The 121,896-nt window shown below is 48.5% G+C and overlaps 3 protein-coding genes across 5 annotated transcripts in view; 1 reads left to right on the top strand and 2 right to left on the bottom strand.

Moving 5' to 3' along the window:
* PLEK2 (pleckstrin 2) overlaps nucleotides 1-7,796 on the bottom strand; it is a 27,386-nt gene extending 19,590 nt beyond the window's left edge. Inside the window, exon 1 of the mRNA XM_025392449.1 lies at nucleotides 7,616-7,796. Within this exon, the coding sequence (XP_025248234.1) occupies nucleotides 7,616-7,657 (42 nt within the window). The 5' untranslated portion in view covers nucleotides 7,658-7,796. The remainder of the gene's footprint in view (nucleotides 1-7,615) is intronic.
* Nucleotides 7,797-26,610: 18,814 nt separating this feature from the next.
* Nucleotides 26,611-28,484, top strand: LOC112628649 (ADP-ribosylation factor 1-like). Of its 3 annotated transcripts, none has more exons than XM_025391717.1 (2): nucleotides 26,611-27,048; nucleotides 27,106-28,484. In XM_025391717.1, the coding sequence occupies exons 1-2, from the start codon at nucleotides 26,692-26,694 to the stop codon at nucleotides 27,235-27,237; spliced, it is 489 nt and encodes a 162-aa protein (XP_025247502.1). In that variant the 5' UTR covers nucleotides 26,611-26,691; the 3' UTR covers nucleotides 27,238-28,484. The 3 variants fall into 3 exon arrangements, with proteins under 3 accessions (XP_025247502.1, XP_025247499.1, XP_025247501.1); XM_025391716.1 differs by having other exon boundaries at nucleotides 26,612-26,809; nucleotides 26,840-28,484; XM_025391714.1 differs by having other exon boundaries at nucleotides 26,611-28,484.
* Nucleotides 28,485-72,843: 44,359 nt separating this feature from the next.
* Nucleotides 72,844-119,792, bottom strand: TMEM229B (transmembrane protein 229B). The gene is made up of 4 exons (XM_025391554.1): nucleotides 119,437-119,792; nucleotides 90,035-90,207; nucleotides 73,766-76,827; nucleotides 72,844-73,450 (listed from the first exon to the last, which is right to left on the bottom strand). The coding sequence occupies exon 3, from the start codon at nucleotides 76,807-76,809 to the stop codon at nucleotides 76,306-76,308; it is 504 nt and encodes a 167-aa protein (XP_025247339.1). The 5' UTR covers nucleotides 76,810-76,827; nucleotides 90,035-90,207; nucleotides 119,437-119,792; the 3' UTR covers nucleotides 72,844-73,450; nucleotides 73,766-76,305.
* Between the last annotated feature and the right edge of the window lie 2,104 nt (nucleotides 119,793-121,896).

A 121,896-nucleotide genomic window follows, 5' to 3' on the forward strand; every position in this document is an offset into this window, starting at 1 on the left:
TTTTATATGTCCTCCAAGAAATCCCTTCTGTTCAAAGTCACTAGAGTGGCATGTGTTATAAGCAACTGAGAATCCTAACGGATAGCAAAGGAGAGAAGTCTGAGGAGAAAAACTGATGACAAAAGATGTACTATGTAGGCAAGAAATTCAAAGAAGCTGGTGGCCCTCATGAAAATGTTCGTATCTACTTTCAGTGTTCAAAAATACCACTTTGGGGATCTCTGTTAAGTAAATAATCTAGAATATGAGACTGGGTGCAGTGGCTCGCGCCTATAATCCCAGCACTTTGGGAGGCCAAGGAGAGAGGATCGCCTGAGCCTAGGAGTTCAAGACCAGTCTGGGCCCTATAGTGAGAAGTCATCTTTACAAAAAAACACAAAATTAGCTGGGTGTGTTGGCACACTCCTGTAGTCTCAGCTACTCAAGAGGCTGAGGTGGGAGGATCACTTGAGCCTGGGACGTCAAGGCTGTAACAAGCTGTGATTGCACTACCACACTCTAGCCTGGGCAACACAGTGAGACTGCCAAAAAATTTTTTGAAAGAAAATAATATAGGCCTGGCGTGGTGGCTCAAGCCTGTAATCCCAGCACTTTGGGAGGCCGAGACGGGCGGATCACGAGGTCAGGAGATCGAGACCATCCTGGCTAACACGGTGAAACCCCGTCTCTACTAAAAAATACAAAAACTAGCCGGGCGAAGTGGCGGGCGCCTGTGGTCCCAGCTACTCGGGAGGCTGAGGCAGGAGAATGGCGTGAACCCGGTAGGCGGAGCTTGCAGTGAGCTGAGATCCGGCCACCGCACTCCAGCCTGGGCGACAGAGCCAGACTCAGTCTCAAAAAAAAAAAAAAAAAAAAAAGAAAATAATATAGATTATAGAAAAGGTTGTATCTATTGACACTTATAGAAACACTGCTGACAATAATGAAAAAATGAAAAATAATCTAAATGTATATGGTAACAATGTAGTGCCTGGTGTAGCCACAGTGCAAGCATTCCAATCCTAAGAGATGGTAGGCCACTGGCCCAGCCTTCAAGGTCAGACTCAGCAGTCTAAAGCACCAAGAATAGGTGGCAATGTCTTTGACATGATCAAAGCACTTTTACTCATATTACTTTGCATGACACCTAAAAAAAATCTAGTAGCCACACGCAGCTGTAGTCTCAGCTACTCAGGAGGCTGAGGCAGGAGGATTCCCCGAGCCTAAAAGTTCAAGTCCAGTCTGGGCAACATAATGAGACCCTAAACAAAACTAAACAACAAACCTCTAGTAGTAGTATTTTAGAAAATACTTCTAAATATTTAAAATTTTGAGCTCGGTGTGGTGATTCGCACCTGTAATCCCAGCACTTTGGGATGCTAAGATGGGAGGATCACTTGAGCCTAGGACTTCAAGACCAGCTTGGACAACATAGCAAGACCTACTCTCTACGAATAATAAAAAAATTAGTCAGGTGTGGTGACATGTACTTGTGGTCCCAGCCACTCAAGAGGCTGAGGTGGGAGGGTCATTTGAGCCTGGGAGGTCGAGGCTGCAGTAAGCTATGATCACACCACTGCACTCCATCCTGGGCAACGGAGTGAGACCCCATCTCAGAAAAAAATGTATAGTACATAAGTATTTCTAATACTTAAGTATTTCCTGTAGTTTAGAAAATTTCTGGAGGGGTACCCCAGAAATGTAAACAATGTTCACCTCTAAGGAGTAAGACTGGATACAGAGTAATAAGAATGGTGGCCAGGTACGGTGGCTCATGCCTGTAATCCCAGAACTTTGGGAGGCCAAGGCAGGTGGGTCACCTGAGGTCAGAAGTTCAAGACCACCCTGGCCAACATGGCGAAACCAAGTCTCTACTAAGAATACAAAATTAGCCAGGTGTGGTGGCAGGCACCTGTAATCCCAGCTACTCAGGAGGCTGAGGCAGGAGAATTGCTTGAATCTTGGAAGTGGAGGTTGCAGTGAGCCAAGATTGCGCTCCAGCATGGGTGACAGAGCAAGACTCCATCTCAAAAAGAAAAAAGAAAAAAAAAGAATAGAAACTTGTTTTCATTTTACATCCTTGAGTACTGTTTTAGTTTGTTTACTAATATGAATGCATTATTTTTATCATGAAAAATTGCATTTAAATTTAAATACACAAAAATCCTGAGGAGATGATTAGGGAAAACATTCATTCATTCATTTAATAATCAATTATTAATACTATGGCACCAAGGCAAAGATGAACAAGACTCTGTCCTAATCCAGTGGGGAAGACAGACACTTACCCCACCCAGTATGAAAAGTTCCAGGACAGATGACTGGCGTGGCCTCAGTGATCCCCTCTTTCTGGTGTTCACGCCCTTGCGTAGCCTCTTTCCACATTTTACTAGGGTTCGTCTGTGTGACTAATATGGCAGAGTGATGGTATCCCAATTCTGACATTAGGTTATAAAGGTCTTCTGAGGCATCTTACTGGCATTCTCTCTCTTTCTCCCTTTGCCTCTCTCTTTCCCTCTCTCTGATTATTTGCTATGAGAAAAGCTAGCTGCCATATCCTAAGCAGCCCGATTGAGAGGTGAGGAACCAAGGCCTCCAGCCAACAGCCATGTAGATGAGCTTAGAATTGGACCCTACAGTCAGTCAAGCCTTCAGGTGACCGTCACTCTTGGCTGCAGCCTCACGAGAGACCCCGAGCCAGTCTTGCAGCTATGCTGTTACTGGATATCTGATGCTTACAAACAGTGAGATGACAAATCTTGCTGTTTTAAGAAGCTTGGCCGGATGAGGTGGCTCACGCCTGTAATCCCAGCACTTTGGTAGGCTGAGGGCGGGTAGATCACTTTAAGTCAGGAGTTTGAGACCAGACTGGCCAACATGGTGAAACCCCGTCTCTACTAAAAATTCAAAAATTAGCTAGGTGTGGTGGTGGGTGCCTGTAGTCCCAGATACTCAGGAGGCTGAGGCATGAGAATCACTTGAACCCGGGAGGAGGAGGTTGCAGTGAGCCAAGATGGCGCCACTGCACTCCAGCCTCGGTGAAAGAGCAAAACTCTATCTCAAAAAAAAAAAAAAAAAAAAGCTAAATTTTGGGATAATTTGTTACACAGCAATCAATAATTAATATTGGGCATGATACAAACCCCAAGGAGGAGCTCAGGAGAGGCTGAGGTGGGGTTAGGCACATTCCCAGGAGTGATACTGGGGCTCAGTCTTTCTGGTTGTGTGGAGTTAGGCAGGTCAGGAAGGCAAGGAAGGGTGAGCATAGGACCCCTGCCACTTTGAGGAAACTCCCCGTGGTTCTATATGGCTTGGACTCCATAGGGGAGGTGATGAGGACCAAGTCAGCAAGGGCTTCAGGTTCTGTGCCACAAAGTTTGATCTTCAAGGGTTGATCCTTCAACCTTGAAGGATTTTAAGCAGAAAGACAGCAAGCTTACGTTCTCACATTAAACAGATCACTCCAAACACAGCAGCAGAACAAAATAGCCAAAGGAAGCAGGCACAACTGGAGTGGGGTGCTCAGCTGGAGGTTGCTGGAATAGTCCATGAACCTGGCAGGAAAGCAGCACCAGTTCTGCTCTGCAGATAAACCACACCATGCACAAAGTGGTCCAAAACCACCAGGCAAAGTGAGTCACAGGCCAATAACACAATGGTACGCTGAAGAAGAACCCAGGCCTCTCTCCACCTGGACACTTGTCCCTGGGCAGAGAGTAGCCTCTCTCTTAGGTTTCTTGTCTGTAATCAGCTGGCTGGAGCCAGAGGCCAGCTGAAGCAGGGGGTGCTTGGAGTTCCCTAGATCCCTTTTGGAGGGAAGGACGAGGGGCCCATAAGCTGGAATGGCACCTCAGGGAAGGGCTTACGAGACACAAAATGTCACAGCTGGAGAGACCCTAGGAAAAAGCCTCCTCTATTCCTTAACCTTATTACTATTACATTTTTGAGACGGAGTCTTGCACTGTCGCCCGAGCTGGAGTGCAGTGGCACGATCTCAGCTCACTGCAACCTCTGCCTCCCAGATTCAAGCAATTCTCCTGCCTCAGCCTCCCGAGTAGTTGGGATTTGAGGCACCTGCCACCACACCTGGCTAATTTTTTGTATTTTTAGTAGAGATGGGGTTTCACTATTTTGGCTTAGGCTGGTCTCGAACTCCTAACCTCGTGATCTGCCTGCCTCGGCCTCCTAAAATGCTGGGACTACAGGCATAAGCCACCACACCCGGCCCCAACCTTATTTTTTAAAATTAAAAAAAAATATATTTTTGAGGCAGGATCTCATTTGGTTGCCCAGGCCAGAGTGCAGTGGCATGATCATAGCTCACTGCAGCCTCAAACCCCTGGGCTCAAGTGATCCTCCCACTTCAGCCTCCCAAGCAGCTGGGACTACAAGCGAGCACCACCATGCCTGGCTAATTATTTTATTTTTTGTAGAAATGAGTTCTCATCTTGTTGCCTAGGCTGTTCTCGAACTCCTGGCCTCAAGCAATCCTCCCACTTTGGCCTCCCACAGTGTTGGGATTATAGGTGTGAGCCACCACACCCAGCAGACCCCTAACTTTAAAGATAAGGAAACAGAGGCCCAGAAAGGTCTTGCCCAAGGCTCTATAACCCTGAGAAAAGCAGAGATGCCAGCTGGGCCCAGTGGTGTGTACTTGTAGTCCCAGCTACTCGGGAGGCTGAGGCGGGAGGATTACTTGAGCCTGGGAGGTCGAGGCTGCAGTGAGCCCTGCTGATGCCACTGTACTCCAGGTTGGGAAACAAAGTGAGATCCTGTCTAAACAAAATAAATAAATAACAGCAGGGTGTGGTGACTCACACATCTAATCTCAGCACTCTGGGAGGCCGAGGCCAGAGGATCACTTGAGCCAGGAGTTTGAGACCAACCTGGGGAACAGAATGAGACCTCATCTCTACAAAAATACAAAATAAAAATAACTCTTTGTTACAAAGCTTTTACAGAGCTTTACAACAAAGGATAGAGCCCTACACATAAAATTTCTAGGCCAGAGCATGTTCACACTGCGATGCTATTCACAATATGAGCCCAGCAGGAACGCCTGGCAGTGCTTCTGCCTCTTCTCCCAGGAAAAGCACTGCTGCTCAAGGCTCATCCCCCACTACCTTCCCCTGACTCCCCTGAGAGCGAGGCCCAGTGAGCTCCCTGCATTTTGCCTGGAACTCTGCTTCTTTCTTGTCTGGGCGGGATTAAGAGCCAACTCTATCGTGTCCCTGCCTGTCTCTGGCTTCACTTTCACCGGTGATGACTGCTTTGCACTCTGGCTTCCAGCTCAGGCCCTGCCCCACCTCTAAGCTCTTAACTCTCCTAAAACTATGGAATTCCCCTGCCACAGCCTGCAACTTCTCCAGTGGACATAGGGACTGCTATTGCCATCTAAGAGGAAAGGGGATATGGGGGGTTGAAAAAATTGGGATTGCTCAGCAAGCTGGGACCACAACAGGGGTTCTGGGGCCACATCCTTCACCCTGCAGGGAGGGGTGTGGCTTCTGCTTGCCTCAGGGTCAGGTTCCATCCCTGGGTTTGGCTGGAATGAGCTCTAAGTATTTCAGCCAAGCCCCATCTTTTCCAAGGGCTTATGGGGACCAGACCTGTTAACTCTCCTCATTTTCTGCACCCTGGATTCCCTAACCAGGCCACTCAGAAGAGAACTCCCATCCTTCTCCTGGCGATATCCTGGGAGCTCTGTGGCTCTGCCCCTCATCCCTCTTCATTCCCCTCCCAAAGCTGAAAACTCAGTAGAAGAATCAGAAAGCTCAGCCCTGGATTTATATAGCCCTCCTCTGGCTCTCAGCATGGTGAAGGTGGTAGGGAATGATGGAAGGTAAACCCCAGGAACAGGAGGAGGCCCCCAAAACTCCCAAAGCTCTGTCAGGAGGATCTGTCTCCATGTTAACTCCCTCCACAGGCCTTACCAGGGCCCAGCCATCAACAGTGCCAACCAAAAGTCCCATGCCCAGCTCTCACTCTCCCTCCCACCTCCCAAGCTGCAGTTAAACAGGAGATCAGGACGATGGAAGCTCCCCATGTGTAGTCTCTCTGAGGTGCAGCCACCTCCACATGCTGCGAGAAACCGGCCTATCAGTTCAGCCACAGTGGCAAGTGGGCGTGGCGCTTTGTACTGTGCTATCCAGTCTGACCTTTGATCTGGCATCAGCTTCTACCCTCCTTGCTTACTGTTTCCAGCAAACAGCCACAGCTCTCCTGTATCAAATAACGTGCAACATCATGTGTACACATTTTGTGGGGAAAATGAAAACGATCCGAGACTTTAGGACTGATCCAGCCACGCCGGGAGGCAATGAAAGGAAGGGCCCCTCATCCCTCTTCATTCCCCTCCCAAAGCTGAAAACTCAGTAGAAGAATCAGAAAGCTCAGCCCTGGATTTATATGTCTCTTTGCTATGCCATCACGGCAGTATAAATGGTTAGTGTTAACGTCATTGTTCAAATTATGCTCCATGTGGTGGCTCATGCTGTTATCCCAGCACTTTGGGAGACTAAGGTGGGTAGATCACTTAAACCCGGGAGTTCAAGACCTGCCTGGGAAACACGGCGAAACCCTGTCTCTACAAAAAAATACAAAAATTAGCTGGGCATAGTAGTGGACACCTGTAGTCCCAGCTACTCGGGAAGCTGAGGTGAGAGGATCACCTGAGCCTGGGAAGTCGAGGCTGTGGCGAGCCAGGATTGTGCCACTGCACTCCAGCCTGGGTGACCCCGTCTCAAAAAAAAAAAAGGTCAAATTAGGAAAAAATTTTGAAATAACAAACTTCCTTTTGCAACTGCTCTTTTGTTCATCTTCTACTTAATCCCAGGCACCGAGTTTTCTGTTTGCACTCGTGCTTGCCCTGGGGGTGGTGGGGAAGGACTGAGGAGGGAAGGTCAGAACATGCAGTTCCAGTCCCTATTACTGGCTCTGGAGCTCTGGGCAAGCTACTTCATCTTTCTGACTCTGTTTCCCCATCTGCAATAGAGTGATGTCAATACCCACCGTGTATGGCACTCGGGAGGCAGGAAAAGGTTTGGGTCAACCTGAGTGGGTCTGATCCCGATCCTGGCTCCACCACCCACTGCCTCCACCACCCTGAGCAAGTTCCCTAACCCCTCTGGCCTTCGTTTTTCCCCTTGATGAAAGGGGGGCAGTTAGGTACCACTGACCCCATAGGGCTGCTGAGAGGATGACAGGAGACAATGTCTAGGGCTGGCCAACAGTAAGTGCTTAAAACACATAGTAGCATTACTCCTTCTTAACAGGTTGTAAATTATAGAGCACGCCTATGTTATCTTAGTAAATTTTATTTAAATATCATACCATTCATAATATTTTAACAAGTTTTAATTAAGACACACGCTTCGGTACCCCTGCCCCGGCTCCATATTGCGCTAACCAAGTGGAATTCTCCTCCTGGCCTGTGCGCGCAGCTGCTGCTCATCCCGCGTCCTCTCGGACATGCAGCTCTGCCCATCAGGGCCACAGGCAGCCCGGTCCCACCATGGGGGTTGGGGATGCGGACCAGAATATGCCCGTTCCGAGGCGCGCGTCTGGCCCCTCTCTAGGGAGCCGCGTCGGCGGGGCCCCACCCGGCCAATGTCCCGAGGCTCGTACGCGCACTCACCCTCTTGACCAGGAAGCCCTCCTTGAGCACGCCATCCTCCATGTCGCCGCCCGCACTCCAGGGCCACCCCAGGTGCGCCGTCCCCGCGCTTCGCGCTCCTCGGCACCCGCGCGGCCCGCGCAGTCAGCGCCCACGGCGCCCAGGAAGCAGCTCCGACGCGGTTGGGCGACGCCTCCCTGGCCCGTGTCCAGAGCCTGAGGCCCGGGGGCAGGAAGTCAGACCAGGTCGGGATTTCTGACGTGACGTTTCCACCCAAACGTGCTCCAGGGTCGGTGGTTGGTCCTCCAGGTACGGAGCGGCCAGCCCCGCCCTATCCAGGTGAGCCCAGTGCCCCTCACTGTTCCAGTCTCTCTGCTCAGCGTCCTTCGCCAGGTGCTTCCCGGGCACTTAGCACATTGCCCTCAAGGAACGCTTATCGAATTGAACATAACCGAAAGGACCCCAGGATTTGGAGCCATTCCTGTGCTCATTGGAAGTAGGAGATGGGACAGTGGGTGAGCCGAAACTGGTTTGGGAACTTTATCCTGGCCTCTGATGGGGGCAGAGAAGACCTCTCAGTAACAGGAAGGTCACAGTTTTAAGGAGGCAGGCACAGTCTACAGGGCCCCCTGTCCCCAAGATATACCCCGCTCCCTCAAAAAAGATGAAGCCAAAAATTCTGTCATTAAGGACAAAATTTAAGGGGCCGCCAAGGAGTCCAGTAATCTAGATAAATTATATATACAGGGAGATGATAGGTTTTTTGTTTTTTTGTTTGTTTTTAGAGACAAGGTCTTTCTCTGTCACCCAGGCTGGAGTGCAGTGGTGTGATCATAGCTCACTGCAGCCTTAAACTCTGGGCTTAAGATCCTCCCGCCTCAGCTCCCCAAGTAGCTAGGACTACAAGAGTGCACCACCAGGCCTGGCTGGTTTATTTTTATTTTTTGTAGAGATGGGGTGTTGCTATGTTGCCCAGGCTGGTCTTAACTCCTGGCCTCAAGCAATCCTCCTGCCTGGGCTTCCCAAAGTGCTGGGATTAAGGCAAGAGCCACCATTAAGACCTAGAAAAAATAATATTTTAATGCATTTTTTAAAAATCAAAATTAATGTCAGAAAATCCACGATGAATAAAATGCTAACATTTTAAATAGATAGGATCAACAACAATGTTCTATCAGGTCATATTGGTGCCTAGAACAAAAGGAAACATCAGTACAGTAGTACTGATTCTGTCTAGCAATCCTTGGAACACAGTCACACTTTTTTTTTTATATTTATTGATAATTATAGAGACAGGGTCTCACTGTATTTTAGCCCAGGCTGGTCTCGAACTCCTGGGCTCAAGCAGTCCTTCTGCCTCAGCCTCCCAAAGTGCTGGGATTGTGGGCGGGAGTCATGGGGCCGGCCCACATTATTCGTGCTCCAGTTTGAAGGGCCCTGTCAGGACTCCGCCAGGCATGGGAAAGGCCCTCAGATGCCTGTAAGGGAAGAGAAGGCGTAGAGAGGAAGAAGGTGAACCAGCTTGTGGAAGGTGGGGGGTGCCTTTCAGAACCAGACTGAAGCCAGCTCCCAGGCCAGTCCCTGCCCTGGAGCTCTGGACACAATGCCTTCTACGTGTCTGTAGTAGACATAGTACTTACCCCCAACCCCACTCCCACCTGCAAGCCCCAAGGAAAGCTCGCAGGGTCTGGGCCACTGCGTGCCAGCCCAACAGCCCACTCTAGTCTTCTGCACTAACTGGCCTTCAGACTTCCCAGGAAGCCCCAAAGCAGTGGGGCTTCCATTCTGATTCAGAATGAGCATCGGCTTGTCACCTTCTGAAGCCAGGCCTGTAATAGTAGGTGCTAGGTTTTATCTAATGCACAACCCCATGAGGTGTTTATTATATCATTTTCCAGTCAAGGAAACTGAAGCTCCAAGCAGTTAAGTAACTTGCCCAAGGTTACACAGCTCCAGGGCATTGCAAGTCTTGCTCCTTAGGAATTGTCCCAGCTCTGAAACCTAGCTGGGCTGAAAGCCAGGACTTGACAGGTTGAGCTGGAAAGTTCTCATCCTCTTCGACTCTAACTGTGGTCTGTACATCTCCTTCCTCAAAGAGGCTGTCTTGGCCCCACCCAGACACCATCTTCTGAGGCTTAGAAGAGGTGGCATTTTCTTTGGCAGGAGGGGTTCTTGAATGAATTCACAGAAATGGGAATGGGAGAAAGATGGATACCCTCTCCTGGCAGGGCCCCTGCCAGGAAGAAGTTAAGGCACACCTAGAACCTGCTTCCTGTCTTAGGAAACCCCTGGTCCAGCCCACCCTATCTGACTCACTGGATTTGGGGTATGAGTCATACCCCTTCCTTCCCCAGGCTGTGGTGGCTGAGCCACCAGCCCACCAGGGAACCATGATGACATAAGCCCAACTCACCCATAGGGAAGAGGATGGAGACAGAAGGAAGCAGACAGCAGTAAACAGCCGGGGGAGGGGACAGGGACGAGAAAGAAGCTTTCAGAGAGACACCCCTCCTCTCCCTCTTAGGCCTGGAGGCTGATGTGGAAGGGTCCCTGGCCCTCTCAGCTCCTCCCCTTTTTGTCCCGAAGAGGAAGGGACAGATAACGCCTAGGGTGCTGAGTTGTAGAAAACTATTAAGTCTGTGTTTGGGTATAGGTGACTCACAACCTGATATGAGAGTCTATCATTAGAGATTCATTCCTTTAGCTTCAGATAAGAATCCCCTGTTTAAGACACATAGAGTGGAAAAGGACACATCGTCGAAACTTATTCACAATAAATGCCTGTCCTTTGTGAGTTTATCAGAATCACAGAATCAGAATCTAACCCCTAAAGATCATCAAATCCAGATGCTTCATTTTATAAATGAGGACCCTCAAAACCCAGGGAAATAAAATTACTCATTCAAGGTCTTGCAGCCAGTTAGTGGTAAAACCAGGGCCAGAATACAGGCTAATGGAGCTCAAGGCTGGCACCTGGCAAATACAGGTCACTGCCCCCAGCAGCGACCTGCATCAAAGCATCGTGCAGTGAGAGGGATGGCTGCAGGCCTGGAAGCACTCTGTCTGCAGAACTGGAAAAGACTTCAAAAAATGCTTCTACATGTTTTGCTGAACATAAAGATACATTTGTGTACATGATAGAACATTTAGAAAATACCAAAAGGGATAAAACCACCCAGAATCTATCACTCAGACAGATGATCAGTATGTTTATATGCACGTGCTTTTTAATTAAATTTTATTCAAAATTTTTGAACCCTGCCTTTTTTTCACTTATAATAACTAATAAGCATCTTACCAGGTCATTAAAAGTAATTCAAAAACATAATTTAAATAACTGCATAAAATTTCATGGTGACTGAATTTAATCATTCCCGTGTAAGTTGAATTTCCTTTTTCACTGTGTAAATAATGTTATGATGAATATCTCTGTACATACACATTTTGCCAGATCTCTGATTATTTCAGATAAACATCTAAGGTATAATTTTAGGTTAAAGGGTGTAAATTTTTTAAATTCTTGAAACATATCACAAAACTGCTTTCTAGAAATGTACCACATGCTCTCCTCACCAGCAGTGCATGACAATGCCAGTGTCACAGTGTCTACACCAGCATTCAGTATAGCATTTTAAGGAATATAAATCATTCTATTATAGTGATACATGTATGTGTGTGTTCATTGCAGCACTATTCACAATAGCAAAGACATGAAATCAACCCAAATGCCCATCAGTGATAGACTAGATAAAGAAAATGTGGTACATGTTTACATGGAATACTATGCAGCCAAAAACAGGAAGGAGATCGTGTCCTTTGCAGGGACTTGGATGAAGCTGGAAGCCATTATCCTCAGCAAACTAACACAGAAACAGAAAACCAAATATCGCATGGTCTCACTTATAAGTGGGAACTGAACATTGAGATCACATGGACACAGGGAGGGGAACAGCACACACTGGGGCCTGTCAGGGGATATGGTGGGAGGGAGAGCATCAGGAAAAATAGCTAGTGCACGCTGGGCTTAATACTGAGGTGATGGGTTGATAGGTGCAGCAAACCACCATGGCACACATTTACCTGTGTAACAAACCTGCACATCCTGCACATGTACCCTGAAACTTAAAATAATTTAAAAAGAAGCTTTGCTGATTTTTAAAATGGATTTGCTTATTTATTTTTTATCAGCCCACATCATGCTTTGAGTTGAAATCTTCGCTGATTTTCTCAGAACCAGCAGGGACAACGCCCACTTGCATACATTGTGCGTTATCTCAGTCAAGGCTGAGCCCTGCTACCTGGGGGACAGCCAGCTAGAGGGACACCCCCAGAAGAGACTCAGAACTCAGAAGTTGCTGGAAAACTGCTAGGGAACTAGGCAGTGAAGTCCCAGAGTAGGGCATCACTTGTAGGAAAAGGGGGGCATGTGGGGTCCCGGGCAGCCAGGAGAGCACCCTGAAGGCACTGAAAAGCTTGGGCAGAGGCAAAAAGCCAGAGGAGAAAGAAGCTAGAAGTACAGGCAGGAAAAGACTAAAGAGAAATTTTGCTAATTCATGGCCATGCCCAAGGCCGTCCAGCAAGTTGCCCTGCTACATCTGAAATGTATATTCATTCATCTGTCAATTCATTCATTCATTTACTGAAGCAGGAGACATATACTGAGTATGTCCTGTGTACAAAGCATAGACAGTGCCATGGGCGACCCACAGACCTGCCCTGGGGCCTCATATGTCAGTGTAAACAAGGTATCTTTTCGATGAACAGCAGCATCATTGATTAACAGCATCTTTTGTACTAATTCTAGAGACACTGCAGTTCACGGGGCAGATGCTCCACTGTAAAGGTGAGGCTTCTCACACTATTTGTGAAGACTGGATTTCTGAGCTCTGACCACTGAGTGGTCCTACTGTGCATGACCAGAAAACAGCCTCTGCCACAAGTGACTTCTTGGAGACGTCCACGTCACCCGAACTGGTCTATATTCTGTTCAGTGAATCAAGGCCATGGACCATGTGCCTGAATGTTGTGGTAATGCCCAGCTGCTATAAAAGTTTCCAAGCATTTACTCTCAGTTCCTGTTCTTTCGTCATAGAGCAGTACCAGATCACTCTTGAACAGCACTGCCCTTGAGCATGGGTTCTGGAATCTATAGCATGGGTTCAATTCTTCCTATCCCACCCATGTTACTGATGGCAAGTTACTTATCCCCTCTGATCCTCAAGTTCTTCATCTCTAATATGGGGTAATAACATACAAAGAGTTGTTTGGGGAAAATAAATGAGATTATGACAATAAATTGTGTAGTGCGGTGCCTGGGACACAGTAAACACAAAATAGGTTTTTTCATTTCCATTCGATCCCACATTGTGAGGTTGGTAGAAGGAGTGAGCACTGGTAATCAACACCTCAAGAGCTATAGACAAAATGTTTTTATTTTTGAGACAGGTTCTTACTCTGTTGCCTAGGCTGGAGTGCAATGGTGCCATCATAGCTCACTGCAGCCTCCACCTCCCAGGCATAAGCAATCCTCCCACCTCAGCCTCCTGAGTAGCTAAGACTATAGGCATGCACCACCACACTTAGTTAATTAAAAATTTTTTTTTTGTAGAGATGGCCTATGTTGCTCAGGCTGATCTTGAACTCGTGGGCTCAAGTGAGCCTCCTGACTTGGCCTTCCAAAGTGTTGGGATTACAGGCATGAGCCACATTTTTATTTTGTTGTTTTTTGGATGTTTTTGTTTGTTTATTTTGTTTTGTTTTTTGAGACGAGGTTTCACTCTGTTGCCCAGGCTGGAGTGCAGTGCTGCAATCACGGCTCACTGCAGCCTCAACCTCCCAGGCTTAGGCAATCTTCCCACTTCAAATTCTCGGGTAGCTGGGACTACAGGCATGCACCACCATGCCTAGCTAATTATTTAATGTTTTTGTAGAGACGGAGGTCTCCCTGTGTTGCCCAGGCTGGACTTGAACTCCTGGGTGCAAGTGATCTTCCTGTCTTGGCTTCCCAAAGTGCTGGGTGTATAGGAGTGAGCCACCACGCCCGGCCTGGATAAAATGTTAAAGCTGGGGAGTGGGTGGAGTAGAGTGGTCATATTTACTGTGTTCCTCCTATGTGCCAAAGACTTAACATCTACTATGTAATTGATTCTCAAAATCGCCCTTTGAATTAGGTATTATTCCCATTCTGTAGATGGAAATGAAAATTTGGAGAAGTTAAATAACTTGGCCAACATTAGACAGCTAGCCGAGTCCTGGTTGAAATCCAGGCCTCCAGGTCCAAGCCTTGCTCTTTCCACTACTCCACACAGTCTTCTTTGGCTAAATTATGTTCTCTCTTCCTGTGACGAAATCCTTTCAGCCTAAGTCAGGGGTCCATGGCAGAAGATTGCATTACTATTCCCAATTATTCATTCCCCTATCCCCTGTGATAGAATTATACATCCCTGCCCCATTGACGCAGGTTTGGTCCTGTGACTTGATTTGGACAATGCAACCTCAGATGCATATCTCAGCAAAAGCTTTGAGCACCACTGCTTGGTGCCACAAGCCCCGCATGGCCCAGATAGGGGCTGCTCCTACCTGGGTCCAGGAATGAAGGTGACTTGGAGAGAGAGCTGCAGCCAATGTGAGTGCGAAGTCAGCCTCTGTTGTTGTAAACACTGAGATCTGGGGTGGGGTGAGGGAGTAGAGGACACTGTCACCACCGTGGAAGTTAGTCAAAGCTGACTGACACACTTGTCACACCGTGATACTACAAAGCAATGCCAGAGGGACTACGTGGCTTGGAGCCTCTCCCTGCCATGGAGGGGTGGGTGCCCTCTGCCTCTCATTAACACCCTGAAACCTACCTCCCTGTTCCACTGAAAAAGCTGAAATGCCTTGAGAGGTCACTCACTCTCCCCAGGGTGCTCTGCAAGGCTTCACTGGGGATGAGAGTCCAGACGCATTGCTTCCCCACCAGTGCTATCCACCTTGCCACCCCCCAGAACTCAGCCTAGAAGGAGAAATACCTCTTGGCAGATATCTCTGGGCTGGCAGGGCTAGGGTGGAGCAGGACGTGAGGTGTGACTCAGCTGTGTGCACAGGCAGGGCTGGACCTGCTGGATATAGATAAGAGCCCCTCCCCTCCCCTCCTTCCATTCTCCTTTCCTCTCCTTTCTTCTGTCACTGCCTTCCCTAAATGTTATTCCTAGAGGCTAGGCTTTTGTTTTGCTTATTTTGAGTGGGTAAACAAGAGAGGGGCAGAACCTTGGCCTAGGGATGTCTGAGGACCCCCCAGCACAGGAAGGGAGTAGCCGTGGTGTTATGCTCACCCCTGGTAGCCCCTCGAGTTACAGTTGCTCTCCAGGCCTCAGGGGCTCCCACCTGGCTGATCACCAAAATCACCTGCACGGTTTTTCCCAGCCCTACCTAAGGGCCACCATTTACAACAATGCAGGGTGTTTACTGCACAAAAAGGACCTGGCTAAGAAGGCAAATGGGGGCCGGAGGTGCAGTTGCATTCGGCTACCAGTCATGTCTCCACGCAGGGCTGCCTTCCCCAAAGAAAGCAGGGAGGTTCTCATCTCATAAAGGCTGCATCCATTCGCTAAGCCACATGGCAGTGGGTCCGCATCTCCGCAGAGCGGGTACTTTTTTCTACTTCATGGAAAGGTAGCAGGAATCATGTCCATACCCAGAAGACTCTGATTCTTGGGTTGGGAAATCTTCATTTTAAGGAATCTCTCACTTCCAGGTGGTTCTGAAGGTGAATTGGCTCTGGGAACCAGGGCCCTGGAAAATCCTGGAACCACTCAGCCCTCCTTAGGGAAGGGCCCTCTCAGTGCCAACAACCATGGCATGCCCACTGAAAGTCAGCTCCCAGCTGAAGCCAGGGGCCAGGCAGGCACTGCCCAGAAAGTCTCGGCCACTCCCAGTTGATGTGACTGGCCAGGCTCCATCCTGGCCTCCCACCTGTCCTCTGAAGCTGGCATACCCCCTGTCTCCATACACCCAGCTCTGCCTCTGGGAGATGCTGCCTACCGCTAAGTGGAGCAGTTTACTAGGGAGATTAAAAGAGGGGTGACGCCAGCCCTAACAATATCCAAGGCAGAGCTGTGAACAAAGGGACGTGTGATGGGTAGCAGGTGACTGCAGACTTCCTGAGGTTAACGATGGGAAGAGATGGTGGGAGGATTGAATTCTGATTTTGAGCAATTACGCTCCTTCCTGGAGTTCCCTGTAAAGAAACTGCCCTAATCAGAAATTCCCAAGACTGGAAGCCTGGTGCTTCTAAAGGCCCTAAATCTCAGGACAGTGTGGACAGACATGCCATAGGCGGTCAGAAGAGCCAGCTAATTGAGGCATCCCACCCTCGCCAGTGCCGAGACTCTCAAGCGAGGAACCTAGGGTGCAACATTTCAGGAGGGTAGGATGTCTCAATTAGCTGGCACTTCTGACTGCCTGTGGGGCACCCACCCACACTGTCCTGCAATTTGGGGCCCTTAGAAACTCACCTTCCACAGTAGGGTGAAGGCGAATCATCTCTAATTGAAGATCTGAAACTGAGGTCTTTTCCTGTGCAGTTGAGAATGTGTTTCCAATAAATGCAGAAATGGAGGAAAGTAGCAAACAATGACTGAGAGAGCAGACTCTGGATCTGATCTTGGTAAAGTACAGATCTGACTCTGTCAGGCCTGGGAATCTGCATTTCTAACAAGCTCTGAGATGAGGATGCAGTTGGTCAAGGACCACATCTTGAGTGTCAGGGAGTTAGTTGACCTTGGGCAAGTTACACAATTCCTCTAAAAGGGAGACCTTGAACCCAGGATTGATCACATAATTTTCTATCCTGGTGCAAAATGAAAATGCCAGGCCCCTGGTTCAAAATTAGTGTGAATTTTAAGACCTCGACAGTAGAGAATTAAAACAGGCACAGGGCCTTTCAAATTGCAGGGGACCCTAAGCAACTGCCTAAGCCTCAGAGGGTTGGAAGACTCAACAAAGTTAACCACGTAAAGCACTTAGAAAGCACCTGGGCATGGCAAATCCATGAAAATGTCCCTGATCATGATTGCCCAGCCCAGAACAACCTCTCCTTGAACATCGGGACTGTCAGACTGAGCTTATGTGGACCGACCTCCACTTCACAGGGGAGGAAGCTGAGGCCCACAGCAGGAGTTTGAAGAAAAAAGGGTGGGTGAATGGGATGATAGTGGAGGCCGAGCTCAGGCCACCAGACACCCAGGTCAGGGCTCCTCTTTTGGGGCTGTCTCCTCAATGGACAAAAAGAAAAGGCGATGACGGCAGTGACGTAACACCACCACCATCGCTCAGAAATATTGAAGAGAGTGAGCCTGTCTGGATGGATGAACAAAGGTTAGCCTGTTGGAATAATCCTAACCATTAACTCATCTGTTGGGCTTCTAGAGATGTGCATTCGGAGCCATTGGTAAGAGCATGGAATTACGTGGAAACTGCAGAGGGGCCCTCTAACACTTTGCCTCTGAAATGGACCCAGGCTATTGTGCTTTGCGGGTTCTTGGTCTGCTTTCCCTGGTTTTGCTATCTCTGCCCTTATCTCCAATGCCACTTCTCATTGCTGTTAGGCTGTCCATCTCCAGCAGCTACTCCATAAATTGCTGGCAGTCCGATAGACAAATAACCCGAGTTATTAGGATAGTGCTTAAAATAAGGATAAATGGCATCTGACTGGTATGTGGTCAGTCAGGAATGTTATAATGTTTTGGCATCTTAAAATACCTTCTAGCTGCGGAGAGACTGCCTCTCCCAGGGCCTAGCCAATTCCTAGAAATAGCAAGGGCTCAGCTGAGAGCATGCTTTTGATGTACAAACTAACCAATCCTTCACTATCTGGCCTATACACCCAGGGAGACAATATTCCTCGTCTTAATCATACCAGGGCCAGGTATCAGGCAACTAGGGACCACCCCTATAGCTTAGAGCACCCTCCATAAAATTCAAACTAGCCAATCCAAAACTGTTCACCTTGTCCTGCCTTGCCTTCCCCTTGAAAGCCCCAATAAAGGCTCTGACCTAACGCTTTACCCTGGCTCCTGCCTTCTGCCCCCTGTCCACCCTGGTATCTTCCCCCTGTGTGGTATGCCATGTCTCCTGTCTCCAGGACCTGTGAATATAATACACTCTGTTTTCCTGGGCCTCTCCTTTGTCTCTGTTTGTGGACAGACTGACCAACACATTGCCTGACCAACCATTGCATAAAAGAATACAAAACACAGTTTCTTCAGGCATCTTCTCAGTCATCTGATTTCTGATTCTGTGCTTTGTTTTGCAGGTGAGTGAGGTTGCCAGATACTGAATTTTGAATGAATGAGTTATTACTGTAGGAGTAAGAAAATTGATAACAGAAAAACTGCAGGTGTTAAAAATCATTGCCACTGTTACTATTTTAGTTTTCGTTATTAGGATAAGAAGATTGGCAGTGAATCTCTGAGGTTATTCTGAGAATCAGAATCTTCCTATCTCTTCCTATCTCAAGTGAGGGTACTCCAGGCTACAGTGGTGACTGTGCCTTCTCTTTCTAGTGGCCACCATCAGTCAGCTTAGATTGAGGACAACGCTTTGCCCTTGATCTCTAACTGCATTTTTCTAGTGACTGGGGGAGGCATGATGGCCAGGGATGTGAAGATTGGGAGGTGAGCTGTCCAACCTTCAGATCTGTAGCCGCCGCAAACCAGAGACCAGAGCGGAGCGACCCTCTTCCTTCTCTCCCTCTTACCCCTCAAGGTATCTCATGATTGGCTTAGGAAGAGAGAAATGAATGGGTAAGGCTCAGGCTGTCCAGCCCAGGCAAGTAGCCCCAAGGGCTGAGTATGGTAACCGTCCAGAATGGCCCTCCCCACTTCCCTCCCAGCATGATCCTGCTTGCCCCTCTGAGCCACTCAAGGGCACCTCTTCTGAAGGCCTCTCCAGCACTCCTAGACAGAGTGAGGCTCAGCCCTCTGTATCACCACAGCTCAGTGGTAATAACAATAATAATAATAATAACAATGAATACTGCCATATTTGGGGCACTGTGCTGTCATCCATTAATCCCTACAGCCCTGTGAGGTAGATGCTGTTATTCTTCATACTTGTAGGTAGAGAAACAGGTAGAGTGGCTTACCAAGGTTGTTTAGGTCTGATTCCAAATTCTGGGCTCTTCACCTCCAAGGTGCACTGACATAGTGTGTCGTATTCTATGGAGATGACCTTCCAAGGAGCAGACCTGCGCAGAGGCCTGGTGCTTCACTGACTTCTGAGTGTATGGAAGAACTAACTGAATGAATGTCTGGAGGAGACGGAGGCATTTCAGAGGGCAGTGGAATTCCAGGGGTCGCCTGGGGCTACAGGGCTGAAATGCTGTAGGGTTCCCCGGGGGTGCTTCTCCTTGTGGCTGTGGCCTGCCTGGGACACTGCTGGTTTCTGGAAGTGGACTTGGGGAAGAAGTCTATCGCCTGCCATGCCTGGGTCTCTAGGAAGCAGGCCTGGTGGAGAACAGTCCACATTTTCCCCATGACCAGGAATGACTTGAGAGAATGAAATTCCTGTGAGTGAGAGACACCGAATTTCTTGGTGAGGGTGGACCTGGTGTGGCGCAGCTCAGCCCAGACCCTGAGCTGCATAGTCCCCTCCTTGCAAATCTTTTGTGGGGCAAACTCCCTGGGAAGCCCACTTGTTTTGCCTGCTGTCTTAGTCTGCTTGGACTGCTTCAACAAAATACCACAGACTAGGTGGCTTAAACAACAGAAATTGATTTCTCACAGTTCCAGAGATTGGGAAGTCCAAGATCAAGGTTTTGTCCAGTTCAGTTCCTGGTGAGGGCTTCTTCCTGGTTTGTAGATGGACACCTGCTCACTGTGTCCTCACGTGATGGAGAGAGATCACCTCTCTCATGTCTCATCTCTCAAACTGCTATGGTTTGAATTTGGCCTTGTCCCACCAAAACCCATGTTGAGGCTTGGTCCCCAATATAGCAGTGTTGGAAGGTGGTACCTTTAAGGGGTGTTTGAATCATGAAGGATCCACATTCACGAAGGGATTAATACAGTGTTGAGGGAGTGAGTGAGTTCTCACTCTTGTGGGACTGGGCTAGTTACAGTGAGGATTGTTATATACCAGGCTGTTATAAAGCGAGACTGCCTCTAGTGTTTGGTCTCTTTGCATGCACCATGTCCCCTTCTGCTTTCCACCGTTGAGTTGAGGCAGCATGAAGTCCTTGGCAGCTGGGCAGTCAGACATTGGACTTCCCAGCCTCAAGAATCATGAACCAAATAAACCTCTTTTCTTTGTAATTTACCCAGTCTCAGGTATTCAGTTATAGCAACAGAAAACAGATTGACAGGTACTAATCTCATATGTGAGGGTTCCACACTGAAGACCCAATTACCTCTAGCAGGTTCCACTTCTAAATACCATCACATTGGGGATTAGGGCCTCAATATATGAATTTCAGGGGGGCACAAACATTCAGTCCATAGCACCCACTGAGTCCTTGTCTTAGCCCCTGAATCAAGGTAGCGAGTCAGGATTGCATGTTCTTCTCTCTGCCCCAAGAGCTTGCACCCTTGTATCTTGTAGCCTCACACTGTCTTCCCCTTCTGCCCCAGAAGCAACATCAAGAGGTCCTTTCCTCTTGGGTTCCTGAGTCAGGGTTGGATTTTGGGAGTTTGGGCCTCCTCCTTGTCCCCAGCCTTGCTCTCTCTCAGATAGGGCAGGTTTAGGACCTCTGAGGGCACTCATTCTGTGATTTTTACCCACCGGGTCCAGCTCTGCAGGTGGTGAATGTGACTGAGTTCATCTGGAAGGCGTGAATGCTGGACTCCTGGCCTGTCCACATGTGCACAGGCACACACATGCATGCACACACATATAAACACACAGGCCAACTTTTCAGGCTTCTCTAATTGCCAGGTGCTCCCAATCTGTGTCTTTGTCCGGAAGTGGGATGACAAGTAAAACAAACAGATCTCCTGTTTCCCTAAGCCAGCTGTCCAGTAGAACTTTCTTTGCTTATGGAAATGTTGTATATCTACTCTGTCCAATACCACTGTGGCTACTGAGCACTAAAATGTGGCTAGTGTGAGGAACTGAAGTGTAAATTGTTATTTTATTTTAATTAAAATTTAGGCCGGGTGCGGTGGTTCACACCTGTAATCCTAGCACTTTGTGAGGCCAAGGAGGGTGGATCACTTGAGGTCGGGAGTTTGAAACCAGCCTGGCCAACATGGTGAAACCCCGTCTCTACTAAAAATACAAAAAAATTAGCCAGGCATGGTGGTGGGTGCCTGTAATCCCAGCTACTTGGGAGGCTGAGGCGGGAGAATCGCTTGAACCCAGGAGGCAGAGGTTGCAGTGAGCCGAGATCGCGCCACTGCACTCCAGCCTGGGTGATAGAGTGAGACTCTGTCTCAATAACAAAATAATAAATAATAATAATAATAATAAAGAAAATAAATAAATAAAGTTTAACTAGCTACCTGTGGCCAGTGGCTAGCAAATTGGACAATGTAGATTTAAATGGATAGGGACCATCATGCTTTCCAAATCAAAAATCAAGACCCACAGCCTGATAAGTGGGAATAGATGTATAGGGCAAAATATTTGAAATTGGGACTGGACTGATAATTCCTGGGTGCTAGATCCATACTTGAACCCTAGCTCAGGTTTAAAAACCTCACTTGGCCAGGCACAGTGGCTCACACCTGTAATCCCAGCACTTTGGGTTTGGGAGGCCAAGGTGGGCAGATCACTTGAGCTCAGGAATTGGAGACCAGCCTGGGCAACATGGCGAGACCCCTGTCTCTACAATATATACAAAAATTAGCCAGGCGTCGTGGCATGTACCTGTAGCTCCAGCTATTCAGGAGGTTGAGTTGGGAGGATCACCTGAGCCTGGGACATTGAGTCTGCAGTGAGCTGAGGTTGTACCACTGCAATCCAGCCTGGGTGACAGAGTGAGACCCTGTCTCGAAAAAAAAAAAAAAGGAAAAAAGCAACTCTGTAAAGAAGATAATCTCACTCTCATTTTGCAGATGAGGCAACTGGGGCTCAACGAAGCTAAGTGATGATCCCAGGTCACGCAGCAAGCCATGGTTTGGCCTCACCCCTAGGGCTGTCTGGGTCAAAACCTGGGCTCTCCCATTGGTCCCCGCAGGCTGGGGTGCAGTGGAGTGATCTCTGCTCAAGGCAAACTCCGCCCCCCGGGGTTCAAGCGATCCTCCTGCCTCAGCCTCCCAAGTAGCTGGGATTACAGGCGCCCGCCACCATGCAGGGCTAATTTTTTTTTGTATTTTTAGTAGAGATAGGGTTTCACCATGTTGGACAGTCTGGTCTTGAACTCTTGACCTCAGGAAATCACAGGCCTGAGCCACTATGCCCGGCCTTAGACCTTTTTAAGTCAGTTCATGTAAGGGCGTCCAGCCCCCACCCCCACCAGTCATGTCTCTACTTCTGTGAGAAACTGGGGTAAAGAGACTTCTGGGATCGACGACTGAGGAGAAGCTGCTGGTGTCTCTGGGAGAGAAAGAGAGTGATTGGTCCATCCACAGAGCCTGATCTGCGCCCCAGACGCCTCCCACACAGACCCCCACAGGCTGCTACGAGGAGGTGAGGAGTCCGCCGTATGGGAGACATGATGTCCAGGGCTCTCTTTTTGCCTAAAATACTCGGCTTGCTGTCTGAGTCCTGCCAATTACAGGCTGGGTTTTGTTCGTTTTATAAAATGCAGTTCTCTAGTTCCTCCGAGGAAAGAAGCGAGGGTCATTAGAGGGGTGGAGGAGGGTGGCAGGTGAGTCTGGCTAGAACCTCAAAAGTAGGGAGTTTCAGTCAAAGAACCCCAGAATTCCTGTGAGCAGTGTGGGATGAGCAAAGAAGCAGGGGAGAGGGTGGGAGGCATTGGAAGACCAGATTTTGGGAGGCACGGAAGGCAAACTTTTCAACCAGTTCAAACTCCAGTCTGCTTCTCTGGGTGGGGAAAGGTGTCTCCAGCTGGCTTGGTTCCCTCCTGCCCCAGGGCCTCTGCCTGCACTGCTCCAGCCTCTGCTCCCAGCCCTCAGGAGTTTCTGCCGAATTCACCCCCCTTCCGAGTCCTCCTCCATCACCCAGCTCTCAGGGAGGCCTTTCTGGCCCCCAGGTTTTTTATCATATGTATTGCATATTCTCACAGCATCTGCCCCTGTCCTTCACATGTTTAGTTCTGCTTCAAATACTACACTTGTTAGAACTGCTATTTGATTAATGTCTTATTCCCTCACTGGACTCTTTAAGCTTCATGAGAACTGGGACCATGTGTGAATTTGCTCTTGATTTTAGCCATGCAACTCACTGTGATGCCTGGCACATGGGTGCGACGCCATAAACATGGGCTGAATAAGTTAAATGAGTAAAGGTAGAGGAGGTCTATGCACCACAGGTCTTTCTATTCCTTTCCACAAAGAAGTTGGGCCTGCCACAGCTGATCAGCAGAACTATAATTTATGCATCCCAAGTTCACCCCTAACTTCTTCTCTCATACATGGAAGAAAATGCATGTCAGTTAGAGTGCTTTGGGCTGCAAGTAACTGAAAAGTCAATCAGCAGTGGCTTAAACCCAACACAGATGTTAGTTACTTAATGAGAAGACTAAAGTAGGTGATTCCAGAGTAGATTCAGTGGCTCAGTGCTGCCATCAAAACCTAGGCTTTCCCCATCTTTTTTTTTTTTTTTTTTTGAGATGGAGTTTTGCTCTTGTTGCCCAGGCTACAGTACAATGGAGCTATCTTGGCTCACTGCAACCTCCACCTCCAGGTTCAAGCTATTCTCCTGCCTTGGCCTCCCGAATAGCTGGGATTACACGCATGCACCACCACGCCCAGCTAATTTTGTATTTTTTTTTTTTTTTTTAGTAGAGACAGGGTTTTACCATGTTGTTCAGGCTGGTCTCGAACTCTTGACCTCAGGTGATCCTCCTGCCTTGGCCTCCCAAAGTGCTGGGATTACAGGCATGAGCCACCATGCCCAGCTGGCTTTCCCCATCTTTCTGCCCTGTCATCATCAGCATCTTCTGCTACAGCAACAAACATTCTCTCAAAACTGTCTCAAGCAGAAAGAAAGGGCCAAAAAGGGGTTGGGGAAGGGCATTTGTTTGCAAGATTGAATTTTGAAAATTAAATGGCTGTCTGTAGTAACCTCTAAGAGAGTATTCATGCCATAGTTTTGTAATTATTTTTTTTACCTGTGGCCACACCTCCCCTCCAACCTCTGCAAACAGCTTCTTCATGATAGAGACTGTATTTTAGGACTCTGCTTCCCCAGCCCCTGGCACAGTCTAGGCACCCACACTGCTGACAGAAGAGAGGGCTCTGAAGGGGGTCAAGTGTGAAAGGTGGGGAGGGGCCACAGGTGAGGGAGGGGAGGAGTCCTTTGCTAAAAGCAGGAACTCAAAGGGAAAGTGGGCATCAGGGTGCTCATAGCATAGGAAAGAGGAAGTGGTAAGTCTGAGAAAAGGTTGGAGAGGGTTGTGGCAAACCTTGGCACGGTCTGGAGAGAACTACAGAGAGGAAACGAAGGGTGTAGAGCCTGAAGTTTATGCCAACACGGCTTCTTCCTTTGGGCTTCATAATATTTCTCCCATCTCACTGGGCATTGTTTCCTCCCAGCAAAGTGAATGTGTGGCTGTCACCCTATCCAGAAGTGTCCAAATGCAATTGAGCCCTGGGATGGGTGTCACTGATGGCTCCTACAATAGTTGGAGGAATGAAAGGCTTTTAAATGCACTTCCTTCTTCCCACCCATATGGTCTAACAGAATTGAATGCTCAACACCAGGCACTTTTTTAAAAAGATGGGAGGAAAAGCTAAAATGTTAGGGGTGATTAAGAAAGAAGGAAGTGTGCCAGGCACAGTGGCTCAAGCCTATAGTCCTAGCACTCTGGGAAACTGAAGCAGGCAGATTACTTGAACCCAAGAGTTCAAGACCAGCCTGGACAACATGATGAAACTCCATTTCTACAAAAAAATACAGGTGTGTGCCTGTAGTCCTAGCTACTTGGAAGGCTGAGGGTGGGGGAGCGCTTGAGTCTGGGAGGTTGAGGCTGCAGTGAGCCGAGATTGTGCCACTGCACTCCAGCCTGAATGACAGAAAAAGACCCGATTTCAAAAACAAACAAAAAAAAGGAAGCGGATCCAAGCCCCTACCTACCCCCAGTCTTCCTTCCTATGGTCCAAGTCTCAGCATCCGGCATTCTCCCTGGCCTTGGGTCATGACCTGTCTGAGCAGGGTCCTGCTGAGACTGCCACTGGGTGTGGGGTGGGGAGGAAACCCACAGGATTTCGCTGGCCCCCAGGACCCCATCAGATCAGCAGAGACATGCCCACGGCTGTGGCTCTACCCTGTGTCTGGAAGTGGGTGCTCTTGTGGTCCTATTCCGGCTCTTGTCAATCAGAGCAACCAGTTCCCCTCAGTTCCTTCCTCCCCAAGGCTGGTGCCTGGGAGGCAGGGCTCCCTTCTCATTGTCTTAATTCTTCCCAGCCCCCTTTGGAAAGGAAGGACATCATTCCAACTGGTTCACCTACTTTGTCTTGCCTGGAGAAACAAAGTTTAGCTCATACTAGGAATGAAAATTTTTTGTTTGTTTGCTTTGTTTTGGTTTGGTTTTAGAGCCAGGGTCTCACTCTGTTGCCCAGGCTAGAATGCAGTGGTGTGATCACAGCTCACTATAGCCTCAAACTCCTGGGCTCAAGTGATCCTCCTGCCTCAGCTTCCTGAGCAGCTAGGACTACAGGCACATACCACCATGCCTGCCTAATTTTTAAAAATTCTTATAGGCCAGGGACAGTGGCTTACGCCTATAATCCTAACATTTTGGGAGGCCAAGGTGGGAGAATCGCTTGAGCTCAGGAGTTCAAGACCAGTCTGGGCAACATGATGAAACTCCATCTGTATAAAAAATTAGCCAGGTGTGGTGGCACATGCCTATAGTCCCAGCTACTCCAGAGGCTGAGGTAGGAGGATTGCTTGAGCCCAGAAGATGGAGGTTGCAGTGAGCTGAGATAGTACCACTGCATTCCAACCTGGGCAACAGAGTCTCTAAAACCAAACCAAAAAATAAGCAAACAAACAAAAAGTTTTCATTCCTAGTATGAGCTAAACTATTTCTCCTGGCAAGACAAAGCAGGTGAACCAGTTGGGATGATGTCCTTCCTTTCCAAAGGGGATTGGGAAGAATTAAGGCAATGAGAGGGGAGCCCTGCCTCCCAGGCACCAGCCTCAGGGAGGAAGGAACAGAGAGGAACCGGACCTGCTCTGATGGACAGGAGCTGGAATAGGACCACGAGAGAACCCACTTCCAGACACAGGGTAGAACCACAGCGGTGGGCATGTCTCTGCTGATCTGATGGGGTCCTGAAAGCCAGCCTGACCCTGTGGGCTCCCTCCCTGCTCCACACCCCACATCTTGTCTGAGAAATTTTTTTTTTTTTTTTTTTTTGGTGGAGACGGGATCTTGCTATGTTGCCTATTGGTCTCAAACTCCTGGGCTCAAGTGATCCTCCTGCCTCAGCCTCCCAAAGTGCTGAGATTACAGGCATGAGCCACCATGCCTAGCCAATGAAAAAATTTAATAACCGGCTTATCCTGCCTGAAACTAAACATCTCTAAGGGGTTTACTAAACACATCAAAACCCAAAACACACCCAGTATCTAACATTTAAAATATTCAGTATAACTCTCAGATTACCTTTTCCTGTGGAGAGACAAGCAGAACAACAGTCTCGAAAAGACTCCCCACACAAAGGAGACTATCGTGTGGTCCGACAGGATCTCTGGGCTGAGTTGGGCAGTTGCTGAGGAGGGTAGAGGGTTTGAGCTTCTCTCTTGGGGTTTTCAATGGTGATCTCAGCAAGGGAGTTAAGAATCAAAGCCCTGGGGCCACGGCTGCGAAACCTTTGAAAGTAGGAGAACCACTGTCCTGTGTCCTGTGGGAGTTTCACTGTCTGCTGCCTCTTCGCTGTCAGTGTGCCTCTTAAAACATAGATCTTGTGGGAGCGAAACCAACGCCTGGCTCGGAGTAGCAGCCTCTGAGGTGTCCCCGGCCAGTGTCCTTCCACCTGTCCACAAGCATGGGGAACATCTTCGTCAACCTCTTCATGGGCCTTTTTGGCAACAAAGAAATGCGCATCCTCGTGGCGAGTCTGGATGCTGCGGGGAAGACCACGATCCTGTACAAGCTTAAGCTGGGTGAGATCGTGACCACCATTCCCGCCACAGGCTTTGACGTGGAAACCGTGGAGTACAAGAACATCAGCTTCACTGTGTGGGACGTGGGTGGCCAGGACAAGATCCGGCCCCTGTGGTGCCACTACTTTCAGAACACACAAGGCCTGAGCTTCGTGGTGGACAGCAATGACAGAGAACGCGTGAACGAGGCCCGTGAGGAGCTCATGAGGATGCTGGCCGAGGACGAGCTCCGGGATGCTGTCCTCCTGGTGTTCGCCAACAAGCAGGACCTCCCCAATGCCATGAATGTGGCTGAGATCACAGACAAGCTGGGGCTGCACTCCCTATGCCACAGGAACTGGTACATTCAGGCCACCTGTGCCACCAGCGGCGACGGGCTCTATGAAGGACCGGACTGGCTGTCCAATCAGCTCCGGAACCAGAAGTAAATGCAACCCCCCTCCCCCTCACTCCTCTTGCCCTCTGCTTTACTCTCATGTGGCAAATGTGCAGCTTGTGGTGTGAGTGCCAGAAGCTGCCTCCGTGGTTTGGTCACCGTGTGCATCGCACCGTGCTGTAAATGTGGCAGATGCAGGCTGCGGCCAGGCTTTTTATTTAATGTAAATAGCTTTTGTTTCCAATGAGGCAGTTTCTGGTGCTCCTATGCAATATTACTCAGCTTTATCTTATTGTAGAAAAAAAAATCAACTCACTGTTCAGTGCTGAGAGGGGGATGTAGGCCCATGGGCACCTGGCCTCCAGGAGTCGCTGTGTTGGGAGAGCCGGGCACGCCCTTGGCTTTAGAGCTGTGTTGAAATCCATTTTGGTGGTTGGTTTTTAACCCAAACTCAGTGCGTTTTTAAAAATAGTTAAGAATCCAAGTCGAGAACACTTGAACACACAGAAGGGAGACCCCGCCTAGCATAGATTTGCAGTTATGGCCTGGATGCCGGTCGCCAGCCCAGCGGCTCCCCTCAGGAACATGAGGTGGTGGTGGCGAAGCAGACCGCGGTCAATTCTGCATGGTCACAGTAGAGATCCCCGCAACTCGCTTGTCCTCGGGTCACCCTGCTTTCCATAGCCATGTGCTTATCTCTGTGCTCCCACAGTTCCCAGGGGCCAGGCTGGGAGCCCACAGCCACCCCACTCTCTCGCAGGCTGCCCCACCCACCTTCAGGCAGCCTATGGGACCCAGGGCCCCATCTATCCCTCGGTCACCGTGTGGCCACAGTGGGTCCGTCATCCCCAACACTCATGCTCGCTCAGACACTTTGGCAGGATGTCTGGGGCCTCACCAGCGGGAGCGCGTTCAAGCTGGGCAGGCAGTCCACCTAGACCCACAGCCCCTCGGGAGCACCCCACCTCTGTGTGTGATGTAGCTTTCTCTCCCTCAGCCTGCAAGGGTCCGATTTGCCATAGAAAAAGGCAACCTCTACTTTTTTCTTTTGTATTTTGATAAACACTGAAGAAGCTGGAGCTGTAAAATTTATCTTGAGGAAATCTCAGAACTGGTCTATCTGGTGTCATGGAACCTCTTACTGCTTTCAATACACGATTAGTAATCAACTGTTTTGTATACTTGTTTTCAGTTTTCATTTCGACAAACAAGCACTGTAATTATAGCTATTAGAATAAAATCTCTTAACTATTTCAAAAAAAATTAAAGAAAAAAAAAACAAACAAAAAACAAACAAAAAAACACAAGTGGCCGGTGCGATTGCTGTCAGCAGCAGCAGACTGTGAAACAGTAGGCTGCCGGGTTCGGGAGATAGTGTGGATAATGTCCGTTTTTTGTTTTTTTTTAAATTTTTCGAGACAGATTCTGGCTCTGTTGCCCAGGCTGGAGTGCAGTGGCACAATCTCGGCTCACTGCAAGCTCCGCCTCCTGGGTTCACACCATTCTCCTGCCTCAGCTTCCTGAGTAGGTGGGACTACAGGCGCCTGCCACCATGCCCGGCTAATTTTTTGTGTTTTCTTTTTAGTAGAGATGGGGTTTCATCGTGTTAGCCAGGATGGTCTTGATCTCCTGACCTCGTGATCCGCCCACCTCAGCCTCCCAAAGTGCTGGGATTACAAGCATGAGCCACTGCGCCTGGCCTTGTTTTGTTTTTTTTTTGAGACAGAGTTTCACTCTTGTTGCCCAGGCTGGAATGCAATGGCATGATCTTGGCTCACCGCAACCTCTGCCTCCTGGATTTAAGTGAATCTCCTGCCTCAGCCTCCCGAGTAGCTGGGATTACAGGCGGCTGCCACCACGCCCAGCCAATTTTTGTATTTTTAGTAGAGACGGGGTTTCTCCATGTTGGGCAGGCTGGTCTCGAACTTGTGACCTCAGGTGATCCACTCAGCTCGGCCTTGCAAAGTGCTGGGATTACAGATATGAGCTACCGTGCCTGGCCTAATGTCCAGTTTTAAGAGACAACGTCTGCAGATTCCTAGGGCTTATAGCTCGGGAGCAGAGGAGTCAGAAGTCACCCAGTCCTCCCCAGGCTTCTGCAGGCTCCAGGACTCTTTCCTCTGCCCACTGGGAGAAACTAGATAAGCCAAAGCAATGGGAAAGCTCAAGTGTTGGAGGTAGCCAGGGTGTATTGTGTCATGCGGGAGAGGCAGGGATGCTTTAGGCGGCTGATGACTATGGGGATGTGGGTGGCGTACTCCAGTAGAAAACACTGTAATATTTGTGACAGTCCCGTTAACTGTAAAGCACTATCCAAATGCCATTATAAAATCATCCTGTTGTCGACAATTTTAAGAGAAAAACTTTTGCCCAGTTGCCACTAGAGGGCGGCCGAATCTCGCATTGTTGAAAAGGTCCCGGACAGGGAAGGGTCCTTGGTTTACAAAGGGAGAGGGTATAAGAGGGCAGCCCTGGCTGGCTGTGGCCATGGACACGTGGCCATCAGCGGGCCCTGGGTTCCAGTGCGAAGTTGAAGCAGGTCACCTTTGTCAGGGGCTTCCCTCGTTGTTCTCTGGAATCCCTACACCCTGCCGCAAACACACTCAGATGGAACCCCAGGTCTGCAGCCCAGGGCTCTACCCACCCGCTTCCCAGGAGCCCTTCCCAGGGCTCTACCTTCCCGCTTCTCCGCCTTAAGATTTAACGTCGCCATTCATTTTCAGTTCTTATTCCCTGGGCTCCGCTAAAATACCACCTACTCTGAGAAACTCATTTACTCTAAGGAGCTAATAATGGCAGACAACAGTTTAGCTTTTAGCCCTTTCGGGGACACTTACACTTAGGAGATTTGGTTTCTTTTAAGGATGTGTAAGAGTCTCCTCAGGCCCCCTGCACTGGGGGTGATAGCAACTGTAAGGCACTGTGCTTTTCTAGCATGTTCTGGCACTGTCATGAGACCATTCCGAAAAGCCGCTCGCACTCATTTCGGAGACAGCCAGGGATGTTTTACAGGAGCTCGACAATGTCTTTTTTTTTTTTTTCTTTTTCTTTTTTGAAACAGTCTCACTCTGCAGCCCAGGCTGGAGCACAGTGGTGCGATCCTGGCTCACTGCAACCTCCACCTCCCAGGTTGAAGTGATTCTCCTGCCTCAGCCTCCTGAGTAGCTGGGATTACAGGCACCCGCCACCACACCCAGCTAATTTTTGTATTTTAGTAGAGTTGGGATTTTGCCATGTTAGCCAGGCTGGTGTCGAACACCTGACCTCAAGCGATCCACCCGCCTCAGCCTCCCAAAGTGCTGGAATTACAGGAATGAGCCACCGTGCCCGGCTGACAATGCCTTTTTAGCCTCCACCTATGCCCCAGACCCCCATGTTCAGCTGGGCACACCTCTGACTGCTTCCAGTGTAGCATCAGAGGACCAACCCACGCCCACACGCAAGGACGCTCTTGGTGCACCAGCCCAGAGCTCTATCCTGCTCCCCAAGATTGGAATAATATTCACAGCTAACACTTACAGCACTTATATGCCTAACACTTTTCCAAGTGCTTATACACATTTAATCTTAACTATACAGTAGGGGAGAACTATTACTGTTGCATTACCTTGTTTCACAAAGGAGGAATTTGAGGCCCAGAAAGTTAAGTACTTGTCCAAGTCACACAGCTGGTACGTGGAAGAGCCAAGATTCAAACTCAGGCCATCTGACTCCTTGGCCAGGTTTCTCACCAGCACACGCACTGCCTCTGCACAAAGAGGGTGAAACTGCATTGTCAGTCTGTCCTCACCAGCTCTTCCCTCACCAGAACTGAAGACCAGACCCTCACCCTACTCAACACTGCCCCTTCCTTGCAACCTCAGGCTTGAAGGCCTGGTCTCCTTCCTTTGGTATTAGTTATCATCTGCCGGCTGCTCCTGAAGCTCTCCCCACTGCTGCTCCAGGCTGTAGGGGGCTTGCTGGAGAGAGAGGCAGGCGTTGGTTTGGAGAAGCCAGGTGGACTTACTGCAGCCTCTCTTATTACTCTCTGTAAGCAGCATCACCTCATCTGATTAGCTGGTGTTGGTCCCCATTGCAGGTGGAATTTTCCCATTAGAGTTAAATGAGAGCAGGATCCTGGCAGAGTCAGAAGGAATGTGAATCCTCAAGACCTATTTTCTCTTGTTTTATACAAAATAAGAGCCCACAGAGATAAAATAACTTGCTCAAATTCACAAAGCTCAGTTGGACTGAAGCCATGACTAAAATGGGATCATTGTGTTAATAACAATAACAATGATGAGGCCCAGTGTGGTGGCTCATGCCTGTAATCCCAGCACTTTGGGAGGCTGAGGCAAGTGGACAATTTTTTTTTTTTTTTCCTGAGACAGCCTCGCACTGTTGCCCAGGCTGGAGTGCAGTGGCGTGATCTTGGCTCACTGTAACCTCCGCCTCCTGGGTTCAAGTGATTCTTCTGCCTTAGCCTCCCCAGTAGCTGGGATTACAGGCACCCGCCACCACGCCCGGCCAATTTTTGTATTTTTAGTAGAGACGGGGTTTCACCATGTTGGCTAGGCTTGTCTCGAACTCCTGACCTCATGATTTGCCTGCCTCGGCCTTCCAAAGTGGCTCATGGTGTGAGCCACTGTGCCCTGCCGCAAGTGGATCATTTGAGGTCAGGAGTTTGAGACGAGCCTGGCCAACATGGTGAACCCCATCTCTACTAAAAATACAAAAGTTGTCCAGGTGTGATAGCGGGTGCCTGTATCCCAGCTACTCGGGAGGCTGAGGCAGGAGAATCACTTGAACCTGGGAGGCAGAGTTTGCAGTGAGTTGAGAATGCACCATTGCACTCCAGCCTGGGTGACAGAGCAAGACTGCGTCTCAAAACAAACTAAACAAACAACAACAACAAAAATGATGACTAACATTCCTTAAGGTTTTACCACATGCCAGATACAGTACCAGCACCAAGCTGGTACTTAGATGCATTATCTCGGTCAATTTTTTCAACAGCACTGTAAGTAACAGCTTTAAAAGCTCTGTTACTTTCCTCATTTTACAAATGAAGAAACTGAGATTCCAAGAGATTAAGTAACTTCCTCAGGATCACATGGCTCATAAACTGTGGAGCAGGATGGCACCCAGGTTTGTCTTTGACTCCAAAGTCGCTGCTGTTAATGATTAAGGCACACAAGGGAATCGCAAGCACTCTGATAAAACTCCTGTGAAAGGAGCCCGAACCTGGCTATGACTTGGTTGGAACTGAGGCACAGGTACGATAGGACATGGAGACAGGCCACAATCATACATTCCAGTCCCCTCCACAAAACCACAGAGCTTGGATGACATGGACCCAGATTTCCCTAGGACAGAACTTGAACCCTGTATACAATTCAGGTTCGTCTATAGAGGGTTGTGCTGGGAAGGGCAGATTATAGGGAATAACATACGGGCCCAGGGAGGAAAATCACCCACTGTAAGTGAGGAAGGATCCAGGCTTAGTGGACAAGGTGGCTCTGGTTCCTGTGCAAGCCTGTGCCGGACCCATGCCTGATCCCCTGGAATGCTTGGGTGCTCTCAAGGGGAGGGCTGCATGGTAAAGCAGAAGGGACTTTGCTATAAGCCCTCCATCCCAAGGAAAGAAGAAGCAGGAGGCTTTCCCAACTGGCAGAGTGGTGACCGAGTGGAGTGTCACATCAACTGGTGTCAATGGCATCACAGGGATAAGATTTGGAGGAGGCAGGTGGCAGCGGGGCCTGTAGAGTGGAGTCTTGGAGGAGGGGCTGGGCAGTGAGTGACTGATGCAATATCAGGCACTGCCCCAGGACATTGACTTGATGAAAGGCCCAGAGACCTCAGGACTTTGGAGGGCCTGCTCATCACTGAGGGGCAGAGAGCGCCTCATTAAGTGGACTACAAAGCTTAACGTCCCATTCTGATTCCCTGAGGATTCTGTGATCAAAGCAGTCCCTTCTTGCTGTGCCTTTGGTATGAGCATAAGGCCTCAAAGCATGCAGGGCTGGGGGTGGGGGCACCAGCTTCCCAAATATGCCTTTGTGTTTACATACAATCCTATAGGTGCCCCAGCAACCTGGCAAGAGGGTCCCTATTCTCTCTAGATTTCAGAAAGATAAATCAAACCATGGGAAATTCATGGCAGGCATGAACAGCTAATTCTAGTTCACCAAATCTGAGCTAACAAAAGCAGATAAAAAGGTTCAGTGCTGGGAGGTGGAGCTTGCAGTGAGCCGAGATTGCCACAGAACTCCAGCCTGGGCGACAGAGTGAGACTCTGTCTCAAAAAAAAAAAAAAAAAAAAAGGTTCAGTGTAGGCAAGACGTGGTGGTTCATGTCTGTAATCCCAGCACTTTGGGAGGCCAAGGTGAGTGGATCACCAAGTCAGGAGTTAGAGACCAGCCTGACAACATAGTGAAACCCCATCTCTACTGAAAATACAAAAATTCACTGGGTGTGGTGGCGCGTGCCTGTGATCCCAGCTACTGGGGAGGCTGAGGCAGGAGAACTGCTTGAACCTGGGAGGCAGAGGTTGCAGTGAGCCGAGATCATGCCACTGCACTCCAGCCTGGGCAACAGAGTGAGACTCTGTCTCAAAAAAAAAAAAAAGATCAGTGTAATCCCGGCATTTTGGGAGGCCAAAGTAGGAGAATCACTTGAGCCCAGGGGTTTGAGACCTGCCTGGGCAATATCAAAAACATTTTAAAAATTAGCCCAGTGTTGTGGCTCACATCTGTGGTCCCAGCTACTCTGGAGGCTGAGGTGGGAGGATCACTGGAGCCCAGGAGGTCGAGGCTGCAGTGAGCCGAGATGCCACCATTGCACTCCAGCTGGAGTGACAGAGTGAGACCCCATCTCAACAATAACAGCAGCAGCAGCAGCAGCAGCAGCAGCAGACCAAAACAGCGGCAAAAAAGGTTGGGGAAATATGAGCTGGGTTGTGTCCCGGAAGCTCCCACACAGGAACTGGGGTGGGGGAAGGGAACAGAGGTTTCTGCAGGGGGCAGTCAGTGCCCATACTCTAGATGTCATTTTTGGGTGAGCTTGGAACTAGAGCACAATTTTATCTACTTTTTCTTCTTCATTTTGCATATTAAAATTTTTTAATAGGAGAAAAAGCATACACCTTTATTTAATGTGTTCATGTTGTGCTCACAGTGATTACCCTTAAATTTTTTTAACGTCCTCTTTTCAATATGTACATGAAAATGTCACATGGAACAAAATGGAATATAGTGAGAAGTGTGTCTCTCCCACCCCACAGGCAGCCACTATGGATTGGTAACATCTGCCCAGTGCTTTCCAGCTTAAAGAATGTGTGCTCATAATATCTTGTCGGATCCCAGCAACAGCTCCCTAAGATATGTTGGCCCTGAATCATTATTGTCTCCATTTACAGATGGGAAGTCCAGCTCCAAGAGGTTAAATGACCTACCCAGAGTTAGGCATCTAAAGAATGGCAGAACCAAGATTTAGACCCTGGTGGTCAGAGCCCAACTTGTGAAGCCTTCGAATTACACCACACTGCCTTCCTTGGCAAAAGAGCCCTGGTTCTTAGAACCTGGAACGTGCCATAAATAGTTGGCCTTCTACAAAGAGAGACTTGTGATTGGTCAGGAAAGAGAAAAATATCTTTGAGTATTTACATTCCAGAATGGACTGTTCATTCTCTGCTCTGAGACACGTTTACAAGGACACCTCTCTTCTGTGTTTTAGAGCATCGTACCTTTAAAAGTCAGCAGCAGGCAAGCTCTCAGGAGAGACTATGCGAAGAGCCTAGTGTTCTAGGGCTGCCATGACAAATTGCCACAAACTGCAGGGCTGAAATCAACACAGTTCAGGAGGACAGAAGTCCAAAACCAAGGTGTTGGCAGAGTTGGTTCCTTCTGGAAGCTCTGAGGGAGAATCTCGGGCTTCTCTGCTGCCTTGTGGTGGTCACCAGCAACCCTGGGTGTTCCTGGGTTTGTAGGGGCATCACTCCAATCTCTGTCTTTGTGGTCGCATGGTATTTTCCCTGTCTGTGTGTCTTTGTTTTCTCTTTTATAAAGTTCCCAGTCATTCAATTTAGGGCCCCCCACCCTCATCTAGGTATGACCTCATTTTAAGTAATTATGTCTGCAGAGACGCTGCTTCCACATAACGTCACATTCTGAGCTTCTTGGTGAGCTTGAATGTTAAGGAGACACCATTCAACCTAGTCCTCTCTATTTTTCTGTTTTGTTCAATAAATAGGGATGGCACTATTAGAACATTCTGATTCTTCCTTAACCAGCCATGTCCCAACTCAGGAAGTTGATGCCCGTCTTACAAGGAGGGCCAGAAAAAGGGAGCAAGGCACATGGAGGTATCCTCAGAACTGATGGATGGCTGCTGGCAGACACCCAGAAACAGGTGCTGGGCCTGGAGGGTGGAAGTATATACCATGGTAGCTGCATGGTTTGGGATCAAAATACTTGTATTTTAGTGAGCATGAGAATAAGAGTAAGAGTAGGATAGAGGTTGAAGAGAAAAGGGAAGGAGAAAGATGGCTTAATCACACACAAAAAGTAAGTGGTTCAGAATTAATTTAACTTGGAATAAATGATTTTTTTCAAAGAAAATTTTAAAGTTGGAGGTATAAAGGAAAACATGAGTGAATACAGAGATGTACTTTGATCCTAATTGTGAAGTCTAAATAGTTAAAACTAAAATGGAATATAAATTAAAGGCAAATGAGATGCATCCTATAATTCAACAACAACAACAGAAAACTCATTAAAACTCATCTGGAGTATGAATGGACAAAATATCAAAAAAAATTTTTGTGGGGGAAAAAAGAGGAGGGTGAACTTAAAAAAAATCAGTCATCACTATATTTCATTGGGGTAAAGACAAGAAAAGTTGGCCAGGGTAATAGAATAGACATACTCTACAGAAACAGATTCAAGCTGTTTAAGGACTTGATATAAGATGAATAAGCTTCAACACAATGCTACAAGAAAGAATCACTGTTTAACAAATACCGTCTAAGTGGGTCTTAAAAAGCCGGAGGAAATGGAAAAGCAAATGTTTTTCCACTGTAATGAGAAGAAAACATTTTGACTATTGACGAAATTAGATATCGGAGACAGGATGGATGGATCTAAATGTGTTTTTAAAAGCCTTTTGTGCCACAGAATGTAATAAAGCAAACACAAAAATGAAAGCCACAGATGGGGGAGAAATATATGTGGCAGATTAAGCTTTCTGTCCAAAATAGCTAAAGAACTGATCTAACTATAAAAGGCCAGTATCCTGCTCCTTTTTGATAAGTACTCGAAGGAAGTGAGCAGAGTTTACACACAATACTTAGAAAAATAGGCAACCCCACCATGCATCTTGAATTTGCAATTTGAGTGAATTTTATAATGTTTTAAAAAATTAATATAAATGATAAAACAATGTTTGATTGTTCAAATTTCCTGGATACTCATTTGGCAAAACCTACGAAACAGTTCCTATCCTTTGATTCCATATCCTAATTCAAAGGAAGTAGCTAAAGAAAACAGAACAAAGTCATTTCTACAAAGTGTTCATTGCAGTATTATTCAAATAGAAAAAAATAGAAACTAACCACTTGCACAGTGATTTCTAAATCAATGTTTCTTAAAACAGGGCCTAAGGACTGTCTATATCAGAGAAGAATCGCTGATGAAAGCCTGAGAATATTCATTTTATCAAGAAGGTCAGTTTATGAAACCCCACTGAAAGTTCGAGAGCCACTAGACTCTACGCAAACCACAGACCATGAGAACATTTGGAGGACTAAAGAATGTTTCAGGTAACAGACCTGTTCATGCATAGAAGCGAGAAGAAGGAATAATGATGACAGCAGAGAGAACAACAAACCCTACAGGCAGTGTCTTGGTCCGTGTTTTGTTGCTTATAACAGAATATCTGAAACTGGGTAATTTATAAAGAAAAGGGATTTATTTTGTGCTGTTATGGAGTTGAGAAGTCCAAGGTCCAGGGGGTGCATCTAGTGAGGGCCTTCTTGCTGGTGGGAACTCTCTGCAGAGTCCTGAGGTGGTGCAGGGCATCACATGCTGACGGGCTGGGCATGCTAATGTGCTAGCTCAGGCCTCTCTTCCTCTTCTCTCTCTCTCTCTCTCTTTTTTTTTTTTTTTTTTTTGGTGAGATGGAGTCTCACTCTGTCACCCAGGCTGGAGTGCAATAGCGCCATCTCGGCTCACTGCAACTTCTTCCTCCTGGGTTCAAGCAATTCTCCTGCCTCAGCCTCCCGAGTAGCTGGGATTACAGGCACCTGCCACCATGGCTGGCTAATTTTTGTATTTTTAGTAGAGATGGGGTTTTACCAGGTTGGCCAGGCTGGTCTCAAACTCCTGACCTCAGGTGATCCACTCGCTTCAGCCTCCCAAAGTGCTGGGATTACAGGCGTGAACCACCGCACCCAGGTTCTTCCTCTTCTTATAAAGCTACCAGCTCCACTCCCATGATAGCCCATTAATCCATTAACCCATTAATCTATGAATGGGTTAACCCATTCATGAGGGCAGAGCTCTCATGATCCAATCACCTTTTAAAAGCCCCTCCTCTCAATACTGCCACACTGGGGATTAAGTTTCAATATGAGTTTTGGAGGGGACATTCAAACCATAGCAGGCAGCAACAGCACCTGTCTGAGATGCCCACAGGGCAGTGGCCACAAGAGGGTATGGTGGCTAAAGTCATCGGAGTTTTGCAACACTGTGCTTTGTTTAAAAACTAATTATACGGCCGGGCGCGGTGGCTCAAGCCTGTAATCCCAGCACTTTGGGAGGCCGAGACGGGCGGATCACGAGGTCAGGAGATCGAGACCATCCTGGCGAACACGGTGAAACCCCGTCTCTACTAAAAAATACAAAAAAACTAGCCGGGCGAGGTGGCGGGCGCCTGTGGTCCCAGCTACTCGGGAGGCTGAGGCAGGAGAATGGCGTGAACCCGGGAGGCGGAGCTTGCAGTGAGCTGAGATCCGGCCACTGTACTCCAGCCTGGGCGACAGAGCCAGACTCCATCTCAAAAAAAAAAAAAAAAAAAAAAAAAACTAATTATGGTCATACGAGTTTTCATTTATTTATCAAAGTCCCAGGGAGGTCACTGGAAGCAGTAACAGAACACCTACAAAGAATCTCCAGGACCCTTGCCTCAAGTCGTTGTTTTCTGGATGTCACCCCTTCCCTTTCTCTGTCTTGCACTCCCAGTCCCTGGGTGACTAACAGGCCCTTTCTGCCTTCGACTCTGCCCAAGGCCTCCCATCCCACAGGCATCACCCCACCGTGTCCTTGGCCATGTTCACTGGTGGTGCCAGCGGGTGGAGGTGTTGTTCTCTCATTAGGACAGTTCACTGACCACATATTTTTGCATCAAATAAGGGGGAAAAAGAGCTTAGCAGGCAGTCCACTGGAGACTGCAGGTGGTTAAGTATTTCCTTTTGAGGATGGGGAGGCGAGGCAGGTCTGACAGGATGTGTTGCTAAAGCAGTTGTGAGCTTCTCTGGCTCCCAGAGGGCTTACTTCCCTAAGGGCTGATTCCCGAGGCACAGAAATGCCACCGTAGCTCTACTTCCCACATAAGCCTCTTTACTGGAACCTACTGATCCATTCTTGCCCGGAGTCTTGGGGCTTCTTGCCAGTATCTGTGAATGTCACAAGATACTACCGTCCAGCCAAGGTTGGCCAACCTCCTCTAAGAAGGCTGGGCAAATGCCCAGGATGCCAGGCCAGTAGGTGCCTGTGTGGGAGGGGAGAGTTCACTCTACCGTGGAGTAGCTGAGGGATATTGGGGTAGCCAGGCCTAGCCCAGCAACATATCAAGGTTTTATTCGTTGCTCTCTGCAGCCATAAGGGAGAATACAACTCCTCCTTTCAAGCAAGCACATCTGTTCCCTGGCCCTGGAATACCGGCTCTCACCCCTTCCTGGCTCCCTCACAGCTGCCCCCTCTAGGTGGTACCCAGTCTTCTGCAGCCTTGCACGGTCCAGCAGAGGGAGCCCCTTTCCATATGGAGACCAGGCTGGGGAGAGTTTCTTCAGGACACCAGAGTGGGCATTAGGAAACTGTCAGTCGCTCCCAGCCTCCCTCTGGCACCCGAGAATCTCACTGCCACCCCCAGTCCTTCCACAAGTTCCTCCCACAGGGTCAGAAACCAGCCCAGAGAGCAGGTTCCCAGACCTCTGTGCAATGAGTTGCCCTCTGGAGGAAGAGAGGAGAGGAGAGAAACGGCAGAGAAGACACCAGGCGGGCCAGGCGTGGTAGCTCACACTTGCCATCCCAGCTCTTTGGGAGGCTGAGGTGGGAGGATCACATGAGCCCAGGAATTTCAGACCAGCCTGGGCGACAAAGTGAGACCTCATCTCTACAAAAAATTAAAAATATTAGCCAGGCTTGGTGGCACACACCTGTAGTCCCAGCTACATGGGAGGCTGAGGTGGGAGAATCACTTGAACCCAGAGGTCAAGGCTGCAGTGAGCCATGATTGTACCACTGCACTCCAGCCTGGGTGATAGAGCCAGACCCTGTCTCAAAAAAAAAAAAAAAAAAAAGACACATGGCAGATGGCTGGCATCCTGTTGTGACTTATATAATGGACGTTTCTTTCATCTTTAACCCCAAAGTACTTCTTGAGTGCCTACCTTTGTGCCAAATGCTGTGCTGGGAAGCTGCAATCATGAACACACAAACGTGAGTCTGCCTTCATGGAACTTGCAGTCCATAGTGGGAGGCAAAAAATAAACAAATGAGCCAAGTCACAAAATCATGTGAAATTGTAGTGAGTACTCAGAAGGAAATACACAGGTGCAGCGATGGGAAATAAGAGGGCTTCTGCTTCAGATAAGATGGTCAGGGAAGGCTGAGCTGAGCCTGGTTGGAGGGGTGGGCAGGAGCCAGATCAGGCAGACCAAGTTAGGAGATTTCCATTGTTGTCTGAGTCTAATGGGAAGAGATTGGAGGGCTCTAAGCAAGTGACACAGTCTGACTTCAATGTCCAAGCCTCATGGCGGCTGTACGTCTGAGAATAAGCTGTGCGGGCAGCAGTGGGAGGAAGGAGAGCAGACAGGAGCCTCTGTAGCGTCCAAGGGGAAGAGGATGCTGGCTGGGACTTGCTGGAGGAGTGGGGAGAGAGAGGTGGGAGGAATTGAGATGTATTTGGGAGGTTGTACCTAGAGGACTTACTGATGGACTGGAGTGAGGAAGAGGAAACAGGGCTGAATCCCAGATTTCCGGCCTGAGCAACCCAAAGACAGGTGGTATACCATTAACCACGGTGGAGGAGACTGGTGGGAGGGAGGCGGACAAAGAACGGGGGTTGGGAGGAGGTTTTGTTGGTCTTTAGGCTTGTCCGGATTCCAAAGTCAAGAAAGTCATTATTTATGTGCCTTTCCTATCAGCCTATTAGACCTCATTTTTATATGTGGTTAAACTGTGGTTGAGCCCAGTGAGTCAAGAGGGCTGAGAGATAGTATCAAGGAGCCAGTTTGCTATTTGGGGCCCTCTGCTCCCGGGACAAAGGGCTCCCAGTCTAGTGCCCTCGCTCCCCGGCTGTCATCCCCCTCCCAGACATCTCCCCAAGGTCTTTCAAGCCATGTTGGCAAAGTTCCCAGGACAGGATGCTCTGGCCCCAAGATGTTTTGTCTCATCCCTAATCTCCCCTGAGCCTCCCTCCTTTTCTCAAAATGCCTTTTCCAGTGCCCTGGCATGGGTCAGCGTCTAGAAGGTGGGGTGATCAGAGGCTGGACCAGGAACCTGGCAAGCAGGGAGATTTGAGCCTGATGCTGGTTTCAGCTCCCAGCTGGTGTGGGCTCATCAGTTCCCGTCTCTGAGAACTGCAGATTTCTGACTGCAAAATGGGACACAATCCTTCCTTTCTTTATGGGGTAGGAGCTTTGGAGTCAGGAAGATCTCAGTTCAAATCCTAGCCAGCTATGTGACCTTGGGCAGGTCACCTCTCTAAACTACAGTTATATCACCTGAGAAACAGGAATAATAACCTGCTTCCTGGAGGACTCTGGTGAGTATAAAGCAAGATTATGGCCGGGCGCGGTGGCTCACGCCTGTAACCCCAGCACTTTGCGAGGTCGAGGTGGGCGGATCGCTTGAAGTCAGGAGTTTGAGACCAGCCTGGCCAACATGGCGAAACCTCATCTCTACTAAAAATAAAAAAAAGTAGCCAGGCATGGTAGCCCATGCCTGTAATCCCAGCTACTTGGGAGGCAGGAGAATTGCTTGAACCCAGGGGGTGGAGGTTGCAGTGAGCTGAGGTGGCGCCACTGCACTCCAGCCTAGGTGACAGAGTGAGATTATCTCTAAAAAAAAAAAAATAATAAAATAAAATAAAGCAAGATTATGAAATTTTGGATGCTCACACCTAGAGGGTCAAGATACATGGCAGCTAGTGCTATCGTTCTTGCACATTTAAGAAGGCCATCCATCCGTAAGGAGACAGGCAACAGGCATCAGTTCCTAAAGCAAGTGGGAAATGATAGGATGTGGGACCATGAACCTTAGTCTACATGTCACAAGCCAACACACACGCAGACTTCAGGCTGGCCTCTGCAGAGCTAGGAAAGTCCAAAGCACACTGGATATTGTTTTGTGACTTCATTATTTTGTCTCTGTTCTTCAGTGTCCCCATCTGTGAAATGGGGACAATACTTGTGCCTAGCTCATAGGTTGTTATGAAGCTTCAGTGAGCTAGCTTTTTAATTGCTAAATATGTAAGGTGTTTAGAATAGTATCAGGAATGCACTCATGTTCCTCTTGTAGTAGTTGTAGGTTTTCATCAGTATGTGTCCTCTAGAAGGAAACTTTTCTTTAGTGCAGTAGACACTTCTGTTCTCTCAGCTGCAGAAGGAGGGAAGAATGGACAAGCACTGGGCTAATTACAATTTACAGACTGACAATTTGGGGAAAAGGTGCAAGGTTGAAAGATTCATCCTAGCATATTAGAGCTTGAAAATGAATCTAGGAGTTCCATGAAATTCAATAGTTTCTTTCTTTTCTTTTCTTTCCTTTTTTTTTTTGCATCAGAATTTCTCGTGAAAGTTTCAATAGTTTCTAAACTCCAGACGTCAGAGCAAACCTGTCTACAGTGATGTTTTCTCCAGTCTAGAGCAATGTAGAAAAACAACATACACAATGTAGTAGATTTTTCTTAAATCCAAATTTGTTCCATTTTGAGATTCTGAGGTTTTGTTCTTTGTGCTTTTAGTGTTAAAATGTCCTCTCTTCGCTTCTCTTCTTTTCTTTTCTTTTCTTTTCTTTTCTTTTGAGACGGGGTCTCACTCTGTACACCCAGGCTGAGGCGCAGTGGTGTGATCTTGGCTTGCTGCAGCCTCAACTTCCCAGGCTCAACCGATCCTCCTACCTCAGCCTCCCGAGTAGCTGGGACCACAGGTGTGTGCCAGCCCCAGCTAATTTTTGTATTTTTTGGTAGAGACAGGGTTTCACCATGTTGGCCAGGCTGGTCTTGAACTCCTGGCCTTGAGTGATCCACCTGCCTCAGCCTCCCAAGTGCTGGGATTACAGGCGTGAGCTACCATTCCCAGCCTTAGCTGGGTAATTATGAGAAGCATCTGCATTTTCTTTATTGTGTTGGTGATGATCTGCACATATCCAAAGAACTAAAAATAAATGGCAGGAAGTCTGACTTCTTTGAAGCTGGGTAAATATTTATTTTCCCAAAGATCGAACCTCCTTTATACGGATGTAAAGTTACATTCAATGTGCCTTAGGTCTGCAGACTGTGGTCTATGGCTCAAATATACAGGTGGTCAGGATTTACACTGAAACTGTTAGCTGTAAAATTATTGTCTCCTGAAAAAAAAAATTTCTGTCCCACTCACCTTGATCCACTGCTGGATTGTGGCCAGGGCATAAAAGACACGCCGTATCGGGCGTGTGGCTCACACCCGTAAGCCCGGCGCCTTAGAAGACCGAGGTGGGCAGATCACTTGAAGCCAGGAGTTTGAGACCAGCCCGGCCAACAGGGTGAAAATCCATCTCTACTAAACATACAAAAATCAACTGGGCGTGGTAGTGCACGTCTGTAGTCTCAGCTACTTGGGTGACTGAGGCACGAGAATCACTTGAACCTGGGAGCCAAAGGTTGCAGTGAGTTGAGATCGTGCCACTGCACTCCAGACTGGGCAACAAAGTGGTTTTTTCCTGTCTCAGGGGGAAAAAAAGACACTCCCAGTTTGCCCTGATGCTGCCCTGATTCTATTTCACCTCCAGCCTTGACACACTGAGTAAATGGGCTCCCTTCCCTACGGCCTACTTTCTCCATCTGGCAAATGGGCAGGAGGAAGAGAAGGAAGGGAAAGAAGGCTAAATATTGATCCTAACTGTTGTAGTGTCATTAATCCTTGACAAAGGGCCTCAGAGCTCAGCTTGTCTCTAAATCCACTTTTCTCCAAGCAGAGGGCCAAAATTCCAGGAATAGTAAAGCCACGGGATAAAAATGGAGCATCAACTTTTCCTTAAATATTTTGGAGAGAAATAAATATGAATATAATACAGAGTAGAACGCAACATTTTGATGAACTTTTTTAAATGAAAAATTCAACTGAAAAGAGATTTCCCAGCTGTGGCTGCTGCTCTAGATCAAGGTAACCAACTTGGGGTCCAAGTTCATGCTTCTTTGGCTTAGAGGATGCTGTGATCCTCCAAGTCCTGTGAGGCAAATGTCATCTGCTGCGGGCTCAGCACAGGCCAGAGACATTTGGTCAGGGATAAAGATGATTTGTGACAGACAGCAGAGGAAGTCAGTCCTCCAAGGCCCTGGCACTCTTCCTTTCCCATTTACCCCCTCCAGAGATAAAAATGCACTGGGCACTGGTCTCCAAGCTCAAGACCCTTTGCTGTGAGCCCAGTGAACCACTGTGTGGGCAGTCACTTACAAAGGGTAACTCCAAGAAAAGGACCCTACGTCATCTACTCCCTAAAACTCAGGCCGACTTCTCCAGTGGCTTCAGTAGACACAGGGCCCTGTGGTGGTTAATTTTATGCGTCAATTTGACTGCCCAGGTGCTTGGCTAAACATTATTTGGGATATCCTCGAGGGTGTTTCTGGCTGAGATTACTATTTGAATCAATAGACTGAGTGAAGCAGACTGCCTTCCCCATGGTGGGCGGGCCTCATCCAATCTGTTGGAGGCCCAAATAGAACCGAAAAAGTGGAGTAAGGGAAAAATCAGGCTATCTCTACCTGACTGTCTTTGAGCAGAATGTCGGCCTTCTCCTGCCTTTGGACTCGGACTGGAACTCACAGCATTGGCTCTCCTGAGTCTCCAGCTTGCCAAGGGCGGATCATGGGACTTCTCAGCCTTCATATACATATGGGGCTGAGACGGTCCCATGATCTGCAGTTGGCTATAAATACCTATCTCCTTCCTATTGGCTCTGTCTCTCCGGAAATTCCAGACCAATATAGGCCCTCTACTTTTAGGGGACCATGAAAATGTTTCAATTTTAATTTCTTTTAAAATTAGAAGAAGATGACTATAATAGTAATGAATATATACAAATGAATCAAGGTTGTATTCCATTTGTCTTTATGCCAATGTAGTCATAAAATATAACTTTTAACATATTTTTGTGGAAGAATGGGCCCACGGAGGCATACGTGTCTAAGCGCCATGAAGGCCATGATGTGGCCCTGCTGACACTCCGCAGCACCCCATCCTTGAGGGTTAGGAGGTCAACCCACTGAACCAAGGGGCACACATTGCCTCCTTGTACCTGGGAGCCTATGTGCACTGGTTGGTTCAGTGGGTTGGCCAGAATGGTGTTTCTACTGCCTTCCACTGACTTTGAAGAAGAGGTTATTTTTGGAGCTATTGTCTTAAGTTTTATCTATTAATAGAAAAATTGTGTGTGTGGGTGTGGGGGTGTGTGTGTGTGTGTGTACTTCTGCCTAGCGGTGCAGAAGGCAGAGTGAACCAGAAGCAGGCCTAAGATAAGGAACAGCTTCTCCTTCCAAAGAAGGTGACTAGCAAGGAGCCCTTGTCCCTGCCTCCACAACCAGTTTTCCTCTGTGTCCTGTCCTGGTTCTTGTCTAATTAGGTTGACCTCTCTCTCCTGTAGACCAGGACCAAGCATTCAGTGAGCATACATGATGTGTCACACACAGTTTAGGGAGCGCAAAGATAAACAACAGGACACCTGCAGCTTTCAGAGGCAGTCTTGTAAACAAGCAGTCAGAGCTGAGTACAAAGTGCTGTGGGAAGACACAGCTTAATTCTGCCTGGATACCCTGCGAAGGCTTCGCAGAAGAGGTAGCACTTGAGCAGGGTATGGAAGGATGAACATGTGACCTTAGGGAAAACGGGCAGGTGTACCCTTCCAACCTCCCAAGGGGAAGATTTTATTGTGTGTGAGGAGTGTCAGAAATGTAATAAAACCAACAAAGTTATATAAAATGAGTTCTGGGCTGGGTGAGGTGGCTCATCCCTGTAATCCCAGCACTTTGGAAGGCCGAAGCAGGAGGATTGCTTGAGCCCGGGGCTCAAGACCAGTCTGGGCAACAATGGCAAAACCCTGTCTCTGCAAAAAATGCAGAAATGATCCAGGCATGAAGGCACATGCCTATAGTCCCAGCTACTTGGGAGGCTGAGGCGGGAGGATTGCTTGAGCCCAGGAGGCAGAGGATACGGTGAGCTATGATTGCACCACTGCACTCCAGCCTGGACAGCAGAGCCAGACCCTGTCTCAAAAGAAAGAAAGAAAAAAAAATGAGTTCTGTACATTGTGACCCCCAAATTACAAATCTATTTGTTTTATGACAGCATAAGACCATTTCTTCCAGCTAAGAAGTAGAAACAAGTGTAAATTAAGAGTGCCATGTTACGGAACACCTACCACTACCACAAAGTATGCTTGCCCACAACCTCTTTAATCACCTGCAATTTTGACAGGAAAAAAAGGAAAGAAAGCATTTCAAACCGATGGCACTGCACAAAGGGGAGGAGGGCCAGTGTTCTGGGAATGGCAGGTAGTCCTGTACAGTCAGAAGGAAGGATCCATTCCAAAGTACAGTGGAGGGACAGGCATAGGATAGACATTTAGAAAAAAAGAAAGAAAGAAAAGAGAAATAGAAATGTAGGTGCCAGACACAGTGGTCCACACATCCAGTCCCAGGTACTCAGGAGGCTGAGATGGGAGGATTCTCTGGAGGCCAGGGGTTCAAGGCTGCAGTGGGCTATGATCATGTCTGTGAATAGCCACTGCACCCCAGCCTGAGCAACGTAGTGAGATACTATCACTACAAAAGAAAAAGAAAAAAATAGATGCAGGAATAGCATGCCCCCAGTGAAGCCTCTCGTCCTGGACGAGGAAACAGGTACAGAGAAATGTGAAAGGAAAGTAAATCTTGGGGCCCCAAAATCATTAAGCTAAAGGGAAAAGTCAACCGGGAACTGCTCAGGGCAAATCTCCCTCCCATTCTATTCAAAGTCACCCCTCTGCTCACTGAGATAAGAGCATATCTGATTGCCTTCTTTGGAGAGGCTGATCAGAAACTCAAAAGAATGCAACCCTTTGTCTCTTATCCACCTATGATCTAGAAGCCCATTCCCCGCTGCCCCTTCTTCTTGAGTTGTCCCAGCTTTCCGGACTGAACTATTGTACATCTTACACATATGGATTGTACATATGTACATCTTACACATATGGTCTCCCTAAAACGTATAAAACCAAGCTGTGCCCCGACCACCTTGGGCATATATGGTCAGGACCTCCTGAGGCTGTGTCACGGGCACGCATCCTCAACTTTTTGCTAAGGTTTATTGGCAAAATAAACTTTCTAAACTAACTGAGACCTGCTCAGATATTTGGAGTTCACAGAAAGGAGGATTCTTGCTTTTCAGAGGAGGACAGTGGCCCCTTTCTGGTAAGCGTGATGAAGTATGTATTCAGAGAGTGTTTTTCAGCCTCTGAGCTATAATCATCCCAGCCAGTTTAGGAACCATACAGTGTGATAGAGGAAAAATATATGTTGGAACTTTGTTCTTGATTCCTGACTCAGAGCTCCTAAGACCCTTGGAATTTCCTGAGTGATAGGAGTGTCTTTTGTTATTCTTAATAAGCCCCTTCCTTACACACCTGAGTTTATGCTAACGAGGTGACTCAGGGTAGATCCTCTAGATAGCATCAGGATGGGGGCTGGTCACCAGAAAGACCAAATACGTGATTAGCAGGTGGGAACTTTCAGTCCTCTGTCCTGACCTCCAGGGAGGGAAGCCGGGCTAGAGACTGAATTACAGAAACTTTTTTTTTTTTTTTTTTTTTTTTGAGACAGTGTCTCTCTGTCACCCAGGCTGGAGTGCAGTGGCACGATCTTGGCTCACTGCAACCTCTGCCTCCTGGGTTCAAGAGATTCTCCTGCTTCAGCCTTCTAACTAGCTGGGACTACAGGCAGGTGCCACCATGCCTGGCTAATTTGTGTAATTTTAGTAGAGATGGGGATTCCACCATGTTGGCCAAGTTTCTCTCGAACTCCTGACCTCAAGTGATCTGCCCATCTCGGCCTCCCAAAGTGCTAGGATTACAAGTATGAGCTACCGTGCCTGGCCAAGTTACACAAATTCTTGTACAATGAGTTTCCAAGAACCTCTGGGTTGCTGAACCCATGTCTTGCCCTTGGCATCCCTCCTTGGCTGTCCTGACTTGTATCCTCTATAATGAATCCATGATCATAAGTAGAGCAATTTCTTGAGTTGTCTTCTACAGATTATCAAACCTGAGAAGAGGGTCGTGGGAACACCCAAATTTGTAGTCAGCCAGGCTAAAGTGTGGGTCACCTGGGGACCCATTACAGCTGGCATCTGAAGTGGTGGTAGTCTTGTGGGACTGAGCCCTTCAACTTGTGGAATCTGATACTAACTCCGGGTAGATAGTGTCAGAATGGAACTGAACTGGGGACACCCAGTTCATGTTGGAGAATTGGAGAACTGATGTGGAAAACTGACACATATTTGGTGTCAGTAAAAAAGCACACATTTGGTTCAGAAGCAGTGTTAGGAAAAAATGTGCAGAGAGAAATGATAATTCACAAGAAAGTCTCAACCTGGTTTAAGAGAGGCAATTCTTTTTTTTTTTTTTTTTTTTTTTGAGATAGGGTCTCACTCTGTCACCCAGGCTGGAGTGCAGTGACATGATCGTGGCTCACTGCAGCCTTGACTTCTAGGCTCAAGTGATCCTCCCACTTCAGTCCCCCCAAGTAGCTGGTACTACAGATGAGCACCACTACACCTGGCTAATTTTTGTATTTTTTTTTTTGTAGAGATGGGATTTTTGCCATGTTGCCCAGACTAGTCTTGAACTCCTGAACTCAAGTGATCCATCGTCCTTGGCCTCCCAAAGTGCTGGCATTAGAGGCGTGAGCTTCCCTGCTCAGCCTAAGGGAAGCAGTTTACACAGCAGCTCATGTACTTCACAGTTTGCTTATGGCCAACGTCAAGTCCTTTGGCTTTGGAGTCAAGCCTATAAGAAACAGCTCAAAAAATAGGGCTTCCCAGGAAAACTAGATCTTTTGTTCATTTTAATGGCAAGCTGGGAGGCCCAGATAGAGGATATGGAATATACAAGCTCTCCCAGCTCTCATGGGAGGCAGATCCTCTGGGAGGGTGTGAAAAAGAAGAGGCAGGACCAGTCTTAGCCTGGCTTTTTCCCTGATGCCCTCAGCGCCTTTGGGCAAATTGCTCCCCTCCTGGGCTTCAGTTTTCTCATCTGTAAAATAAACAGCACCAGACTTGATGATTGCTTAGGTCCACCCACCCCCAGAGCAGAATTCTGTGGCTCTAAACTGAGGGAGAGTGCCCCCAGAGACTGTTAGGTAAGGATACTCAGTAAATAGCTGGACACAAAGTTCATCTCATTGAATAACTATGAGCATTGAATAAAAGAATACTTCAGGGGAGCCAACAGCCTCCAAGTTACTCCTGCTCTGCCCCTGAGCCAGATGCATTCCATGAAACCAAAATCAGAGAAACATAGAGTCCTGGGGTACTGACCTCCGGGTGAGCAGAGGATATGCTCCTGGTAGTTAGAAGGGTGTCCTGCCAAGCACACCACCCACTGCAGTCCTGCCTTCTCCCCAGAATGTCCTTGCCCAGGAGGGGTGGCACAGTCACCACCTACCCATCTGATGAGCCATTATTAGGACACTGAAGCCCGTTCAACGTGACATGGCGCAGGGCAGGGAGGGAGAGCCGCTATGCTAGGTGACAGAATCAGGATTCAAAAATATGCTGCTGACTTGAAAGACGGGCTGAAGCTAAAAGGGTTATGTTTAATAGGGAGAAATGAGGATCCTAAGCTCAGATCCAGAAAGATCAACTAGACCAGGGTTTGGCAAACTACCAGCTCCAGCCTGCTGACTGTCTTTGTAAAATAAAGTTTTTTTGGATCACAGCCACGTCCATTTGTTTGTAGGCTCTCTGTGGCTGCTTTTATGCTGCAGTGGCAGAGTTGGGTAGTCACACAGGGACTACGGAGTCTAAAATATTTACTACCTGGCTGACCCCAACTAGACAAGGAAGTCCATATAGGGTGTATCTTAGTCTGTTTATGCTGTTTTAATGAAATACCACAAACTAGGTGGCTTATAAACAACATAAATGTATTTCTCACAGTTCTGGAGACTGGGAAGGACAAGATCGAGGTGTTGGCAGGTTCAGTGTCTGGCGAGGGCTCACTTCCTGGTTCAAAGATAGCACCTTCTTCTGTGTCCTTACATGGTGAGATGAGGGGATCTCTCTCAGGCCTAATTCACAAGGGCACTAATCTCATTCTCAAATGTTCCACCCTCATGACCTAATCACCTCCCCAAGCCCCACTTCCTAATACCATTAGCTTGGAGGTTAAAGTTTAAACATAAATTTTGGGGAAACACAAACATTCACACTATAGCAGGAAGACTTGAATTTAAAGTAATTCAAGTGAAAAAGATAAAGAAAAAAAGAAGATGAAAGATTATTATTTAGCCCTCTTTAATAGCATTCTGATATGAAGACGAAAATTGTGTTAGATAGGTAGGTCTCTTTTCGATGTAAATGGTGAAAAGTAATAGGAAACTAGCTGAGCACAGGAGGGGTGTATTGGGAGGGTGACCAGGAGAAGGCGGGTGAGCCTCAGGACCCCTTCTCCTATAGCCACTTCTTGCTTGGTGCAGACTGGCTCCTGTGAGTGGCAAAAAACATGACTACGGTAAGGTTCTCGTCACTAGTTTGCTAGTTTTCAACAATCTTGGTCTTTTCTATTTTTTCTCAGCACATGGAAAGATGGTATGTCCTAGCCTGCCCTACAGTTAAGTGAGGCTATGGATCGAAATCTGGCGAATGTGGGTGGAAGTGAGCTGCGTCACTTTCAGGCAGCGGCCTTTAGAGCTGGGGAGCCTTCTTCATGCCCTTGGCCACCCCTTCATTCCTTCCACTTTCTTTCTTGCATCTGGAAGTGAAAGACTAAGATGGCAGAGCCTCAGAACAGTGGGATCTCAGACTCCTGAATTACCACTTGGAGGAGAGCTTCCCAGGAAACCTGCCCAACCCCATTAAACTTTGCATGAGAAAGGAATACATTTTTATTGGATTAAGCCACTAACACTTCAGGTTTGATTCATTTCTTATCATAGCCCATTCTTTTTTCTTTTTTTTTTTTTTTTTGAGATGGAGTCTCACTCTGTCACCCAGGCTGGAGTGCAATGGTGTGATCTCAGCTCACTGCAACCTCTGCCTCCTGGGTTCGAGCAATTCTCCTGCCTCAGCTTTCCGAGTAGCTGGGATTACAGGTGTGCGCCACCATTCTGGGCTAATTTTTTTTTTTCTATTTTTAGTAGAGATGGGGTTTCACTGTGTTAGCCAGGATGGATATCATAGCCCATTCTATATTGATCAATGTAGCTACCAATTGCTGTTGAATTTTATATTTTACCATTTCAGTCACCAGAGAGGTATTCAAAAACAAACATCCCTATAAATGAATTAATTGGAGCAGCTTAAATTTGGTGCCAACCTCTTAGCCAACCAGCTGGCCTTGGGAGCAGAATCATAGGTGAGTGTGGCAGCCCCTACAAGGACTGCATGGATGAAGTTTGGGGAAGGGGGATGATTTGCAGTTTCCAGAAGGAAGCCTGGAGGGGTGGTGGGGGGCTGTGGAGGGGAGAGGGAGCAAAGGGAGATGACAGACAATAATGTGCCCTGCTGATCACAAACACTTCAGTGTCACGCTCTCAGCATAGTATTTTAAATGGAATCCTGAGTCAGGATTCCTGACAAATTCATTAGAACAGACTGGAAACAGGGGGAGTAGGGCAATGAGGAAGAGGCCTTAAGAAGCCTTAAAGAACCTTGACCTAAGAGGTAGAATTGGAGGAATTGGGGCTATTTAATCTTGAAAATAGAAGCCTTGGCAGGAACACAGTGATGCTCTTCATGGCTGTGAAAGACCATCCCATGAGAGGAATACCATGACACTCCAAATGGCCAAACTAGGCGTGGAAGGTGTCACAACAGAAAAGTCAGACTGTAGCCCAACTTCAGGAGGAGCGTCTGTCCATAATAGCCAACCAGGAAGGGCCCAGACTCTTTTAGGAGGGGAGAAGCTGGCATCATGAGGACATATCAGCCAATTCTGTTCAGAATGCTGAAGACGGGATTCCTGCATTTTGGACTGCTTCTTCTATCTGCACATTCCTCTCCAATACTAAGAGTCTGAAAATTAACTTAAATTGTTCATTCGGTCTGGCCAAGAGGATCCAGGAGGTGCTAACTACAGCCCAGGCCGAATGAGTTCTACTGTAAAGGAGGATACAGGCTGCACTGGATAAGTGCCACTTGTCCAGAAGCCAGCCTCTGCCCTCTCAGAGCCCAGAAGCTTTAAAAGAGGGTTGTGGTAGGCACTCGGGAGGGCCTGGGAAAGATGCTCTTTCATGGCACTCTTGTCACTGATCCTTGAACCCAAGCTAGAAGGCAGGGCATGGGGAAGTGGGGCAGCAAGGAGGAGGGAGTCTCCTGACAATGGTCCCCTGTACATTGTAGGCTAACAGGCAGGGACAAACATACACTCAGAAACAATGCAGAGGCTCAGATAGTGCTACGTGGTATAGTATCAAGGCCTTCTCCCCTCACTTTCCAGTTGAGGCCTAATATGGTTTGGCTCTGTGTTCCTGCCCAAATCTCATCTTGTAGCTCCCATAATTCCCACGTGTTGTGGGAGGAACCCAGTGGGAGATGATTGAATCATGGGGGCGGGTCTTTCTCATGCTGTTCTCATAATAGTGAATGGGTCTCACGAGATCTGATGGTTTTAAAAAATGGGAGTTTTGGCCTAGCGCAGTGGCTCAAGCCTGTAATTTCAGCACTTTGGGAGGCAGGCAGATCACCTGAGTTCAGGAGTTCATGACCAGCCTGACCAATATGGAGAAACCCCATATGGAGGCGCATGCCTGTAATCCCAGCTACTTGGGAGGCTGAGGCAGGAGAATTGCTTGAACCCAGGAGGTGGAGGTTGTGGTGAGCCAAGATTGTGTCATCGCCCTCCAGCCTGGGCAACAAGAGCAAAACTCTGTCACAGACAAACAAACAACAAAACAAACAAACAAACAAACAAACAAACGGGAGTTGCTCTGCAAAATACCTTTTTTTTTTTTTTGCCTGCTGCCATCCATGTGAGATGTGACTTGCTTCTCCTTGCCTTCCACCATGATTATGAGGCATTCCCAGTCATATGGAACTGTAAGTCATTAAACCTCTTTCTTTTGTAAATTGCCCAGTCTCAGGTATGTCTTTATCAGCAGCATGAAAATGGACTAATGCAGTAAATTGGTACCAGTAGAGTGGGGCACTGCTGAAAAGATACCCAAAACTGTGGAAGCAACTTTGGAACTACGTAACAGGCAGAGGCTGGAACAGTTTGGAGGGCTCAGAAGAAGACAGGAAAATGTGGGAAAGTTTGGAACTTCCTGGAGACTTGTTGAATGTCTTTGCCTAAAATGATGATAGCAATATGGACAATAAAGTCAGGCTGAGGTGATCTCAAAGGGAAATGAAGAACTTGTAGGGAATTGGAACAAACGTGACTCTTCTTACGTCTTAGCAAAGAGAATGGTGGCATTTTGCCTCTGCCCTAGAGATTTGTGGAACTTTGAACTTGAGAGAGTTGATTTAGGATATCTGGCAGAAGAAATTTCTAAGTAGCAAAGCATTCAAGAGATGACTTGGGTGCTGTTAAAGGCATTCAGTTTTATAAGGGAAGCAGAGCATAAAAGTTCAGAAAATTTGCAGACTGACAATGCGGTAGAAAAAAAAATCCCATTCTCTGAGGAGAAATTCAAGCTGGTTGCAGAAATTTGCACAAGTAACGAGAAGTTGAATGTTAATCCCCAAGACAATGGGGAAAATGTCTCCAGGGCATGTCAGAGGTCTTCATGGCAGCCCCTCCCATCACAGGCCCAGAAGCCTAGGAGGAAAAAGTGGTTTTGTGAGCCAGGCCTAGGGTCCTCCATGCTGTGTGCAGCCTAGGGACTTGGTGCCTTGTATCCCAACTGCTCTAGCCACGGATGAAAGGGACCAGTGTAGAGCTTGGGCCGTGGCTTCAGACGGTGCAAGCCTCAAGCCTTGGCAGCTTCCACATGGTGTTGAGCCTGTGAGTGCACATAAGTCAAGAACTGGGGTTTGGGAACCTCCTCCTAGATTTCAGAAGATGTATGGAAATGCCTGGATGCACAGACAGAAGTTTGCTGCAGGGGAGGGGCCCTCGTGGAGAACCTCTGCTAGGGCAGCGTGGAAGGGAAATGTGGGGTCAGAGCCTCCACAGAGAGTCCCTACTGGGGTATTGCCTAGTGGAGCTGTGAGAAGAGGGCCACCATCCTCCAGGCCCCAGAATGGTAGATCCACCAACAGCTTACACCAATCACCTGGAAAAGCTACTCAGTGCCAGCCTGTGAAAGCAGCCAGGAGAGGGGCTATACCCTGCAAAGCCACAAGGGCAGAGCTGCTCAAGACTATGGGAACCTACCTCTTGCATCAGTGTGATCCGGATGTGAGATATGGAATCAAGAGAGATCATTTTGGAGCTTTTTTTTTTTTTTTTTTTTTGAGATGGAGTCTCACTCTGTCGCCCAGGCTGGAGTGCAGTGGCTGGATCTCAGCTCACTGCAAGCTCCGCCTCCCGGGTTTACGCCATTCTCCTGCCTCAGCCTCCTGAGTAGCTGGGACTACAGGCGCCCGTCACCTCGTCTGGCTAGTTTTTTGTATTTTTTAGTAGAGACGGGGTTTCACCGTGTTAGCCAGGATGGCCTCGATCTCTTGACCTCATGATCCGCCCGTCTCGGCCTCCCAAAGTGCTGGGATTACAGGCTTGAGCCACCGCGCCTGGCCCATTTTGGAGCTTTAAGCTTTGACTGCCCTGCTGGATTTCAGACTTGCATGGGGCCTGTAGCCCCTTTGTTTTGGCCAATTTCTCCCATTTGGAATGGCTGTATTTACCCAGTGCCTGTACCCCCATTGTATCTAGGAAGTAACTAACTTGTTTTTGATTTTAAGGCTCATAGGCAGAAGGGGCTTGTCTTGTCTTGGATGAAACTTTGGACTGTGGACTTTTGAGTTAATGCTGAAATGAGTTGAGACTTTGAGGGACTGTTGGGAAGGCATGATTGATTTTGAAATGCGAAGATATGAGATTTGGGAGGGACCAGGGGTGGAATGATATGGTTTGGCTCTGTGTCTCCATCCAAATCTCATCTTGTAGCTCCTATAATTTCCACATGTTGTGGGAGGAACCTGGTGAGAGATGATTGAATCACGGGGGCGGGTCTTTCCCATGTTGTTCTCATGATAGTGAATGGGTCTCACGAGATCTGATGGTTTTAAGAAACAGGAATTTCAGCTGGGTATGCTGGCTCCAGCCTATAATCCCAGCACTTTGGGAGGTCGAGGCAGGTGGATCACCTGAGGTCAGGAGTTTGAGACCAGCCTGGCCAATATGGTGAAACCCTGTCTCTACTAAAAATACAAAAATTAGCCAGGTGTGATGGTGCACACCAGCTACTTGGGAGGCTGAGGCAAGAGAATCACTTGAACCTGGGAGGCAGAGGTTGTAGTGAGCTGAGATTACACCACTGCACTCCAGCCTGCTGGGTGACAGAGTGAGACTATGTCTCAAAAAAAAAAAAAAAAGAAATGGGAGTTTCTCTGTACAAGCTTTTTTTTTTTTGCCTGTCGCCATCCATGTAAGTTGTGACTTGCTTCTCCTTGCCTTCTGTCATGATTGTGAGACGTTCCCAGCCATATGGAACTGTGAGTCATTAATCCTCTTGCTTTTGTAAATTGCCCAGTCTCTGCTATGTCTTTATCAGCAGCATGAGAACAGACTAATACAAGGTCCAAGTGGCCCTGTGCCTTAACTTACTGGCAGGACTAGGATAAGAACTCTCCTCTTCCAGGTTTTATAGGAAGCAGGGCAGTGTGGGGTAGTGGTTAGGAGCAAAGAGGAGAGCCAGGCCATCTAGGTTTGAATCCTGACTCTTGTTACTTATCAGCTGTGTAACCTGGAGCAAGTTAATTTCTCTCTCTGTGCCCAGTTTCTCGATCATAAGATGTGGCTAGAGACAGCATCTACCTCAGAGGCCTGTTTTAAGGATTGGAATGGTTATTATTTCCAGGGCTCAGATATGGTAAGTATTTGCCCAAGACCACATAGGCAGGAAGAGGCAGATCCAGAAATGGAACCCAAATCTGCTGGATCCTGAAACCTGAGCTTTTCCTGCCCCCCACCCTAGCCATGCGACCTCTCTTAGCCCACACAAGGAAATTTTTTCTGCTATTATCTGGGACATGGGGGTCTCCCCTGTTCAAGCCTGTGTGTGCTAGACACTTGTGAATCTTCTGTCTTCACACATGGGGAAATGGAGGCACAGTACGGTCACAGTGACATGTCACCCCAGGAAGGGGTACTGAGTAGCTGAGCCTGTGCCAGATGTCTTTTGTGTCAAGTTCTTGAGATGAAAGTAACCAAATAGTGTGCTCAAAAGCTGCTCCAATTACCCTCCGGGGGATCAGCTCGGGCCTAGGGCTCTGTCAAGGAGGCTGGGTTGACCAGTCAAAGTGCCCTTTTTCCTGGCTTCAGAGGCATCCTGAGCCAGCCGGCCATTGTGCAAAGGAAGTCCCTGAGGGAGGGAGCAGGAGAGCCGAGGTGAAGGAGAGCCAGGAAAAGTATCCTGCCCTCCCAGCTGAGACAGAGGGCCTGCCTGGCGCTCCCGTCCTGCACACACCTCCCACCAGCCTGTTCAGGTAGCTGGGATGCTGACGCACTGAATCCTTGAACAACCTTTCCTTAGGTCTGGCTGTCGCCTTCCTGCCCATCGGGGATGTATCAATAGATTTTAGCTGCACCTATTTTTGCCCCCAAAAGATGCTGATGGCCTGAGCTGTTCCTAATCTCATGCCAGGTCAGGGTGGTGTCCCTGTCTCAGACACTATGGTGGGTTACAGGTTCAGAGCTGGGATGATAAGCAGCGGGTGGAGAGGGGGCGGCTGAGTCAGAAATGCACATGGAGAGCCACCATCTGCTGGGCCTTGGCCGAGGTTCCAGAGCTGTGGAGGGAGGGGCAGAGGAGGTGACCCAGGCTTAGAGCTCAGCCGTGAGCGTCAGGAAGACACAGGACCCAGTAAGCGTGGCTGTGATTGTAGATCCTGGCTCCGCCGCTTGTCAGCTAGCTGAACTTTGGCAACATCTTTGAGCCTCAGCTTTCTCATCTGAAAATGGAGGAGAATCATACCTCCCTTTCAGGAGGGCTTTAAAAAAGGTATCAAGTCCTTAGATTAGCACCTGCAGCAGAGCGAGGGCTGGCTTCAGGGCAGCAAGCCAGACTTCTGGAACCAAACTCCTTGGGTTAAAAGCCTCACGGTGTCACTTACTGGTTGTGTCCCCTGGGGAGCAAGGTAGGAGTGTACTTAACCTCTCTGCTCCTCAGTTTCCTCATCTGTAAAATAGACATAGTAATGGTTAAATGCTTCACGCAATTGTTATAAGAATTTAAATGGCTTAATGCTTACAAAGCACTTCGAACAATGCTTGACACAAATCATGAGCGCTTGCTAAATACATAGCTGACATGCTTGTTCATCCTTATGAACCTATGCAGCTTTACCTGTTGAAATTCCTTCCCAGCATCTGACGAACAAATTCTCCTTGAAACTGTCATCCCTCCGTCTTCTAAGGATGAGACCTTAAATTTTGTTCTTCATGTGACGCTAACTGTATGGCATCCCCTCACCTTTGTGTTTCCTTTTCCTCCAAATGTCAGCTGGGGCTTCCTGAGTATGTAGAACTCCAAACACTCATCCCATGTACTCTGATCTTCAGGCACTCATTCATTCATGTATTCACTCATTCATTCATCAAACACGAATGGGCATCTCTCATGTCCTTGCAATAGGGACTGGAGGCACAGGAAGAAAAGCCAAGTGTTCTCTGCCTTCAAGGAACTCACAAATGGAGAGATGGAAACTAAAAAGTAAGAAAATATATCATTAAAGTGGACTTTAATAAGTTATATAATAAGGGGGAAATACCCTAGGTCCCATGGGAACACAAAAGCAGGGCCCTAACCTAGGCTAGGGAGTTGGGAAGAGTCCTCTGGAAGAGGACATCCCCTGAGGGGCGTCCTGTCCCAGCCAGGGCAGCATTCTTTCTCTCTCTTTTTTTTTTTTTTCTTTTTTGAGATAGAGTCTCACTCTGTCGCCTAGGCTGGAGTGCAACCTCTGCCTCCTGGGTTTGAGTGATTCTTGTGCCTCAGCCTTCCAAGTAACTGGGATTACAGGCATGTGCCACTGTGGCTGGCTAATTTTTGGATTTTTAGTAGAGACGGGGTTTCACCATGTTGACCAGGCTGGTCTTGAACTCCTGACCTCAAGTGATCCAACTGCCTTGGCCTACCAAAGTGCTGGGATTATAGGCACGAGCCACCGTGCAGGGCAGCTTTCTTATTGAGCATGGTCAGACGCTGCCAGCCTGTCTGCTGCTGCCCAGCCTCGCCAAGGTGCTGGCCAGGTCTGGCTGTAGCCCCACTGCTCATCGTCTTTCTCACCCTCTTCACACTTGGCTGCCCCTCAGTTTCTCATCCCTACCTGTTCCCTCCCACCCCCAAGCCTTCCCTGTGCCATCCCCTCTGTCTGCAGTGTTCTTCCTTCCCCTCTGTGGCTCGCAGTTAATGACCTGTTCTTTTAGATCTTGATGCAATTATGACTTCCTCCAGGGAGCCTTCCCTGACTACCCTGACTAGGTCAAATCCCCCACTACAGATGCTCCTAGAACTTTGTGCTCCTATCTTGTAGTTCTGACATACACATCATGAGATTATCTAATTCTCACCTCTCCTATGGATCAAAAACAAGATTAAAAACATCACAGAATTAATAAATAACAAATGAAAAGCTAGGACCATGTGCATGTTAATTCTGAGATACTATGGAAATTTCTGCTTCCCTTTAAAGTCATTTAGAATAATCATTTATTTATAATTATTTATAACTATCATTTATCATATATAATAAATTATATATGGGTTCATTTGTTTCTTTATTCAATCATTCCACAAATGTTAATTAAGCATCTGCTTTGGGTCAGGTGCAGTTCCCAGCACTAGGAGGAGAAAACAGTGAAAGATGTGATCTCCACCCTCTTGAGCCTACATTTGGGTAGAGAAGACAGAATAAAGAGACAAATACCATTTTGGACATAGGCCCTGGCAAAGATTTCATGCAAAGCAATTGCAACAATCACGAATTGACAAATGGGACCTAATTAAACTAAAGAGCTTCTACACAGCAAAAGAAGCTCTCAACAGAGTAAACAGACAATCTACAGAATGGGAGAAAATATTTGCAAACTCTGCATCTGACAAAGGTCTAATATCCAGAATCTATAAGGAACTTAAACAAATTAACAAACAAGAAAACCAAACAACCCCATGAAAAAGTGGGCAAAAGACATGAAGAGACACTTCTCAAAAGACGACATCCATGTGACCAACAAGCATAAGAAAAAATGCTCAACATCACTAATCATAAGAGAAATACAAATCAAGACCACACTGAGATACCATCACATACCAGTCAGAATGGCTATTATTAAAAAGTCAAAAAATAAGGCCGGGCGCAGTGGCTCACACTTGTAATCCCAGCACTTTGGGAGGCCAAGGCAGGTGAATCACCTGAGGTCAGGAATTCAAGACCAGCCTGGCCAATATGGTGAAACCCTGTCTCTACTAGAAATACAAAATTAGCCGGGCATGGTGGTGGGTGCCTGTAATTCCAGCTACTCGGGAGGCTGAGGCAGGAGAATCGCTTGAACCCGGGAGGTAGAGGTTGCAGTGAGCAGAGATTGCACCATTGCACTCCAGCCTGGGCAAGAAGAGCGGAACTCCATCTAAAAAAAAAAAAAAAAAAAAGTCAAAAAATCACATATGCTGCAAGGCTGCGGGAAAAGGAATGCTTACACGCTGTTGATGGAAATGCAAATTAGTTTAGTCACTGTGGAAAATAGTCTGAAGATTTCTCAAAGAACTTGAAACAGAACTACCATTTGACCTACCAATCCCATTACCGGGTTATATACCCAAAGGCACATAAATTGTTCTACCCTAAAGAGACATGCATATGTATGTTCATTACAGCACTATTCCCAGTAGAAAAGACATGGAATCAACCTAAATGCTCATTTACGGTGGAGTGGATAAAGAAAATGTGGTACATATACACCATAGGATACTATACAGCCATGAAAAAGAATGAGATCATGTCCTTTTAGCAACATGGATGAAGCTGGAGGCCATTACCCTGAGTGAATTAATGCAGGAACAAAAAACAAATACAGCATCTCCTCGTTTATAAGTGGGAGCTAAATACTAAGTACACATGGACATAAAGATGGGAACAATAGACACTGGGGCCTACTTGAGGGTGGAGGGTAGGAGGAGTGTCAGGATTGAAAAACTACCTATAAGGTACTATGCTTATTAGCTGGGTGACAAAATAATCTGTACACCAAGCTCAGACACTCAATTTACCTATATACGAAACCTGCACATATACTCTTAAACAGTTTGAAAAGTTAGAAAGAAAAGAAAAAAGAAACAAACAACAGGGCATGGTAGCTCATGCCTGTAATCCCAGCAGCTTGGGAGGCTGAAGTGGGAGGATGGCTTGAGGCCAGGATTTGGGAGTTAGAGATCGTCTTGGGCAACAAAGTGAGACTCTATCTCTGCAAAAAATGTTTTAAAAATTTAGCCAGGTGTGGTGGCATGTGCCTGTGGTCTCAGCTACTTGGGAGGCTGAGGCAGGAGGATCATTTGAGCCCAGGAGTTTGGAGGTTGCAGTGAGCTAGGATGGCACCACTGCACTCCTGGCTGGGCAACAGAGAGAGACCTTGTCTCTAAAACCAAACAAAACAAACAAATGCCTAAAGAAGGAAACCACAGACTTTGGAAAGCAGCCGGTTGTCACGGCCCCCCAGCTACAGGACTTTATTTCAAAAGTCCCACTAGGGGCTCACTAGGAGCTCTCAATGAGGATGACGTTGGCTCTAGAAAAACAGGAAATCTCTTTGGAAAAGTCCAGCCAGTGGACTGGGCTCTAGCCTCTGTGAAGTGACTCCCCTGCTGTAGGCCGTTGTCTCTTATTGGTAACCAGATGCTCCTGGAGCAGCCGGCTGGCTGGCCTCTGAGGTGACAGAACACCTGAGGCCCCAGCTGGCGGGGGATGAGGGCAGGGCTGCTCTCTGGTGCCAGGTGTCCTTCTTAGCTGGTCAGAGTGCTGCTGTTGGCTAAGGATCCCTGTGGCCTGACATTCCCCTGCTTCAGCAGCCAGGAGCGGGAAATGAAGGTGGAGCTAGCCAATCTGTTGTGACAGGGAGCGCTGCAGCCCTTGAAACCTGAGGAGAGCGGAGCCTTTGCCTTGCTCACCCGTCCCAGGGTGAACTTTCAGCTTTGGATCTTTGCTGTACTGAATGGGGGACCCATTAGAGCGGATACAGGGTGACAGGGAAAGGCTGAGACTGCCCTGTGGAAGATGGATTTGTGGAGTGGAGCTGGAGTGGTGGGTGAGGAGCCTCCTCCTCAGATTTGATGAATTGGTGTGTGGTACACTGTCCTTTATGGCCTCATAATAACCCCTGCCAACTCTCTGGTTCGTTCAACAAATGTTTATTGAGCTCCTACTATGTGCCAGACCCACAGCATGCCGCGTGCTCGGGATACCACAGAGAAGATGTGGTCCCCAGCATCCCCAGTGGGTAACAGTTATCCCCATTTGGGTAACATATTGTTCTTTCTAAGCATTTGTCAGGAACTCCATTGATACTAGTCAAAAGCCTGTGAATCCCATGGAGCATTACTGTTGTTCCCATTTGAAGGATGGGAGAGGGGAGGCAGAGAGAGGACTTGCTTAAGGGAAGCTAGGTAGAACCAGGTCCTGTCTAGTCTTTTCACTGACCTCCTACCAAGGGGAGTCAGGGAACTGATACTTTATACGCTATTTTTTTCCTTACTTTTTTTTGTTTGTTTGTTTGTTTGGTTTGAGGCAGGGTCTCGCTCTGTTACCCAGGCTAGAGTGCAGTGGCCTGATCTCGGCTCACTGCAGCCTCGATCTCCTGGGCTCAAGCCTCTCACCTCAGCCTCCTATGTAGCCAGGACTACCAAAGTGCACCACCATGCCTGGCTAATTTTTTTTTTTTTTTTTTTTTTTTTTTTTGAGATGGAGTCTTGCTCTTGTCACCCAGGCTGGAGTGCAATGGCACGATCTCGGCTCACTGAAACCTCCTCCTGCTGCATTCAAGTGATTCTCCTGCCTCAGTTTCTTGAGTAGCTGGGATTACAGGTGCCTGCCACCGTGCCAGGCTAATTTTTTTGTATTTTTAGTAGAGACGGGGTTTCGCCATTTTGGCCAGGCTGGTCTCGAACTCCTGACCTCATGATTCGCCTGCCTCAGCCTCCCAAAGTGCTGGGATTACAGGCATGAGCCACTGCACCTGGCCTATACTGTTGGTTTTTAATGATTCACCCTAATCATTAGAGTTTAATAGTAAAATCTGATGAATTAGGGAAGGCTTCATGGAACTCCTGAGCTTGTTTTCTCTATTCACTATTTCATTTTTGGCACCTTCTTGTTGAATGAAACCGACGCCCTTCACAGGCAAGAGGATAGATTAGAGACCTATTTAAAGTTCTTGCTTTCACCATGCATGTCACACCCTGATACCCATCTTGAAAAGCCCTGCTTAGAAGGTCTTACTGGCTGGATGCAAACACAGCTTCATTTGAAGCTGAAAGGGCTCCCTGGTTACACATAAGCTTCTTGAGGGTCAGAGACACCGCTTGGGCTTCTGTGCCTCCCAGTACCAAAGAGCACACACGCTGTTCTTCACATAGGCGCTCAATAAACCCTAATTGATTCGTTGATTGGGAACAACAATTATATAGTTGAAGTGCCTGGAAAGACAATCTCCCAGGGCTGCCAGCCAGCTGGGGGCTCAAGGGACAGGTGATTTCAAATCAATGTACTTGCTCATCCCCAAGGCAAAGTTTAAAACGGATGACTGAAGCATTCTTTTAGAACAGTGCAAAATTGCAAACATGCAAATAGCCAGCAATAGGGGGATAGCTAAGCTAACTGGGTTATATTAAGATTCTGGAAGACTCTACAGTTATTTTAAAAAGCAAGTATGTTGTGTATTTTAATACAGAGAAATGTGTATCAGGTACCAAAATGGGAGAAGCAGAATCTGAAAAGTATGTAGAAATAAACATACACTTAGAAAGACGAGAAGAAAAGGTGACCATGTAGTAGCTCCCCATCCCCCCACCCCTCCCTTTTTTTGTAAAGTTCATTCAGCAAAAGGGATGGTTATAACAGGGTCATGTATCTCATACTGTGTGGTGTCATGGGAGGAGTCCCTGGACCAGATCACCAGATGACCCAGGGATCCTGGTGCTGCTAATTATGGATCACGTGGCCTTGAACAACCTACTCTCCCTATCCTCAGTTTGTTATCTGTGAGGTGTGAATTATAACACTTGCCTTGTCTGTCTTGCCAGGTAAGGCTGTAAGGAAATTAAAAGTCTTTATCGGCCAAGCGCAGTGGCTCACACCTGTAATCCCAGCACTTTGGGAGGCTGAGGCAGGCGAATCATGAGGTCAGGAGTTTGAGACCAGCCTGGCCAACATAGTGAAACCCCATCTCTACTAAAAGTACAAAAATTAGCCGGGCATGATTGCGCACACCTGTAGTCCCAGCTACTCGGGAGACTGAGGCAGGAGAATTGCTTGAACCCGGGAGGCAGAGGTTGTGGTGAGCCGAGATTGCGCCACTGTATTACAGCCTGGGCAACAGTGAGACTCCGTCTTAAAAAAAAAAAAAAAAAAAAAGTCTTTACCCCATGTAGTAGGATATTCATAGGTTTCTGTGTAGAAATAATGATGTGTTTGACTATGGGGTGCTGACTGACACCTAGATTATACAGCATATAAATGTTTTACCTTTCCGGAATCCAAAAAGTCTCACAAAATCCCATGAGTTTGGGGTAAGGGATCACGGTCCTGTATATTAGACCTTTTTTTATTTAACTCAAACTTCACAATAATCCTACAGAGTAGGTTTTACCATCTCCATTTTACAGATGAGAAAACTTGTGTGTAGAGAGGTTAAGTAATTTGCCTTCCTATTCATTATAAATAGTACAGGCTAGATGAGGACCATTCTAAAGCCCATAATTTTGGTCATTATGACCTCACCAGCAGGATTCCAGAAATGCTTGTTGTAGTGGCATCTCCTTGCATTTTCCTTGTGAAATGAATGAAGGAGAATGTCTCTCCTAATAGCTGACATTGATTGGGTGCTAAGCACTCGACAATCATTGCCTCTTTTAATCTCCACCACTCTGGGAGGTCTAGACTATTATTGGCCCCATTTTCAGATAAGGAAACTGAGTCTCAGGTTACATAACATGCCCACGTGAATCAGGAACCTGGGATTCAAACTCCAGTCTAACGACTCTAAAGCCTGGGGTACTGAATCTTTGTTGGGCAATCAGGAAGTTCCCAGGGGTACATGGAGCATAAAGAGCCACATTCCAGAAAGGCTGAGAAAGAGGGTGGTTGCAATCAGAGTTATGAACATGCAGCACCTAGTCCCCTCCATTTTCTGGTACTTTCCCTTCCCTCCCCCTCCCTTACCCTCACTCTCCTTCCTTCTGGACAACAAAGTCAGCTGTCATCTCAAGGATATGAAACGTAAGCCAGGATTGGGTGTCACGTGCCCTCAGCAGAGTCATAGGAAGAAAAAAAAACCTAGAAACAATGCACAGTCAGAAGAAGAAAAATTGTTTCTTAGGCTGCTCAGGGCACATGCAAAGGCAGAAACAATGAGATATTCCTGCAAAAGGTGCCATCTGGTCCTGCTGGTCAGCAAGTCTGAGATCCTGGGAGAACAGATTGAGTGAAAGTCAGCAAAATAACACTAAATAACACCTGATGTCATTTTGTTTTTATTTCTGAAGGGATCCAAGGAACAGGCTTGCCCTTGGAGGTTGAAGAGGGGCCAGGCAAGGTTCTGCCTCCTGTTCTGACCTTTGGCTTTGATCGGGCAGGTCAGGTTGTCCCTGGAGCTGCCCAGTGGGCAAGCCAGGGAGGCTCTGGGCACCAGTTGTCCTTGATTGCCTGTCCCTAAAGAACTCCTGGGGACTCTACTGCAGAAAAGGACAACAGCTAAATCAGGCATAGACTGATGTCTCCTGGAGGTGGGGTATGGGTTAGATGAGCGATACTAGCTCAGAGCATGAGCAGCATTTCATGAAGGTTAGGATGGGGGAGTGTGAGGGTTAAAGATATGATCACAGGTGATGGTCAGATGTTTACAAAGAAGTCAGACATGCAGCAGGGATCTGGATTGTCCCCATGCGGAAAGTTCTCACTGTTGTATACAGAATGGGGAAAGGGACTGGTTGCAACTAACTGAAGTAATTTTCTTTTTCTTTTTTTTTATTTTTAGAGAGCCAGTTTCTTACTCTATCACTCAGGCTGTAGTGCAGTGATCATAGCTCACTGCAGCCTCGTACTACTGGGTTCAAGCAATCCTCCTGCCTCAGCCTCCCGAGCAGCTAGGCCTACAGCCATGAGCCACTACACCTGGGTAATTTCTTCAAAAAAGCAGAGACAGAGTCTTGCTATCTTGCCCAAGCTAGTCTCAAACTCCTGAGCTCAAGCGATCCTCCCACCTCAGCCTCCCAAAGCTCTGGGATTGCAGGCGTGAGCCTGGCTAACAAAGAAATTTATTGGAAAGTTGTGAGGGGCACCTCGTGGAGTCAAAGGAAAGGCTGAAGAACAAATTGAGAGGGCAACAGAAAGCCAAATACCTCCAAGGATCCAGGTAGCAGGAGTTATTGAACTGTCTGTTTAGGTTTTGTGTTGAGATTCAAATCAAGGGAAAGAGGTTGAGTGTTCTGGTTTGGGTTAGAAGTCCATCCTTGGCCTGGGGAGAAGAGGACCCACCAATACTATAGCCAACGGGACAGGGGTCATTCTACAAAGCAGGAAATAACTGTATTGCACTTAGTAAGGATGTTGTAAGCTTCCACTAGCTAGCATTACTAATTCATCCTGATTTGCCTGGTTTTGCCACTGAAAGTTCCATGTCCTGGGAAATCCCTCAGTCCCAAGCAAAGCAAGTCAGCTGGTCATCCTACAACCAACAGGGTGGTGATCCTGAGATGGCTGTGAAAAATCCCCCAGAGGCAATGCCCGACTGGACATGGTGGCTCACACCTGTAATCCCAGCACTTTGGGAGGCCGAGGTGGGAGGATCACTTGAGCTCAGGAGTTCGAGACCAGCCTGGGCAACATAGTGAGACCTCATCTCTACTTTTAATTTAAAAATGTTTTCAAATATATTAAAAACCAAAGGCAATGCCCAGAAGACTTAATAACATGGATGTCTAATATTCCATTTTAAGATGCTTGCTGTGCCAAGCTGGGATCTAGTGCCCCACCGGCTGCTCTAGACCATCAGCATAATTAACTTTTGCACTCAGCCTAGGGGGAGGCTAGAATGTGCTCCCAGTGAACTCAACTCAACTAACTACATCTGAGCTAAATACATTGACGTAAGTCTCAGAGAGGCTCAGTCTCTTGTCCAAAGTCATATAGACAGTAAGCGGTAGAGACAGGGTTACAACTAAAGTCTGTCTGAGTCAATACCTCTGCTACCTCTTCCCTACCTTTGCCCTACTCTGGGAAGGTCCAATACTGCCAACAACCTTGAGACTCCAAGGGTCTATGGGACTTGAGCTCTCACGTAGCTTCAGGAGGGCCTCAGCAGGCCCAGCTCACAGAGGTTCGGGTGCATGAGGTGGCACAGCGGGTGGGTGGGTGTGGGGGTGTGTGTGTGTGTGAGACACAGAGAGAGAGAGAGAGAGAGAGAAAGAAAGACAGAGAGAGAGCAGCCCTCCACCACCCGGCCTGGTGCAATCTACCCCAGGGTAGGAGTGCTTATGTAGCAGGTACAGAGAAAGATCCATATTTCCAGTCCCGCTGACCCTAATCCATGGCCTCTGAGAGAACAGGATGGAGGCTAAGGGTGCCTGGGACCCCAGGCTCTCCCTGCAGCCTCCCCTGGACTGTGCCCCCCTCCTCAGAATGGGGTTTCCCGGAAGGGGCTGGGTGAGGCCCCACAGGTCTTCCTTAAAAGCACTCACATCCATCACCTTCTGTCCCTCTGCGCCCACCCTCCAGAGCCCTACAGGCTCTGACCCCTGCCTGCTTCTCTCACCCGCACGCTGTACTCCTCCTCACCCTCTCCCTCACCACGCTCCAGCCACACCAGCCTTTTATCTGTACCTCAAACTCTTCGAGCTCATTCCCATCTTTGGCTCTTGTACCAACTGTTTCCTCTGCACAAAACACTCTCCCCACACCTTCACAGGGGCACTCTCATCACAATCCAGGCTTCAGACTAAATAACATCTCTTCCGGCAGACCTTTTGGGGCTACCCAGTCTAGAGAAGCTCCCTATTCATTTGCACACCACCCTGTTTTAATGTATCATGATCTGTTGTTTTCACAAGTTCTGCTCTCTGTGTGTTCTCTGCCTTCACACATGCTGTGCTTTCAACCTGGAGTGCCTGCTCTTCACCTCACCTCCTGCTTCACCCACTGTCCTGGCTAAATCAGACATAGAAATATTTCCTGATCTCCCCTCCTAGATCTGGGTTAATCCCTCTTTCCCTAACAGTGAGCCATCAGAGTTGTCGGCACCCTGTAATTCCATTGAAGGCATCCTACAGTGAGGACACAGGAGTCTGTCTTGCTCCCTGTTGTGCCGCAGGCCTAGTGCAGGGAGGCCCTGGTGCACAGCAGGTGAATAGATGAACAAAGTCAGCTGCATGGACGACACTGGAAGAACGTAGCCACTCTGCTGGTGACCGGCACACAGAGGGCTTCCAGGTGCCAGGACTGGGTTTGTAAACTGAAGGCAGAGCGAGGGGAAGCTCCACGGAGACAGAAACCAATGTTGCCGGCTTTAAGTGAGCTCATCAGTCTCCAGATGGGCTAACAGGAGAAAGAGTGTTCCAGGAAGAGGTAACATAGGGGCTGAAGGCCCAGAGGCAGTGAACGGGAGCTGCAGGGAGAACAAGTCAGTCTCCCTGGATGGCACAGGGCTGGGGCAGAGGCAAGAAATGAGGCCAAACCACAAAGGGTTTGTAAGCCTTGCTAAGGTGTCGAGCTTGATCGTTAGGGTAATGGGAAATCATTAAAGAGTCTGAAGTAGGGAGCGAAATGGTCAGATCTGCATCTAAACAGAAACTTCACAACAGCTACAGGTATATCTTGGGGTGCCTAAATCCTTGTGTTCCCTCCCAGATGACCACACACTGTGCTTCCAGCTCTCACTCCTCATGGAATTCCTAAGTTGGTACAAAATGCAAGGGCTTCAGCCACTGTGCCCGGCCCAGGCTGGAATCTTGCTGTCCAGAAATGCAGACATTTACTGTGCTCTGCCAGTTGCCTATACTCCTCGACCCCTATACTGGGGTAAATGGTGGCCCACCCAAAAGGTGTAGCCATGCCCAAGCCCCCTGAAGCTGTGAATGTTACCTTATTTTGAAAAGGGGTCTTTGCAGATATAATTAAGGATCTTAAGATGAGATCATCCTGGATTACCTGGGTGGGCCCTACATGCAATGGTAGGTGTCTTTTTAAGAGACAGAAGAGGAGGAGACCATGTGACCACAGTGGCAGAAATGGGAGTGATGCTGCCACAAGCCTAGGAAGCCAAGGATTGCCGGTAGCCACCAGAGGCTGGAAGAGGCAAGGCCAGATCCTCCCCTAAAGCCTCAGAGGAGATGCAGCCTGCTGATGCCTTGATTTGACTTCTGCCTTCCAGAAGAGTGGCAGAGCACAGTTCCATTGTTTCGAGCTACTCATTTTGTGGTCATTCATTACAGCAGTCCTAGGACACTAATACAACCCCATACTCTAAGAAGCTTCAGCCCCAGGACCCTTCACCATCTGGTGGACCCTTCTAAACCAGAACACTTCCCTTCTGTTTAGAAGCTGTAATTGTGACAGAGGCAAACAGCCAGACCATATCATCTGTGGATCTCCTTCTCTGTATTGTTTGGCACTAAAAGGCTACCTTTGCCCAAACCAAGAAAGTGTATTACCAGAATGAAACAATGGACGGATCAGTGGAGCTGGATCTTTGGTCAAGGCTGGAAGACTCTAAGAGGGACATGCTGGCAGGACTCTGCAGGGATTAATGGTTTGGAAACAGGGAGGAGGACAGTGAGTTGCTCTATGGTGGTGGGTACAGAAATGGCATGGATGGTTGTTGTCTAAATAGATTCCTAGCTTCAAGTTCCCAAAAGAGCCTGGGAACTGGTGTTCCGGAACACTCAGCCTGGCCTTTAGGGTGGGTTCACTAACACTCCACTTGTCAAGAGTTTCTTAAAGCACTCACTATGTGCTTGCTGTGTTCGGTGCTGTACCCAGCTAGGCAACTGGCAGGGCACAGTAAATGTCTGCATTTCTGGACAGTAAGATTCCAGCCTGAGTCGGTCGGGCACAGTGGCTCACCTCTGTAATCCCAACACTTTGGGAGGCCAAGGCGGGTGGATCACCTGAGGTCAGGAGTTCAAGACTAGCCTGGTCAACATGGCAAAACCCCTTCTCTACTAAAAATACAAAAAAATTAGCCAAGCATGGTGGCACGGGCCTGTAATCCCAGCTAGTCAGGAGGCTGAGGCAGGAGAATCACCTGAATCCAGGAGGTGGAGGTTGCAGTGAGCTGAGATTGTGCCACTGCACTCCAGCCTGGGTGACAGCAGGACCCCATCTCAAAAAAAAAAAAAAAAAAAGATTCCAGCCTATCTCTGAAAGTATCAGTAATCAACCTCTCAACCTTTGAGTGTGTAATAAGTGTCTCTTCCTGGAAGAATCCTTACCCAACCCTGTAGACAGCCAGGGTCCTCTGTCAGAGCTTCTGTTTTGGAGGACTGGTCAACATTGTAATGTTAGGGGCTTCCCTTCAATATCTTCAGCATCACAGGAACTAGCCTGGTCCTTGGCTCACTGTAGGTATCTAATAAAGAGTTGATGAGTTAAACAGGTGAGTTCTCAGTTCCATCTGGGTTTTCAGAAGGCACTGGCAGAAGGTTCTTATCTTGTTAGGAGAAAGGTTTCAGCTGTTAGTTTCAAACACTCTGAGGGCACTGACAGCCAGGGGCCCAGGTTTCATGCCAAGACAAGGAAATAGGATCAAAGAGAAAAGGCCCAGGGCAAAAAGAAGGCTGTGGGTGGGTAGGAGGGAGGGAGGGGAAAGGGTATCAAAGCTAAACTCAGCATTGGTAGAGGCCACAATTTCACAGCTCTCCTCCACGAGGTGGGATCTTTGTGCCAATTGTCTTAAGTCTTAGCTAAGATGGCATTCTACACCTCCTTTCTTATAACTCCCTCTCTCCCCCTTCCCTCCCATTCTCAAACATTTTAATTTAACTGCAAATAGCACCTACATGAGCTGGACTCAAAAGGCATCCAGGAACTCATCAAGTACAAAGGGGCATTGGACTCACCACAAATCCTGCCCCCTGTGGAAGGTCTCTGCTTATATTGAACAAAAGAGTGTTTTGCAGAGAAATGTGGTAAATCTGGGTGGCCAACTCTTTGCCAACAGACTTCTCCCGTAAAACAGAGAAATAATGGTGGCCATCTGAAATGGGAAGAAATGAGAGCATGCATGTAGGGCCCCAAGTTCTGTGCCTGGCCGTGGTCATGGTACTGGCAGTCTTGAGGCTAGCCTGGGAACCACAGCTGCTATTTCAATTTTTTTTTTTTTTAGGTGGAGTCCTGCTCTGTAACCCAGGCTGGAGCGCAATGGTGCAATCTCGGCTCACTGCAACCTCTGCCTCCTGGGTTAAAGCAATTCTCCTGCCTCAGCCTCCCAAGTAGCTGGGATTACAGGCATATTACCACACCCAGCTAATTTTTGGATTTTTAGTAGAGATGGGGTTTCACCATGTTGGCCAGGCTTGTCTCTAACTCCTGACCTCAGGTGATCCACCCACCTCGGCCTCCCAAAGTGCTGGGATTACAGGCGTGAGCCACTGCACCTGGCCAGTGTTTCCATTTTAAAGACCTGGCTCCTCTAACCTGCTGTATGAGGAATCAGTCACTCCCTTTTCCTCTGTTTCCCTCCTTTGGTTGTACCAGGGCAGTGTAAACATTGCAGCCTTCTGAGATAGGCACCCAGGAAGACCAGGCAAGACTGCGGTCATGTACTCACTGTTAGTAAACATTAGGCTTTCACAAAGTCCGGGCAGACTTCAGAAGATGTGGCTGAAGTCTTTAGTGTTAGCTCTCCTGGGGCATTTCTCTCAACACAGTGTTGTTAGTGCCCTTTGGACTGGGTGAGGGAGGGGTGGAGGAAGTGAGGAAGGGAAGTGTCAAGAAAGGCAGGAGCCCACTGAGTAAAGTGGGGAAGTAGCCGGCACTTTGGAAGGCCGAGGCAGGTGGATCACCTGAAGTCAGGGGTTCGAGACCAGCCTGACTAATGTGGCAAAACCCCGTCTCTACTAAAAAATACAAAAATTAGCCAGGCCTAGTGGTATGCACCTGTAATCCCAGCTACTTGGGAGGCTGAGGCAGGAGAATCACTCAAACCTGGGAGGTGGAGGTTGCAGTGAGCCGGGATTGCACCACTGCACTCTAGTCTAGGTGATAGAGTGAGATTCCATCTCAAATAATAATAATAATTTTTTTAAAAGGGTCTTGGGCCCCCTCGGTCTTCTCGCTCGGGGACCTGCCTCTTGCCTCTTCTCTGAAGCTCCATAAAGGAGACGCTGTTTCACTTTGCTTGCCTCTTTTTTCTATAAAATCTTGTTCTGAGAGAACTACCTTGTACATTTGTTTATGCTAACATGTAAATGACTGCTGGGGATTTATGCTAGCTCATTTTCATAAGGGAAAAAGCTTTCAGTCAAAGAAATGAAAACCTTCAAGTGAGGGAGGCAGAGGGCCCTCCTAATGATTTAGAAAGCACACTGTCTACTCCATCCAGAAAAGCAGCGGGTGTTCTATAACCCAGCTGTGACAGGGGGCCCATGCCATTTGCGTTTAGCTGAAATGACTGAGCAACTTCAAGACAGGGTCTCACTGTCACCTAGAGTACAGTGGTGCAATCATAGCTCACTGCAACCTCTAACACCTGGGCTCATATCATCCACCTGATTCAGGCTCCTGAGTATCTGGAATTATAGGTGTGTGCCACCATGCCTGGCTTTTTTTTTTTTTTTTTTTTTTGGTAGAGATGGTGGTCTCTGTATGTTGCTCAGGCTGGTCTCAAACTCCTGGGCTAAAGTAATCCTCCTGCCTCAGCCTCTCGAAGTGCTGGGATTATAGGTGTGAGCCACCATGCCCAGCCTGACTGAGCAACTTCTGAACCCTCCATCCTCTTCCTGGAAGTAGGAAAGTAGGCAGAGGCCTGGTGGTGGTGGTGGTGGTGGTGGTAGGAGGACAGGGAAGCTCAATGGAGCAGAGGTACATAACCGGGGAGAGATTACTCCCTCCAAATGCACTTCTCTGAAAAAACAGGGCTGCCAGAGAGGAGTACAGAGCTATTTTTTCAAAGCATGACTTTCAATGTAACATCACTTTCAAAGTAAAGGGCTCTGGCTTTCTATGTCTTTGGGGGTACCCTCAGCCACCCTGCTTGGTCCCTCCTGCCTCATGAGATGTCCCAGGTCATGGCTGGTGTTTCCAGGATGAGCTCGCCTCATGGGCACCTGCAGCCAACCTGCAGTCTACCTGGATACTGCCTGGGATCCCCCTCTGCCTGGGTGCATGGCACCAAAGTAAGGCCTGGATCACATTATGCTACCTGAGAATTGGGGTCAGGGTGTGAATTCAGGTTACCAGAGAGTGTCAGAGCAGAGACAGTAAGAAGGATTGGCAGGGAGTGTCACCTGCCCCGTCCACGGGGCAGGCCCACCCAATAGCCCTCTTGGTTCAGGAGGGCATGATGCCAGGGTGCCAAGGGCCTGGCCTCCAGGAGCCCCTGGGAAAGTGGTTCCAAAAGAGGAAAAACAGATGGGCCAGAGCCAGTCCTGGAACACAAACACCAGTATATTTTATGTGCACAAATGTGAAAAGGAAGAGACAGAGGGACCAACGGAGACACAGAGCAGGCAATGGGTTCACAAACCGGTCGTGTGTCCTTCTCGAAAGCTGCCCAACTGGGAGACAGTCCCACCCACCTCAAAGGCCCTTTAGCAGAGCTGGGGCCTGCAGCTTCTCCAGGTCTGGGTGGCCTCAGGGTGGAAGGCACTCTCCCTGCCATGGCTCCCCTAAGGGCTGGGCCTCTCACCTGTCTGCATCCCAGGGTGATGCCTACACACCCCAGGGCTTCATAAATGCAGGTTCTTATGAACTGACCCATTCAGCAGCTGCCTCCCCAGGAGACCCATGCAGAGCAAGGGACCAGGACAAAAGGGCTTCACAGGGACTCCCTAGGTATTATTGCTGTGAATAAGCATAGGCCATTGTGACTCACTGGCATTGAAGAGGGGACAGGGCACATGGGATGCCTAGCAGATGTCAGAAGCAATTCAACCATGCAGGGCAGCACATTGCAATCTGTAACTCAGAGATGCTGCCATGTCCAGTGGAGAGAGGCCCAGGACACCAGAGGTTCATGAATAGCCAGCAAACACTCCCCACCAGCACCCTTTTTTTTTTTTTTTTTTTTTTTGAGACAGAGTCTTGCTCTGTTGCCCAGGCTGGAGTGCAGTGGCCGGATCTCAGCTAACTGCAAGCTCCGCCTCTGGGGTTTACGCCATTCTCCTGTCTCAGCCTCCCATGTAGCTGGGACTACAGGCGCCCGCCACCTCGCCCGACTAGTTTTTTGTATTTTTTAGTAGAGACGGGGTTTCACCGTGTTAGCCAGGATGGTCTCGATCTCCTGACCTCGTGATCCACCTGTCTCGGCCTCCCAAAGTGCTGGGATTACAGGCTTGAGCCATCGCACCCGGCCCCCACCAGTACCCTTAATGCTTGGTAGGGCTGGGTTTATTCCAAACTTTGAGTCCCTGGGCACTAAGGGATTGGGGACCTGATACCCAAAAAAGCCAGAGTTGAAGTCTGGGCTATTCCTAGTGAGATCTGAACCTGTAGATCCCGTGGTCACGCCATGGGTTGTTGCCTTCCTTTGTTGGAGGTTTGATGCCTTATGAGGGGCAATTGGAGAAATGGGACACCTAGATGGAGCAGAAACACAATGCTGGATGTTGCCAGGCACAGAGGCATACCCCCAGGACCTCCTGCACTTGGGAATTTATAGGACCCAGAGAGTAAATGGTGCCAGGGAATGCCCACAAGGCAACGTCTGGAGCAGCAAGACCTGGTGGGCCAACCAAGGACTTGCTCTGGTTGAGAATTATGGAGGCACCAACAAGCTGGCCACTGGACTCAGTTGTAGAATGCGAGTGTGAAGGTGGGTAGTGTGGTCTAGGGGCCCACATGGAAGGCCTGAAGGGGTGCTAGGAGACTAAGACAACATGGAGTTGGGGAGAGAACCAAGGAAACAATTGCTCGGAGAGAACGGAGAAGCCAGACAATATTCTCCTCCTGGAATTTTCTCCATCTATAGATGGAAAACAATCTACTCCCACCAGAAGCCTGATTCTCTGTAACCCCCAAAGCCCTGGAGTTGGGGCCACAATAAAATCAAAAGGAGGGCTGGCCCCTGCAGAAAGTAGTTCATCCCTGGATTTGAGGAGCCTGCCCAATAAATAGGCTAGGAAATACCCTTCGTTCTGCTCTGGACAGGGCTAACTGCAGAAAATCCTGACAAAGGCAGAGTCTGCAAGCTTTTCTTCAGACCTAGAACACAACTGTGGCCCACCCCACCACACCCTGCACCCTGGGTTGTGCTATCGGCACAGTACAGGCAGAGCAGCCAGCAGGGAAGAGGACATTCTCTCCACAGGTGATACTTTGTAATGATCCGTAGAAAGGGGAAGGCTAATTTCTACCTAAGAGTCCTACTGTGGTCAAGAAGAGACCATGTACCATGGGATGGGGCACTTTCTAACAGACCCTTTCCCTTGAGGAGTGAGAGAGCCAGTAGGCTGGAGTAAGTATTTCACCTGTCCACTGCCAGCAATGGACCTGTCACAGGGCAAAGTGGGGCAGGGGAATCAAGGTGCCAATGCCCATGAGTGTGACAGGGTTAATACTGTTTAAGGAGTAAGCTCAAAGGGTCAGCCTTGCTGGGAGGAGTTTGGGGAGAGGGGCAGCCCTGAGGTTCTGCTACAGGGCTGGGGCTATGGCAGAACCAGAACTGATACCCTCCCACAAAGGAGGCTCCAAGGAGCCTTCTACAGCTGCAAGGTCCTCCTCTCTTTCTTCCTCTCATTCTCCATCGGTCTCCAACACTGGATACCTGGCTTTTCCATCCCATAGAAAGCTAAACTGCTCAGTTTTGGCTTGAAAATAAACCAGGCAGGGAATAGACAACCTAGAACTCTGCCTTTTCCCCACCAAAATGACTCGCCTCTAGGTCACCATTGGGGATCCACAGCGCCTATCCCAGCCTGCCTGTGCATTGGAGGGCATCATTTGTTCTCAGCTAAGCCACTGAGAAGGGAGCACTGCCACAGCCCACTAGACCGGGGGTAGGGAGGTGTAACTCAGGAACTCCTCAGGCATCAGGCCAGCAGGAACAGTGGAGGGAAGGGCTGCAAGGGGGTGGGGATTGGGGGTGTCTCAGGGCTCCATCTCCTGCAGCTCCTGTGCTGGCTAGGGAGCTGGGGTGGGGCAGGTGTGGTGACCGACATGGATAAAGAGCTGCTAGTGGTAAAGGCCTTGAAAACAAGACAGAAAAGGGGGAAACGCCACCGAACACACGGGGATTGAAACCTCCAAAAGCCCAAGGTTGGTGGGAATCCAGCACCACGGGGGCCCCAGAAGGCCAAGGGAGCAGCGCAGGGCCCTGGGGGAGGGGAGAGGAGCCAAGGGAGGGTCTCCCAGCCCTTGCAGACCAGCGTTGCTGCCACGCAGCCTCCTGGCTGCCCAGTCTCTCCTCGGCTGCAGCTCAGCAGGCCCCTGGGGAGGTATTGGTTGCAAGCAAGCACCTGAATATTGCCTAATGGAACCAGCCAAAGCTTAACTAAATCCAGATCAGAGGGAGGGAGGTCAGGCCTTGCCTCCCACCTGCGGCCCCATTCTCATTGTCCCTTAGCCAGGACAGGGCCTGCTGCTTCCAAAGTCAACTACATAGTCTATCGCTGCTCAGCCACAGGCCTTCTGGCACCAACCCCTGAGCTGGGCCAGGACCCATGGACCCTTCCCAATGTCCCTCTGCTGCTTCCACACCCCATCCCCCAACACCTGACCACGGCCCCCCAACACTGGCCCTCGCGGAGGTTAGGGGGCTCTGTGTGCCCCACAGGGCTGAGACTTGGCCAGGGCAGGGCTTTTGCTGCATGGATAGGGCAACCTCACCAGCTTGGTCTCTTTGTCCTTGAGTTCCATGAGAGATCCCCAGGCCCCCCACCCACTTCCTACTCAGTCAGTCTTGACATGGCCATTGGCCAGGGCCAGGGCGCCACTGGGCTCCCCGGGCTCAGCGTCCTTGTCGAAACGGAGGCGGAGGGTGTTGCGGATGATGAACTGCTCCATGATGAGAGCCCCGCAGAACCAGGGCACGGCGTACTCCAGGGTGATGAGGCCCATGAAGTCAAAGTCGAACTGGGAGTAGTCCCAGGGGCAGGCGTTGAACTGGCGCAGGATGAAGCCGGTGGTGAACTCCCACAGGTAGGTCCAGAGCGTGTAGATGAGGCAGCGCAGGAGCAGCGGGCAGCGGCCGCGCAGCCGCAGGTACATGCGCTCCACGATGAGGATGGAGGTGCCGTAGATGAAGAGGGCCCACACGCTCGTGACCCCTGGGAACTTCCAGTTCAAGTTCACCACGAACTCCCAGGCCGCCGTGAACATCACCTCGCAGAAGTAGCCGTGGATGGCGTACAGGTACCAGCGGGACAGCGCCGTCAGGGGCTCCGCAGAGGCCATGGCGCCGACTGGGGCTGGCTGCTGGGGGCACAAGAGAGACAGGTGAGGGCCGGGCGCGGTGGCTCACACCTGTAATCCCAGCACTTTGGGAGGCTGAGGCGGGCGGATCACTTGAGGTTAGGAGTTCAAGACCAGCCTGGCCATCAGGGTGAAACCCCATCTCTACTAAAAATACAAAAATTAGCCAGGCGTGGTGGTCTGCTCCTGTAATCCCAGCTACTCGGGAAGCTGAGGTAGGAGAATCACTTGATCCCGCAAGTCAGAGGTTGCAGTGAGCCAAGATTGCTCCACTGCACTCCAGCCTGGGCGACAGAGAGAGACTCTGTCTCCAAACAAACAAACAAAAACAACAACAACAAAAAAAAACAAAGCAAAGAACAGAATAACCCACTCACCCCACTGACTTCTCTGCAACTCTATCCAAATGCTACTTAGAGGGAGGTGTCTGTACTCCCTACAGCTTTTTTGGATTATCTGTGGTCAGTTGAAGAGTCGGCTGGCCTGGTCCACCAATCAACCCCATTTCTAGACTACTTGCTGATTTCTCAGCAGGCCTGTCCACTGGGGACCCCATTTCTTGCTCCACTTCTCAAACAGTTCCATGTCACTCATATTTCTGAGATGTAAGTGACCCATCACATTTGTCCTTGTGTGTGTGCATGCCATTTTTTAATCACGTTTAAGTGTACAATTCAGTGGCCTTAAGTACATTCACACTGTTTGGCAAGGATCACCACCAACCATCTCCAGAACTTTTTCATTGTCCCAAACAGAAACTTTGTATCCATTAAATACAAACTCCCATTCCCCATACCCTCAGCCCTGGCAACCACTATTCTATTTCCTGTCTCTATGAATTCAACTACTCTGGGTGCCTCATATAAGTGGAATCATACAAACACTGTCCTTTTGTGACTGGCTTAGCATAACTGGCCTAGTTTTCACTTAGCCTAACGTCTTTAAGGTTCATCCATTTTGCAGCACATGTCAGAATTTCCTTCTTTTTTTTTTTTTTTTCTTTTTTTTTTTGAGACGGAGTCTCACTCTCTCGTCCAGGCTGGAGTGCAGTGGTGCGATCTCGGCTCACTGCAACGTCCACCTCCCAGGTTCAAGCAATTCTCCTGCCTCAGACTCCTGAGTAGCTGGGACTACAGGCGCACGCCACCACACCCGGCTAATTTTTGTATTTTAGTAGCGACGGGATTTCACCATGTTGCCCAGGCTGGTTGCAAATTCCTGAGCTCAGGCAATCTGCCCGCCTTGGCCTCCCAACATGCTGGGATTACAGGCATGAGCCACTGTGCCCGGCCAGAATTTCCTTCCTTTTAAAGGCGGAATCATATTCCATTGTATATATAACCATATGTTGTTTGTCCATTCATCCATTGATGGACACCTAGGTTGCTTCTACCTTTTGGCTACTGTGAATAAGGCTGCTATGAACATGGGTGTACAAAGGTCTGTTTGAGTCCCTGCTCTCAACTCTTTCAAGTACATATGCAGAACTGGATCATATGGTAATTCTATAGTTAACTTTCTGAGGAACCACTGTGCTATTTTCCACGGTGGTCACACCATTTTACATTCCATATCAGCAATGTACAAGGGTTCCAATTTCTCCACATCCGCCCCAAACACTTGTTATTTTCTGTTTTGTTTTTATAATGGCCATCCTAATGGGTGTGAGGTGGTTCTCTCATTGTGGTCACATTTGTCTTTGCTCCATTAAATGGGGTTTTGGTGTTTGGTTTCAGTATTGAGGGGAAACCAATGGATTGACACAGGAAAGTCCTCCCCTGTCCTTCTGGCTCCCTTCCCCTTCCCTCTTTTAAACCCCACCAGTCTTCAAGGCCCGGCTCCCATGCTGCTTCTCTCTACTTTCTCCTTGCCCTCCACCGGTGACTGTCTCCACCACTTATCCGGTCCCTTATCAGGTGCCACCCCAATGTCTTTTTGAGGAAAGTGCTCTCATGATCCAACTAGCCTGTGAACTTCTTGAAGACAGTGACTGTTGCACAGGCTGATGCTTTGCGGCCTTGACACAAGCCTCTCCTGGGCAGGCCCTCTCTAAATGACATGTCCTGTTCATGTGGAGGGCGGCGTTGGACTGCATCAAGAATGGGAAGGTGGGGCTTGAGAACATAAATCCCAGCTCTGCCAGCTGCCAGTGGCTTCACATCTCTGTTGATCCCCTCTCCAAGGTGGGAGAAGAGACAGAGGTTAAAGAGATGACATCTGTAGTATGCACACCTGTCTGGGAATCCCAGCCTCACATTTCAGCTGAGGCAGGCCTGGTCACATTAATACCTACCCATCCTTGTGCATTGCTCTGTGGTCTTCCAAGCACTTCATTCACATTTTGTCATGGATCTTACATAATTAAGATTCAGGCTGGGTGCAGTGGCTCACGCCTGTAATCCCAGAACTTTGGGAGGCCGAGGAGGGTGAATCACCTGAGATCGGGAGTTTGAGACCAACCTGGCCAACATGGTGAAACGCCGTCTCTACTAAAAATACAAAAATTAGCCAGGGTGGTGGCAAGCGCCTGTAATCCCAGCTACTTGGGAGGCTGAGGCAAAAGAATTGCTTGAACCCGGGAGGTGGAGGTTGCAGTGAGCCAAGATCGTGCCACTGCACTCCAGCCTGGGCAACAGAGCACGACTTTGTCTCCAAAATAAATAAATAAATTAAAAAATAAAATAAAATAAAAAAGATTCATGTGAAGGTCAGATAATTTTACTCCCATTTTTTTGCAGTGAGACAGTTAGAGCTCAGAGAGGGGACATCATTTGTCATATATCTCAGGGCCAGTAAATGGAAGAGCTGAGACTAGAACCAATATCTCTTGCTTTCTACTTCAAAACTCATCCCCTGCACATGACTACCCATCTCTTAGACATACGTACCAAATGTTACTCCCCTGCTCAAAAATGCTCGATAGCAGCCAGGCACAGTGGCTCACGCCTATAATCCCAGCACTTTGGGAGGCGGAGATGGGCGGATCACCTGAAGTCAGGAGTTCAAGACCAGCCTGACCAATATGATGAAACCCTGTCTCTACTAAAAATACACAAAAAAAGGATGGGTAGGTATTAATGTGACCAGGCCTGCTTCAGCTGAAATGTGGTGGCATGTGCCTGTAATCACAGCTACTTGGGAGGCTGAGACAGGAGAACTGCTTGAACCTGGGAGGTGGAGGTTGCAGTGAGTAGGGATTGCACCATTGCACTCCAGCCTGGACAAGAGCGAAACTCTGTCTCAAAAAACAAAACAAAACAAAACAAAAAAAGCGATGTTCGATAGCTCCCTATTTCCTAATGAAACACAACAGCATCCTTGGCCTGCCATTCAAGATTCTTCATGATCTTACCCCGATTGACTTCTTCAGCCTTTTCCTCACAATCCAGCTCTTCCTGTCTTTCATTTCCTTGCCTTTGCAGGTCCTATTCATTCTATTAGGCCTGCCTTTCTCCTCTTACTTCCGTGAGTATAAACCAGGTTACAGGTTACCTTCAGAACAAAATCTCTTTCATCCCCTCAGGTCCCAAGTCCTCTCTTCCTCTTCTGAATTTCTACAGCACTTACTCTGTCTCACTCCCTTTGGTACAGGTTATTTTCTGTTATATTATGTTGAGAATTTCAGTCCCCAGCCAGACCTCTTTCCTGTGTGCTGCACCTATAGCTCCTGCTCTTCTCTAGACAGCTCCCCGTAATATCCCACAGGCATCCCAAACCCCTTTCCTAAATCAAACCCATGGGCAGGTGTGGTGGCTCATGCCTGTAATCCTAGCACTTTGGGAGGCTGAGGCAGAAGGATTGCTCGAGCCCAAAACTCTTGAGTTCAAGACCAACCTAGGCAATGCAGTGAGACCCTGTCTCTAAAAAATCAATAAATAAAATCAAACCCATTATCTTTTCCCCAAAACCTGTTTCTCTCCTAAGACTCCCACCCCAATTAATGGCACCAGCATGCACCCAGTTAGAACCAGAGGCCTCGAAGTCTCTCTGGCTTCCTCTGCCACATCCCCACCCTAACATGAGTTCCTGAGAGTGAGGGCCTTGCCTGCCTGGTTCAGCACAGTATACCCGGTCCCTGGCACAAAGCCCAGCACACAGTAAGCATTCGAGAAAAGAATAAAGACATCTCTTAGTTAGCAATTGCCATATAACAAATCATCCCAAAAACCCTGGCCTAAAACAATTACTGTCTACTATTACAGCTCACGTGTCTGTGGTTGGCAGACGGCTGGGGCAGTGTGGCTCTGCTCCCCCTGTCTCTCATCCTCCTCTGGGGCCCAGTGGACTTGCCTGGCCATATTCTTCTCATGACAACGGCAGAGGCACAAAGGTGAGCAAGCCCAGCAGCACAAGTGTGGTTCAAGACCCTGGTTAAGCCATGCCCACCAACATCCCACTGGCCAAGGGAAAGCCACCAAGTCAGCTACCAACTCCCACCCTTTCTATCTCTTAAATATCTTTGGGATCCATCCCCTCCTCTTCATTATTCTTCTCATTGCTGCCACTGCTCTGGTTCACGCTCTCATCATGTCTCACCTGGATGACTCCAAAGGTCTCCCAGCTTTGCCTTCTTCCTTCTAATTCACTCATCACAGGACGAAAGAGTGTGTAGAAAAAACACAACCTTTCTAAAATGCAAATCCAATGTTTCTCACCACTTAAAGCCCATGAGTGAATCTTCAACATCTACAGAGTAAATAAAGCTCAAACCCCTGGGGACTGCTGGCAAAGCCCTTCACAATTTGTCCCTGCCTCCGATCCTGTCCTCCAGATCTCTACCTTGCTGTTTTTGCTACCTGGGCCTCTCCCAGGGCCAGTGAACCCTCCTTAAAGACCCAGCTCTTCCTCTGTGAGGACTTTCCTAAGCACCCTGACTCCAGACTGTCTGCCCACTTCTGCACCCTCCCTTCTCTGTGGTGATAGAGAGCACTCTGCTTTGCTGGATTCATCTGAAGGCCAGCACCAGCAGCCTCCTGAGGAATGCTTGTTTAAGATAGCGGTAAGAGAAAAACGCAGGATTCAAAACTGAATATTCAACCTAACTCTGATTCTGCAAAGGCATGCATATGTGCACATATACAAAAAAATTAAACAACAATCATCTCTGGATGTGATTTTTTTCTTTATATTTTTCTGCATACTTTTTTTTTCCTAACAAGCATGTATAACTTTTATAAAACTAAAATTTCATCTTAAAAATGCTTAAGGAGCCTGGACACAGTGGCTCACGCCTGTAAACCCAGCACTTTTGGAGGCCGAGGTGGGTGGACCATGAGGTTAGGAGTTCAAGACCAGCCTGGCCAACATGGTGAAACCCTGTCTCTACAAAAAGTACAAAAATTAGCTGGGCATGGTGGCGCGTGCCTGTAATCCCAGCTACTCGGGAGGCTGAGGCAGAAGAATTGCTTGAACCGGGACCCGGGAGGTGGAGGTAGCAGTGAGCGAGATCATGCCACTGCACTCCAGCCTGGGCTACAGAGCAAGATTCTATCTCAAAAAAAAAAAAAAAATGCTTGTGGAGGCTGGGTGCGGTGGCTCATGCCTATAATCCCAGCACTTTGGGAGGCCAAGGTGGGTAGATCACCTGAGGTCAGGAGTTCGACACCAGCCTGGCCAACATGGTGAAACCATGTCCCTACTAAAAATACAAAAATTAGCCAGGTGTGGTGGCATGCGCCTGTAATCCCAGCGACTTGGGAGGCTGAGGCAGGAGAATCACTTGAACCTGGGAGGCAGAGGTTGTGGTGAGCCGAGATAGCACCACTGCACTCTAGCCTGGGTGACAGAGTGAGACTCCATCTCAAAAATAAATAAATAATCCTTGTGGAATGAATACGTATTCATTGTATTCATACATCATATATAGAAGGTGTTCAATGAATTTGCTAAGCAAATGAACTCAAAGAAACCTGAAGTCACATAAAATTAATGCAGGCTCTTCCCTCATGGGTCATCCAACAACAAACCATGCCTCACAGGTCTGAATATGGCCAGCTGGTCAAGCTCAGGGGCCCCAGATGATCCTAACTGCCTGAGTTGGAATCCTGGCTGATGCTTTCCACCTGTGGGACCTAATGGACGCTACCCAACTACCCTGTGCCTCAGGGTCCTTGTAGGTAAAGTGAGGATAATGGAAGTAATAACCACAGAAAGCTGTTGTGAGGATGAATGAACTAGTACATACACTCTACTTAAAATACAGCTAAGGCTCCAGAAAGGGCAGCTGTCATTTCTGGCACAGAGCCAGCCTTCTGGACATCCCCCTCCTGCTTTTACGCCACCTCCTACCCGATGCAGGGTCACTGTGCCCCTGCTCTCGGCAGTCTCCAGGCAGCCCTTCCTGTCAAGCAGGTTAAGTCTTCATTGCAACCCTGAGCACCAAGCTAGTGAGCCAAGAAATCCAGTGGCAATAATAACCCCATATATGGCCCTCAGGAAAACAAAACTCCCACAGACATCCCAGGAGAGTGAAGGTGAGCCTCCAGCTGCCTTGTGGCTACTGAGGGATGAATGGAAGAGGAAGGGTGTCAGAGCCAGCCCGAGGGGCAGGCTTGAAAAGACGGTAGAATGAAAGGGGCACAGCCTCTTACCCCCTCATTTTATCCTATACCTCCCACCCCCAGGCAGGAGAGAACAGATCCACGCTCCAGGCAAACACACTGAGGAGGACTGAGGGCCTGAGACAGATGGCACAGCACAGGGATGTGGAGACCTCTGGACCTCCTACCCTGACTTAGGCCCCAGGACCTGCACGGATGCCCCTGGCACTCCCAGCCCCCAGGACCTGGGCTGAGGGAAGGGGAACCTCACAGGGGCTCTCCTGCAGCAGCCTGACATGACTGCATGGACCTCATCACTTGGGCCAGATCCTGGGCCTTGAGGCTGACTTTAAACCTTGCTCTTCTTGCCTCTGATCTCTCTGGGATGGTCCAGAATGGTTTCCCAGCTGTAACAGATGGGAGGGTCCAGTCTCTTCCCCATCCCCAGCAGATAACTTGGGAGAGTTAGATCTCAAAACCCTGGGAGCAGAAGCAAGATGAAAGGGGTAGCTGTCAAAGGGACAGAGAAACCTAGGGTGAGAGACAGCAAGTTGCTGAACAGAAGAGAGAATGGAGTTCATGTCTGTAGTCCCAGCACTTTTGGAGGCTGAGGTGGGAGAATAGCTTGAGGCCAGGAGTTTGAGATCAGCCTGGATAACATAGCGAGATCACCATCTCTACAAAAGGAAAAAAAGTAGCCTGGTTTGATGTGGTGTGCCTGTAGACCCCAGATGCTAAGGCAGGAGGATCCACTGAGTTCAAGAGTTCGAGGCTACAGTGGGCTATGATTGTGCCACTGCACTCCAGCATGGACAATGAGCAAGACCCTGTCTCTTAAAGAAAAGAAAAAGAAAGAAAGAAAGAAAGAAAGAAAGAAAGAAAGAAAGAAAGAAAGAAAGAAAGAAAGAAAGAAAGAAAGAGAGAGAGAGAAAGAAAAGAACAATGAAGAAGCAAGATGGGGGAAAGAGGAACAGGGTGTGCCCCAAGCCCAGATTCTGTTTCTGGGCAGCAGGAAGCCATGGGTAGTAGATGGAGGGGAAGCACACCACAGCAATGTCAGACAGTGTCCGAGGGTGGAGCTAGGAGAACATAGCTGGTCCATGCAAGACCAATGGGGGAAATGAAAGACCTGGGTCAGGGCAGAAGATGGGGTTGAAGACAAAGGAATAGGAGACAGTGTCATTGGCTGAGGTGGCAGCTCCCAGTGTGGTGGGGGAGATGATAATATTAGAGGCTGGGCGTTGACTTGGATGCGTTTTCAGAACCCCACCCTCCAAACCCATTTCTAATCAGCACAGGAGCTGTGCTTAACTTTGAACTAGGACAGGCTCACCCACCCCATACAGGGCCTAGACAGGCCCCTATTCCCTGCCCTGGCCTCCAACCACCTGACTCACTGTACCCCTGGGCCCCTTCCACTAGCTCCTTGCTCAGCCCTGGGATCAGAGCCCTGGTAAAGCCTGCAGCAGGAAGAACTGGCAGCTCAGGGGACCTTGGCTTCTTTCTCCTGGTGACAAACAAAACTGTCCTGAGACCTGTGACATGAAGATAGGACAGCCCAGGAACAGAAATTCAGAGTCCATTGAAGTGGAGGAGAGTGTGAGCAAGGTTGAATGCAGGAGGACAGTGTTTGGAGAGCAAAGGACAGCTTCACAAGCAGGGTTTGACTGAACAACACTCAAATCCAAGAGTCCTCATACCTGATGAAAGGGCCTGGGCAAACAGAGTCCCAGCGAAGGGCCAGAACTCAAGGTGACTTGTGAGGGCTGGGAACTACCCCTCCAAGGGAACAGGTGATGGGGAAGAAGAAGGGGAGCTGGCTTTCAGAGCCCTGCTCACTAAGAGCATCTCACCGGCTGCTCTCCGAGCCTGCTGTTCCACAGGGTGGCAGGGGACACGGCCAGCAGTTGAGAGGGGTAAAGAGGCTGCCATAAAAGTCTAAGACAGGCTGAAGGCAAAACCAGATGGAATAACTGCCCTTGGTCTTGTCAAAAACTCCCATCTTGTTTCAGGGGCCTAAGGTGCCACAACACAATGACTCTGGGAATTTTGTCCAGAGAAGCATCTGGCCAGAAAATCGGGATTCCCCTTCCATGCAACCGGCCTGAGAAGGCCTTCCGCTTTCACCCCACTCACTTCCCAAGCTTCACTCCCTAGCCCCAGGGATGCCCATCACTACAGTTCTATGTTCTGGGGAGACCCACAGCCCTTCTAGGAGGCCCCTGAGGGCAAGGCAGTGGGGGACAGCTTCAGGAACCCCTGGGTGGCTCTGTGCTGAAGGTGAGTGGCTTCAATGAGGAAAGGGCAGAAACTTCCTTGAACTTCCCCTGTGGTCATCAAGTTAGCAGGGAGGAAAACAGGGCTTGCACAGGGCCAGAAGGGAAGCAAGTGGAGGGAAACTCCTGTAGCCACTGGCTGGTGCACATGCCGCAGATTTCCACCCTCTTGCTGTGGACACCCACCCAGGAAAGCCCCTGGGATCAGTGATACTGCAGGCCTTGACAAAGTCCTCCCTCCACCTCCCAAGTCACAGTGATAATAATAACCAGGTACTCTTCTAAGTATTTCCATGTATTAACTGAAAAAAATCCTCAAGCCCATTTTACAGATGGGGAAAGTGAGGCAGAAAGAGACTACATTTTTTTTTTAAGATGGAGTCTCACTCTGTTACCCAGGCTGGAGTGCAGTGGCATGAACTTGGCTCACTGCAAACTCTGTCACCCCGGTTCAAGCGATTCTCATGCCTCGGCCTCCCGAGCAGCTGGGACTACAGGGAGCGCCCCCACACCCAGCTAATTTTTGTATTTTTAGTAGAGATGGGGTTTCACCACGTTGACCAGGCTGGTCTCCAACTCCTGACCTCAAGTGATCTGCCTGCCTGGGCCTCCCAAACTGCTGGGATTATAGGCATGAGCCACCACGCCTGGCTGAGCCTACATTCTAATAACTATAAAAGGCAAGTCTGGGATTCAAACCCCACAAATCGGGCTCCAGAGTCTTTGCTCCTAATCAGCACACTGCACTGCCCCCGAGGCTGACTACAGCCTCCTCTGAGGGCACCACCATTTTCTGAGTTCCTGCTTCTGGAAGGCTGGGATGGTATGTGGAGAGACAACAGGAAGTAAGGAGAAGGCTGTGAACTTCCAGGTGGATCATTAACAAACATCCCAACTGAGCGTCAGAGCTCCTAACGGCTCCCAGCCTGTTCCTCAGGATCCACACAGAGGCCCTCTATGGTCAAAGCTGACAGTCACAGGACCGTGACAGTAACCAACCCTCAGGCCTCAAGGCATGCGCCACTCAAAGGCCCCTCACCAGGACACACAACCCAGAGGCCCCCTGACTGCCAGCCCACCCCAGTGCTCCTGGGAGTCTCAGATGGCCCAGCCCTGCCATGGAGAACTACCCCTCCAAGCGAACAGGTGATGGGGAAGGGGAAGGGGAGCTGGCTTTCAGAGCCCTGCTCACTAAGAGCATCTCACCAGCCAAGAGCAGGGCCAGCTGCCCAGAGGAGCAACAGTCAGCATTTCAGGAGCAACGGTCCAAACACAGAGGATTTTAGGGGGGCTCAGATCCCAAGCAAACCCCAGCAGGAGGCAGGGCAGGGTGAGTGGGCTTAGGGGATGGAGTCAGTTCTGGCACAGAGGTCCCTGGGGCTCAGGAAGCAAAGGGCGCCCCGCACGGGGGAGCCGGCAGGCTGACATCCCAGACCTGTATGTGGCTGCCTTGCTGTTACCATTCAGATCTCAGCTCAGCTGTCACATCTCAGGGACTTTTGATTCCCCAGTCCAAAATAGCCTCTCTGTCACTCACATCATTCCACTTTATTTTCTACATAGCACTTTCACTTTCTGATATGTTGCTTCTTATTTATGGTCTGTCTCTCCTCAACTAGAATGAAAGCTTCATGAGGGCAGGGGCACTGTCGTGTTCACTGCTGTGTAATCAGTGCCTAGAGTGGTGCCTGGCAATAATACCTAGTAATACTTGTGGAATGAACGGATGGATGAATGGGCCCAAAAAGGCCCAGGCCCTTAAACACTGATGAGGGCAGGTATAAACACTAGCTGCCTCAGTCTCTCTTCCCTCCTTTCTTGAGAAATATAGCCTTATAAAATGTTTAATTCTCGCATTTAATTTTTTTCTGATTAAAGCAACATGTGCTGAAATTTAAACATTACAGAATGACATAGAAAGCAAAAGTTCCCTGTAATCACACATCTTAGAGAAAGTCACTATTAACGGTATGTTGTGTAGTAATCCAGATTCAATTTTATTTTTTAAAAAGCCAATCCATGCATCATAGAAAAAGCATTCATAGGCCAGGCATGGTGGCTCACACCTGTAATCCCAGCATTTTGTGAGGCTGAGGCGGGAGGACTGCTTGAGCCCAGGAGTTTGAGACCAGCCTGGGCAACATAGTGAGACCTCATTTCTAATAAAGAAAAAGCATTCATAATTCCAGGCTAACAGAGATTATCATTTCTCCTTTGCAATATTTTCCTATGTATGTATTTTACAAGTCACCATAATATACTTATTCTGCAACCTGCCATTTTTACTTGTCATAGCTATTTTTCCAAGTTGTTATATAGCCTCTGTGCTCGTGATTATAATGGCTGTGTAATATTCCAGCAAGTGGAAAACTGTAATTTACTTAACCTAGATGTCCAAAGGAAACAACTGTTTCCCATTCTACTACTGCAGATGATATAACGAGAATTACCTTTAATGCCTGTAATGGAAGAATTTAGTCCTTTTCTTCTCTGGTAATATTTCCTAATAAGATTTCTTAATGGATAATTCCAGAAGGGGAATCACTGAACCAAACGGTACAACAGCCTTAAGGCTGATGGTATAAATTGCTGTGGGGAGACGTGTCTCCCATCTGAGTCATCACGCTCCCACAGAGGCATCCATGGCCATCTCTCTACCTCCAACCCCCCTTCTACAGTCTAGGCTTGCTCACACCACCCTGGCTACAAATCAACTCAAGAACACACTTCCTGAAAAACACTCCAGTCAAACTGACTTTGCAAGCCCAGGCTGAGTGGAAAACAGATTCTGGCCCTGAATTATAAACTCTCAACTATGAGAGTCAAGATCTACCTAAAGTGGAGAAAGACCTGATTACTCCTTTTCTACTCCCTGCAAATTCCTGCATGGAATCTGAAGCTCTGGGCTCCCATGGACCAGCCTAGGAACTCCTAAAAAAGCTTGTCTCTTCAAGATTGCAAAAGCCCAGCTCTGCCTGCCATGCCTTCTGGGGAACTTCCTTCCTGCAGGTCTCTGATCCCACCAGGCTACAGGCCCTGCATAGACATAACAGCCTTCAGGCCAGACAGGCCTCTGGGGGTTGGGAAAGCAGCCAATTGTCATTTTTTAAGGCATCATAATTAAGGAAAAGCCAGGGGCTGAGGCTGGAAAGAAAGGCCTGTAAGGACAGGCAGGGCTGTGCAGTTAGGAGCCTCTTGCCGTACCTCGAGCTTGTCTTGCTGGGGAGGAGATGCCGCTGCTGACATGTGGCAAAAACAAGAGGACCTGCTCCTCCAGATCCCCTGGTGGTCATTCTTATGGCAACTAAGGCTCACAAATCTCCCCACCTCCCAGGGCCCTGGATGCCCTACTCCAGGCCTCCTAGACCAGCACCACATGCATTGCTCATGGCTTCTGGGCAGAGTCCAGTCCCAGGTGATGCACGGTCCTCACTGCACAGATCTGAAGCCTGACGGCCAAAGTAGATGCTGTTTCCCAGGTGTGGGTGCTCACTTCACTCACGCCAGCAAATCTGAATGATATGGTTTGGCTGTGTCCCCACCCCAAATCTCATCTTGAATTCCCACATGTTGTGGGAGGAACTGGGTGGGAGGTAATTGAATCATGGGGCCAGGTCTTTCTCATGCTGTTCTCATGATAGTGAATAAGTCTCATGAGATCTGATGGGTTTTCGTTTTGTAGTCTTGCTCTGTTGCCAGGCTGGGGTGCAATGGCATGATCTCGGCTCACTGCAACGTCCGCCTCCCAGGTTCAAGCCATTCTCCTGCCTTAGCCTCCCCAGTAGCTGGGACCACAGGTGCATGCCACCACGCCCAGCTAATTTTTGTATTTTTAGTAGAGATGGGTTTTCACCATGTTGGCCAGGATGGTCTCAATCTCTTGACCTTGTGATCTGCCCACCTTGTCCTCTCAAAGTGCTGGGATTACAGGCATGAGCCACCGTGCCCGGCCAATCTGATGGTTTTATAAGAGGGAGTTTCCCTGCACAAGCTCTCTCTCTTTGCCTGCCACCATCCATGTAAGATGTGACTTGCTTCCCCTTGCCTTCCACCATGATTGTCAGGCTTCCCCAGACACTTGGAATTAATCCTCTTTTTCTCTATAAATTTTCCAGCCTTAGGTATGTTTTTATCAGCAGCATGGAAACAAACTAACACACTGGGTCTGGCCTGGCTTTTAGAGGCCATGTGGCCATAAGACGGCTCCAGCATGTGATGGCCCAATATTGCTCGACATTCCCCTCCCATTGCAGAACTGCAGCCCTGCGACAGGACCTTGGATGGGGAACAGACTCAGAACTAGAACCTCCAGACTTGTGCCCATGCTGATGAGGTGCTGAGCAGGCAGGATCACTGGGCTGGTGATCCCCTGGGTGCTTGTAACATACTCACTTATCACACCCTTGAGTGTGCAGCTCACAACAGACATCAGGATCTTTGTCCAGGAGTGTCCCAGGATAACCTTTGTTGGCTGGGCCTCAGTGCCATTCTCAGCAACGTAGGCAAGCATCAGCCTTAGGACTCAGGTGATCCTTGGCTGGGGGGCTGGCAGCTTCCATGTGTCCCTGGAAATAAAAGAGGAGGCCTTTATCAGCTCAGACTGCCCCCAGCAGATCCAAGGCAAACACTGCAAGGACCTGGGCTCTGGGGTCAGCACCGGACACTCATCCCCACCTTGGCCACCAAGGCCCCCTCCTGCCCCCTCCTCTCTGCATCCAGTTTGCTCAGGTCTGATTAATCCAGCCACAAGAGTCTGGGATGGTCCTGGACAATCCACATGTCGGGGGTTAGGACTTAGGGCTTCTTGCCTGAATGTGTGCACACTTGTGAATCTGAGAGGAGCTATAATTTTAGAATCCAGTTACATCCTCATTCAGCTTCAAATTACATCCTCACCTTCACCCTGTAGTGGGTACATCTGTTCTCAAGGGCGGTCAGAACCTCATGGAAGGCAGACAATGTAGGACATCTGTTTCAGCATTTTGAAAGCAGAGAACAACCGCACATGCAGAAAAACAAAATGTGTGCTAAATCTTTCTATGTACAATTCTACCTCTCCAATATTTATTCATCTCATTTTATTATTTTGGTTGAGGCCCTTCCTATGAACATCAGTAGCCGGCTACAAGCTAATACAAATCTTACTTTATAATGCCCTTTGCCATGTACTTAAAAAAAAATCAAATAGAGACAGGTCTTGCTATGTTGACCAGGCTGGTCTCAAACTCTTGGCCAACCCTCCCACCTCAGTCTCCCAAAGTGCTAGGATTATAGGCATGAGCCACTGTGCCTGGCCAGCCATGTACACATTTTTAATACTATCCCTAAGACTTGACTATTTAATGGAGATTCCAACATTTTTTGTTTTAATATGAAAGTGCTAAAACTTCCCTGAAAACCCCCTGGATATAGCACCATCTGCATATGCCCAAGGACAGCACTCAGGCCCAGCATGGCCCTCTGGGACAGCCCAGCCACTCAGAAGTTGAGAACAGTACGTGGCTGGGGTGGGAGCTGGCACTCCCCCGTGGATGACCAGGCAGGATGGACCAGAGGCGCTGGCCTGTGCTGATGCCCATGTCCACCTTCCTCCCTCCCCTCTGACCCCCAGGCTCTCTGAGTAGATGCCACTTGGACCCTTGCTCAAGCTGACAACCTGTGAGGCAGCCAGGCAGCCGAGGAGAAGTGAAAGGGCAGGAATGGGGGACCTGAAACTCACTGTATGGTGTGGTTTCGGGGGGTGCCTCCCCTGGGTCTCCCCTCGGGGCCTCTGCACTGAGAGCATCACAGTGGGCTGCTGTACTCAGCCTTGCCTCCCCTCCCCCAGCTCCTTCACAAACGGGACCCTCCAACCCTCCCCGACCTGTCCATCTTTCCCGCTTCTCCCAGCCTGCCGGATGGCGGACAGGGGTCACCTTGGCACGTACCTATCACCTTGAGGAAAAGGCTTTAACGGGGCATGTCCGAACCCTCTGGGACTCCCTCTCCACCAGCACCACAAGGACCATGTGCCTGGAGAGTTCAATCCCACCTGTGGCGACTTCCCCTACCCTAGGCCCTCAGCCACATCCACGGCACAAGTCAGAACTAAAACAGAAACAGAAACCAAAGACCACATCCTGCCGGCACAGCCTGCGAGTTACTGCAGCCAGCTCTGGAAGCCCACTGCCTGCTGGGGTGCAGCTCTGGCACATGAAGCCCCAGCACTCAGAACAGACTCCTTTTCGGGCAGCATCCCACCAGACACCTCCCGCTTCCTGATTGGCAGGCTTTTTCCCCAGGAAAAACTTAGTTGCAGGGAGGAAGAGATGATGGTGCTGCAGGGGTCACACCTCTTCCTCCAAGTGCATAAGCTGTCCCTAGGCCTCACTGACACTCCCTATCCCCCAAGAGTAGGTCCCAGGAGACAGAGGACATGAAGCTCCTTTGAGGACTGCAGGACCTGAACCAGAGGTTCTTGGAGCATATGAATGAATGATGAGCCTTTATAGGAACTAACATATGGATGGAACTTAGATCCTCTCTCATGATTTTCTCAGGCTCCTGTGGGGCAGGGAGGGCAGAAATGGTCACCTCTATTTTAGAAATGAAAACACAGAGGGTTCAGGACAGTAAGAGATTTGGCCATATCCAAACATTTGATTCAAATCCCAGTCCTCAGCCTCTAGAATCACCCTGTCCCCATACGACATGCCTTGAAACTGCTTCCCACCCAAATCTCATCCTTAAGGCACATGTCTGCACGCAAGGGTCTTCAAGTCCGTGTAATCTACTTAGTCCGTTCCAAATAAGCTGCTTATCTTGCAAACTTACAGCTGAGTTTGTCCATGCAGCTTCTCGTAAATATGCCTGAGACGCTGCTGGGAGCATGAAGAAGCAGAGACCACCGGCCTGTTTCAAGCCCTATCATCTCTCCTGCCCTCCTCTGCAGCCACCATTCTGACTCCTTCTTCCATACCCTGCTCCCTCCTCACTCCTTTGCCATGCCATCCCACAGCCTCCAGGTCATTCCATCACTGATGTTCCCAGGGGGATCTGACCATCCTTCAACTGAAACATGTCGTCCCATCTTAAAATTATTTCTTTGTATCTATTTCCCCTACCACACTATGAATTCCTTGAGATCATAAAATTTCTGCTGGATGGATGGACAGGCAAGGTGAAGAAGGGCCCAGCTACACCTAAATTCTTGGGCAACTGAAACATCTAGTGTTACTAATCAAACATAGCAATGTCTTGTGTTTTTCTCTAATTTCTGGGTCACCATCACAGATGGGTTGTCTCCCACAAAGCGCCATACATGTCGGTTTACTACAGGCAAGGCTGTCTCTGCAGGTGAAGGAAGCAAGGAGGGTGCTCACTCTCCTTTCTCCCATCTCCAGGAGTCATTGCACCACCAGAGAATGAAGAGAGGCAGAGTGGGCAGTCTGGGTTTGCGCAACACAGAAGACATGTCCAACATCACGCAAGGAAGACTGGGGCAGGAACAGACTGTCCCAGGCGTCAGGGGAGATACTGCAGGCTCCTACATGGGCAAGGGGCCAAGCGCAGGTTCAGGTCAGAGAATAACAACTCCTGTTCTGTTATTTCTACAATGTGCTGGCACTCTCAAAACCCACATCAGTTTTCATGCACGTAGGATTCACTTCCCAAAGAGGCTACTGGCAGGAAATTCCCTTTGCATCATTTTCTCTCCTTTCCGATAACTATTTAAGGTAAGCTGGGCTTGCAGGATTGAGTCTCTGCTTCTCTGACCGGAACCTAAAAACCAGATCTCTCTCCCCGGCCCCTCATCATCTCCTTGGCCTGGAACCTAACACTGGAGACAGAAAGTATGCAGGCAAACACTACCTCTGTTTTCTTACCCCCACTCTCCTTTTCCTTAACCCTCCCCAAATCTCCCTATAAAGCAAAAAAAGTGTTTTTCCTTCTGCTCTCACAGTGTTCTGTTCTCAAAGCAGAACACTTCTATGACCAGATATGGGGTGGGCGTGGAGGGGGTCCCCCACCCCAAACAATTCTCCAGCGGACACCAGCTGGGTCTCCTACAGTTCATTTAAACTCTGATGCTGTCTATCCCGAGATAGCAGTGGACTCCACATTTTGAGGGCTCAGTCCCACAAGATTGCCCCCACTTCAGAGGCCAGTCACACACAGTAAATCATCACCTACACTTCTGACCAATTGGCTACAAACCAGGTTGACCCCCTCCGTGGGTTCTATTAATTTGCTAGGATGGCTCACAGAAGCCGGGGAAACACTTACCTTTACTGATTTATTATAAAGGGTGCAGATGAACAGCCAGATGCAGAGATGGATAGGGTGACGTATTGGCGGCCACCCACCAGCACCGCCACATGTTCAGCCACCCAGAAACCTATCAAATCTTGTTCAGGAGTTTTTATGTAGCTTGATCTCCACCCTCCCACACCTTTCTTGGAGGTTGGATGGTGGGGTCAAATGTTCTAATCCTCAATCCTCTAAGCATTTGGTCTTTCTGGTGACTGGCTCCATCCTGAGGCTGTATAGCCCCTCCACCACCCCACCACTTCCCCAGTAACTTCATTAGCACAAACTCGGGTGTTATCAAAGGTGCTTATTATGAATAACAAAAGGCATTCCTTTCACTCAGGAAATGTCAAGGGTTTTAGGATCTCTATGACCAGGACCTGGGACAAAGACCGAATACATTTCTTACTACACCACACTCTGACCCAGGTGCCCACAAAGTAGAGAAGATGCCTAAAGGCCCACTGGGGAACCCTCTGGTTACTCAAAGCCCCCAGTTCTTCCCACGTGACTCAGAACAGCCACTTTTACTTATCCTAGAGTAAGAAAAGCCCTGAGCACAAATGGATCTGGTAAGTTCCTACACCGAGGAGGGGCCAAGCTCAACTACAAAAGCAATCAGTATTCCAGATCCCCTGAGGGGAAAGCCTGTGTCTGTCCAGCTCCCCTGGGAAGCAAGGAGAGGCCCAGGCCGTGGGGGCCTGCCTGGCATGGGGAAGGTGTGTGGAGATGGGAGCCAGGCCCCAACCCCACCGGGCCCTGTCCTTCCCCTCTGTGCCCCTTGCTCTGAGCTTGGAAGCTGCATTGTCTGCCTGACATCTCTTCTGTCTCACTTGGAGACCACCTGTCTTGTCCCTCTCCTCTCCCCCTTCCTTCTCCCTATGTAGCCCACTCTATCTCACATGCCCCTCTCAAAATCCCCCTCTGAGCAAACCCTGACCACCCAACTCCACCACCTTGGAGGGTGGTCTCTGGTCCCATGTCCCTTTCCTCCCATTCCCACCTCCGGCACTCAGTAGCTGCTGCTCGCTGCCTGAAAGGCTGGACAGCTGCTGGGCTCTCTAATTAGCTGCCTGGCCGCCGTCCCAGAGCGAGGCATGTGTTACTGTAAAGAGCTGCCTCACCTTGCCTTCATCAATAATCCCCTATGCAGATCCCATCAGGCAGTGGCTGAGAGGCCCTAGAATACTCTGCACGTAAGACCAGGAAGCCCTCTCCTGTCAGCCAGAAAAAAGAGGCAGTGGCCTCACAGACTCACTGGCAAAGTGACCAGGATTTTATCTGGGTTCTCCCCATTACTGCCCATGTCCTGAGGGTGTTCTGGAGGTTACTCCACCACACTGCACCTTCAGAAGCGACGAGGACCCTGCCCCTTTGTTGCCTCACCAGGGATGCAGAAAGAAGCCCAGCAGGGCTTTCAGAAGACAAGCCTGGACTGCTCCTATGGTGTGACACTAGGACTCTGCTTTTCACAGCCTGTACAACCAAGCCACCCAGAGATTTCTAAACAACCAAGGAACTTAGTACAAGAAGTCCTGTGGTAACTGGTTTGTTTATTCAAGGTGTTGTATTCCAGTAGTCAACAAATATTTATTGAGACCCAGTGAAGGCCAGGTACTGTACCATGTGTGAACAAGACAATGGTCCTGCCCCCTTGGAGCTCACAGGCAGGTGGGAGATCAACAATAACTAAGCAGTCCCAAACATACTATAATTTCTAATATTATGCCATGAAGATGGGGAAGGCCAGGTAGGGGAAAGAAAGAAACCAGATGCTGGAGGGTGAGTCTTAAATGTTAAGGAGGTAGCATTTGGGCATAGGTTAGAAAGATGAGAAGAAGCCATGCAAAGAACTTTGGGAAAAGCATTCCAGGCAGAGAGGACAGTTAGTGAAAATACCCTGAAGTAGGAGAAAGTTAGACAAAGTTTGAGAAATAGCAAGGCCAGAGTAGCTGGTGTTAGGCAGTTTCTCTTCAAAGGTTTCAGTACCTGGTTCTTTGTTCTATTCTGAAAGTAATCTTACCCATCCATCTATCAGCCCTCCCCATCTTTGTTGCACCCAAACACACCCAAGCATGTCCCATCACCTATGTACTCGTCTTTCCCTTCAAGTGCCCACCCTTGCCTCCTTTGATGATGTCAACAGTAGCCTATCGGAATTAGTTTAGATTGTGCGGTCCAACCCCAGCCAACACGGGGAGGACACAGGAACAGGGTCTGCGTTAGGGATAAAAACCCCTGCTCTCCTTTGTTCGGTGTGCTCCTATGATTGTAACTGACAAAGGCAGCACCCTTCTGCAGAAGTAAATTGCCTTGCTGAGAAAACTTTTTTTGCCTGAGTGCTGGTTTCACTTTGCTACACTGAGCTTTATTTCGAACACTGGGGGGTCAGTGTGCTTTGGATGCTGTCAATACCCTGCCTGTTGGGGTGAGCATCAGGCCCCAGCCTGGCCAATCACAGCACCACATTCCCCTGGTTCTGTGATTGGTTCAGGGATGGATACATGCTCCAGTCAGAGCCAATCCTGAGATTCTTGTTGGAATGGCCACAAAGACCACAAAAGAGGACTCTTCTTTTTTTTTTTTTTTTTTTTTGGACTTGGAGCTATAAGGATGTCAGTCTGAAATTGATAAGGCAAGGCCAGGGACAGTGGCTCACACGTGTAATAAACTTATTTATTTATTAAAAATAAATCAGTTTTTTTTTTTTTTTTAATTGAAGGATGAGAATTGTTCTGGGGAATCTGTGACAGTTGCTGTCTGCTCTCCATCTGAACCAATTGGGACCGTTCCTTTCCTTAAGTAACAGCCCACAGGAAAGGCCAGCATGCAGTCAGCTGGACACTGACCCCAGCCACACCAGGCACCTCCACCATAAGCCTTAAGCCCAACAACCCCTGCCCTTCGCTCAGCCCCTTGCTGGACAGCTCCATATACTGAGAAAGCATCCAGTCTTGCTAATGCTCAAAATATGGCTTCAAACAGCACTTAGGCAAGAGTAATTAAAGGGAATGTTATCTCAGTCAGTCTCTCATTAGCCACGTAATTAGACTGCTGAAAATAATTAACATTCCTTTTGACAAAGGATAAGAGGACCCATTACATTCATTAGGACAGCCTCAAACCAGCCTGAGAAAGGCAAGAAGAGAATTTAGAAATGAGACCCAAAGAGGTTATGCAGCTTTCTCAAGGTCACAGTGCTAGTAAGGGCAGGGCTAGGATTTGAAGCCAGGCAGTGTGCCTGTGGGTTCTGTGCTCTATCAGAGAAGCAGCTATGGGGGCTACAAGGTTTCAGCCAGCAAATCTAGGCACAGGAAGGGCCCTGAATTGGTGGTTATTGAATTTGGAGCAGCCAGGCCAGTCGGCCGTGCCCCTGCCCACCATGCTTATACTCTGGACACTAGGGTTGAGAAGTAGGGGATGCTTAGACCAGTTCTTGCCAGTGCCCAGCAGGTACATCCCACCCTCCTGTCCACAGCCAGTGGTGGTGCACAGAATCAGCGTTCACAGAGAGGTGACCTGAAGACCTCAAGATCCAACAGAGGAACACAGAACAAAGGCTCATCCAACATTTGACAAGAACCAGGGCTACAGAAGAAGCACCAAATTTAAAAACAGAAGTGGCCAGATGCAGTGACTCATGCCTGTAATCCCAGCGCTTTGAGAGACTGAGGCAGGAAGATTGCTTGAAACCAAGTGTTTGAGACCAGTCTGGGCAACATAGTGAGACTTTGTCTCTACACAAAAATTTTAAAATTAAATAAAGCAAATGGGGCAAAATGTGAATCACAGGTGAATCTGGGTAAAGAATATATGAGTGTTTTGTACTGTTCTGGCAACTTTTCTGTACGTTTGAAATTATTTCTAAATAAAAAGTTTGGAGGCAAAAACATCAGGGACCCTCTTGTTAGGACAGGGGGTGGGGCCCAGAAACAGACATGGAGGCAAATCCAGGGAGAACCACACTGGTCATCAGAGGTCTGCACTGGGCACAAAAATTCCAGCTCTGGGGTTTCTGCCTGCCAAATCCCTCCTGGAAACATTTCCTCTTCCAATTTGGCCCTCCTTTTTCTTGCTTCTCCACTGAGTTACTCCCTCCACCTCCCAGGATCAGCAATCTTGCAGAAGGCATCCATCCTAATGCCAGAAGACAGGGTTAAACTTTGGAGTCTATTCGCATATGTAGTTAGTATCTCCTGGAGATGTTTTCACACCCGTTTTGTCCACAGCCCATAATAATGAGTCAGGTTACATTTGTTAAACCACAGCCTTCTAGATTTTTTTTTTTTTTTTTTTTTTTTTTTTTAGATGGAGTTTCACTCTTGTTGCCCAGGCTGGAGTGCAACGGCACAATCTCGGCTCAGCGTAACCTCCGCCTCCCAGGTTCAAGCGATTCTTCTGCCTCAGCCTCCTGAGTAGCTGGGATTACAGGTGCCTGCCACCATGCCCAGCTAATTTTTGTATGTTTAGTAGAGATGGGGTTTCACTGTGTGTTGGCCAGGCTGGTCTTGAATTCCTGACCTCAGGTGATCCACTCACCCTGGCCTCCCAAAGTACTGGGATTACAGGCGTGAGCCAACATGCCCGGCCAGCCTTCTGGATTTTATATTTTATTTCCCCCAAAGTTCTGTGCTATTCCGAGTCACACTGCCTGACTTAGGCCTTCAGGCCATGTTCCTCCCTTCTGAGCTCTCACGCAGGCTTTCTAGGGTAGATGCCCCATTTCAACACCTCAGCACCATCACAACCACCTAATTCCAAAGCAAAGCCCTCAGACACAGGCACAGCCTCCTCCTCAGGTTCACTGTCACAGCTGTGTGGCCATGTTAGATAATGCACAGCCAGACAGCTGAAAGAGTCTTTACCCACTGTAGTCCCAGCTATTCAGGACTCTGAGGTGGGAGGATTGCTTGAGGCCAGGAGGGCAAGGCTGCAGTGAGCCGAGAGGGTGCCACTGCACTCCAGCCTGGGTGACAGAGTGTGACCCTGTCTCTCAATATTATTTTTAAAAAGTTTGTATCTATTTATTTTGAGACCAGGTTATGAGACTGGCTAATTTTTTTATTTTTGGTAGAAACAGGGTTTTGTCATGTTGCCCAGGCTGATCTCAAATTCCTGGGCTCAAGTGATCCATCCACCTAGGCCTCCCAAAGTGCTGGGATTACAGGTGTGAGCCACTGCTCCCGGCCTTTTTTTTTTTTTTTTTTTTTTTTTTTTTCGAGACAGGGTCTGGCTCTGTCACCCAGGCTGCAGTGCAGTGGCACGATCTCTGCTCACTGCAGCCTCTGCTACCCAGGTTCAAGTGATCCTCTCACCTCAGCCTCCCAAGTAGCTGGGACCACAGGCGCACTCCATTACACCCGGCTAATTTTTCGTATTTTTGGTAGAGACGAAATTTTGCCATGTTGCCCAGGCTGGTCTCAAACTCCTGAGCTCAAGCAGTTTGCTCACCTCAGCCTCCCAAAGTGTTGGGATTACAGGTGTGAGCCACGTGGCCGGCAGATATCCTGTCTCAAAACAAAGAGAGACCCACTTAGGACTAAAGGGACTCAGACAAACCATGCTATTGTACACATTCACTAGCTTATTAATTTGGGAATCTTTACATGCATATTTTATGTCCAGACCACTGAATGCAATGTAGGCTGGGGCATGAATGCTGACGCACAACAGCAGGGCTGGTTGTTTTTTAAAACACTGGCAATATAAGAGCTTGGAAATTCTACAGTAACATCCAACATCAGAAAACTAATAATAACTTACATTCTTACAGTGCTTTTTACTTAAGCGAGACATTTCAAATTCATCTCAGCATTCATGCATTCACTCACACATTCATTAAACATTTACTCAGTATCTATTTTGTGCCACCAGGTACATTCAAAGACCACAAAGTCAAAGACCCCAGCCCAGGGCCAAAAGAAGCTGACATTCTATATGGTCCTGGATTACCCATCTGCACACTACACACATGCTTAGGGCACCGGCCACCATGGGGCACCAAGAAAATTATTTTAAAGAAGAAAAAATGAGAGAGAATACAAATGAAGTCATTTGGCTTCAGTACACATATAAATTATCTGTGTTTTATATTATAATTTAGAACTATATTAATTTATTTTTAATTGCTTATGGGACCCTAATATCATCAGTGTTGAGGGCCTCTAACTCAGTCCAAACAGTAAATCAGGGATTACAATCCTAAATGCTAACAATCTTAAATGCTAACAAGGGTCAAGCAGCTACCACAAATTAGTGAAGGCTATTAAGAAACACAACACACCAGTCCGGCCAACATGGCAAAACCCCATCTCTATTGGACACTGGGGTTGAGAGCCAGGCATGGTAGTGTGCACCTGCAACCCCAGCTACCCGGGAGGCTGAGGCAGGACAATCGCTTGAACCAGGGAGGCAGAGGTTGCAGCAAGCTGAGATCGTGCCATTGCACTCCAGCCTGGGCAACAGAGTGAGACCCTGTCCAAAAAAAAAGAAAGAAAAGAAAAGAAACATGACAAAAATTAGCGAAGCCTATTAAGAAGCCAAGACTGACAGGACTCGGTGAGTGATTTATTGGGAGAGAGATTGAGAGGGAGGAGTCGAGGATGACACCCAGACTTTTTTTTTTCTTTTTTTTGAGACAGGGTCTCATACACTGTCATCCAGACTGTGAGTGCAGTGGCAGAATCTCAGCTCACTGCAAACTCTATCTCCCGGGTTCAAGCGATTACCCTGCCTCAGCGTCCTGAGTAGCTAAGATTATGGGCACGCACCACCACACTCATAATCTTAGCCCCCACCAGGGGGCTAATTTTTTGTATTTTTAGTAGAAAAAGGGTTTCACCATATTGACCAGGCTGGTCTCGAACTCATGACCTCAAGTGATCCGCCCGCCTCGGCCTCCCAAACTGCTGGGATTACAGGTGTAAGCAACTGTGCCCGGCCTAACATTCAGACTTCTGACTTGCACAATGGCACCCAAGAGAAGAGCTACAGGAAGAGGTACGAATCTGGGGACCCACAATGGGCTGCCTTTTAGGTGCTCTAAGTCTGAGGTGCTCCAGGACATGTGGGAACAGTCAGTTTGGGACCCCACCTGGATGAAGCACTGCAGAGGAGGAGCACACTGTGGAGAAGGTACATGGGGTGACATCTGGGGCTGGTGGAGGACGAGGTGCTTTGAAGGGGCCAGAGAGGCAGGAGGACACCCAGGGAAGCGGAGGCAGGAGAGTGCTGGAGGCTGTGATCAACTGCAGTTGTAAGCTGGCCAGGGACAGAGAAAGCTAAGCAGCACACTGAAGAGCATGTGAGATGGAAGAGTGTAGGCTGGGCGCGGTGGCTCTCGCTTGTAATCTCAGCCCTTTGGCAGGCTGAGGTGAGAGGATGGCTTGAGCTCAGGAGTTTGAGACCAGCCTGGGTAACATAGCAAGACCCCATCTCTACAAAAAATTTAAAAGGTAGCCAGGCATGGTGGTGCAGGCCTGTGGTCCAAGCAATTTGGGAGGCTGAGATGGGAGGATCCTTGAGCCCAGGAGGTTGTGGCTGCAGTGAGCTATGATCATGCCACTGCACTCCATCATGGGCAACAGAGTGAGACCCTGTCTAGAATTTTTTTTTTTTTTTTAAGAAAAAAGAAAAATGCTTCCTTTAGGCCAGGCATGGTGGCACACACCTGTAATCCCAGCACTTTGGGAGGCTGAGGTGGATCACTTGAGTTCAGGAGTTCAAAATCAGCCTGAGTAATATAGTGAGACCCCATCGCTACAGAAAGAAAAGATGGAGGAGAACTGTGAGGGGAGCTAACTAAGATAGTGTGTGCAATGACTCTTGAGAAATTAGTTTGTGAAGAAAAGGAGAGAGAAAAGCTGCTGGAAGGGAAGCAGAGGTGAGACAGGTGTCCTCCCTCTGCCTCCCTCCTTTCTTCCTATTCTCTTCCCTTCCCCCTTTCTTTCTCTCTCTCTCTCTTTCTTTCTTTCTTTCCTTTCTTTCTTTCTTTCTCTCTCTCTCTCTCTTTCCTTTTTCTTTCCTTCTTTCTTTTTGTTTTTTGTTGTTGTTGTTGTCTTTTTTTTTTTTTTTGAGCCAGAGTTTCATTCTTGTTGCCCAGGCTGGAGTGCAATGGCACAGTCTCGGCTCACTGCAACCTCTGCCTCCCAGGTTCAAGTGATTCTCCTGCTTCAGCCTCCCAAGTAGCTAGGATTACAGGTGCCTGCCACCACGCCTGGCTAATTTTTGTATTTTTGGTAGAGATGGAGTTTCACCATGTTGGCCAGGCTGGTCTCAAACTCCTGACTTCAGGTGATCCACCAGCCTTGGCCTCCCAAAGTGCTGGGATTACAGGCGTGAGCCACCGTGCCTTTCTTTCTTTCTCTCTATCTCTCTCTTTCAAGATAAGAGAGACCTAAGGATGTTTAAATAGTAAGGAGAAATTACAGCAAGGGAGAGCTCATGGATAGGGTATACGCTGTGGGCACACACGAATGCCCTGGATTGTCTGGGGTCGCGGGAGGGCAGCACAGTGGGCATCCGTCCCGAGGTTAGGCCAGAAGCGTGTGTCATGGTCATCCCTTTTACAGAGAGGAGACCCAGGCACATGGAGTTAAGTGTAACCTACCTAAGGTCATACAAATACTGAGACACGGTAGCCCAGGCCGAGAACGCAGGTATCCCAGTCCTGGGCCCTCCTTCCAGTGCCGGGATGAGAAAGAGCTGAAGGGCAGCTCTGTCAGCACCATGGTAGGTGGGGAATGCCACAGGTACTTACAAGTGGACACCTGGAATGCAATTCCCACACGGCCAACGAAAGAACTCTCCCACATGACTTTGGAACGTTCTACTGGACGTCACAGAGGTAAAACGTCCATTTATAATTATCTATATCAAGATTCGAACTCCCTTTCTAAAATAAACACAGCGGGGTTTTGCACTATTTTAACACATGCTGAGTTGAACACCATTAGCATGCAAAATGGAGGAGATACTGTACTCTGTGTTCTTTGGAGCTTTACCAGGAATGGTTCAGCATTTTGGAAAGTCACGTCAACCCCAGCAGCACCTCTCCTGGTATTTGAGTCACTCACACAATACACCTGTATCTTGTGGGTGTTTGTGGATGTTACATTCTCGGTGAGTCTATGCAAAGGTTCAAGCATCTGACTGCATCCTTCTGCCTTCTGTATGGTTGTGCCCAAGCAAGCACATGTTAGAATACATAATGATGTATCGCTGGGGCTCAGAAACCAATACCTCAAAGTCTCTCTGACCTTCTCCCCACCACCCATCTACTCTCCCAAAGGAGGATGAAGTTCTCTGAAGTTCCTTTATCTGCCTAAGATGCAGATCCACCAAAGAGAACAATTGTTTTTTCTTCTCCTCTGTAAGACCAAGAATGTAACCACATCTGAAAACCACACCTGAACAGACCCTTTACAAGTTAATGTCTGTTCCCGATCCATTCGTTCCTCCCTCATAATCTTTTATTACCCATCAACAGAATTCCTCATTGCCCCCCTCCCATACCTGGTTTGCCAAGACGTTCTGTAAGCTTCTGAGCCACGATGGAGGGTGGGCAATCACTCTGTGGTTCTCCCCATGCACGCATTAGTAGAGTTTATATGCTTTTTCTCCAATTAATCTGAGTTTTGTGAGTTGATTTTTGCAAACCTTCAGAAGGCAAAGGGGAGACTTTGCTTTGACCCCTACAGTATTATAACTAACTTTCCCTTATTTCTTTCTCCTTTAGAGTATGGTTGAGGCATTATACTGACTCTTAAAAACTTATATTTACAAATATTTACTAAATAAAATACAGGGCTACCATTTCAGATAATGTGCCCTAAAAGCAAGGGAAACTGCAATGCCAAGAAAGATGAAGGAGTGAGCAGAATTAAGGTAGCTTCAAGTGATCAATCTCCCAGAATAAAGGCAACGTGTTTTGTTGCTGTTGGTTTTTCTTTTTTAAGACGGAGTCTCCCTCTGTCGCCCAGGCTGGAGTGCAGTGGCACGATCTCGGCTCACTGCAGCTTCCATCTCCTGGGTTCAAGCGATTGTCCTGTCTCAGTCTCTCGAGTAGCTGGGATTACAGGTGCACACCACCATCTTGATTAATTTTTTTTGTATTTTTAGTAGAGACGGGGTTTCACCCTGTTGGTCAGGCTGGTCTTGAACTCCTGACCTCAGGTGATCCACCCACCTTGGCCTCCCAAAGTGCTGGGATTACAGGCAGGAGCCACTGAGCCCAGCCAAGGCAATGGTTTTATTTATTGATTTATTAGTTATTTAATTTTAGAAACAAGGTCTTGCTCTGTTGCCCAGGCTGAAGTTCAGCAATGTGATCACAGGTCACCATAAACTCAAACTCCTGGGTTCAAGCAATCTTCCTGCCTTAGCCTCCCAAGTAGCTAGGACTACAGGCACATGGCACAACACCCAGGTAATTTCTTAATTTTTTTGTAGATATGGGGTCCTGCTATGTTGCTCAGGCTGGTCTCAAACTCCTGGCCTCAAGTGATCCTCCTGCCTCGGCCTCCCAAAGCACTGGGATTATAGGCAGTGGCCACTGTGCCCCACTAAAGGTCTTTTATTGATATCAGCTGGGTACACGGACAATGTAATCAACCTATGGAGCTTAAAAAAACTATTCAGTTGGCACCTTTGGGAAATTTCATTTCCCTGACTAATTCAAATTACATTATATCTCAGCATTTTCCAGCATAATGACAATAGGTAGAAGACCACAAGTTATCTGAAGAGGCTAGGGAAATCATAAATGTTTCAATGTCTGGAGGCAAAGATTGTTTAGATGAAGTCAAATAAATAGGTGCCAGGCTTGGTCTGTGGAATATCTTCCTTAATGGACAAGAAGATGAGTAAACAGTATGTAAGAGGATGCTTTAGTATATTTATGGAAAATGCTATATCGTGAGGAAGCATGGACAGGAATAGGGGTAGAGAAGTGATGATCCCAGAAGACCTCCAATAGGTTAAAAAGGCAGTGTCAGAAATACTTATGGCTCAGACTCTGAGAAGGGCTGGTTATTTAATAGTGTGGGAAAGGCAGCCTCAATTCCCACAAGTATGACCATCACTGCTAAACAGCAACAAAGGATAAAAAAATATATATATGCCCTTCAATTGAGGGGATAGCTGATTCATGGGTCCTCCACCATCTGAGGACACCTGAGGGCTGGGGATTAAGGAGGGGCGTGGTCTCCTGGCCAGTGGAAGGTCCAGAAACAGGACTTTTTACGCCTGGCTCTTCCATTGACACTTATAACTCTCAGTCATAGCTCCTGTACAGTTTCTGCATCAAAAAAGTAAATAAGGGTACAGTGTCTCTGCCTCTAGTCCCAGCTACTCACGTGGGAGGATCCCTTGAGCTATGATCACACCACTGCACTCCAGCCTGGGCAATAGAGTGAGACCCTGTCTCTTAAAAAAGAACAAATAAATAAAAAACAAGAGGCCGTGTGCGGTGGCTCACACCTGTAATCCCAGCACTTTGGGAGACCATGGTGGGTGAATCACGAGGTCAGGAGTTCAAGACCAGCCTGGCCAACAAGGTGAAACCCTGTCTCTACTAAAAATACAAAAATTAACTGGGCGTGGTGGTGTGTGCCTGTAATCCTAGCTACTCGGGAGGCTGAGGCAGGAGAATCGCTTGAACCCGAGAGGCAGAGGTTGCAGGTGAGCTGAGATCTCACCACTGCACTCCAATCAGGGCAACAAGAGCGACACTCTGTCTCAAACAAAATAAAACAAAATCGAAAACACAATAGAACACCTTAGATTCCATTATTGTGCATTTCTGTGTTGCTTTTATGATTTTCCATGTGCATTTGGATATTTTTTAAAGTTTTAAAACATCCAGTCAAAGCAGCTATAGGAATTAATCAGCAAATTGACTCAAATGAGTAGCTGCATCACCTTCCAGATGAAAGTAGAGGAACAATGTTCATTTGAGATCCAAAGAAACATCCAGGTATAGGAAATGCCTCCAGGTATACTTGGGGGTTAAAAATAATAATAATAATAACAAAGAAAATGCCTCTAGGAACCAGCTTCTTTGCATGAGCTAACTTGGCCTAGGGGCAACAGGTCCCAACTAGCTTGAACTGAAGTGCAAACCTCCAGCAGGTACCCCCTGCCCTGAGGACACACCAGTTCATCCCAGAGTCATGGCAGTGGGGTTAGGAGAAATGGAAGGATTGACCCACAGGCTAGAACTAGGGTGAGACAAGACAGGCACTCAGCTCAGGCACAAAATTTAAGGGAGTGCCAAAATATTTAGTAATCAAGATAAATGATATTTTATTATTTTCGTTTATTTATTTTTGAGACAGGGTCTTGCTCTGTTGGCCAGGCTGGAGTGCAGTGGCATGATCATAGGTCACTGCAGCCTTGACCTCCTGGGCTCAAGTGATCCTCCCACCTCAGCCTCCCAAGGTGCTGGGATTACAAGCATGAACTACTGCACCCAGCCAAGATAAATAATATTTTTAAAAATCAAGTTGGTAAGCCATGACCACAGGCTATAGTTATATTGGAGCCAGGGCTGAGATTAGGGACGGGCCAATGAGGCAGGGTCCCAGGTGAGGTTCTGTAATGTTTGAAGAGCCCAAAGACCTGTCCCACTCCAGTGCCAATGGCATCTCTGTTGAGGAAGGTCATATAGCACCAAAGTCCCCTATCTAAAACCCCTGGAATTCAGAATTTTAAAGATTTTTTAAAAGGTAATGTAGAGCACATATCATAAATTACATAATCCTCACAGCAGGGTCTGGGGCAGCACCCACTAATCAAGCACATTCATGTTTCTATGGTGACATCTATGAATATTCATACTGTGTGGTGTGAGCCTCTGTTAGACCAAGTCAGATTTTGCTGTCACTTGAGTGAAAGAAAAGCTTTTGGTTTTATAGTGCTTCAGATTTCAAAATTGCAGAGAAAGGACTGTGGGCCTTAACAGCATGACGTTAGGTCTCCCAAAGAAAAAAGGCAACAGACTGGGCGCTGTGGCTCATGCCTGTAATCCCAGCACTTTGGGAGGCCGAGGTGGGCAGATCACCTGAGGTCGGGAGTTTGAGACCAGTCTGACCAACATGGAGAATCCCCATCTCTACTAAAAATACAAAAATTAGCTGGGTGTGTTAGCATGCGCCTGTAGTCCCAGCTACTCGGGAGGCTGAGGCAGGAGAATCACTTGAACCTGGGAGGTGGAGGTTGCAGTGAGCTGAGATCGTGCCATTGCACTCCAGCCTAGACAACAGAGCGAGACTCCGTCTCAAAAAAAAAAAAAAAAAGAAAGAAAGAAAGAAAAAAATGCAACAGATAGGACCCAAACTTTTGTTATAAACGTGTGCTGAAAAGAGAACTGCAAAGTCCTTGCTGGTGATCACCCAGAAGGTGATTTCTTCTTCTTCTTCTTTTTTTTTTTTTTCTGAGACTGAGTTTTGCTCTTGTTGTCCAGGCTGGAGTGCAATGGCATGATCTCAGCTCACTGCAACCCCGCCTCCCAGGTTCAAGCAATTCTCCTGCCTCAGCCTCCCAAATAGCTGGGATTACAGCCATGCGCCACCAGGCCTGGCTAATTTTGTACTTTTAGTAGAGACGGTGTTTCTCCATGTTGGTCAGGCTGGTCTCAAACTCCCGACCTCAGGTGATCCGCCCACCATGGCCTCCCAAAGTGCTGGGATTACAGGCATGAGCCACCGTGCCCGGCCCCAGAAGGTGATTTCTAAAGGTCAGTCAAGGCCAAAGCAGAGTGATCACAGGGCTTATTTCCCAGCAGCCAACCAACTAACGTTATTAAATACCTTCTGTGTGTAAAACCTTGTACAGGGTCCTGAAATGTATTAAGATACACAAAACAGAGTTCTAGCCTTCGGGAGCTTAAAAATTAGTGGAGACAATATGGCAAGCAAAACCACCATAGAATATTAAAAAACTGAAGGAATATCATCTGGACCCACCCTTTAAAGATGAAACTAACGTTCAGAGAAGTTGAGAGCCTTGCATAAGTTAGCAGACAAGCAGATAACCGCATGCTAACAAGCAGATAGTGGCGCTGCACGAAGAGATCAGGATCTGTGTTTGCCAACTCTTGTTCACTGCCTTTTGCATAAACGCACATAATAATTGTGACCTGGTGACAAATGATAAGAGTAGTTAAAAGATCCTAACAGAAGTGGTTTTGTTTAAACGCACTTTTGCAGCAGAGATGGTCTCTGGTTTCTAAAAGGACTACAATTTGGGTACGCAGCAAGGCAGGTGAGTGACCTTCAGGCATTGGAACAACTGAAGCAGGGGTGGGTGTGTGTATGCCAGATTAGTTGTTCAAGTGGATTAGGCTCTGGGAAAGGGCATAGAAGGAGTTCCTGGGGGCGCTGGGGAGATACGTTTGGAAAAGAATGTAAAGGCTATGGAGAGCTTGAATGCCAGGGCGAAGGATGTCAATTATCTCCTAAGGTAGCATTTCCCATCCCTGCATGCCACCTTCATGACTCGGCATGGCTGCCCACTGCCCTACGGGAAATGACAGAGGGTAGTACTCTGGAGTACTCTGGAGTCAGATTAGTAATCTGGAGTCAGATTCTTTCACACTCTGGGGTCAGATTCTTTCCATTCGAATCCCAGCTTTGACACCAATTATGTGACTTGGACATGCTGCTTCACCTCTCTGCCTCACTTTATTCATTCATTCATTCATTCATTCATTCATTGAGACAGAGTCTAGCTCTGTCGCCCAGGTTGGAGTGCAGTGGTACGATCTCGGCTCACTGCAACTCCGCCTCCCGGGTTCAAGCAATTCTCCTGCCTCAGCTTCCCGAGTAGCTGGGATTATAGATACCCTCCACCACGCCTAGCTAATTTTTGTATTTTTAGTAGAAACAGGGTTTCACCATGTTGGCCAGGCTGGTCTCGAACTCCTGACCTCGTGATCCGCCAGCCTCAGCTTCCCAAAGTGCTAGGATTACAGGCGTGAGCTACTGCGCCCGGCCTATTTTTTAATTTTTATTTATTTATTTATTTTTTTGAGACAGGATCTCGCTCTGTCACCCAGGCTGGAGTGCAGTGGTGCAATCTCGGCTCACTGCAGCCTCTGCCTCCTGGCTTCAAGCGATTCTCCTGCCTCAGCCTCCTGAGTAGCTGGGATTACAGGCGCCCACCACCATACCCAGACAATTTTTGTACTTTTAGTCGAGATGGGGTTTCACTATGTTGGCCAGGTTGGTCTCAGACTTCCGACCTCAAGTGACCCGCTTGCCTCAGCCTCCCAAAGTGCTGGGGTTGCAGGCATGAACCACCATGCCCAGGCTCAGTTTATTTCTTTGTAAAAGAGAGAAAATATAAGTACCTTCCTCATGAGGATTAAGTGAGAAAGCATGTTTACTGTACTACAAAGAGCAACCTGGCATTATAAGTTATCAATAAATGTCAGTTGTTGTCATTAACCGTTTTATTTAAGTCACTTTTTTTTTCAGTTAAATATATACTGTAGCCTTATTCTAAGCAATAATATCCACGAAATCACAGGCTTATTGTGACAATGATGGTTTTGATGATACACATATAACAAGATGTTAAATCAAAAAGTCTTAACTAAGGCAGCAAGACGCAACAGGTATAATGCACATAAGTGTGACACCAGAGAAGGACGCACATTTTCAAAAGAGGTGCACAAGGGCCCCTCTCTCAAGCTGAGGGTATAGAGGGTCAGAATGGGCAGAGACTGGGGAAGAATCTTTGTGGAGGAACTCTGGGGTTGCTGTTAGTGTGCTGTGATATCTCACCCTATCCCCATAGAGAACTGGCCCTCCTGTCGAGTTGGTGAGAGGGGGATTCACCAGGACCACTCAGGAAACTTGATGTCTGTCCCCTGCAACTGGGAGGACATGGTGGACTTGCACCTGACCACCTACTGAGACATCCAAAGGATGGGACACAAGTTGGCCATCTGCTGTTGGAGGAGCCAAGGGAGACTGCTGAGCTGGGGTCAGCCTGCCTTCCCAGGTTCACTGCGCCCAGCGATGTGTCATTGTTTCCTTGGACCAATGTGGGCCACATGCCCTAATGTGGGCTGACTTGAGGTCAGAGCAGGTCTTCTCTGAGATGGCCCCTTGGGCAGACTGAAGGACCTTAGCTAAAAGAGGCTAGAGAGGTGAACCACTGGATTTCAGGGGCTGAGGAAGGAGCAATGATCTAGAATAGAGGATAATTTGCTCTTTTTTTTTTTTTTTGAGACAGAGTCTTGCTCTGTCGCCCAGGCTGGTATGCAGTGGTGCAATCTCAGCTCACTGCAACCTCCGCCTCCAGGGTTCAAGCAATTCTTCTGCATCAGCCTCCCTGGAATTACAGGCACCTGCCACCACGCCCATCTAATTTTTGTATTTTTAGTAGCGACAGGGTTTCCACCATGTTGGCCAGGCTGGTCTCAAACTCTGACTTCGGGTGATCTGCCCGTCTCAGCCTCCCAAAGTGCTGGGATTACAGGTGTGAGTCACCTCTCCTGGCTGATAATTTGCTCTTTTCAAGACAATAGAAGTGAGACATCCCAGCAATTGGGAGGGTAGGGAGGGTTCTCTGAGAATCTGATAAAAATATGGACCAGGAAGCTGGAAGCCAGCAGACAATGTACCCAATGAGCACTTTCCTGCCCCTCCCAGTCCAGTGACAAAGGAGTAGATGTATTTTTATTTTATTGTATTTTTTAGTTTTTTCCATGGGACTCTGCTTCATAGAGTGGGTATATTACGTACTTAGTTGAGACTATGCTTGTAAGACTTAAAGTGATCACAGAATCTTCTCCTATGAATAACCAGAAAAGTTACAGGGCCTAAGTTTTCACCCTAGACCAGGGAAAGAACTAATCCCACTGGATAAACATAAAGAGACAGTGGGAGGCAAAATTAAGTTGCTTGATGAGTACATTCCAATGAGTCATGTTTCTTTATACTCATTAGAAACATAGCTATTAAAATGAAATGTTTGTCCCTGTACCAAATGAAATCATCTCTCATCCCCCCGGTAGCATGGTACCACCATTAGAAATAATGGAGATAGGGGAATAAGAGGTGAGGAGAACATAAGATAGGCAGGGATGGAAAATATTGGTTTGGTGGGTTCAATGGGAACTCATTTGCTCCCCAACCTTGAATATGATGAAATGAAAATAGAAGATGCACCAAGGAATGAAATAATCCAAGCGTCCTTAGAAAATGGCTTTGTTTGGACCGGGTGTGGTGGCTCATGCCTGTAATCCCAGCACTTTGGAAGGCCAAGGCAGGCGGATCATGAGGTCAAGAGATCGAGACCATCCTGGCCAACACGGTGAAATCCCATCTCCACTAAAAATACAAAACTTAGCTGGGGGTGGTGGCGTGCACCTGTAGTCCCAGCTACTCGGGAGGCTGAGGCAGGAGAATCTACTCGGGAGGCTGAGGCAGGAGGTTGCAGTGAGTCGAGATTGCACCACTGCACTCCAGCTTGGCAACAGAGCCAGACTCCATTTAAAAAAAAAAGAAAGAAAGAAAGAAAAAGACTTGTTCAAAGGGAACTGAAGACAGCCTAGCTCTAGCCCAATTCCATGAACAAAGAAGACGTGTCCCCTGCGTTCCTCGGCTGAGTATATGGCTTAGCCTTGCCCTTTCACGTAGTTAGGGCAACAGAGGGGTATATTCTCACTAACACTGAATTGCCCAGAAAGCATCAGCTACATTAGCCAGGTGCTAATATAGGTGGTGCACCTATAGTCCTAGCTACTCGGGAGGCTGAAGTGGGAGGATTGCTTGAACCCAGGAGTTCAAGGCTACAGTGAGCTATGATTGTGCCACTGCACTCCAGCCTGGGTGACAGAGAAATACGCTGTCTCTAAAAAACAAAAACAAAAAAAATCAACCAGAGACCTCAAGTTCTGGAGACCTGAGTGGCAGAGGAGCAGGGATAGGGGAAGAATCCTGGACTGAAGCAGGCCCTGGAGTCCCCAGGGTCTCAGTCTTTTACCCAAGCTGGAGTGCAGAGGTGCGGTCACAGCTCACTGTAGCCTTGACCTCCCAGGCTTAAGTGATCCTCCCACCTCAGCCTCCCAAGGAACTAGGAGTACAGACATGTGCCACCATGCCCAGCCAATTTTGTGTAGAGATAAGGTCTCACTGTGTTGCCTAGGCTAGTCTTGAACTGGCTAGGGATTCTCCTGTTTCCGTCTCCCAAAGTGCTAGGATTACAGGCATGAGCCACTCTGCCTGGCTCAGTTTACGTTTTAAGACAAGACATAAGGAATGGTGAGTATAAGGGTGTACAGACACCACCTCTCCGATGCCCCACTGAAGTGGTTAAAAGAGTAATGACTGGGCTGGGCGTGGTGGCTCAAGCCTGTAATCCCAGCACTTTGGGAGGCTGAGGCGGGCGGTTCACCTGAGGTTGGGAGTTCCAGACCAGCCTGACCAACATGGAGAAATCCTGTCTCTACTAAAAATACAAAATTAACCAGGTGTGGTGGCGCATGCCTCTAATCCCAGCTACTCGGGAGGCTGAGGCAGGAGAATCGCTTGAATCCAGGAGGTGGAGTTTGCAGTGAGCCAAAGTCACACCATTGCACTCCAGCCTGGACAACAAGAGCCAAACTCCATCTCAAAAAAAAAAAAAAAAAAGAGCAGTGACCAGACCTAGTCCCCCTTCTTGAGAAGGGACTTCCTCCAGCTCTGACTTTGTCCCTTAGCTTCCAGTTTGGCCTCTTTCTCCTTTAACACCATCTCTTCCCTCCCAGCTCTGACTTCTGACAGTTCCAGACCAGCTGAGTTATTTCCTGAGAAAGGCTAGAACCTCAACCTTTCTCAGGAAAGCCTGGATCATCTGGTATTATTACCTGAAGAGATGTTAGAGAATATCTTGTCCAAATGATAAGAAAACTAAAAGCCAAAAAACTTACATCACATGCCCAGAGCCACTGAGGTGTGAGAAGAACCCAAGTCTCCTGACCCCTTGCACACTGATCCATCATACAGCACCATGCTAGCTCTCCAAGAGAGGTCAGCTCACCTTCCTCGGACCACCACCTCAACCCTCCTTCCTCTTCCATGAATACTTCAAAATGGTGGAAGAGGCCAGGTGTGGTGGTGCACCTGTAGTCCCAGCTACTTGGAAGGCTGAGGCTAGAGGATCCCTTGAGCCCAGGAGATAGAGGCTTCATTGAGCTAGGATTGTGCCACTGCACTCCAACCTGGGTGACAGAGCAAAACCTTGTCAAAAAAAAAAGGCAGAAGACAACTTGCTTGGAACAAACAAGAATGGATCCCAATCCACTAGCTGGTCACCTTTGGATGCAGAAATCAGTGGCTCTACTTTCTCAGAAGAACAGGATAATCTAATGCTTGCTGTACTTTGCTCAGTGTAGCTGGGACCCCAGAGTCATACTCAGGTCTCTATAGCTGAATTATAATGATAGGCAGGGAAAGGCCCAGAAACTAGGTTGGAGGATGAGGATTGGGGTCAAGAATCTGCAAAGATAAGCTTCTATGATTAGTGACAGTAGGATAACAGAAAGAAAAATGTTGCCCAAACAGACCATTAAGCAAGAGGAAAATTTTGGTATCAAAATTAAATGGGGTTTATGAGATATATTCCTATGCCAAGCAGAAAGCATGTTCCCTTTACAGTAACTCCCAGGCCATCTGGTCTACTTCCCTACTGCAGGGTACAGACCTCTCCTTACTGAACATTCATTGAGATGATGTTTTTCAAATAAGAATCTGTACTTCTGTCTCCTTTTAACTAGTTGTGTTTAATCTACATCAACTCTCTCTTTTTTTTTTTTTTTTTTGAGACGGAATTTTGCTCTAGGCTGGAGTGCAATGGCACAATCTCAGCTCACTGCAACCTCCGCCTCCCAGGTTCAAGTTATTCTCCTGCCTCAGTCTCCCAAGTATCTGGGACTACAAGCACTAGCCACTATGCACAGCTAATTTTTGTATTTTTAGTAGACATGGGGTTTCACCATGTTGCTCAGGCTGGTCTTGAACTCCTGACCTCAGGTGATCCACCCGCCTTGGCCTCCCAAAGTGCTGGGATTACAGGCATGAGCCATCGCGCCCGGTCAATTCTCCTTTTTATATGTTAACCTATACTGCCTCCACTTTTACCCTCTCCCAAACATTTGTTCTATCATCTGATCCAAGCTTATAAAACACAATAGATTCAGACTGGCTGGGAAATGTGGCTCATCCCTGTAATCCTAGCACTTTGGGAGGCTGAGGCAGGAGGATTGCTTGAGGCCAGGAGTTTGAGGTCAGTCTGTGCAACAAAGGGAGTTATAGAGACTCTGTCTCCATATAAACAATTTAAAAAGTAGCCAGGTGTGGTGGCACATGCCTGTAGTCCTAGGGAGGCTGAGACAGGAGGATCGCTTGAACTCAGGATTTCAAGGCTGCAGTGAGCTATGACTGTGCCACTGCACTAAAGCCTGGGCGACAGGGAGAGAACCCATCTCTAGAATTTTTTTTTTATTAAAAAAAAAAAAATCAGATAGATCTCAGTTCAAGTCCCAGTTTAGACACTTACTAGCTGTATGATATGTGTGATCACTTTATCTTACAGAGCCTCAGTGTTTCCAGCTGTGAGATGGGTATAATTAATAGTAGCTATCTCATTGCTGTAAGAAAACAACATATGTAAATGCTTAGCCTAATAAACGGTGGCTGTCATTGTTATTGCCATGATCACTGAAGCCAGCTGAAGCTCTATTTGTGGAATTAAGTCTCAGAGGGCTGAAATGGGCTGTCCAAGGTCACACAAGTGAGTGAGTCAGGGAGGGATCCCAGATTTCCTGATTCCTGAAGCCTTTGCCAACCATCAGCTCACACACAAACGAATCATTGCCCAATGACCTAGAAATCAGGGTATCCGATCACATCCAAGTACCACAGCTGGTGATTTAATAAGCACTCACCATGTGTGCAGGCTATATGAAAGCTTTACAGCATCTATAGGTCAGTATAAGAAGGTCATCTCATTGCTTATGCCAAGAGAAAAAAAAAAGAAAACAAGACAAAAATCTGGAACCTCTGCTTGTGTTTTGCCCAGTGGTAATGATATTTCTTGTCCATATTTGCTTTAAGAAAGTAGATGAAAGTAAGACCAATGCTCTGGCTGCCTTACTCCTGACTTCAAAACGGCCTTTTTGATTGGGAACGAGGAGGAGAGAGATCCTAAGGACTTAGGGACTAAAATGGGGTTTGACCAAGGACAGCAATGAAAAAGGAGATGGGGGTTGTCAGTGGGCTAAAAACAAGTCCCTGTCAGTGCTCTGAAGAATGGCAGTTATTGTCAGCAAGGTGGGCTTCTCACTGCACCAGGGTCTGTCCCTCCACTGACTGTGCAAGCAATGAAACCATGGCGCCCCAGGAAGCACATTTTATCTTGAAGCATGAATCACCCCTCAGAAGTCTAGAAAAGAATCCTCTCTTTGTGGCCCTTCAATCTCCTTGGCTGGCATCCCTAGCTCCTCAGGGCTGAAATCAAGGCCTTACTAAAACTCAGGGTGAGTGACCTTTCTGATGGAAACGGATCATTCCAGAAGCTCATGTGACAGGGGTGCCTCTTAATAACTGAAAGGAAACAATGAATGAATGGGCCAGCTAGATGGCATTCGTCATTCAAGTCTAACTGCAAAAGCAGTCAGAAGTGGAAAATCCAGTATGTTCTGAATGAGGGGCTTTTGGGAAGCAAAGGAGTGGCAGAAGGTGATCTCTCCCCTCATCTTTTCATATTTATTAGCTCTCCCTACATTGATTGAAAGCTGAAGTCTTATTTAAAAAAACAAACAAACAAAAGAAACTGTCATGCTTCTAGAAGACGGAGCAACCGGAAGGAGCAATCTGAGGACCCGAGACCTGTCCGTGTAGACGGTTTGCCCTCATTTCAAAGATGCTGTCTCTTCTACAATACCAGCCACATTGGGAGCCAAGAATCCTGAAAAAATATTAAACTCCCTACTGGGGAGCCAGCAGAGTAAAGGACGGTGAAAAGCTGGATGTTCAAAAACGCGAATTGTCAATGACTTTGGTTGCTCCTCAAACTGCCAGACTGGATTGTGATCCAAAGGTAAGTGGAAGCACCAAAATCAGAGGAGGGTGGAAAGTCGCCTTTCAGAACCATCCTTTGAAGGAGCAGGGGGCCAGCATCACTCTGTCACCTCAACTCCACTACATTTATACATAGGGGAACTGATGTTAAAATGAACATGAAGTATAGCCTCACAGGGGAGGAGAGCCGAAGTCCACACTATGTATAAATGCAGCCTGATGAATGTGAAAACAGGGAAAGGAGCAAACCCTCTTTTCTAGCCTGGAAATGTGATGGTTGACTTAGCCTCAGTTCTATCTATGGATGTGTGTCTCGGGGTGCAAACCACTGCCTTTTCCTTGAATCACAGCAGCATGGGGCATCCCACAGCTCAAAGTCTGAGGCAGATATACATCTTGAACCAAACACCCTGGTACGTAAATTCTATGAGTGCATCTTTATCTTATAGCAGAAAAGTATAACCTATGGATCTACTTGGGTACTTGATTTTAAACGCCCTTAAATCCCAGGAAAGGAAAATTTCCCCAACATATGCATTCTCACACACCACAGACAGTGTGCCAACTCTCAGTGGGACTCAGTTTCCCTAAGGGGAAGCAAACCAAAAGTGCCCCCCTCATACTCCTTCCCTAGAAATCAGCTTTCACTTTACTTTTCAAAGACAAAGCCTGATTTCTGAGAAGTGATGTAGAGTAAGAAGAAGATCTGGCCAACAGAGGCTGAAATTCCTCAGCTCAGAACATGAGAATCCTGTCTGATATTCCCTCCTTAGCCAGGTGTTGCCACAAAGGGAGATAAGACTTTGCCAGGTCAGAAATTATCCTCGCCTTAAAAGGAAGGTTCCTGCAATTGAAAAATACACCCAAACCACCTTGTCTGTACATGGGAGGTGGGGAGAGGAGGGAGGAGAAGCGTAAAAGGATACAAACTTGAAAACAGCCAGGCTCTGGGAGGGTTAGCTATCCCTTCCCTCCCCTCAAGGACAGCCAGATCTGATATAGTTGCCGATAAGATCAAGCTGCCTCACTCTACTGCCCTTACCCAGGTCTCTCCTTATGACATCAGAGTACCCAACATCATTAGAGACCCTCTTCAGAAACTAGAGGCTGACAGTCACTAACATTCTAGCTGGAAACTGTCTACCAGGAAAAAGTCCACCAGGAAGGAGCTCCTGGGAGGTAGGCAGAAAAAAACACTTGCTGCTTACGTGCTGCAGCAAGAGCTTTTCTGATAAAAACTACACTTTTAAAACCAACACTGAGCTTTGCCTACCACAAAAGCTGTAATTTGGTCCCTTCCTGTAAAATGACACCTTTCCCTTTAGAAACAATATGTAAATCTGATACAACCAAAATAAACACAGTATAATGCTCATTAACTCATTTAATATCTTTCATTCAAGGACTTGAGGGTCTTAACTCACTTATAAATGTAAAAATTCATGCCTCATCACTTCAAAACAGGAAGTTAGGAGAGTATCAATTTCCCATCTTAAGATATTTAAGTTCCTCAGTATATTTGAGGAACATGCCACAGAAAAGTCCATCCTCTCACCACTGGAGGCTCGGAGGTCGGGCCTCCATATCATTACTCTCAGCTCTGAATAAACAGCTTAGGATAAACCAATAAAGCCCCTCCAATGGGGACTTGAGTGATAATCAACCCTGCCTGCCCTGTTAGAGTGGGAAGGTCCATAGGAGTGGGCCTAGCTGTGCTTCTCTGGTCTAGTACCTGCATCTGACTTTAGCCACAAATTGCAGGGCCACAAATCTATAGCTCAGGGGACTCAGTTTTCTCCTGCTACTCCTTATTGGTCCTGGAACCTCCCTTGTTCCTGTACCTATAAGTGATCAAAATCAACACTAAAGAAAGCCTGTTGTCCCCACCCAAAGCCTGCCACGCTCTCTCTCCAGTTGCCTATATCTGTCTCCAAACACAAAACTGAGGGCTAAGTCATCTCAGCACACCCCTGAGCAAGGTGTCTCTAGAGCGAAGTGTCCTGGCAGGCCCACCCTGGCCCAAGCTACTTGTATCATTAGCTCATTCACATGAGCAGGCGGGAGAGTCCTCCACTAGTCCCGGGCCCTCCAGTGTCTTCTGTCTCACAGGCAAGCAGATGTATCTGTCTTCCAACCAGGGAAAAAAATCTGAGCTCCCAAAGGGCTGTCCTGCCACAGGATAGGAGCTGGTGGTCACATGTAAGCCAGCTCAGAACTGGAGGCACCTTGTTCCTGGAGACACAAGGCCAAGGACCGGGGACCTGGAACCTGGCCCATTTGTTTTCTAGAGAGAAAGACACTGTACCACCCCCAAGGCAGGTTGCTTGGCCCTCCCTTGACCCCTCTTCCTGGTACAGCAGAGAGAAACCCAGGCCTCTCAATTACCCAAGGCTCATAGCCACGGCAACAGCTCACTTACTACTAGGGTGCTGAGAACACGAGAATTGGTGAGCAGAGCCCCAAGGTTACACCAGCAGACAGCTCCCTGGGGTCCTGCTCTTTCCCTTCAGGGAGAGCCTTGAGCAGTGCCCGAACACCCTGCCCTCCTACCTCCAAGCTCTGTACCTAAGGCAGCCAAACACCCCCAGGGAAACCCTGGGGAAAGAAAGGAGACAGTCCCGGGAAGGAAGGGAAGGGGGTGGGTTTCTGACTGAGCATAGAAAGAGGGAAAGGAAGACACCTGGGAAAGAGGCCAATGTCTCCCTACCCTTGCCAGGAACCGGGCTGTAACACTTCCCATCTCAGCCAGGCATCTTCCACGGAGGACCAGAGATCAGGGAGGGCAGGTGAAGAGCTGGCAGCCAGGGGGCTGGGGTGGGCCCCGGGACATGGACCTGGGGAGTCGAGGGCGCCTAGGTGTGGGGTCCACCATCACCCAGTTTTTCCATGCACCCTGGGGAGAAGGCTGCGGGGTCCTTTTGGCAGTGTTCCCTTCCCTTCAGCAAAGTCCTCAGCCTCTAACTAGGAGGGTCCGTGGTTCCCACTCCCAAGCCCTGGCTCCCCAGCTTCCACCCAGATTGTCACCCCCTTCCAACCTCCCTAGGTGGCCTCCTGGGTGCTCTCCGCCCGGAAGAAGAGGAGGTGTCAACCTTCCGCTGCCCCTCGCTTCCCCCGACACCCCTTTGTTTCAGGCGGGGAAAGTTGCCAACGCGCACCCCCTTCCTCAACACGCCCCCCTGTGCGCCCATCCCCCGCAGGGAATCCAAGCCCGGGCGCACCATCTATCTAATCTGCGGCTCGCTCTCGAACCGGGGCAGCAACCTCGAAACCGAAAGCAAAGAGGAAGCGGGATCAGCCAGAGCCCCAAGTCCGGTCGCCCGGTCTTCTCCATCACCGTCCCCATCGCCCGCGCCCCCTGTGCTCGGAGCTGCCGGCCCCGCGCGGCCACCTCTCCCGGCGGTGGAAAGGCCTGTCTGCGGGCATTGGGGTACCTACCGGTGCGGGGCAGGGGCCGTGGGCAGGGGCAGGGCAGGGCCGGCCGCCTGCCGGGAGCAGGTGCGGCCAGGAGCGCAGTCTCCAGGGCTGGCTCCCGCTCCTCCTCCCGCGCCGGGACTCGGGGCGCTCTCCTGCGCCGCCTGCTCCCCGCCCCCAAACCCGGCGCTCCGGCTCCCCCCGCGCGGAGTTGCGGGCCGTGCCTCCCCCACGCCGCCTGGCACCCCCACGCTGCCTGGCACTCCCGCGCCGCGCCTAGTCCCGCATTGTGTGTCGGCGTCCGCCGCGGCGGCGCGGGGGCAGAGGGGCTGCAGCCGCCGCTGCCCGGGAGGAATGGAGCCCCCGGCGGCCGCGGCGGCACTCACCCATAGTACGGATGCGCTGCAAACTGCACATGCTCGCGTCTGACAGGCGCTCGCCCTGCCGCCCGGCTTAACTCCTTGCTCGCCCGCTCGCCGGCCCGGCCCGCTGTCCCCTTCGACCTCGCAGCCTCCCACAGCACGGGGTCAGCCCCGCCACGGGCGCCTAGGAGCACGCCCCCTGCCTGGGCCGCGGTGCAGGTGGCTGAGGTGCAGGGCTCTTCGGCCCTCCCTGTCTTAGCCAACCCGCCTGCATTTGAGTGTCTGTCAGGCCCGGAGCTTGTAGCTGGGACCAGGCGTGCAACATCCACTGTGGGTATTATTGCAGGCCTGGGCTACCTGAGGGCCACGAACCACGTGGTGTGGCAGACCCACCCACCTTGTGCCAGCATTGTGGACCCTGCCGTCAGTTCATGCAAACAGCCATGTAAGGTCGTTTGTTTATCCCCATTTCCAAGAAGGAGAAACTGAGGCCTATGGAAGTTAAGGAATTTGCCTAAGGCAAAGCTCGAACCTCTAAGGCTCATGATTTGCTTTATACCATAAAGATTACAGAGAATATGTTATTTCAGAAGTCAATCTAGATTCTTTTATTGGGAGGTGGAAAATAATGAATGTCATCTGGAAAGTCTGGAAATTCCACAATGCTGAACGCAGGAAATCAGCAGCTGAGGGCCCTGACTTGAGACAGGCCCCTCCGACTGGTCCTGGGTCCTGCAGAAAGGCTGAGCAGGGAGTGGGAATGACATCCAGCCCCCATTCCCATGCCAAGCCTAGGTCCTGGCACTGGGTGCCTCAGCCAATAGGAAAGGGCATTTTGAAAATTTATAACACCCTCTGGGGGTGTCCTTTTGTCACTAACCCATCCGGAGAGAGTACCCTTTCTAATTCTCTTGCAAACCCTATGCATGCCTAGGCCTGATCTGAGGGGTCTAATGGCTGCTTTTCAACCTAGCGGGAGGGGGGAAATGAGGAGAGGGATGACAAGAGAGGCTGAAGCTCTTTCCCCTTTTTGTAACATGCACCAGTGACAAAGAGCTCTCAGAAGTCCAAGGCAGCACAGAATCTTCTAAGAAAAAGATCCTATGGTTCATCCAGCTGCTCTTGCCCCATTCTGGGCGAGAAACTGGGCTGCTTTCCTCTGTCTGAACCTAATACGTAACCCTAATCTGATCCTGTGTCTTCCTCTAATTGCCTGATGGGGCCGTAGGTCTTCCACCAACCTCCTGTCCCTGGCCAGAATGTTCAAAGATCAACTAAGGTGCCTCTCAAAGCTGGGAGTAGGAAATGTGGACAAGGAATTTCTAAGTCCATCCCCGTACATATCCTGTTCTTGGGCTGGTCAAGCCATTCTTCTCAGAAGGAAAGCAATGGGCTTCTGATGGGGGCAGAGGGAGTCATGTTGGGTTCCTCAAACAAGTACAAGAAGTAGACAGCCATGTGCTACCAGTGGCAGGAACTCTAGACTTCCCCCTGAGTTTGCTTTCTTTTCTGTAAAATGGAGATATTGCCTCATTGTAAGTATAGTATAATGACCCAAGGACATCACGCATGTAATATTCTCAGCACACAGTAGGCTTTGGATAACAGGAAAATTTGTTTTTTTTTGCTGGAGATAAGGCAGGAGAAGGGAGAGAGTCAGGGCTACAGGCAGGCATGTGGGCTGTCCCTAGTACACTGTCAGAGATGCAGGAGACAGTGTCTCAGGGACACGTTGGCGAGAAGCAGCTAGTCTAGCAGCAAGGTCTACCTGATGAAAAGGGCCATCCCCTGTGCCCCTTTGCCACGGAGGCATAGTACGCCTAATTTCCTTCTCTAGCTGTGGCCGGCGGCTGGCAACTGGCTCTCCCCCAGGCTCTGGGAGGCAGCATTGCGCAGAGGAAAGCACAATGGGCTGGAAAGGCTTCGGAAGATCTGAACTCCTGGCACCTTATGCATGAGGCACAGTAGGCATGGGGCTCAGTGCTCACAATATTTTTAGGGACCCGCAAAAATGTTTGAATTTCTTTTAAACTCAGAAGCAAAAAATAAACATTGAAGTAAAAGAAAAATATTTTAATTTATAATATTAATATTTTCATCCTTTAGCAGAGAAGCTCTATTG

Source organism: Theropithecus gelada, chromosome 7b (genome assembly GCF_003255815.1).
Source record: "Theropithecus gelada isolate Dixy chromosome 7b, Tgel_1.0, whole genome shotgun sequence".
NCBI lineage: Eukaryota > Metazoa > Chordata > Mammalia > Primates > Cercopithecidae > Theropithecus > Theropithecus gelada.

What these genes read in the sequence shown, in the direction of transcription:
- LOC112628649 (XM_025391714.1), top strand. Translation starts at nt 26,692, where the DNA reads ATGGGGAACATCTTCGTCAACCTCTTCATGGGCCTTTTTGGCAACAAA.
- TMEM229B (XM_025391554.1), bottom strand. Translation starts at nt 76,809, where the DNA reads ATGGCCTCTGCGGAGCCCCTGACGGCGCTGTCCCGCTGGTACCTGTAC.